The sequence below is a fragment of the Lampetra fluviatilis genome, chromosome 3, assembly GCF_964198595.1.
Source record: "Lampetra fluviatilis chromosome 3, kcLamFluv1.1, whole genome shotgun sequence".
In the NCBI taxonomy this organism is placed as follows: Eukaryota; Metazoa; Chordata; class Hyperoartia; order Petromyzontiformes; family Petromyzontidae; genus Lampetra; species Lampetra fluviatilis.
This window is the reverse complement of record NC_136277.1, coordinates 33409932-33553256: the sequence shown is the minus strand read 5'-3', so window position 1 is coordinate 33553256 and position 143325 is coordinate 33409932. Positions and strand designations below refer to the sequence as shown.

General features: G+C 51.4%; 4 protein-coding genes and 1 non-coding gene across 13 annotated transcripts in view; 3 read left to right on the top strand and 2 right to left on the bottom strand.

Annotated features, from left to right (window-relative positions):
- The window catches only part of TIPIN (TIMELESS interacting protein), a 5949-nt gene extending 5392 nt beyond the window's left edge, over nucleotides 1-557 (bottom strand). Inside the window, exon 1 of the mRNA XM_078879839.1 lies at nucleotides 509-557. The gene's annotated coding sequence lies outside the window, so the exon portion shown is untranslated. The remainder of the gene's footprint in view (nucleotides 1-508) is intronic.
- Nucleotides 558-12347: 11790 nt separating this feature from the next.
- On the bottom strand, nucleotides 12348-46012 carry LOC144931054 (lamin-B1-like). 4 transcript variants are annotated; one of them, XM_078854949.1, is made up of 12 exons: nucleotides 45665-46012; nucleotides 36613-36824; nucleotides 30405-30561; nucleotides 25207-25332; nucleotides 24475-24645; nucleotides 23969-24094; nucleotides 23178-23398; nucleotides 22325-22742; nucleotides 20765-20872; nucleotides 20119-20238; nucleotides 19357-19461; nucleotides 12348-15841 (listed from the first exon to the last, which is right to left on the bottom strand). In XM_078854949.1, exons 1-12 carry the CDS (start codon nucleotides 45821-45823, stop codon nucleotides 15392-15394), a joined length of 2373 nt encoding a protein of 790 aa, XP_078711075.1. In that variant the 5' UTR covers nucleotides 45824-46012; the 3' UTR covers nucleotides 12348-15391. The 4 variants fall into 4 exon arrangements, with proteins under 4 accessions (XP_078711075.1, XP_078711077.1, XP_078711078.1 ...); XM_078854951.1 differs by having other exon boundaries at nucleotides 12348-15838; XM_078854952.1 differs by having other exon boundaries at nucleotides 19375-19461.
- Nucleotides 46013-66703: 20691 nt separating this feature from the next.
- LOC144931039 (casein kinase I-like) lies at nucleotides 66704-111054 on the top strand. Of its 4 annotated transcripts, none has more exons than XM_078854925.1 (13): nucleotides 66704-66815; nucleotides 72783-73344; nucleotides 76852-76892; nucleotides 77446-77515; nucleotides 94411-94559; nucleotides 96686-96920; nucleotides 99581-99666; nucleotides 100827-100911; nucleotides 101931-102079; nucleotides 102731-102811; nucleotides 104101-104205; nucleotides 106928-107034; nucleotides 108090-111054. In XM_078854925.1, exons 2-13 carry the CDS (start codon nucleotides 73149-73151, stop codon nucleotides 108142-108144), a joined length of 1359 nt encoding a protein of 452 aa, XP_078711051.1. In that variant the 5' UTR covers nucleotides 66704-66815; nucleotides 72783-73148; the 3' UTR covers nucleotides 108145-111054. The 4 variants fall into 4 exon arrangements, with proteins under 4 accessions (XP_078711051.1, XP_078711050.1, XP_078711053.1 ...); XM_078854924.1 differs by having other exon boundaries at nucleotides 66704-66889; XM_078854926.1 differs by lacking the exon at nucleotides 66704-66815 and adding an exon at nucleotides 71142-71215.
- A 3128-nt stretch (nucleotides 111055-114182) lies between these two features.
- Nucleotides 114183-133980, top strand: TRIP4 (thyroid hormone receptor interactor 4). Of its 3 annotated transcripts, none has more exons than XM_078854922.1 (13): nucleotides 114183-114412; nucleotides 116046-116209; nucleotides 120615-120763; nucleotides 123352-123585; nucleotides 124965-125043; nucleotides 125765-125867; nucleotides 126085-126297; nucleotides 128240-128369; nucleotides 129094-129308; nucleotides 130134-130255; nucleotides 131192-131289; nucleotides 132422-132518; nucleotides 133660-133980. In XM_078854922.1, the coding sequence occupies exons 1-13, from the start codon at nucleotides 114333-114335 to the stop codon at nucleotides 133728-133730; spliced, it is 1755 nt and encodes a 584-aa protein (XP_078711048.1). In that variant the 5' UTR covers nucleotides 114183-114332; the 3' UTR covers nucleotides 133731-133980. The 3 variants fall into 3 exon arrangements, with proteins under 3 accessions (XP_078711048.1, XP_078711049.1, XP_078711047.1); XM_078854923.1 differs by having other exon boundaries at nucleotides 116046-116221; nucleotides 124989-125043; XM_078854921.1 differs by having other exon boundaries at nucleotides 116046-116221.
- TRNAQ-UUG (transfer RNA glutamine (anticodon UUG)) lies at nucleotides 121632-121703 on the top strand. Its single transcript has one exon. It is a non-coding gene; the product is annotated as a tRNA-Gln (tRNA).
- Nucleotides 133981-143325: the final 9345 nt, after the last annotated feature.

Sequence of the window (143325 nt, the reverse complement as noted above, 5' to 3'; positions counted from 1 at the left end):
AAAAATCTAATTATTTATGAATTATAAAATCAGTAAATTATGATAATTATTACTAACTGCACTGCAGTTGGGGTCCCGAGTGAAAGCAACGCGCCAGCTCAAACTTCGGCGAGGGGATAAAATCTACCGAGCCCACAATCACGGTGGGGTGGATAAAGTAGTTACCTGCGTACGGTACTACGTTGGTAGGAAACCAACAGTGGTTGCCGTATAGAAAGAGTCGGGGCTGTTATATGAATACAACATTTGTACCACGCTGGTTTGGGCATTATACCTACTTCCAACAGTTAACTTGAATGCAATTAAACATTAACGCAACTTGGGAATAAAATATGGATCTTATTCAAACGCACGCTGCATCTATTTACCTCACAATACAGTCTTTGATTGTTTTTAACGATTCAACGCCTTAGAACTTAGGGTGGTTAAATACATTGATATTTTGAAATGAATTTTAAATAAAATACGTAACATTGTTGAATAAGTAACACAGAAACCGTGTTCTTACCTTACGCCTTCATTGGATGTAAAAGTCACCACAGAAGGTAAAACCTCCAGTATGACACCATAGTCCTTAGCCAATCAGCGGGTTGTGACGTCATCAGAGAGTTGGAAACGCGCAATCTTATTGGACGGTGGTTTTGGCGGGAACCCGCAAGTGTTTTCCGATTTCATGGACGCGAATCGATTCCAGAAGTCGTCATAGATTCCAAAAGTCGATTTAGATTGCATTGTGTCGAGCTGAGGGAATCGATTTTTTAAATAGATGTTGGAATCGCTAACCGATTATTAAGATGGATGTCGATTCCATATCGCCACGTGTGGGCTGTAGGGGGCGGACTTACATAAGAGTTCTTAAACGTAAAGTCTGAGGGGAATGACGGCTATAAAACCACAAATATCCACAAACAAGAGCTCGGTTACATCAAACAACTCGAGTCAAAATTGTCATTGTCCATAAAATAAAACCATTAAGGCAAATAAACATCCGTACAGTGTGAATGCATTCATTATTCATTCAACCGGATAAAGTTTCCTCAGTCCTTTAGTGTAAAGTGATCCAAGGAGAAGGGGATGTTGATGGCCAACCCAGTAAACGTGCAAACGTTGGGCCACCCTTGGCACCATCTTCACTGGGCAGTGGTAGAGCCTCACAATGGAATGCCAACCAAACGAGTGAACACGTCTCGTAAAACACAACACCGAGGAGATTGTGCGCTAAAAATCAGCTCGTATTCCATGGATTGTGACATTGCAGGACCGCGAGAGACGCCCATGGCTTCGGGAGGCCTTCACCATCCAGCAGTGGATAGATTCTGGCGATTGAAAGTATTTTTTGTCACCAGTCAACTGTCTGACAATAGCTCTGTCACCAACACCTACCTCCCAAAAATAGAATTGTATACATTCTGCAGGCGAAATATCGCTGGGACAGCTGTGAAAGTGGCACTATGAGGCACACATTAAACAAATCAAGGCCGAATTGACTCAACCGATGGCTTATCGTAAAGTTAGCCGAGAATCTCCCTGCAGGACCCTTTTCTAAAAGTGTCTAAAGACACAGCGATGCCTTATTGGCTAAATAAAGGGACATTGTTGAATTAGATCGCAACAAACTTTAGGAAAATCTGGTTCTGTGCTTGGTTGTACAAACCTTCAATGAAAAATTTACTTTGCAAATAACTTACACACGGACTAATGGGAATATTTCATGCAACTGGCCCACTGGTGCTTGAGGTATTGCTGCCATCTCTTAGCTTAACTGCTTCCAAAGGTGGTTAAATATCAGCGCTTAAGTCCTTAAAATAAAGGCCAAAATTAGAGACGTTTCCCATTTCTTTTATAATTTCACGAATCTGGATACCAGTGTTAATATTTCCAGAAACAGTTGCTTTTAAAATGCTTCCAACCTATTTTAGGCATTCAATAAATTCAGAATTTTTACTTTTAATTACTTTGGACATTATATTCTTGGTTCTTTCGGTAAAGTCACGTAGAAGGGAAATAATAAAATAATATAAATATAAAACAATAAAAATTCTCACGAAAATAAGAACAAATTCTTGCTGTGGATTTCACACCTGATGATGATTGCTTGTGTTGCAGTCGAAACGTCGTGAGAATTATTATAGTTTTATATTTATATTATTTTATTATTTCCCTTTTACGTGACTTTACCGAAAGAACCAAGAATATGAATCGCTGCAGTCACGAAAGCTTTAAATCAAAATTTACTTTGAACATTGCCTCAGATAGTGAAGACAGGTGGGTGGGCATCGCCCTCTTGTGAGTCCACAATGCATTGCCGCCACCGTCACTTTTATTGACAAAATGAAGCACATTAACAAACACAGCCGTGTACTGACGTTGAAAGAATAACCCTTGAGATTTAACGGTGATGAAAACGAAGTTTAATCGTGTAGTTGGAGGAATACTGCATCCTGCACACAATAATTTTACGTTTTTATAGGTAAAAGAAGACTAACGGCGCATCCCAAGGAAGTGATATTCTTTGTTTAAAAAATTATTCTATTTTACATTGATCTGCTTATGTCATTATTTTATATGATAATATACAAGGTGGTTCAGATGTCTTGTAACCCCCCAATTAATTGATCCCTAACATTTTTGTTCCTTTGCATATTCACTTCTGTTTCAAATAAACATTACTTTAAAACTGCTAAGTTTTAGAGAATTAAATGGGAGGGGGGGGGGGAGGTGTCACAAGACATCTGGGCCACATTTACAGGCCTTTGCCAATCTGGATATTAAGGCCTCGGTATTGGCCATGGGAGTTGCTTGAAAATACTTCACCACCCTGGTCAGTGCGGGCTGATGAAAGAGGAACCCAAGGACCGCGGTTCAAATGTCACTCACCCTTGATTTTAGCCGTAGCCGGGAATTCAACTCTGGTTAATGAGTTTACAACGCAGACTAGCCACTATTCCACCACTCCACTTAGTTTTATATGCTATCAATATTTTATTTATTTTGTGGACTCCCATGTAAATATTAGCTCAACCAAGAGATTAAAACATATCGTTTGTATTCCAATAGCTTGATTGAAATCATGCCAAAAGACAAAGCATGCATTCTCACAGAGCAGTAAGTGCACCCATATTTGTTAGAAAATGGTCCACAAAAGGGATTCTTCACAGGACTCAAAATACATCTTTTTATATTTTACATAATAGATGGGTGTACTTTCCTGCAAGAACTGCTGCGAAATTGTCACATGATAGTGAATTCCAAAGCTGGGATTTCTCCAAATCGAGTGCAAAACAAACATGCAAGTGTGTTTTTTGTATTGTGCAGTCATCAATTCGCTACACTTGAAAACCCGGTTTAATTGCATCCCAGTAGTCATGCAACGTTGGGCTTGCCCGGGTTCGAACCCAGTAAATCCACCCAACCGCCTCAGCCCACCCACGAAATGCGATTTGCATTCCTCACACCTGGAGCAGGCAACGGAGCCGATTTATTACAAAAGCGACGCTTATATAATGTTTATGGTAAAACCTTCCGAGGAAAATCGTAAAAATCTCTCCTTTCAGATTTACACTCACCGTCTAATGAGAGTCCTAATAAAGGGTATTTTAATGCCTGGTTGTAATTTAGCAAAGGTGCACAGCAGGAACCCTGGTATTTATGACACACAAGGAATTAAAGTAACAAGCCACAAGACCACACCATGGACAGATCTTGAGATGGATGGGTCAATAGGGTGACCTTAAAAGAACTGGAATATAATGATACCATAATCACTAATTATTTTACAATGTGTATTAACGTATGCAGTCACTAGTCATATAAAAACTATTATAACTTAATAATTTGAAAAAGGGCACCACCAAAAGGTTACTTACACAGTACAAACACCGTTTGGATTTTAAAAACCGATCGAATCTCCAAAGACTTTTTACGATATTATGAGGCATGTAAAAATAGTGTGGTTGTGTTTATGTTCGTGATTACAGTATATTGTAACAAGACAGTCGTTTGAAATTACTGCAGTTTTTTTTATTCCAGCCTAATTTTATGTACTCTTCTTTACCCAGGAAAGCTTCACGGAGTCGCAACTCTTTTTTAGAAGGGTCCTTTCAAGTTTACACAGCGGAGGGCGATGTTGCTGTGTATAATCCAGGTTGAGAAAGTTGCGGATAACCCTGTAAACATTGGGATGTTTGGCCAATACCAGTCAGGACATCGAACCCAGTAAACAAGTAATAGAAAATTGGAAAAGGTCCATAATCTGAACTTGTTCAACTTACTCAAAACATACAGAAAATGGAAATTGAATATTAATAATAAAAAAATATACCCATAATTTACCGAAAAAACCTAAGAATATATAATTGTAATTTCGTTTGAATCTGGGTTTAATAATAACAACCCCCCCCCCCAAATATGTTTGGTCCTAGAGCCTCAAAGAAAGTTTGATGTGGCTCTTTACATTTTTTGTGTAGCGACCACAATGCTGAGAGGGCCGAGGTGGTGCTTTGACTTAGCTGGCAGATCTTCAGGGGGGTATGAGTGAGCGAGCCAAATATACATTTGTTCCTCTGCAGCTCGCAGTGCATCAGTGGTGACAGAGAATGGCCACTGAAGAATTACGTCACAGCGTTTCTTCCACGGTCGCTCCAACAGGCCTCTATCTGCACTACGGACACACCTCTTATTCTCTTGCAAATGTTGTTCGGCTTGTATGTATGTTGAGGTACGTAGCCAACCGTGCTAACCGGAGGTGGGGGGGGATGGACACAAATCAAACCACATATTTTAAGTCTCAGAGCTGGAATGATGCAAATTAATTGACAAATGTTTTCGTGCACTAGTTTTTGTATGTGCCGTCACTGGTGACCAGGGTGAGACCATCGACTTGTTTTTATCGTGGGTGTATGCCCGGATTGAAACCTAGGGTATCAAATGTGTTGGCTCAGTGCTCTGACTTCTCCACCACGAGGCCCCCTCTGGATTAATTTATATCTTGACAATTAGCTTTTCGTTAACACGCGGCACAAAATAACCACCGACTACTTTTAGCAAATGTTTGACATGAATCTGCCAACATGTGCATGTGCTATTCATGTGCTTTGAATCGGAGCAATGCAAAAGTTTATTATGGAACTGCCGTATAATTATATATTTCACGTGTAATGGAGTTTACATTTCATACAATTAGCCTTTATACATTGCATACTATTCCACTCGCTTGATGCATTTCACTTCACTAAGTTTTGTTTGTGTGTGTTCAAGCTGAGTGAATTATACAATATGCTTGGATATGCTGATGGAATTTCTGCAGGCAGCAATATTTTTCATTTGGCTTTCATAGCCTCATTCACGCATCCTGACTTCTCATGGAATAGAAAGCTCTTCAAAGGCCGGTACAGAATTGGAACATGGGCAGTAAAATACAGTAGACCATTTTAGAAAATCAGGCACAGCCAAAAAACACACTGATACTCCAGGGAGAATATATCCAATGGGTTACAAGATAAATAAACATTCTTTCCCGTAAAAAAATACCTTGTGGACATTTTCAAAAGGGGCACAATGTTAAGTCTCTAAACCCCCATCACAAACCAGGTAATTTAAAGAACGTGTCGTCTTGCAGCAAAACGCAGATTTAAAAAAATGTTGAAAATGTCGTGCATGCCAGATTGACAGGGTGGCCTCAAGTGAAGGTTCTGCTCACATGAGGCGGCGGGTTTCCGTTCCGGCCAGCCGGTCACCATGAGAACGAACACATGGCAATGTTTGCATCTTATAGTCTGCCTGCTCCGTTACCAAGACAATGTGGGGCCCTTTCCTGTTCGCACATAAAAAGACGTGGAGGCACGGGGCCCTCACGAGGTGCTTTTGGCTCATGACTCACCCACCGGCCTCTCCTCTTTCTTTCAAATTGAATTCGTTGGCAATATATTTTCAACCGTTCTAAAAGTATCCAAAGAAAGCTAAAGACGTGGAAAGAATTCTTCTGTTTGCAATAATTCGAGTAAAAATACAATCGGTCAAGCATTTGGTCTACGGCATGTACTTTTAAAACATCCAGATATTACTTACACTGTGCAGAACACTCTTTGGTTCTTTCGGTAAAGTCACGTAGATAGAAAAATAGCTAGTAGATCACGACGTTTCGATAGCAACACAAGCCATCTGTAATGTTTCACCTGAAGACGATGGCTTGTGTTGCTATCGAAACGTCGTGATCAATTAGCAATTTTTCTATCTACGTGACTTCACCGAAATATCCAAAGAGTATTAATTCCTGCAGTCACGAAAGCTTCAAATCAAGACTGTGCAGAATAGTACAACACATGTGCATTCGTTACAAAGACTGCAACATTGTTAACAAACACAAATTACACTGGTCAACACACTTTTTCTGGCATAAGGTATTCCAATGGTTTAAAGTAATTTTGGGGTGCTGATTCCAAATCTGGCATCAGTTTTTGTCTTTCACATCAGGTTTTTGAGATATAAAATATTACATTTTCAATAAAAACTACATAAAATTATATTATAAACACACTTTCCTAAAAATACAGCACCATATTTTAACACTAAAGCAGTCACTGACTCGCAACAACTTGCAATCTTAAGTGACAGAGTTAATTTTGGGTAAAATCAATGAAAATGGGGTATGCCTATAGCATAAAAATGAGATGTGATAGAGCAAATCTGAGATCAGATTTGGAATCAGCACACTGAAATTAGTCTAAAACAGCTGCAAAAGTCTAGGCCAGAAAAAAATGTTTTTTTTTGTTGACAAGTGTTATATGTCCAACCATTCGTGGCAAATTTACGTGTTATTCTTGTTTTGTTCTTTTCTTTAGAATCTTCACGCGGTTGGCCACTTCATTTGGTTTCCAGGGCAGTTGCTCCAAATTGTTTTTGTGTCCACAAATGGCTGTGCCGATGCCGTACCGTAAAGTTCGTCTCTTCCTCACTAAACGTTTGTGCCCAGGAAGGCATGATACTTGTCCAGGACAGAGTTAAAAAGGGAGAGGGTGTAACAAAAACGTGACCTAGCATCAAAATAGCTATTACGCACAAGATGTTCTTCCCAGGCATGGGAAGGAGGCCTCCAAATGAAGCCAAGATGTCAGTTTGTAACTTTGCTGAGTGTAGCCAATTTAAGTGTATTATGGAACCAGGTGACATCCATTGAGGGACGTTATTTGTCTAACTGCCGAGATGTGATTAGTTTGTTCTACCGTTTGGTGTTTTGTAAAGTTAAAATTGATTGTATTCTTGCAAAGTGTGTCTTGTGTCACAGTGTCTCCTGTGGAAGTTTCGAGCAAAGAGAACACTTTTTTTAACACAGTCACGCGATAAATCAGTCCGTCATCTTGGTAGGAATCTAACCCTTGACTTGGTAGCGAGCTTGCCGACTACAAAGGCGACACAATCACCAAGGAAACGAAACTTGCAAAGCGACGAATGCCCTCCCGTGTACGATTACACACGATACACGTTAAGAAAAGGGTCGTGAGGACAGAGACAGATGAGGGGGTGGGTGGACAAAGTATTCGAGCAGGTTTTGAATTTTGACACGATAATGCCAGGAGGCTTTTTCTGTCATTCTTGAATGGCTTTGAGTGGCCACTGGAGGACAACCTTGCCATAACCACAATTGCAGCAGGGGGAATGCAGGCAACGCCGTGGAGCACTGTATGGAATTTATTAACGTGCCGCCGGAGGAAACTTTTTTCTGGCTCGTGGGTCAGGTTTGTTTGCTCAGGGAATCACATTCAGGTGGCATTTCTGACTTGAAATTGATTTGTAAAATTGCCACAATGGCTCGACGTTGTGACAATTTTGGAGGCCTGTGAGAAAGAGCTTTATAGCTCATCGAATTCCCCCAGATTCTGAGACATTAACCCGAAGAGACGGCTCAACTCTCACTGTCAACAATAGCTTATGAAATATGCATACCTCAAGTGAAATGAGTTACACTGTGAAATAATTCAATTTTTAACGGAATCATACATTTGCAGCCAATTTGGTTGCGGGTTATTTTAACTACTTATTCCAACTTAAAATACAATTCTCGGGGATGATGTACAGAATGTCATTTTGACAGCCGCGGGAAGCAAAAACGAAAGTGAGTGTATGAGTGCAGTTGCATTTTTTAGAATGTAATTTTCTGTTTTTACCAGTTGTAAGATAAAATCGTCCATAACTGGGTGTTCCAGAATACCCCATAGCCGAGCTGCCCCTGCTGAGATCGGCGGAGTGTGGTTGCCTGCGTGCATTTACACGCATTGTGTGTACACGCGTGTCTGTGTGTGTTCATGCGCGCGTCCGTGGGAGTGTGGATGGGTGCGTGTGTGTGTGTGGGCGGGCTGCCACCCACTCCCCACAAAGGCTTCCACCCACAAGAATGTCGTACGCGCAAGAGGTTGAGGATCTGCCTGCCGTTTCGCCAAGTGGCATGTAAAGAGCCTCACAAGTGGCTAATGTGCAATTTTACTCCACCGTTATTTGTGAATCGTTACTAAGTGGTATTACTTTTTATCTTATGAAAACAATCAAGTGATAAGTTATTTGCATCAAGAAACGAAGAAGACAAATTTTGGTTTTGTAAAAAAAAAGATTTCATTTATTCTGAGGATCATTTTAATTGGCTGTTAAAGTATAATAAAAAAAAAAGTCATTCAATCTAATCGACAGTACGGTGTTCTTATTAGTTAGTATTTTAACTCACCATAACCTCAACTACGGTGGCATTCGAGGCAACTGTACTTCATCGCAGATGGGACTCAGATCGACAACCCTTTTTAGAGTTAATGATCCTATATTCCGGAGCAAGATGAGCGTTTAAGTCTGTGGTTCCCAGAAGACTGGAGGAGGCTGGGGAGGGGGGGTCCATCTATAAATCTGGATTCGATTTACCCCAGACGTGATTAAACAAAAGAATTATTCAAGCAACTGGTAGCACGTGGCAGACAGGGCTGGCGTCGTGTTGTTGTAGGCACCCGTCAAGTTGCGCTGATGTCAAACACCACTTCCAAGAAGTTTCCACTGGAATGTTCCACAGTGTATTTTTGGCCGTGCATTCATTTTTTCGATTCTTCTTATTTTCAGCATACAACTAATAAGACCATAGTAGCAGCAGCAGCAGACGCAATTCACCACTAAGTGTTGGATTCTTCACCGCGGCGCCTGTGCCAGGCTAGGTGCACATTGAGACCACGCGAAGTGGTGAAGGTTCGCTGGCAGGAAGGCATGGAACAGGGCCACGAGTTTTGAGTCAACTTTCCGGGGCGACTGCCAGTCGCACCAACTCTCCCACCTCGTCGTGTTTTATCCGCCCGGCGCCCTGCTCGTGGTTGTGAGCTTCGACCCTCCGCCTCAAAACACACAAACACACAGATACACACAAAGATCCCCTGTATAGCCTTAACAAACTCTAGGGCCAAGTGGTGTTAGTGAGAACTTATTAAAGGCAGAAGGGTGTGGCTCGGGCCGCATGCCCACGCCTAGCCACTGCCTTGTTTCTGCCTTTCCACCGCCACACATGGTGCTAATTTAGGCCAAGCTGACTTAGGAGAAGCCGAGGCCAGGATCAGATTCGAGTTTCAGCTCGGGATACGCAACACAGCCAACAGTCACAACTTTAATTACTGAGAGGCTGCTGCACTACGCCGTTGCACCCCTTGTTCTCCACACTCTCTCAACTGACGCGCACAACAGCCGCCGTTCGCCACTAAGTAGCGGTGACTTCAACACGGCGCTTGTGCCAGGCTAGGTGCACTGTGAGGCCAAGTGAAGTGTCTATGGCCCGCTGCAGGCGGTCACGCAGCAGACCCAGATGCCATGCGTTGACTGACATGACTGGCAGTTGCACCAAATGTGCTCCCCAATGTGCCAACTCTTTGCGCTTTACCCAGGATCAGAATATGTATTTGTACTGGAGGAATCCGATGAGCTACCAAGCTCTTTCTCACAGACACCCGCCCGGGGCTCTGCTCGTTGTTGTGCGCGTCGCTCCTCTCTGCCCTCAAACCTTCACGAACCTCCTCCACAGAGGCCGATCTTGACACTGCTGGTTCCAGTCATCGGCAAGTCCACTCAGCTCCACATCCTTCTGTACCACATCAGTCAATCTGTGCTCTAGCCTGTGTCGTGCCAGTTTAGCCCCCTCTATCCGGCCGAACAGAGGCTGCTTGGGCATGCGGTGGCTGGGCATGTTGGCGACGTGACCCAGCCAATACAACTTTGCTTGACGGAGTAGCTCACTGATGGGACTGTGTTCAGGATCTGTGAGCTCACACAATCCTGTATGATTAAACTCACACACAAGACAAAGATCCCACGTATATCCTTTAACTATTGCGGTCCCCAACCTTTTTGGCACCAGGGACCGGTTTCGTGGAAGACAATTTTTTCATGGACCGTGGCAGGAGGGGGGTCATCATTGGGTCTTTCCCCCTCTTCAAAGAAGCTCTCCAGCTACGTTTGTCTTTTTTACTAATTTTGGCTACTAGGGTTAGCAGCTTGTGGGCTTACCAACATTGTGACTGATACAAGTGCGCAGTGCGGGAAAGAGGCGCGGACTCACCGCTCACCTCCTGCCTGCTGTGCGGCCCGGTCCTTAGCAGGCCACGGACCGGTACAGGGGGTTGGGGACCCCTGCTTTAACAGATTGTTGCGGAAAGTGCTGTTAGCGAGCACCTGTGAAGGCTGGCACGGGATGCGAGTGATGTTTACACACCGCAGCAGGTCCCAGGTACTCATTTGAGGCCGAGCCGACCTCGGGGAGGCCCAGGACCCGTTCAGATATCGCCACTTGCGTTGGCCGTGAGCTAGAATCGAACTCGGGTTTGCCGGGTTCGTAGCGCATAGCGTTAGCCGCGACATTACCGCTCCAACACACTCGCACGCACACACAGGCTCACGCGTGTACACTCATCCACACACTCACTCACCTGTATTTAATTACACTATGGTGCCTGTGACCATGGCTATCGGTAATGGAAACAACTCAGGAAGAGACCAATTGTGTCAGAATTAAACTACTGTATAATACTACGTAACATACCTAATTTGAAACATGACCTATATACAAGTCTTGAAAGGCACCACCTTCATTGTATAGCGAAACACACCTCTAAAAGAGCTATAATCCTATACCCAACACAATACCTTAATTGTAAGATGTATGCTGTGGGAGGTTGTGGATTAGAGTAATTACTGTAGATACGTGAGAAAAAAAACCTCTGTAGGCCAAAATATTTTACCTATGTTATCATTAACTCCGGGCCAATTTCCTCACCATTTAATTCCATGTGAGCTGCAATAACACAGGGTGTCCACAAAAGTAGAATCTGTTATTAAAGGATTAGAATTAGACATCAGTTCTGAGCCCGGTTCAAACCAAAGATCTCCCGTGTAGCCTTAACACTTGCCCCTACACACTGTAGGGGCAAGTGCTGTTAGTGAGCACCTATGAAGGGGTGGGTGGCGAGCACCGTACTAATTTGAGGCTGAGTCGACCTAGGGGAGGCCCAGGACCGGTTCAGATAATCTTCACCGGTGTTGGCCGTGAGTGGAAATCAAACGCGGGTGGCCGGGTTCATAGGGCAGTGCGCTACCCGCTACACTACCGCTCCCCACTAAGCCCGGTCCACAAAGCTACACACACATACACGTGTGTGTGCACTTGGTAGTGTGAAGGTGTTGGCAGGGTGACAAGTCTCGTCCCTCGAAACCTCCAACTTCTCCACCACGATGAAGGTGGCGCACATTGTATCGAGATTTAGAGATACCCAGGTGTTCACCGAGATCTTGGATGCGATTATTCCGATTGATCCTGTGCTGTTGAAGACCACTCAAGATATTTTGGCACACATTTCATCCTTCACATAACCCCGACATTCAGTTTGCTCTTCAAACTGCCTGCTAATGTACAATTATTTGAAAGCGGATGCTTTACTTGCGTGGTGGTGGAAAGCGCTCATAATCCGGTGACTTTGAGACAGGGTTGGTAGACTACAAATAGATCATTGATGTGCGAGATACTCAACTTGCAGGCCAACAGGCAACCTTAAAAGGCAGTCGGGCAAATAGATCACTGCCATCTCTAAGTGTTATCCCTTCTGAGGTGAAGTTTTTTCTAGGAATTTTAGTTTTCTATCTCATGAAAAAATGTAAACAAATTAGGGACCCACCATCCCAAGCAGAATCCTCATGAAAATGAGCCTTGAGAGTAAAGTTTTCCTGAGCAAAGCAGAGTAAAAAATATATATTTTTTTAAACGTGTAAGGTCTTGTTAGGATGCGATTAACCCACAGGTACAGAGCCACCAAAAGATTTGCACAACACATTTGCAAAAAGCATTGGTGTTAACATGAAAGAATTTTAATTGCCAGAAAAAGAAAAACATCGTTGTAGCGCCAAGCGGATAATACCGAGCAAGCGGAGGGAGGCGGCGTGAGGAGAACGTGGTCCCACGGCGACCATCAGCCACGCTTTTGGAATGGAAGTCGTGAGGCAAAGCCTCCACCTCAGGACGCAAGCCCCGTTCCAGTGTTGCCAGATCCAGAGAATCAAAACCTCGAGGCCTGTTGTACTCAAAATGGGGTGCATGGTGTGAGGGGGAGGGGGATTCTATAAATCCTGAAGGGGTCATGGTCGGTGACCATGAAGGGGACTGAGAAGAAGAGGTCCCACTCGGGTCGACGTTGTGGACTGCAAATTGTTGGATTTGAGGATCTGTGGCATTTTCAGAGTAGGCCATCATTCGTGTTGCTCTCAAAACGTCGAGAAAATATTTCTCTCGAATCGCAACCAACGGATACAAAACCTCCAGATTGTACCAAGAAAATTAGATGTGTGTGGGTCATCTCCATTTCCAAGAGACACTTAGAAAAAAACAATGATTCTCCAATCAACCAAACAAGGCACGTTTGCAAGTATTGTTGCTGGCTGAGGGAGGGGAGGATAAAAATAAACCCTCAATGCTGGAACCTTGAAAACGAAATAGGACTTCTTGCCAATGATAACAGTTTCCTCAATGCAGTATACATCTTACAGTATACTGAGAGAAGTAACCTCCGATCTGGAAACACTGTCCTGGGTATAAAAAAAAACTGAGGCAGTCAACAAAAACTGTAATAACCAGGCTGGGTCCTGCCACAGCCGTCCTCCATCGCCTCGTGTTGCAAAGCGAACACATCATTCTATATATATACGCGTGTCTTTATTCTCAGTGGGATAAAATATTACCCTTATATGGCATACCGAAGCACCAAAAAGCGAGCGTGTCTACATATTTCCGAGCGGGAAGCCTCACCGCAGCTCCGGCGACGAACGCGCGCAAACTTGCCCGCCATCCGCCGCATGGGTTTCCTAACACGAGAGATGGTGGTGGTGGTTGTTGTTGTTGTTGCTGCTATTGTTGTTGTTTTTGGATGGAAGCTGCCAGCCACCACCTGTGCGTGCCGCCTGCCACGAGGCACGATTTACAAGTGACAACATGCTTGCGAGCCACGCCGCTGCAGGACATTGTCCAGGGGAGCGAGCCGGGGCAGAGATTTACAGGTTGGCAAAACGGTCAAAACTTAGCGCATTACATGATCTATACAGGGGGGGGGGGGGGGGGTTGTCACCGTCTGAGGTGAAACAAAAGTCATAGGGAAAATATCTCAACAATGATGGAAGAGAACTCCATGGAAGAGAACTCCATGTAAGGCGTCGTCTCTGCTGTCGTCTATGCGACGGGCAACCCGAGAAGATCCACGGCTTCACCAAGGACAGGTTGATTACCGAAAGACAAAAACGAGAGAGAACCATCCAGGGACCAGTGGCAACCCCGAATCAGGATTTTAAGTTTTCGTGACTGCAATGATTCATACTCTTTGTTTTTTTCGGTAAAGTCACGTATGTAAAAAATAAAATAAATGAAAAACAACTAAATTAAATCACTGTGATTTAATTTAGTTGTTTTCTCATTTATTTTATTTTTACCTACGTCACTTTATCGAAAAAACCCAAAGGGTATGAACCCCTAATCACATCGCCTGGGGCCGATTTGCGCCTCTCCCGGGGTTGTCAGCGGCCGTGGGGACACGGAGCTGTGTGGGGACTCTCTCTCTCTAAAGATGGATTTATTAAAAAAAACTAAATTGGACATTAATCATCAACGAGTGAATCTGGCCCACGGCGAAGTCATGAGGGGGGGGGGGGGCACGGACCGAAGAGAAGTTTGAGGGACTGGAGGAAGACGGCGAAGGACACCACCACGCCACGGACGTGCCGACGGCGGGGCAGGGTTAAGGGCGGATGGGAGGTTTCCAAGCAAAACAAAGTTCGTAAAAGCGAGCGAGTTCTCGAGACGAGGCACAGAGGTGTTGGTGGTGGCGGTTCGTGTTTTGCATCGTTATACACTGGACTTAAGCTGGAAAGTGCCAAGCCATACGAGATATTTGTAAGAGCATTTTGACAACAAAGACACCATTCGATCACAGGAATGTGGGCATAGCAACGCCGACAAATCAAAATGCAACGAACAAAACCGTTTCATTCAGGAACGAATCCAGAAGCAATGTTGTAACACGCGCGCAGACACACCGTGTGTACACTGTAATACGTATACATATCCCCACCCCTCAACTCAAAAGTATATAATAAGCGCATTGTGTTCACAATGTAACCGTTTAGACAACCTCAAAAACAGAACATGCAGTTGCCGCGAGATGCGATGGCACACTGCACGGCAAAGCCCAACACACACACACACAGGTAAGAACGTCAACCTAGACCTCCACAGGCATGTTACTACATGTAAATAAGGCATCCCCGTATTGAACGGGAGAGCGGAGGGACACACCAATTTAAGAGCAAACGTGTTGTTGTCACGTTCCATTCCCGCCACCCCGCCCCTCCAAAAAAATAGAAAGTTTTGCCAATAATATATTTTAGCATTTTAAAAAATCACCAATTACATCCAATTTGTGCCTTCGGAGAACAGGTTGCCAGGTGACATAATGTCCCTTTGCAGCCCCTACAGCAATGGTCCTGGAATTACACCGCATAAATATTTCTCCCTCGAAAGGACCGCCGAGAATGGGTGCCGACCGACGCTCGGTAGCACCGTCGGCTTCTCCGGTGACATTCGGTCGCAAACCTACCAACAGCTGCGACGGCTGCGAGGCGGAACCCACATCCAACCTGTCAATTGTCGCGCCGGGCCCATCGGTGTGACCAAATCCAAAGAAACTTACCAAAATCTTACGAAAACCCCAGATTCGTTCAAACCTCAAATGACCACCCCCATATTGTTACCAGGAATCTCCAACAACCATTACGGACCAATCTTCCCTGCCCAGCCAAGTTGGAGTCCCCTGCCCACCCCCCCTTCTAGAAAGGCCACCGCAAGCCATTATCTGCGCAAGAACGAGGCGAGGCTGCCTCGCGGCACCTGGCTCGTCTCGACGCGCTGCGTCGTCACGCTCGTCATGCTCTTCACGCTCGTGCCGCTCGCCTGCTGCCCCGTCGACAGGCGGACGGCGGCGACGGCCGCCTCGCCGCCCATGTGAATTCCGCCGCGGGGCTCGGGCGAGCCCACGCCGGCCGAGTAGATGCCGAGACGGAGGATGGCCTCGCTGGGCTCGTTGGGCCCGCCCGACCCGGACTGGCTCGCGGCCGACGCCCTCGCGGTGGTGGCCTGCGAGCGGGTCGCGGAGCCGGCGCGGCTCGACCGGGACGAGGAATTGCCACCGCCGCCGCCGTCGCCGCCGCCGGGCGTGTTGTGCTTCACCGTGCGGGAGCGCAGTTCGTACTCCGAGATGGTCTCCTCTGTCGAGTCGGCGCCGCGCTCGGCGCCCTCCTGCTGGTGCGTGGACACGACCCTGGGTTTTGGTTTTTGAAGCCGTGCGGCCGTCGGTGCTGGCGGCGCCGGTGCGAGCACGGGGCTACACCGGCTCGAATGCCGGGCCGCTCTGGCCGTCCCCGCACACGCGCCTGGCGCCAGACATGACGGGAGCTTTCGCTTGCCAGAGTTGCACGGCGCAAACCGGACGGCGCCGTCGCTGAAAGACCAGCGAGGGACGTCTGCACGGCGGCTGTGCAATACTTGTAATTTGACACGGAAAGGACCACACCTCTGAATTGCTGTGGCCGGTATATTGCCGAGTCGCACTGCAACATGGGGGGTGCGAGCTGCTCGTGCATTGCACTCTGTGACCCGGTGAGCCGAATTCGATTCCCAGCCATGGTTAATAATGGAGAGAGAGAGGTATCTGAACCGCATTCACCAACCCGCACTGACCAGCCGTGGTGAAGTAGGATCAAAGAGCCCCGTGTCCGATGGGGTGATGAGATTGGGGAAACCGTCACCCAGCAGTAGATCGACAATGGGTGGTAAATAAAAAAAAATCAAACACTACCATCGTCTCATGGACAGACTGACCCCTGTCACGGTGATGTGTCATTTCCACCATGGCTCAGGGCTGCTGACGTCCCCAGTTCTCGTTTGAGCAATGCACTGGGATTTATAATGCGATAACATTGCACGGTGGATTAGAATCAAATCAGATTGCGACTGTACCTCAAAATGCAGTTCGACAACCAGGGGCGGGAGGTGGGGGAGGCGGGAGGTGGGGGGGGGGGGCGGGAAATCGTGAGCACCGTGGGAGGTGTCGCGATTCCAAGGAGAACGAGTCTCGTTCCGACTGCACACGGCCGCTAAGCTCACGAACGTCGTCATCCACCGTGGATCTCTCCACTGCTGGATAAATGCCTCCCGAACACGGGACCATCTCCCCGCGGGGCCATCTAGGAGATGCGTGCGAGTGCAAATCCCTCGCGGGCGATCGCTCCGGTCGTGGGACAGCGCCGAGGCGTGCGGTGCCACCAAGCCCCAGCCGGCTCCCGTGTACACACGTGGGCACCAGGGGGTGGGGGCGGAGCGGTGGCGCAGCGGTCGGCGCAGGGCACCGCGATACGCGCGCACAACCAGACCGGCAACAGGACGAACCCGGCACGGTGCACCGTAACGAGAGAGCCTGCGGCAAGATCCACAGGCGATTGTTTAATCAAATCCAGGCTTGTGCTCGTCTCGGATTCACAGCGACACCAGAAACCGCAGCGAGAGCTGCATTTGAGCGGCATCTGGCTGGTGAACGGTTTAGCCCCGGGGCTGCGAGGGCGGCTGACGGGGGACTTGGCAGGGCCTTGGCAAGGGAGCGGTTAGGGGTGTATTTCGCGGTAATATCGCAAACCCTTTGAAGCCGTCACTGTATAGAACAAGAGTTTGGTGAGCTTAGGTGAAAGCCAAACAAGCTAAAAGTGGGGGACAAGTCCCGACAGAGGGGATGTCTCAGCCCCTAGCTTCAAATTGGCCACATCCTGGTAAAGGGGACTGCGCTCTGTAGGACGTGTGTGTGTGCGCGCGTGTGTGCGACACTGCTTAGGGTTGGCACATTTCCAGCATAGCCCACTAACCGTAAACCTCCTGGTGTGTGTGGGTGTGCTTGTTGGTGCATGCGTACACACGTTATATATGCAATGAGAGAGTCACGTTCGTCTCTGTGCAGCGTCTCCACGTGCAGGTGCGTTTTTAGACACGACTCTGTAAATGCAAATCGTATTATAAATTGTGTTGGATCGAAAGGCCGGCCCGTGCAATGGGAACATGGAATTTGCACGACGCTGGCTTATTAGGGTCACCATGAATGAATGCCATCATTATTTTATTTTTTTCCTTCCCCAAACATGACTCCTCTCATTCATATATAGAGAGAACAAACAAAAACGACATTTTTCTTTTCCCAATTGCTTTTTTTTTTTCAAAAAGTGAAGAAACTAAACCACCACTTGAGAAGATGCGAGGGAGGGAGCCGGACGGGGGCAGGAAGTGACAGGAAGTGACATGGAAGGAGGGAAACCGATCAAGGCACAGCCATGGAACGCGGCACCGACGCTCGTGGGACCGGCGCCGCAAAGGCACGAAGCGACGATACACGCAATGAGCCGTTCTGACCAAAAGCTTTACCTCCGAGAGCCACAGACCCCCCCCCTTCCCCCCTCCCATCAAGTTCCAGAAATCACCCCTTAAGCGGTCACCCCTACGGAAAAAAGAATTACCGTTCAAATGTAACAAAAACGACTTGTTCATATTCCCAGATTATCGATTACGTTCTACACGGACCGTAGAGTTGTGGTTACTCCTGCTGAGTGTCGAGTTCTCCACCTTCACACCTTGATGAGTTGCAGAGGTGGACTATCGCAAGCCCATCATCCGAGCGCCACAATTCTAGCGATGTCACATACCTCAAAAACCTTTCTGAACCGGACAGCGAAAACGGAAACCCAAAACAAACCAAACAAGCCCCTACTTCATGGACGTAGCCCAGGCCGCAGTGTTCAGGGCCGTCCAATACAAGTTGCAGGCTGCGTTAGACAGAAAAATAAAACACTTTAAATTCGCTTGAACGAGTCACCTTGGGTCGGTGGTTGTCATGGAGACGGTATGCAAATAACATTTTTGTGAGATCCTCAAGCACCAGACGATTTTAGTGACCTCACAATTTTTTACATTTTTTTCACATGAACGAAGCTGCAATCTTGTGTCAGACCGCCCCGCGCACATAAGTACATATTTGTGAAGTAAGCGCCCTTGTTTATTTTGTTTGCGTCGTTCTTTAACCGTGTTTGTGTTCCAAATTCAACACAGGAGCGACTAAAACTTGGTGGGGGTTGAGCAGGGTGGGCGAATTTTGGATATGGACGGAAGATCGCTTGAGCAGCAAAAGGGGATGCATTCCTTTTTTACATCCAGCTTTTGGCTGAAGCAACTCGACAGGACGATTGTCCGAATGCTCCTTCTGCCCCCGAGCACCGCTCGCGTGCAGCTAAGACCCGAAGAAGCCTCGGAGATCCATCAACAAAAGAAACATGCGACATAGCAAGCAGAGAAGAAAACTAAACAGCTGCCGTCTTCATCGGCGAAGGTGGAAAACGAGGAGGACGGGAATTGCAGCCCTTTGCAGAAGCACCCTTGGCCCGCTTACAAAAGAAAAGCACTAAGAGGCATGAAGCCTACTACTGTACTACCAACTTTTCATGGTTTTTTTTTTAAAAAAAGCAAATGTTTCAAACATGCGAGGACACGAATCTTTGGTATCGACTGGAGGAGTCGCGAAGGCCCCAGGGCCTTGTGCTCGCGCGATACGCGAGTGGCGTGCGTGCGCGAGCACTACCCGCTCACTCGCACGTACGCACGCCTCTCAGCTGCCCCCCCGCCCCCCGCTTGTGTCGGAGTGAGGACCGATGCCATGATGGAGGAGAAGAGAGACGGCGGTGGGGGGGGAGGGCAGAGCGCGCGGTTCACTTCCTGCGCGATACCTGCTGGTGGAAGAGCACCTCGTTGGCCTCTACCACATCTTCATCTTCGTCGTCGTCTTCCCCAGCTGCGCCCTGCCGGCGCAGAATCTGACGCATCGCGACCTCCTGCTCGGGGCACACGCACGGGCACACGCACGGGCACACGCACGGGCACACGCACGGGCACACGCACGCACGCACACACGCACGCACACGCACGGGCACACGCACGCACGCACGCACACGCACGGGCACACGCACGCACGCACACGCACGCACGCAACACACACAAACACGAATGCACATGTGCATGCATACACATACAAACACACAAACGCACACGTACACACAGTGCTCAGATAAAAAAAACAGTAGCTTCGACAATAATCCCCGGCATGCGTCTCCGCAAGCCGTCGGTGTCTGTGATGGCCGTGTGTTTGTGACGGTTGTGCCTCGGGCTCCTCCAGTCGATTTTTCTGAAGCGGTCGTCCTGTGAATAAACCACTTCCACTGGGGGGAACGTGAAATTTCCACCGCTGGCTCAGGGCAGCTCAAATGAGCACGTTGACACTGGCATTATTTATACCGATTTACATTTATAAAAAAAAAACAACCCCTAATGACCAAATGGTCCCCGTGTCCCCGTGTCTCCGTGTCCCCGTGTCCCCGTGTCCCCGTGTCCCCGTGTCCCCGTGTCCCCGTGTCTCCGTGTCCCCGTGTCCCCGTGTCACCGCCGGGACGAGGTGAGGCCCGCTAGTGGCGCGTGCTGCTCCCCGCCATTACCTCTCCGTTGGCGTTGAGGACGACGACCCTGACCTCGTCGCCCGAGCCCCAGGTCGTGTGCTGCTTCATCAGCAGATCCCGCGGGGGGTTGTGCTGTACTCCTGCGCCACCCGCCCAGATCTGCCGGTGGCAGAGTGGAGGAGAGGGAGGAAGGAGAGGTGGGGGAGTGGGTGGAGAAGAGATGATGATGATTATGCAGGAGAGGAGAACCGAGGGAAACGAGCCACGTGACCTCTCCAGACTCACGCGGGTGACACGAGAATCGTCACCCGCGTTGTGATCCAGATCTCTGCTGACATAGGTTGGTGGATGACAGAGATGCGGAAGATACCAAACTTGCTCAACTAACTCCAAATTTGCTCAACTAACTCCAACCTTGCTCAACTAACTCTTCTTCCCACCTCCCCCCCCCCGCTCCAATGATGGTCGTTATTTTTGTATTTTGGATTGGAGAGCAATTTGGGAAATTTGTTTAAAATAAATATGATTATTATGACTAGTCAAGTGTTCCTTGTGAAAGAGTCTTGAGACTTGTGCAGCAAGGCAGTGAGAGATTTGTGCCCCCAGCTTGGGCTGATTGAGGATGCAAGGAACATGGGAGAGGGGGGGGGGCATGGGGGGGTGGATAGTCACGTGGGCGGCTCACCGTGATGCCGTCACCGGCCTTGACGATTGTGCGGCCCGTGAATTTGTAGACGATGTCGGCGCGGCCATGGATCGAGCGCTTCACAGTCCACCCGCCCACCGCCTGGTCCTGCTCCCCACAGGAACGCGAGTGGGAACACGTACACGGGAACACGCGACACGCACGCGTGCGGGCACGGGGCAACACAAAGACGCACGCAGACGAGAAAACACAAATGGCACAGACACACGCACACACGAACAAAACAATTAAAAAGCTGCTGCCTTGAAGTCACTGGGGCTAGAGTCACAAACGGAGTTCAAATCCAAGTTAGAGGCCTACGACCTTTTGGGGTCATCAAGATGGGGTGCGACTTTTATGGGAAGCATTCCGTGGTTGTCCTGCACGCAACTCCCAGACCGGTGCCTGCTACGGAGGAATGTGGAATGCCCGGCGCGAGCAGAGGCCCCGCCAACCAGGAGGCAAGCAGCGCGCAAACGCTCGTTTGACCTCAGACTCGACCTGCTCGAAGAATAGGCCGCGGTTTAAAGGAGTTATTGTTGTTTTCATTCAGATCGCTGAATTATGTTTTGCCCCCACTTGGCCGAGCTGTCTGGGGCAACATTCACCGGGGCTCCATGGGACAGAGAAATACTGAAAATTCCAGGGACCCGTAAAAGTGTTCCTCTGAAAGAAAAAAAATCCCGCGCGTGGTCAATTTCTTCCGTTCAGATTTGGCGAAAAGATACTGGAAGGAATTCCTTACATGTGCCGTGGCGCCTGCCCATAAAAATGAAATACAATCCCTTCTGTCGAAACCCGAGGCTTTCTTCGACCAGTGGGAGGGTTGCTCAGTCTTAGTTGAACACGAAGTAGGCTTTCTCGACCAAAATTATCCACGATATCGTTTTTTTTGGTTGAGATCGCGTAAATATAAACGTGTCGTTAAGCCCACCACCACCCGACACAGCCTATTAGTAAAGTTCGTCACGTAAACAAAACATGCCAATTCATTACTAGTCCAGCACACCAGTGTGTTGGAGAGTAAACCTACATCGACACTTGGAGTACAGCATTTTGACGGGAATTACAACCAGCATCATCAGGCGACAGCCAGTTATGTATACATCCTCTTGTTTCGGTCTTAAATAAGAGGGAAGGGAGGGATCATACTCCTCTGCTTTCCCCCAGCCATCTGTGCTGTCGACTCCATGCCTAAGTCCCAGCCCAAGGGCCTCATTTCCTCTGCCTATGACCGACTTTCCTTTCTCTCTATAGAACACATTTCGCCCATTGTTTTTGCACAGCGTCTTGAGATGCAGACTCAATGAAAAGCTGCATGAATCTACATCATATTCAAGTGCCACGGTAGAAAAAACCATTGCTCTGCTGTCCGGCTCTCCCGATGCGTTTTCGGGTCATGCCGCATGCCGTCCTGCACAATGTGCCGGGAGCAAAACGTGTTGGCACGCGCGACCAAACGTCGGGCACCGTGGCGGGAAAAAAGAGTGGCACGACCCGGAAAACGCATCGCAGGGATTGGGGATCGCCGTCGTGCGCGGCGCGGCTCTGCCTCCTTGCCTGCTGCGAGTCGTTGATGAGCTTCACGAATCTGCCGCCGGCGTCGATCTCTTCCACGGCGATGACTCCCGACGCGGAGGCGCGCTGCGTCACGCTCACGCTGCTCGTCGCCTCCGACTCCTGCACGTCCAGGCGCTTGCGCTTGGCCACCGCCGAAGACGACAGCGACAGGCCGCCCGAGATGGAGCCCGAGGCGGCCGCAGCGGCGGCACCGCCGCGAACCACGGCCACGCGGGAGGACGCGACCGACGAGCGCGACGACGCGACTCCACCGCCGGCGACGCCGCCGCTGCCAGCGGCCGCAGAGCCGGCGCCGGACGAGGAGCCAGAGACGGCGCCGCTGCCGCCCGAGGTGCGCACGGTCTCGGAGGAGCGAGTGACCGTCACGCGGGACGAGGGGCTCGGGGAGAGGTGCAGCCTGCGGGCGGGCGGGGGGAGGGGGGTGACGTGAGCGTCCGTCGGCATCCGTCATCGTCGTCAGCTGCCGTGAGCTATCCGCCACCGGGTGAACGGTTCACCAGGACGACGCAGTCCCTGGCGGTTTCCTCGTTTGACCGCTACTCCATCATTAGTTTTGACCACGAGCGATCGTCCCCACTAGCGACGCGACGTGCACTGCCCAAGCCAACTTTTCCGAGCAATAAATGGATATGTACACATCCGTGCGCAATTACAAATCAGCGCTTATGTGTGGGTGTAGGCACACGCGTGTTCGTTCAAGCATACTGACAGTCATTGGGAACGATGATGCCGATGACAGTGATGATGCCGAGGACGGCCACGATGATGACAATGATGATGGCCAAGATGACGACGATCCCGATGGCAATGCCGGTGGGCGACAACCACGCACCTCTCCTCCTCGCCCTCGAGCAGCTTGCGGTAGGCGGAGATCTCCATGTCGAGCGCCAGCTTCACCTCGAGCAGATGCTCGTACTCGTTGATCTGCGCCGTCATCGCCTGCCGGATCTCGGTGAGCTCGCGGTCCTTGTCGGCGAGCTGGCGCCAGTGCGAGTCGCGCTCGCGCCGCAGCGTCTCCTCCAGGTCGCGGATCTGCGCCTCCGCCCCTGCCACCTGCGTGCGGGGCGCCGCCACGAAACAACAACACGTGACCGTTATGACGACGGTGACGACGGTGACGACGATGTACGTTCGCACCGTACGTAGCCAACCATGCTAATCGGGAGGTGCGGGGAAGGGATGAGAAACCTAACACAACGAGCAGTTCTTAAGAAATGAGTTTGTCAATCTCGATCATTTAAAAGTGAAAAGCTTCCAGTGGCTTCCTCAGATCGGAAGGTGGAGCGTTCCAGACGGTCGCAGAAGCGCATCCCAAAGCACGCGATGTGGTCACTATCTCTGTTCAATGGTTAGCCACAAGCTGCTGCGAGGAGGATCCGAGCTTGCGTGATGGTTCATAATGCCACTGAACACGATTGATGACGGTGGGGTGATGATGAACATGACATTTGTGACCATGTTACTGATTATCACGACGATGATGACGATTGATGACGATGATCACGATCATGACGACATCAACGACGACGGTGAGGATTACAATGATGACCACACCGATGGCGACCACGGCGTGCGAGTGGGGGGCTAGCGGGGGAGTGAGGGGGGGGGAGGGGGGGGTCCCACCTGGCGCTGCAGGGCGCCCAGCTGGTTGTTGAGCGTCTCGATGCGCATGCGAGACTCGGTGAGCTCCTCCTGCACCACGCCCGACATCGTCGAGTTCTGCTGCAGCGACATCTTCGCGTTCTCCATCTGATCGGGCGTGCATGGCCAGCAGCATCATCAGCATCATCATCATCAGCACCACCACCACACACACGTTTCGCAAATCCCGCACATTGTACGATCGAGAACACTGAGACACAGGGGGCGGAGATCACAGCGACTCGAACACCCTCATCAGCAGCCATGGTCTACCCACTGCTAGATGAAGGCCTTCATCTAGCAGGCCACAGAGGCACCAGCAGAAGTTGATTCGGCCTCACGCGAGGCCGCCGAGTGGGTTTCAAACGTGGACACGGACCTCTAAGTCGCGACACACTGGGCCATACGCTCGCACGAAGAAGTAGCAGCAGCAGAAGCGAGAAGGAGCAATACAAAACACTCTTGCTCTGCGTCTCTCGGCCTCACACCTTGGTCTTGTAGTTGTTCTCGAGCTCCCGCTTGTAGAGCTGCACCTGGTCCGTGTGCTCGGCCCGCAGGTCCTGCAGGGCCTGCGCCAGCTTGTTCTCGTACTCCTGCTGATGCCCGGCGTCGATCTCCACCAGCCGGGACTCGTGCCGCTTGCGCGTCTCCTTCACCTCCTGCGGCGGACACGGGATGGGGGGGGGGTCGTAACATTTAAAAATGAAGTTTAAAGGTGCAGCCCTGCAAATGCCTGCTGCTCACCCCGCCGCCGGAGAAAAAGCACCGCCACTCGAGTGGTCTCCTCTTCCGCGTCGACCGGGCGGGTCGGAAGGTGTGTGCGCAGCCTCACTCTAGCCCCACCGCACGCAGCTCTGCCGATCATAGATGCCGCGGGGGTGAACGTTACGGCGGTGAACGCCGCGGCGGCAAACGCTTCCCGCACTGCGGGATGGTGAACGTTGCTGTGGTGAACATTGCCGGGGTGGTGAACGCGTTCACGCCGCGCGGGTGGATGGGCAGACGTCGCCGGGATGTACGGGGGGGGGGGGGGGGGGGGGGGATTTGAGAAACCTGCAACGTTGTTTCAACTGCCGGGCAGGGAGATGGAATGGAACCGCCCATCTCTGGTTCCAGTGTGCTGACCAATACACCACCAAGACAGGGGGGGGCGGGGTGCGGGTGCATGGAGGGGGGGGGTGCATGGGGGGGGGGAGGGGTGCATGGGAGGGGGAGCTCACGTTTTCGAACATCGACCGACGGAACTCGAGCTCTTCCTTGAGGCTCTGGGCGGCGTTCTCGGCGGTGACTCGGGCCAGCGTCTCCTCCTCCAGCTGCTTCTTCAGGTTCAGCAGGTTCCCCTCCAGCTGCACGGTCACACGCAGCGCGCACACAAACACACGCGCGTTAGCCTTGTACTATAACTTATTTCGCACCGTACGTAGCCAACCGTGCTAACCAACAGCCTCAATAGACTGTTGGGGCAAGTGCTGTTCGCGAGTGGCGCCTATGAAGGCCGGCACGGCACACGAGGGGATGGGTGGCCATCACCATGCCAGGCTGCCTTGAAATGGTAACAATTTAAGGACGAGTCGACCTAGGGGAGGCCCATGACTACTGTGGTTGATTGTGTGCTAGGAAGTGAACTTGGGTCCCGTGGTTTGTAGCGCAGTGCGCCAAACGCTGCGTCACCTCTCCCGACCATGCGTGTACACACACAGCAGGTTTCTCTCCCGACGCAAACTGCACGCACGCGCACGCACGCCACTGCTTCCAACTGACAATTACATTGATAAACTTAAAAATCATCACAAGCTCCATATTATAAACACGTGTGTGTTGGTAAATAATTTAACCCGTTTTAATGAGTCCTGAAGACTTTGCTGTTTTTTAACTGGATGTTTCTGTTTGCGCGTCATCACTTTAAGATGTTTTCTTGTTCACGTTTTTGTTTGTTGCGGTTGCACCCCGATTCAAGAGCCGAATGGCTCACACGGCTATACCTAATAAATGAAAAAAAAACTGAAACTGCATGTCTCGATTATTATAGTGATCAGTTTGTTTGGATAAACGCATTTTATGAAAATCAGCCGAGAGTGGAGCAGTGGTGCAGCGGTTAGTGCACTGTGCTAAGAACCCCGGTGACCTCGGTTCGAGTCGTGCCAGCGGTGAACGCCAGTGCCGAGGAGCGATATCGGATCCGATGCACCCTCGGCAACGACCCCATTCACATCCCCCCCCCATCGCTAGCCGCCTACGGGCAGAGACAAGTTTCCTACCGCATGAGATCGTATCTTCCGATTTGACCACTTTATTTTTCTTTTGCGTACATTTTATGCATAGTTGTTGTTGAATCGTTTCCCGTGTTGGAGTTTTATGCGGGTTTGAGTTCATCGCCGCGCATTTCAGCGTCCGTTATCATTTCTACGCCAGGTCTGAATCTCGCATCGTTTGTCTCCATGGGCTCGCACTCGCTCAGAGAGACTTTGCCGTGGGCGACGATCCGGCTGCAGCGTGCGGTGCCGCGCGGCGAGGGGGTAAAGCGTCGGCAGCCACCGCCCTGCGGCTCGCGCGCAGATTCTCAGGGCGTGCCGAGACTGCAAGCTCCCGCTCTCATCCGGCCTTTGCTCAAACCTGCCCAGCCAGCCATCCCACCCTCCCACCCAGGCCTCCCACTATCCCCCACACAGCTCCCTGGAACCCCCCCAACGTGAGTCACAGGCAAGATTAAACATGTCTTTCCTTTTTTTACGTGATTCAGAAGAATAACATTCTTTTAATGGTGCGGTCTTTTCTGGGCTCCACTTGGGCAAAACGTTGCGCTTTAGGTTTCGCCTTTGCAGAGGTCGGGCCGTTATTCCACACTCGAACAGACGTCTGATAACCCTGGTGAGGCCCAGCCCCGGTGAGGCCCAACCCCGGTGAGGCCCAACCCCGGTGAGGCCCAGCCCCGGTGAGGCCCAACCCTGGTGAGGCCCAGCCCTGGTGAGACCCAACCCTGGTGAGGCCCAACCCTGGTGAGGCCCAGCCCCAGTGAGGCCCAGCCCCGGTGAGGCCCAACCCTGGTGAGGCCCAACCCTGGTGAAGCCCAGCCCTGGTGAGGCCCAGTCCTGGTGAGGCCCAGCCCTGGTGAGGCTCAGCCCCGGTGAGGCCCAGCCCTGGTGAGGCCCAGCCCTGGTGAGACCCAGCCCTGGTGAGACCCAGCCCTGGTGAGACCCAACCCTGGTGAGGCCCAACCCTGGTGAGGCCCAGCCCCGGTGAGGCCCAACCCTGGTGAGGCCCAGCCCTGGTGAGGCCCAACCCTGGTGAGGCCCAACCCTGGTGAGGCCCAGCCCTGGTGAGGCCCAACCCTGGTGAGGCCCAACCCTGGTGAGGCCCAGCCCTGGTGAGACCCAACCCTGGTGAGGCCCAACCCTGGTGAGGCCCAGCCCCGGTGAGGCCCAGCCCCGGTGAGGCCCAACCCTGGTGAGGCCCAGCCCTGGTGAGGCCCAACCCTGGTGAGGCCCAGCCCTGGTGAGGCCCAGCCCTGGTGAGGCCCAGCCCTGGTGAGGCCCAGTCGTGGTGAGGCCCAGCCCTGGTGAGGCTCAGCCCCGGTGAGGCCCAGCCCTGGTGAGGCCCAGCCCTGGTGAGACCCAGCCCTGGTGAGACCCAACCCTGGTGAGGCCCAACCCTGGTGAGGCCCAGCCCCAGTGAGGCCCAGCCCCGGTGAGGCCCAACCCTGGTGAGGCCCAACCCTGGTGAGGCCCAGCCCTGGTGAGGCCCAACCCTGGTGAGGCCCAACCCTGGTGAGGCCCAGCCCTGGTGAGACCCAACCCTGGTGAGGCCCAACCCTGGTGAGGCCCAGCCCCAGTGAGGCCCAGCCCCGGTGAGGCCCAACCCTGGTGAGGCCCAGCCCTGGTGAGGCCCAACCCTGGTGAGGCCCAGCCCTGGTGAGGCCCAGCCCTGGTGAGGCCCAGCCCTGGTGAGGCCCAGCCCTGGTGAGGCCCAGCCCCGGTGAGGCCCAGCCCTGGTGAGGCACAACCCTGGCAGCTCTGCAGTGAGCAGCGACGTCAAATTCACTCCTTTTACAAGCACCGTTGTCGACACAAAGGGGCCTTTCATTCATCCCCTCTGCTCTCATAACTACTGCCGCCCCCCGCCCCCGCTCTGACGCCTGCCCACTCTCAGTGGCATCTACTCTCGTGATTTATTTTTGGTTCAATCGCTCGTAAAGAAAAAAGTAATGCTGCAAAAATGCGACGTAAAATGACTCCCCGCATGGCCGGATGGAAATGCCCGAGCTTCAATGAAATTGTGGGAGGCGATGCGGTGATCGTGCGGAATAGTGGGGCGAGGTTTGAAGGACGGCGCTTTCAAGAATTGGACCGAAACTTTCAAAAGGTTGAAGGCTACGGTGAATGTGATTCACAGGTTATTGGGATTTAAAGAATTGCTGTGTGTGGATGTTAAAGAGGTTGTTCAAGTGGTTATTTGAATCATGACTATTGATACTAAATATAAATACGCATGTAATGTGCAGAATACGATATTGAAAAAGTTAATTTTGTAACGAAGATCATTTTAGGACGCTAATAGCAGAAAGATGATATTAAACAAACATGAATATAGATGATAAAGTTCTAAGATGTTAACAGCGTACAAGAAAGTTTATTGGATGAAAAAGTAGTTCCATAAATTTGTCGAATTGCCCGAGACGTTTCAAACGTTTAAAATCGCGTCTGTTCTGGCTGCCTACTCCAATTAGAAACCGTCACCACGAGTCAACCGCTGGTTTCCTTATTGAAACCGCAAAGTATTTATGGGACGGGCTTTAATTGAAGTGAAACCAAGGATGTTCGAGTTCCCGCTACAATGGCAGCAGCGGCAGCAGCAGTGGCAGCTGTGGTAGCAGCAGCAGCAAACGGTCGCACAAACCCAACGTTTACACCGATGGGCACTCTGCGGTTTAATCTGCTCGGGTGATGAGATCACGTTTCCAACTGTACCGTGACCTTTGCCAAAAACATGTGCCCCAACCGGCCGAAAAAAAATAATGTAACCGCTCCACTTCACGGTCGTTATCTTTTCATGAGGTCATTCGCATTTCTGAGCTGCAGCAACAGCAGCAAAGTGATCGCGACGAGAATAATTACATACTAGTGACACACACCACACCGTATTCGCTCGCTCTCCGAGAGAGAGAGAGACGCACACAGAGAGGACGACTTTCCGAGGTGCGGGGAGGAACCACGGGCAAGCAGGGAACGCGGTAGCAGCAGCCACTCGGTGAGGAGCCGCTGCCAAATTCTCCCCCCCCCCCACCCCACAAAGCTCTGCCATCCTCTAGGTATTTTTTGTGTGTTTTGTTGTCTTTTAATTTTTTGCGTTTAGTTCGTCGTTCTTCCCACGCACCTCCGCTTAGCGTGGTTGACTACATATGGCGCGAAAGAAGTTCAACACAAGCACGTACACTAGTACGTACGTACAAAAGGTGCGATAGATGGTAGTCGTTGCCTTCACGTGGCCGGCCGCGAGCACAGGAATGTGGAATTTTACAGCAGCAGGGGCTGGCGGCTGTAAACGCTCGCTCGAATGGGAAGCCACTTCGCACCCCACATGGCCCGGTGAAAGTCCACCGCTGCAACAAGCGCTCGCCAGAGATGCCTCCAAGCGATGGGGCGTTCTTGAAACGTCTCGTCATTAGTCTCTTTTTGCAAAGGAGACATTTGGAGAAGAGACTTCACCACTTAAAAATACCAACTTATTTCACTTCAATTATTTTCTTGCCGTGTTTGGGGTGGCGCGGTGGTGCAGTGGTTAGCGCACCGCACTCTGAACTCGGCAATGGGAGTTTTATTCCCGGACCACGGCTGATATCGGTGGTGGACCCTGGACAGCCCAGCTTCACCAAGGCCAGCCTGACCCATCGCCGGCGCGCGTGGGGGAGGTCTTGAAGAAGGCCGCGGGTTCACGACGGGCTGTAAAAGGAACTTGTCGAAGCAATTGTATTTTCTGTGGCTCAGATTTTTTGTTTGTTTCCGTAGGCGATTACTTTAGCAAGCGATGAGAACAACCCCCCCATCTCCTCCTCGTCACCGACCGCAGGTCTCCCTTGGCTGAGACAGGCCCGTCTCGCTGTGCTCTCCCTCGCTTCTAAAGGTCAATGGACATCCGCGTAAAACACCCAGAGTGGAATGTTCCCCCCGATTGGTCGTTTGAAGTTCGCATTAATCAACGTGAAACATCGCTCGAGGTTTTTTGCGCAACGTCAGCCACCGTTCTCACCTGGTCTAGGGGCGGCCACCACAGCATGGCGTGTCCACCGCTCACCACTCACCCCACCAGATCGACGGTTTACCTCGCACACACCGCCAGTGCTACCACTTACCACCAACACACTCACACCGCCCGCACCGCCCGCACCGCCCGCACCGCCCGCACCGCCCGCCCCTTAGCTCACCGAGGACAGGCTGGCCTTGAGCGAGCGCAGCTCGTCCTCCAGGATGCGCTGCTGTGCCAGCGCAGTGCCCAGCGCGTGACTTTTGCTGCCCAGCTGCGCCTCCAGGTCTTTGTTGCGCCCTAGAGCTGCGGCCAGGTCCCGTTCCTTCTGCGCCATCCTGGGGTGGACACGGGAGACACGTGGGGGGACACGCGGCGGGGTCACCAACGGCGCCGTCACGACTACGGCAAGCATCACCCGCGATGCCAACCACAATACCGCCCCGCACCGCCATTAACCGGACACCGTCATCAACACATCAACACCGTCGCCGGCAAAAACTACTGCCGATGTCACCGGCACTATCAAACTACTGCCACCGCCATCACCCCTATTATCAATTCTAGCACCACAACCATCGCCACCATCACTACACAAACAATAACAACGATGCCGCATTCATCACCACACTGCCATCAATACCAGCGACAACTACCATCCACCACTGCACCAACAATACCATCACTCTCACTGCTACCGTCACCACCGTTGCCAGAAAAAATTGCACCACTGCTTATCACCACCTGCATCGCCGCCTCTACGACCGCCACCACCATTGCCACCACTGATTAATGTGTAACGATGTGACGTTTCCTAGCGAGTAACTATTGAACGTTACACATTCGGCGTTTCCTTTGTTATTCAGAAGGCAGGAGAGTAACACACTCAAAACTGAATGTGAGATGTTCGCAAAGTTCATGGAATCAAGACGATAGTATTTGTGAAGTTTACGGCATACAAAAGACGACGCTTGAAGCAAGCGTTCAGTGTGTGGAACGAGCACCGAATGGCGGTGGTGGCGGAGGTGGCCTTCATCCAGCAGTGGAATGACCATGACCGATGACGATGGTAAAGTAGAATTTATATTTTGCTTGGGCTCATTGTCAGGCGCATTGATCGTGGAAAACTCAGGAAATAGAAACTCCCTTGGAAAAATATAACAGCAATCATTTACAGGCCTTTGTCAATCAACTGTTGGATGAAGGCCTTGCCCATGCTCTATCAGTCATGCAAATTGTTTAACCAAACTTCACCAAGCTCATCAGGACGGGTTTCTTGAAGGAAGGCGGAGCCCAGGACCAGTTTAGAGATCACCCTCCACGGATGTTAGCCATGGCTGCGAATCGAAACCGAGGTTGCTGGGGCCGACAGCGCATGGCACCCCGACCGCTGTGCCGCTGCTTTCACCTCGAAGGCCTGTACACATTGCCTCGAGCAACACGGACACTTAGGATGGCGTCCTGGACTCAACTGCGCCACGATTTCTGTTGAACGAGGTCATAGCCCGTGGGGCCGAAGGTTAGAGTCTCACTTTGCAAGAGTGACCCTGGGTGGGAAAGAAAGGGAAGTGTGAGCGGGCCGCTCCACACTCGCCATCGCGGTGAGCTTAGGTGATGGCGATGACGAGAAAGGGGGGGGGGGGTGGCTGGTTAATTAAATAAGTAACCCCAAACGAGCTTTCCTCAGCTATGGATGGAATGCTCCAGGACTTTGTGATGCACCCCAACCCACTTAACACCCACCAACCCACACCCACGGCAGCTCCACATCCGCCTGCAGTGTGAGCTCACACAAGGGCGCGCGTTTACACGGCGCTTACAAAGCGGCACATTCAAATGAAACGAAATGTATTACTGCAAAGGACGCAGAAGAATTCCTCTGCTCAGAAAAGCATGGGGGGAGGTGGGGAGGGGGGTGGACGCTCGTCTAGTTAGTGACCCCAAGCCAGCGGTGGAATTTCGACACCCTTTCCAAACAATAATTACGTTGACTCGAGGAGGAATTCACCCACTCCCCCGCTGCGTAGTAATTATACACGTGGAGGAGCGGTGGCACGGCGGTCAGCACACCCCACGAGGAATCCGGCGACCCGAATTCGATTCCCGCTCACGGCTAACGTCGGTGACGGGAGTTATGCCAGAAACGGTCCAAGAACGGCACGGACCAGCATGGTGAAGTATGGTCGCACAAACCCCACGACCGACAAGGATAGGGGAGTCCTTCGTCCGGCGTCGGATTGCCTCAAGGGCCGTACGATGATTGTGCACGGCCTTCTCGTAATATCGGCAGTGCGGGCGCCCTGAATATTCCAGACGGGGTAGAGACTGCGTGAGTGGTGGTGGTCCCAATTTTATAAATGATCACAAGGGACAGTAAGTGGGGAGCCCCCTTCTGGCCGACTAATGCCCGCTCGTCGCATGACGCCGCGTTCACCGCGTGCCACACGAGGACGGCTGCCGCTGGGCGCCTCCGGATATTCCGCGCGGGAGGCGCGGTGTGGACGTTAAACGGCGGCGATCGCGAGGCGTGGCGGGTTGACCGAGGGCATCGCCACTCGACCGGTTTCATGCCCAACTGTTGCCACCAACAAAATCCTCAGCAGCTGCCTCCAAGCGGCTGGGGGTTGGGAGGTCGGGTCCCCTGGGTGGGCCGGGAACCCGCGGTGGAGAAGGGGAGGAGGAGATGTGAGGAAGAGGTGGGAAGCAGGAGGAGATGCGAGGTGGAGGAAGAGCGGCATTGAGCGTTGGAGCGTGGCGTGTCCGCCGGCCCATGGCGCTCCCCATAACGAGGGCCCCGCCTCGTTACGGCGGCGACCGTGGGAGCCCCGGGATACGCCGCCCGTGCAAAATTGTTGGCAGGTTTGGGGCCTCCTGTGGGGCTCCTCGCCCTTGCCATGAGCGAGGGCCCGGCTGGGTGGTGGGGGGGGCCTTCCCACTCTCTCGTTGATTTTGTATATTGTCCCGCCTCTCCTCCAACTGCACGGAGGCAGTCACCATGGTTTTTGTTTTGTAAACGACAAACTCGCTCAGCCGCTAAGTCACTGGCCACACGAGTCACTTTTTTTTGTTGCAAAAGGCTAAACAGAAGACTTCATCTGGGTCTGAGTCAGGGTCTCGTGGGCGTGGGGCCACAATGGAGCGACTGATTCCAAGCCGGAACCCCCTGGGGACACAGCTCCTGGCCCTAGCGAACACCAGCCAACCTCTACCCGCCCCACCCCCGTACCACCACTACGAGCACGAGCGAGCGAGCGACAGTTTTAGGACATTGCGGCAAGGGGCTAAAAATACAAGGTGTGCAAACCGGGCCCTGATACCCCCCCCCCATCCCCTCCTAGCCCCCCTTATGCCCCCCACCCTCTCCCTCTCCAACCAGCCCCCACCCTGCCACCCTCCAGCAGCCCACGCCTTGCTCGGTCAGCTGACCAGGCCAACCATTAACGCAGCCTGTGTGGTCGCCCCCTGCATTCCAAGGCCATGATCGGGTCTCTCTTTATTTAACCAGGCGGCTGTGCGATTGGTTCACTCGCAAGGTTAAATAAAGGATGCCGAGATGTGCTTGGGTTGTCTGTGTCCGAGAGTCAGCACGGTGCGATGCCTGGCAAATCGCCACGAATGAGATTCCCCCCACCAAGAAGGAACAATTTTCATTTTATCTTTTCAGAAGCGACCTGGCTATCACAAACGATAAGTGGCTTATCAAGTAAAAATGAATAGCAGCCAAATGCTCTAAAACGCACGATGTTTCTAAATATGGAGGGAAAAGACCAGAGGGTACGGAGAAGAATCTACGCGACGACTGGGAGAGAGACACATGCAAACTCCAAATATACAGCAGCAGGCGTCAGAGTCGGGATGGGGCCCACGACCTCCTGCGTACCAGGCGAGGGAGTTAACATCTACCGATTTGGACCTCCCTCGTCTCTCCGAGCAGTCGGCCATCGTCAAATCAAACTCCACCAAACGGAGCGGGATGGCGGCCGAGGCGGCCGAGACGGCCGACGGGGAGGCGACCAACGGAGGGGACTCGCCGAGATGTCGCGATGAGGCCGGCTCGTGTGCAAGAGCCGCACTAAACGGTGCCCCGCGAGACTATGGGATATGGCGATGGCTCGGGGCGGTCTTCATCTAGCGGTGCTGCTGATGATGATGATGAATGGGGCTGGCGATCCGCGTATCAGTGTGCACGCAGCGACGCGTAACGATGAGGCGTCGCGTCCTCACCCCCCCCCCCCCCCCGCTGGTTTAACGCTGCCTTTGGCCCAGGGCCTCCCTCGAGAGGGGATGCGGCGGTGAGGAGGAGGGGGAAGCCGCGAGGGCAACGTGGCACCGCACGCTGCCACGCCGCAGAGGAGCGTCTCAATGACTGACGGGCGGGGGTCGGGAGGTTGGGGTTCGATGGGCCGGGGTGGTGGGGGAGGACACACGAAACGTGGGTCTGACCTCGTCTCACACACCCCCCCACCACCCCACAGCAAATCGTCACTGTACAGTGGACAGCCGGGGTGGATTTGTACAGACGTTTGTTGAACTTCTATCGCACCGCACGTAGCCAACTGTGCTAAATCGGAGGTGCGCGGTGGGTGGGGGGGGAGGACGGGATTTCACCACGAGGAAGGATTTAAAGTGGCCACGCATGGCCGGGGAGTAAGACAGCACCCAGCGCGGAGAGACAGAGTGACGGAGAGAGAGAGAGCGCACGGGGCCATCGCTGGCTGGGGCGTGCCGGGCGTCATTTGCTCGCACAGCGACGCCTTCCCCCCACCGCCCAGCCCGTCGTTGGGTTTTTGCAGGAATTGATCGTTAAACGCCGCTCGGTAATGAAAATGACGACGGTTAAAGTGGGCGAGCTCAGCTTGAACGCGATTATTAACAGTGAAAATGTGTAAATGATGAAGGAGGAGGGATGACGATGGTGGAGGAGGAGGAGGCGGCAGCTTCATCTCAAAAACAAAAAAAATAAACTTTGAACAAAATAAACAGCTGTTACAAAGCTGGGGGGGGGGGGGGTGGGCGATGGGGGGGGGGGAATATAAAAGCGCGATTGTAACGGGAGCGTGCGCCGCGTCTCCTGTCAATCCGCCGTGCGGGACAGCTGCGACTCTGAGCTGACGACCGTACGCACGGCTCGCGGCAAGGCGCGGCTGTCAAGAGTGCAGGCGGTGCAGCTGCACCGGGGGGCCCACGGGCCAGAGGGGCCCACGGGCCGGGCCGCCGAGAAGGGCCCCCCCCCCCCCCAACAGACCACCCCCCGGATCCCGCCCCCCCCGCCCCACCATTGCATTCCTTGCACCGGGGCCCCATGCCAACCACGCTGCGCCACTGTACACTGCAGAGCCGACCGTGCCATTGGTACAGTCGGCTCGCGTGTTTCTGTGTGGGCTCGTCATTAACAGCCACGCGGCACGCTGGCGTGAATAATTTATATTACTGGGTGACGATTCCATTCCGGAATTACCGTTGTTTTTGCTCTTGTAAGTAGCGTGGTGCGTAACTCTACAGAGTCTGTGGACCTGTCTGGGTGTGTAGCAATTGAGCAATAGAGTGGCAGGGAGAAATAGAATCTACAGTGGGGTAAATAACTATCTGCAGAAGCTAAAGACTCTGATTCTTGACACTCACGCACAGAATCTTATCACGAGCATCCGGATCGATTTTAATTGGATCATTATATCCATAACCATCCATGATCACCATTGTTAGTATTCTTATTGTTAGGAAATGCAGTCTTTGAATAACTTTGCTGCCACTCTTTCCGCTGATCCTTTAAAAGCCATGCCCTGCCCGGAACTCGACACGTGCTCGTCTCAACACGATGAGCGCGCCACGACGCGACACAACACGTGTGCTCTCTGGGAGGTGCGGCCACGTGGTGGCCTGTACTCGGAGAAGGGGGAGACGGCCTAACAACTGGGAAACAGGCGGAAAAAAACTGGGCCGTCGCGACGACGAGCCTAAAGTCGCTCCGTCGCACAGCGCCTCCGGTCGGGGAAGGGAGAACCGACGGTGTAATTAGAGCGGAAAAAGCGCAAAACAAACCTGGACGTCCCTAGAGTAAAAAAGATAATATGCCTAAATCACAAGAGAGTTCCACCGGGATTTAATTATACGCAGCAGACTGCTACACAATCCGCACCACACGTGGTAGCTGGAATCACACCTAAAATCACCGCAATGCCCTCGGGCCACCAAGTCGCTACATTCTGTCGCTCCGACAAAATTCCGGCGTGCGGGGAAACCCAAAAATGCACTCAAATCGATCGACAATAACCGTTAGATTGGCAACAACGTCGAAGGGCTCTCGACGTAGGCGGAAGTAGAGGGGGGGCCGGGTGAATGGCGGGGGGGGGGGGGTGCCAGGGGACGGGGGGGGGGCGTGGGACGCCCACCGGCTGTAGAGCTCGTTGAAGTCGGCGCGGAGCTTCCCGCTCTCGATCTCGATGCGCGCCTTCTCGTGCGCCACACTGTCGAGGCAGCGGCGCGCGTCTGCGAGCTCCCGCTCGAACGACGCCTTGATGCCGGTCACCTCGCTCGTCACCACCTCCTCGCTCTCGGACATGCGCATCCGCAGCATGGAGTTCTCCGCCTCCAGCGAGCGCATCTGTGGGGGGCGCGCGCACGGACACGCACGCACGGTTATGCACAGGCCGGGTAGAAACGCACGGCGACGGCCGCCGTTCGCCACCGTGCGGCGGTGACTTTGCCACGGCGCTCGTGCCAGGCTAGGTGCAATCTGAGGCCGTCACGGACATGTGTGAGGCTCGATGGCAGACCCAGGTGGCTGTGGGTTACATGAGCGAGATGACTGGTAGAAGGCACGCACACACACGTGTGCACAGGTGGACAGAGTCACGTAAATACACGCGCGAGTGCGTGCGTGAGTACGCACTCGTGCCGATGTCATCGTTGAACAAACTTCCAGCAGTGGGACAACTTGCAACGACCTCCGTCCAGCCCGCGTCCTGCGCCGTGTTACGATTCCTTTGGGATATTTGGCCAGTTTGAATCTGTCCAATCTGGCTGTCGCCATGGGATAGAGGATTGGCTGGCTAGGCAGGGAAGGAGGGGCGCAGGTGGGGGGGGGGGAACTGTGTGAATGATGTTGGACCGACGTTCCATGCCACAGATCCATCATTAGTCTCAACGACCGGCCCCTCATTGTCGCAACTTTACTCTTCATCCAGCGCTGGATTCATCACGGCTGATGACGGTGATGACGACGGTGAGGATGATGATGGTGACGACACAGGATAGCGAGCAGCTGTAGCCAACGCGAGCTCGCACAACACAGGCGACACCTGCTCAACGTGTGCGTCGCCATCTTTGTGTCGACCGACGGGCGAGACGTGCGTGTTTGTATTTCAATGCGCTGGGTAATCGCCCCCAGGCTGAGAGTCCCTCCCCGCTCCCCCGTCGAGAGATCTCCTGTAGAAGGGACTCGCGGAGAGAGACTCGCGAAGGTGCGACGGCCAAAGGTGAAAGAAATCTTGCCCGATGCGGAGATGGAGCGACGAAACTGGCTCGCGTGCCAACAGTGGATTGTTAAAGTCGTGAGACCCTGGGAGGAGGAGGCGGTGAACGCTTGGGGAGACATTCAGCCAGAAGTGGATAGATCATGGATGATGATGTATTTTACTGAAGGTTTAAATTTAGCATCCGACAGGATCACGTATCCGAGTGTTTTTCACAACAAAACCGGCGGTCTCACTTTAATCACGGGCTTGTAGAGACCGCTGGGAGCCAACTTTGACTTCCTATCCACCCGTCGAAATCCTCGTCCTCCTTTTCCCACGACAGACTTCTCTCTCTCAGCCGCATCTCTACCGAGAGAGAGATACGTTTGGTTTCCTCCACAGGGAGGAGGTTGCGGGTGCTGCCAGGTGGTGGGGTGTTGAGTGAGGGGAGAGGGGGGCGCTTGGGTGGCTGTCAATCACCGAGCACCAACAGAAGCAACACCTTCAGCTTCCCGCAGCCCTGATAACGTCCGAACCCTCCCACGCGTTCCCCCGATCCAGACCCGCGATCCTATCGACTGCATTTCATTCATTCTGTACCATGCCGTAATCCCCCCTCGCTCCCACCTTGTCTGGACGCTTTGCCGGCCACTTGAACCCCACCCAAGATGGCGTAGGAGGGAGGCTATGCGCACAGCTGGTGAATCACGACTAACAACCTCTAGACGAGCCCTCTAGAGATGACTCTCTATAGATGACCCCTCTAGAGATGACCTCTCTATAGATGACCCCTCTAGAGATGACCTCTCTAGAGACGACCCCTCTAGAGATGACCCCTCAAGACTCATGCTGAAAACGTCACAAAAAGCACCGACCCCTCGGCCCCTCCGTCATGCGCCGGTAGTCGCAGATTTAAAGTTCATCTCTCGCGTCCCAGCTGTGAAATATCACGGCCGTGCGGTGGCAGAACCAGCAGCGAAGAGGGAAACATCCCACACACACACAGAGAATTAAGGGAAGGAGAGGAAGTCTGAAGATGAAACGGCCTGGCCACAAATGTTAGCTCGCCAAAGTGGCTTATTGTGTGGACATGTATAGCCGCCAAATAATCTAAATGCGCGTTTCTAAAAGTGGAGGGGAAAAAACGTAGGATCCGGAAAAAAAATCCATGCGACCACGGGGAGAGACACGCAGACTCAAAATAAACAGGCGTCAGGATCGGGATCAAACCCACGACCTCCTGTATACCAGGCGAGGGAGTTAACATCTCCTAGCCACCGCGGCGCCGTTGACAGAGAATGGTAACATCGCACAATGTTATCCTTCTCAAGATGTGCGCGTGTTTGTTGAACTGCTTTCGCGCCGCATGTAGCGAACCGTGATAATCGGAGATGAGAGGGAAGGACAAAACGGGCGGTGACTGTGCCTGGCGAGAGAGGGAGGGGGGGCCTTCCACAGACGGTTGTTGAGGATTCCGGCTGTCCAGACGGCACTCTCACCCACACCGCGTCCAACCGATCAGCGCGGTTGGCCACGTTCGGTGCGAAAGAAGTTCAACCACTCCACCTGCAGGTCACCGCACACCTCACACTTCTCTCTACGATCCATCCCTCCCACAGCTGCACTCTGCAATCCCCTCTCCAATCGTCGTCGTCTCTTTCTCACCCTCCCCACCCCAAGCTCCGACATTAACTTTGCTCAACTCAAGAAACGCGTTCATCTATTGCAACTGTGACGGTGCCAATTGTTGCTGGCCGCTTGACGTTCAAAAAACGTGGCCATGGCAGCGAGGAGGAGGAGACAGCGGCGGTTAGGAAATTAATGCTACGGTGTAAACCGAGTCCCCATATAGAGCTGCCCCTACCGCGACCATCACAGTCACCGCCACCGTCACCACCACCGTCGTAACCACCACCACCGTCACCACCGCGCTACAGATTACTGGGATGTGCTGCCAGTCACTCGCTCCTCCGAAAGCAGAGCCGCTCACTCCCGTCCAATCGTAATGGGGCAGCCGACAATTAAAAATAGCCCAGCGCACGATTACAGCCACCAATCTCAAAACCGTTGACCGCGCACAGTAACGCCACCGCCCGCTTGGATTGTTTGAGTCTATGGGTGTCTACATGGACGTCTCAGGGTCTCCATGCACGTCTTTGAGCCTGTGTGCGAGTTTACATCTCAAACTGTGGACCAAACAGTACTGCCACTTCCCACTTGGATTGTTTGAGTCGTGGGGGATCTCTATCCACGTCTAAGGGTCTCTATGCATGTCTACGAGTAGTTGACGTCTCAAACCGTACACCACAAAGTCAAATCCACCGCCTGCTCCCATCACGTCACAAGGTTACTCCTGAAACCGGTCCACTGTCTCCCCTCACCAACCTTGGTACGAACACAGAAACCGACTCCCCGCCGTACATAGATTACACAAAGTTGTCAGGAAACATTATTGAGAGAGAAGGAAGGAAGGAGAGATGAATAATTATTAAACTTAATAGCTTGTTTAAAATAAGCCCACGCCTCGTTGACGCATCGCCCGAGGAACGTGGGAGAACTCGAGATCGCTTCTCAAGGCGGGCGCGAGGAAGCAGCAGCGCACAAAGGCCCCAAAGCTGCCGTCGGGAAAACGTTCACGGAGCAGAAACTGCGGGGCTGGTGCCAGGGGCGCGGTCACGGGGAGACCCAGAGGCTGACTCACTCGGGGGCCCTGCGAGACCCAGAAGGGAGTGGACACACCCTGCCCTACCTCTCCCCTCTCCGCTCACTCTACTCCCCTCCACACACCCTCCTCCTGTCACCTCAATCCACTCCACTAAATGCGCACCCTTCTCAACTTTAAAATAAACGAGCATGTGATGAGCAACTTGGCAGAAAGCACAGTTTTGTATCAAGTAAGCACATGCTTGCCATTCGAAAGAATTATCCTCGCCACAGGAATGTGGAATTTCCACCGGTGGCTCAGGGCAGGCCGATGGAGAGGAGTACCCCCCCCCATACCCCCTCCACCCCACCGCCGTTGTCCTAAGAGCCATGCTCTGGGTCCGATCCGCGTGCTGATATTGGCGAACGCCTCAATATGTTTCGTCCAATATCTGGCACAACCGTGCCCCTGTCTCCGCCATCGCGAGGAGCTCGGCCAATCGGCAGCTGCCCCAGCCGGCCCGCCAGCACGTGTTGGCCCCGTGACTCCAGAAACTACACGCGCAAGCCCGCTGACCCGTATGAAAGTTATAAGAGCAACCCTGACATTTGTATTCTTATATTGTTATCACGGTTGCTGAGCACAGGCCTCAAAGGTCAGCAACAAACAGCACTAAATAACGGTGTAGTCGATCAGAGTGTGTTGCCTGTGGGTTTGTGCATCTGCGAGTGTGCGAACATGGCTATGTACGTTTCTGGCGACAGCACCGGCTCTCGTGCGCCATCGACCTTAATAGGTGCTCGCTGACAGCAGCTCGTCCCCTACTGCGGTCACGACGGCCGAACAAGGGATCTTTGTCTCAGTGCATGTGTGTGTGTCGTGGGCAGGCGGTGTGCCTGTGGGTAGTGCTAGGGAGGGGTGGAATGTCAACCCCCACACCTCCCCCACACCCCCCCATGTGTGACACCTCAAATGCACCCCCGCCCTACACCCCCCGCCCCACACCCGCCCCCTCCCCAAATAGACGAATTGGTGCGAGTCTGGAAGATGTCGTTCACGTTTTTTTGACTTGGCGCTCTCAAACCTCTGCATGGAAAAAGGGGAAATCAATTGTTTTTCAAACGTTAGAAAAACAATATTTCAAGGCTCCCTTTGCTGCATACCTACCCACCCACTCACCAATCCACCCACCTACCCACTTTTCTAGCCACCCATCCGCCTACCCCATTAACTTTCCTACCCACATATCAACTGACCTGCCCGTCCACCTCCCTGCCGACCTACCCAGCTACGCTCACACACTCGGCGCAGTCGCTCCGTCTCTGTTACCACACGAACCCGGGCCGCGGAGTCCCGTTTGGCTCTTTCATTCATTTGGCTCATTTCAACATTTTTACTTTAACTTTCTTCTTCTTTAAAACAAAATCCTCAGCACGTTGAAGCTGTGGTTGAGGCACAGCCACACCCAAACATTCCTTCCTCCTGCACTCCCGCGCACCCATAGCCCCCGATCGCCCCCCCACCTCCCACTCCTCTGTCCGGCCCTCAGCTCCCCTCCCGGCCGCCCCTGGGTGTGGTCCCAGATGAGAGCGATCTGGGCGTGGGACTCATTTCTCCATCGCCATGATAATGATGATGATCGTGGTGATGATGATCGTGGTGATGATGATCGTGGTGATTATCGTGGTGGTGATGATGATCGTGGTGATGATCATGATGGTGACCGTGGTGATGATGATCATAATTATGATCACGATGATATCGGAGGTCATGAGCGTAATGATGATCTTTAGCTATCCAGCACAGCCGTACCGCGTGTAAGATGCACGTGTTATTTTCAGGAGGGCCCTGCCATATTGAGATGTTTGACCAATGTGTGTGTGTTTTTTGGGGAATGTTTTGTAAAGGAGGAAAGTGGAGAACACGGGCGTCATCTGACGATGATGATGACGATGCAAGTCAGACTTTTGGTTGTAATGAAGATTGAGTTATCACAGCGAAAAACTTGCATAATCCAACAAAACAATAAACCATCACCGACTTCTGGTGTTTACAAACAATCATCTTCAAAAATATATTTACTATAATAGTACTTCTACGATTCTTATGTAAATGTATGGTCTGTGTAAGTCTATGGTCTCGATGTAGCCTCTATGGGTCTATATGTAAGTTTGTGGGTCTCTATGTAAGTTTATGGGTCTCTATGTAAGTGTATGGGTCTCTATGTAAGTGTATGGGTCTCTATGTAAGTTTGTGGGTCTCTATGTAAGTTTATGGGTCTCTATGTATTTCTACATAAGAATATGGTCGCGATGTCAGTCTATGGGTCCCTTTGTAGGTATACAAGACTCTGGGTCACCAGGCTTTTTAAGTACTATGAAGGTCACTGCGTCGTACCTCATTCAATTTTGGCCTCCCTTGCAAGGGGGGGAGGCGTGGGGGTCTCGTGGTTTCAATGGACATAAATAAAGGCCCCCTCTATGCCACTAATCACACATCCCCACTCACACAGCCTTCCCCTGCAGCGAAGTTATCCATGCTTCAATGCCATCTCACGCCCCTCACCAACATGCCTATTGCCTCAAACGATGAATGGGACTCCACGTGTGCGCTGTATCAAGATGGAATTCTAACCGCGGCAGCAGTATTCTGCAAATTAAATAGATATCGGCAATTAAAACCAACGAGCGTAGTTACGGGTGGTGGGAAGGGGTGGGGGGGAAAGAGGGTTCTTGTAAATTGATCGTAAACATATACAGATGCCCCGTATAGCCTGCACAGATTGTTGAGGCAAGTGCTGTTGGCGAGCACGTATTATTGATACCGGCAGGGCACCACGCCCGACCACATTTGTCTCTTCACGGTCAGGTGGTGATTACACGTTGCACCGGGTACAGCACTCATTTAAGGCTAAGTCGATCTAAGAGAGGCCCAAGACTGCATCGGTTATCACTCACCACTCGTGGTATATAGATGATACACACGATTAAGCCCTCACATTCGATACGTATTTTGCATTCACCGAAACCCGTAAAATACAAAACAACTCCAAGCAAATCGACTCAACGTTGGCGGGCACGGCTCGCAATCATAAGGTTCGGAGTTTAAATCCTGGTTGGGGGTTGACACTCAACGCCATCAGAGGTCAACAGTGGCTGACTTATGGAGAGAAACGTTGGGGATTCAAATGTGGAATTTTCCACCACTGACTTCTGTGGGCTGTCAACAGGAGGTTGAGCGCCAGTATAAAACTATATTTTATTTTACCAGGTAAGGCCCACTGAGCTATATACAGCTCTTTTTCACACGTGACCTGGCCACAAATGATAGCTCGCCGAATGGCTTATCGTGTGCAGGGAAAATCCGGAGGACCCGGAATAAAATCCACGCGACCACGGGGAGAGAGAGACACGCCAACTCAAAATATACAGCAGCAGGCGTCAGAGTCGGGATAGACCCCCACGACCTGCTGCATAAGAGGCGAGGTAGTTAACATCTCGCCACCGTGGGGCCCCGATGTGGCGGCTCTTGTGAGCAGAAAATCACTTTCACGATTCAAGTTTATTTGTTTAACCAGGCGAGAGAAGCGAAGAGACCAGGAATACAAAATCTAACCTGCAAGTTACCTAACTCACCAAGAAAACGAAAGGAATTAAAATAATCATAGCAACATCTTAAAACAACCACGGTCCGTGTCACATGGAAATATTGGCAACATAATTCGCTGCTGTGCAAATCGGTTGGAGGCAAATCACCTCCGGATTTAACGAGGCACAAATAAAAAAAATGCTAAACTCCACAAACATTACACAGTAAAGGGATATATGGTGACAGTAGCAGTCCAGCACTATGTTACTGAATGCTGAACTTCTTTCGCACCGTACGCAGCCAACCGCGCTACTCGGATGTGTTGGGGAGGGGGGGAGAACGCACACGTACACCCGGGTGTACAAGATCGGTGACGATCTCGCAGCGGAACAGGGCCATTACCAACGGTTGAAAATCTTTAAAATGCGAGGGAGAATTCAAATCGATCGTAAACAGTGGGGGCAATAAATGGTTGAAACGGATGCCCGGGGGGAACTTGGGCGCAGCGCAGCGAGGGTGGGGGGGGGCACACGAACCGCCCCATCTTTATCCCAAGTGGAAAGTCCAGTTCACTGTATGGATGGTACTTGTTTGTGGACACCGCACATGTTGTGCGGAGTGTCGCTGTTAGCGCTACGCCGCGCTACGAACCCGGCCACCCGAGTTCGATTCACGCTCACGCAGGCAAACACCAGTGGCGATTATCTGAACCGGTCCTGGGCCTCCCCCTAGGTCGACTCAGCCTCAAATGAGTTCCTGGCGCGGTGTGTAAATGTCACCCGTGGGGAGACAAAGGCGGTCGGGCGTAGTGCTGGCCCCAACTAGGGCTGAACGATTTGGGGAAAATATCTAATTGCGATTTTTTTTTACAGATATTGCAATTTGATTTGGGATAAAAAAAATTATGGTCAAGCTTCAGTGCAATATTCACTGTGTAATAGATTTAAAACAGGTGATGGAGCATTACCACATGATACCATCGAAATATGAACTGCTCTATATATTCTAGTGCAAGATTTAGAACTTAAAATATATGAATTGCTTCCAACATGTATTTATGAAAATGCTTTAATTGAAAAAGAACAATCAAACATAGAACAATTAAGTTAAATAAAGTTATAATAATAAAAAAATAAAACAATTCCTATAAAAAAAGTAATAGGTCTGTTCAAATCGCAAATAATCGCAGCCTTTGCGATTTGCTAATCGCATTGTTTCAAATTGCGATGTCGATTTCAAATCGATTAATCGTTCAGCCCGAGCCCCAACACCACCCCTTTGCGTCAAATAAATGTTCGCGAATAGCACCGGCCCCAACAGTCCACGGGTATGACTTTGTGCATCTCTCAGCTAATAATGACGTGGGTTCTCGCGTTGGGGGGGGGGGTTGTCGTGACCGTATGCACACGCACCGACACGTGCGCATTTGTGCGTTAGTCTCTCCGTGTGCATCCGCGTACGACGACTGAATGATGCTCGCACGTGAACGTATACACGCGCACATACACGCGCACACGCACGCGCGCGCATCCGTGTCTCGCCGTGTGTGTGCGTACAGGCGCGTGCATCCGCGCGTGCGCATGAGTGTTCGCGTGTACACGTGCGCACGAGTGCAAGGGTCCATCGGTATCTGTGCCCCGTGTGTATACGTACACACGCACGACTGTATGTGTCCGTGTACACGCGTGTGTGTGTATGTGTGTACGTGTGTGTGTGTGTGTACGCGTGTGTGCGCGCGCGTCCTCCGCCTCGCACCTTGTCGATGTAGACCGCCAGGCGGTCGTTCAGGTTGCTGAGTTCTTCCTTCTCCTGGGCCCTGGTGATGCGCGCGGGGCTGAGCGGAGACGAAGATCTCACCTCGGTCCTCACCTGCCTCACCTCCCTCACCTCGCGGCCTCGGCGTGGGCTCCCCATTGCTCTGTCTCACTGCGTCTCTGCGTGGCCCTGTCTCGCCGTCTCTCTCGCCGTCTGTGTCGTATCACTGGCTCTGTGGACCAGAATGTATCTGTGCCTGTCCCGACGAGTCTGGAGCTCGCTCTCTCTCTCTCTGCGTCTCTCTCTCTCTCGCTCTCTCGCCAGTCTCCTCCTACCCCGCTCCGAACAGCTCACAACCACTGGGATGGGCTCTCGATTTCAGTCGAGGCTGGGTGGTGCCAAGATGGGTGGGGTTAAGAGAGAGCGCGTGGTGGTGATGCTGATGGTGTGGGGAGCAGTCGCGTAGCGCGCTGCGCTACAGAACCCGGCGACCCGAGTTCGATTCCCGCTCACGGCCAACACCAGTGACGATGATCTGAAACGGTCCTGGGTCTCCCCTAGGTCGACTCAGCCAAGACATCGCCACTGCGGCGACAGAGGCGGCAGGGCGCGGTGCCGTTGCCGGTATGCATATGTGTTCGCTTTCAGCACTTGCCCCAATTGTCTGTTAGTAAGGAGGCTATAGGGGGGATCTTTATCTTTGGTGCTGATGAGTGGGGCCCGGTCGGGGCCGCGGCTATTGCTGCGCGGCTGTCGGCGGCGTGGGGCAAGAGACGGAATTTGGCCCGGGAGTTGCCGCCCGGTGCGGTCCGGTTGGTGCTCGGCAATAATGACGCCCCCCCCCCCCATTCATTCTGGCAGCAGCCAGTGACAAAATCTGTCTGCGATCTCTCCTTCTTTCGTATAATAATAATGTAAATGTATAAAGCAGCCCTTAAGCAATCGTTCTCAGGGCGCTGTGCATGGAAAAGGCGGAAATAGTTAAGCATCAACTAAGGACACGTAGAAGGGAAATAATAAAATCATAAAAATAAAACATAATAAAATAATTCTCACGACGTTTCGGCCACAACGGCTGCTTGCGTTGTGGCCGAAACGTGAGAATTATTTTATTATGTTTTATTTAATATTATTTTATTATTTCCCTTCTACGTGACTTTACCGAAAGAACCAAGAAGATCAACTAAGGAGAGAAGAAGTGAGAAAGACGTTTGGGAATTTAGTTTCATTTTCAGTTTAATTTATTTGGTATAGCCCTGTGAGCCATTCGGCTTTTGAATCGGGTGCAACCGCAACAAACAAAAAACAAAAACATGAAACAAAAATATGAACAAGAAAACATCTTAAAGTGACTATGTGACTATGTGCAAACTGAAAATCCAAGAAAAGACAGCAAAATATTGCAGAAATAGCGCCGTACACCAACGCTGTGTGCAAAAATCCCAGTGGGATCCAAGTCAAACAACAACAACCACAAGACAACTTAGATGAAGGCCATCAGTCTAACAACGTACTACAACAAACAAACATGGCCAAACCAAAAAACTTTTCGAAATCACCAAAATAAAGCCATAACCATGACGCATCATGAATAATATTAAACATCACGCATCATGAATAACATTAAACAAAACTCATCTTGAATTGGCTGGAAACTTTAAACAAAAAACAAAAACGCAGCAGGGCCCCCTGAAAAGCAGTCCTATGACTCGGTGCGGCGAATATAATTGTTTATTTACTTATTAGCCTTCCTCAATTCACAAAAGAATCGTTAAACTAATCTGTAGCAACTTCGTGTCTCGTGTTGTTTGTTGTTGCTCGACGCTTGGCGATTTTGGGCCTTCTGGGCCCTGTGCTCAGCAACTGTCTTCATACAAAGAAAGCCTAATATATAACCAATATATAAACTAATACATAAATAAAACATAATAAACAAAAAATATAATATAATTTCCAATATATTAATATAATATACAAAAAATAATATACAAAAATACAACTAATATACAATATACCAAAAAACGAATATATAGGCAAAAGAATGTGCTATAGTCTATAGTGAAGTGTGGACTCAGTGATGATTGTGTGGATCATCGCGGCGATAATGATAATGATCACGACGATGATGATCACGATCATCTCGACGACGACGACGATGATGATGATCACGACGATGATTACGATGGGTCTCGTGAAGACCTGGTGATGATGATGTGTTACGAATGGCTTAACGTCTCACTGAATATTTTTTGGCTCACTTGTAGATCACGTGCTGTGCCAGGCTAGGTGCACTTTGAGGCCACGTGAAGTGTCGATTGAATGCTGGCATCGTCAGCTCACGGGGGCCGACTCAGGCGCTACGGATAATTATCTGAGACGACTGACAGATGCACCGCATTGTTGTCGCTGTGTTTTATCCACCCGGCGCTCTGCTCGCTGTGATGTGCGTCACTCATCCGTCACCCCACGCACACTCATTCGCACGTAAAGCCAGAATCCTTTACGCACACACCCAGAGACATTGACAGCCAGAGGCAGTTCCTGAAACCATAACCAAGCATTTTAATCCCGATGTCTGTAAATAAATCACCCGCAATGCACCAGATTTCGTCAGATCGCGGGAGTTGAGCAGGTTTGAGCCAGGACAATGCTCGGGTGGGCGAGCGCCATGCATAACAGGTGTTATAGGCTGCCACGGGCGTACGTGAAGGTAGTGCACGTATCCGATGTTGTGCTGTACCTACACGGCTTGACTAACGTGTCTGCAGCACGGCGCGTGGGCAAGTTGCGTGTAGAGAAGACGAGATCTCCGTTGTAGTTCTGCAATGTCTTCTCCGTGGTCTCGTGGAATTTTCCCCGGGTCCTCCGGGTTTTCTCTCCACAATTACAATCAACATCACCACGCGTTTAGAGTATCTGACTGCTGCTATACATGTCCACACGATGAAGCCACTTCGTTGAGTTATCATGCGGGCCCAGGTCGCTTCTGAAAACGTGTTTTATAGCTCAGTGGGCCTTCCCTGGTAGAATTTTAAAAAATGTGTTCAGTTTTATAGCTTAAATTTTTAGTTTCTTAGTTTGCATTTTGTAAACGGCGATAGGAACGCGGCATCATCATCCAACTGCCCGCCGCCTCGGTGGTTCCCGTGATTTTTTAGGCAGCAAAAGCCGACACCATCTCTGATGTGCAGATTGTATTGAGGGTTTTTAGTTTGGAGCGGGTAAAACCCCATGGGGCAATAAATGCCAAATCTCGATGGGGACTTGCAGGTTACACAGCAGGCACCCGGTTAGAGCAATAATAACAACAACAATTCCCCCATGAACAACACAACAACGACTGTGGACACGGCTCGAGTTCCGAATGGCATGGTGGTGTATGGATGTGTGTTGGACTTTTTTGGCACCGTACTTAGCCAAACCGTGCCAATCGGAGGTGCGGGGGAATGACGGCAAACGCTGAACAACATCAACATCGCGGTACAGCGAGCACACAGAATGCAGGGCGAATGGGACGCATCACATAATCCTACAACGAATTCCTCTGGCTGGACCTCTTTTGTGTATGTGTGTGTGTTTGTGTGTGTTTGTGTGTGTTTGTGTGTGTGTGTGTATTTGTGTTTGTGTGTGTGTTTGTGTGGGTGTTTGTGCGTGTGTGTCTGTGTGTGTGTTTGTGTGTGTTTGTGTGTGTGTTTGTGTGGGTGTTTGTGCGTGTGTGTCTGTGTGTGTGTTTGTGTGTGTGTTTGTGTATGTGTGTGTGTTTGTGTGTGTTTGTGTGTGTGTTTGTGTGTGTTTGTGTGTGTGTTTGTGTGCGTTTGTGTGTGTGTTTGTGTGTGTGTTTGTGTGTGTGTTTGTGTGTGTTTTGTGATTGTGTGTGTTTGTGTGTGTGTGTATTTGTGTGTCTGTTTGTGTGGGTGTTTGTGCGTGTGTATGTTTATGTGTGTGTTTGTGTGTGTGTATGTGTTTGTGTGTGTGTGTTTGTGTGTGTGTTTGTGTGTGTGTGTGTTTGTGTGTGTGTTTGTGTGTATTTTGTGTGTGTTTGTGTGTGTGTTTGTGTTTGTTTGTGTGTGTGTATGTGTGTGTTTGTGTGTGTGTGTTTGTGTGTGTGTGTATTTGTGTGTGGTTGTGTGTTTGTGTGTGTGTGTGTTGTGTGTGTGTTTGTGTGTGTTTAGTTTGTCCTGTTGTTCTTCCTCGCGCACCTCCGATGAGCACGATTGGCTTCGTACGGTGCAAAAGAAGTTCAACGGACTGTAACATCCAAAAAGCATTCACAACTTAACGTCTGCGACGCGGGAGCGAATCGACTGGCACGTGCGCTTGCAAGGACACGCACGAGAGAAGCACCACAAGAGAAACACCACAACAGAAACACCACAACAACAACAACGCCAGGGAGGGCGGCGGCGGCGACGAGGAGGAAGAGTGGGCAAGGGACGAGGAGGAGGAGGAGGGAGGAGGAAGATGGAAGCAGAGTCTCCCACCCCGAGTACTCCCGGACGCTGCTCCTCCTGCTCGACCTCTGCGACCCAACGTCTGATTTGGTGTTTGTTCTTGTTGTTGTTGTTTGTTTAATCACGCGTGCTCGTAGACGCACCTTCTTTTGCATTCGTGACGTGCGATGGCATGCATATTTGATTGTTGTTTTTTCGTTATTCATCACCCTACATTTCACTGCGTGTGTGTGTGTGAGATGTATGTGGGGAGCGGTGGTGTAATGGTCAGCGCGCTGCACTATGAACCCGGCGACTCGCGTTCCCGCTCACAGCCAACGCCAGTGACGATTATCTGAACCGGTCCTGGGCCTCCCCTAGGTCAACTCAACCTCAAATGAGTACCTGGTGCGGTGTAAAAAAACATCACCAGGGCGTAATGCCGGCCACCCACTCCTTCGTGTACCGTCCCGGCCTTCATCGGTGTCCGCTAACAGCACTTGCCCCAACAGTCTGGTAAGGCTATACGGGGGGGTCTTGTCTTTGATTTACGTAAAGGTCGTGGGTGGAGCGGTGGCGCTGTGGTTATCGCGCTGCACTCTGGACCCGTCGCATCTGAGTTCTCCGCTACCCGCCTCCACCACAGCGACCGGCGTGGTGAAGTATGGCTAATCAACGCGTATGTATTATATTTGATTGATACAAGCCTGTATCCCTGGCCAGGATACACCTGCATGTGCACTGTGCATGGAGAGCACAGGCAGGTGCACACAAAGTTCACAATTGTGTATACGGCACCGTAGGTTCCCGGCTACCTGGGTTCGATAGCTGACCAAAGACGCAGCGTCAGTGATGATTGTTGTCTGGACCTGTGCGCGACATTCACGGACTCGACTCGCCCTTAAAGGGTTTGGGAGCACTACCCAACATCAATTGGGATCTTCTGGGCTCGAATCCGTATAGAAGAACTTCTTTCGCACCGTACGTAGCCAGGATGATTTTGTTGAGCTGCTCTCTTCTCCTACTCACCACGCCTGTTGGTGGTCGCCCATCCAAGCAATTATCCAGGATCAGCCCTGCTTAGCTTCCCAGGGTGAATTGGTCAGAGGTGTCCGAGTTGAGCACGTGAGGGTTGTTCGAGGCTCACCACAGCCACCACCACCCCGACCACCATCTGGCTTTCTAAAAGGGGCATCATCCCTCTCTTGTTGTTCCGTGTCGTTGACAACGCTTGGCCCGGAGCGGTGCGTGCTTTGAAAGGTGAGGCGCTGGGGTGGATGGGGGGGGAAGCAGGTGAGACGGGGTAGCGAGAGGGGCCGGGGGAGTGAGTGGTATACAGGTGCGTACGTTGAACTTCTTTCGCACCCTACGCAGCCAACCGTGCTCATCGGAGGTGCGGGCGAAAGGCAGTTCTGGATGAGTGTTCAATCCAGGTTTAATCTCGATACACGGGGACGTGTCCAGACCAGGCGGATGTCACGTTGTGCTCTCCATGCACGGTGTACATGCAGGTGTATCCTGGCCAGGGAAACAGGCTTGTATCAATCAAGTATAATACATACGCGTACCGAATTACGTTCCGACCGGGCAAGCACACAGGTGCGTTTTGAGCTGGGTGTGTATGCCGACTAAGAGATACGCACAGGTGTGTCACGGCCAGGTATACACATAGCAGGCGTGTGCTGAGCAGCAGCTATACACACACACAGGTACACACAGGTGTTTCCCACCAGCCACCAGGCACATAACGCAAATAGCGACGGCTTTTGGCCCGTGGCGAAACGGACGAGCTTCGAGGTGAGCCGAGCATTCCGCGTGGCATCTGCCTCGCTCGTTTGTCATCGCCCGCGGCAGCCTGAGTTTGACTCCAGGTGCGGAAGGGGTGGTGGTGGTGATGAGGATAGAAGCTGCAGAGCGGCCGACAAGGGGTTTGGGTAATGAGCCTCACCACACGCAGGTGCGACAGGCGTCGGTGTGTGTGGGGATGACGCGGCTGATGGTGATTAGTGTCAGGTGCGTTCATTATTTAGTGACGCTGCTGCGTTTGGCAGTGAGGCACGATCACAACGAAACAAACTCGTCACGTTCGGCAATAACGAAACTGTGGAGGGGGGGCCTTAATTGGACAGATATCAACATGAATCGCTGTGGGCAATTCGGCCCTTCACGGAACATACATAGAAAGGCCGGAGAGATATAGTGGATAATAGGAATTGGAGACTGCACTTGATTACACCATTGGGCCTGATGAGAATCAAATCGGTTTAAAAACATGTTTCGACGACCAGTTTTTAAATCGGCGTATGAATAGTTGGGTAATGGCAGCTATTGCGTGACAGACATCCTCGTTCAAGCGTGAGACGCGTCGTCTAGGTTGTACCTACATTGTCACCTTACCTGCGTTGCCGCAGAGAAGGTATCAATGTGCTGCTTCGCTGAACGCGGTGCGAGTCTTTCGTGTACGACGGGAGCGGTGGCGCAGCGGTTAGCGCGCGAAGTTCCGCTTCTGTTCCCGAGCATCTGTTCAAGACGGCACGTGGGCACACACACTCGCCATTGGCAGTAAGTATAACACCTACACGCGCGTATCTCCCTCGACTAATACATTCCTGCGGAGGAAGCTGGTAGGAACGTTGGGTTGCTTGCTCAATGGCCAGGGTCAACGGTGGCGAGGTGTATTCCGCAAATATGCCCGACTGTGTGGGCGGGCACAAGCCGGCGTGAGTAGGTTAAACGTTGCGTTTTATAAGGGCACCACAGGGTGACCAGCCCCTCCCCACCTAGCCCCACCCTCCCCACCCAGCCCCTCCCCACCCTCCCCACCCAGCCCCTCCCCACCTTCCCCACCCAGCCCCTCCCCACCAAGCCCCTCCCTGCACGACGGACGGACACAATAATCCCCTGTGGGCTGGTGGAACCAGTGGGTTCCTACCAATATAAAACAAGCAATGTCTTGTCATCAGTCGTCATCAGCGCCACTATCTATCCACAGCTGGGTGAAAGTCTCTGCCATCGCCATACCACGCGTCATTGTGACGCATAGCCGCTTGCACGCGAGAAAGCTAGACGCTATTTCACTTTGTGTGTGTGTCGAGGCAGATCTGTATTACTTACCGTATTGTCAGGCTCATAAGACGCTCAGGAAAGTAAGACGCACCAAAAAGGTCTGTGCCCGGTTTTAAATAAAGTTCCGTCAAGTTGAGCACTCGCCCAAAGATCCCCCGTATAGCCTTAACGGACTGTTGGGGCAAGTGCTGTTAACGAGTCGCAGCACCTATGAAGGCCGGAACGGCTCACGAGTATTGGTGGCCAACAGCACGCCCGGCCGCCTTTGTCTCCCCAGTGCTGATGTTTTACACAGCGCCCCAGGTACTCATTTCAGACTGAGTAGACCCAGGGCAGGCCCGGAACTGGCTCAGATGAACGCCACCGGTGTTGGCCGTTCGTAGCGCAGCGCGCTAACCGCTGCACCACCACTCCCCGCACGAAGACACAACAAAACGCTCACCCAGAGACCATTATAAGGCGTGCTCCTTTAAACACAGAGGGGGGGGGGATTATAAGTGCGTCTCACAATCGGGAGAACACGGTCATGGCAGCGAGTGCCTTGTTGGGGCTCCCTGCGACTCTCTCGGCGTGCCGGGTGCCGAACGCGTTAGCGGCAGCTGACGTCACTCCCCCCCACTCCTACTTCCCATCTACCCTCGGTCTTCCCTTGCCACGTTGGATATATCCCCCCTACCCCCCCCTCCCGGCTTTTCCCTCCACATTTAAATATTCATCTCCCCCCCCCAACGCGAGATCCCCCACTGAGTTGGAGGCAGCGGGGGGTGCCCCATCACTCCCCATCACTCCCATCACTCACCATCACTCCCATCACTCACCATCACTCCCCATCACTCCCTTCACTCACCATCACTCACCATCACTCCCTTCACTCCCCATCACTCCCTTCACTCACCATCACTCCCCATCACTCACCATCACTCACCATCACTCCCCATCACTCCCATCACTCACCATCACTCCCTTCACTTCCCATCACTCACCATCATTCCCCATCACTCCCCATCACTCACTTCACTCTCCATCACTCCCATCACTCACTCACCATCACTCACCATCACTCACTTCACTCCCCATCACTCCCTTCACTCACCATCACTCACTTCACTCACCATCACTCACCATCACTCCCTTCACTTCCCATCACTCACCATCATTCCCCATCACTCCCCATCACTCACTTCACTCCCCATCACTCCCATCACTCACTCACCATCACTCACCATCACTCACTTCACTCCCCATCACTCCCTTCACTCACCATCACTCACTTCACTCACCATCATTCCCCATCACTCCCCTTCACTTCCCATCACTCACCATCACTCCCTTCACTCCCCTTCTCCCCTCTCGCGTGGTTCCCCGTCTCGCCGGGACAGCGCCGCCCCTGTCTGTCGCTGGAACCTTCTTCACGGGGTGCTCTGCTGCGTTGGGCTCGCGTTTTGTTTGTGATTGAAGCATTGGGGGTTTGTTTTTTAAACGAGCTGACGCCAATCAGCTCGCACTGAGCAGAGACTCACTCCCAGTGCCGGGACAGAGCGCTATGTTCAAAGATGCCCCCCCTCCCTCCCCGAACCCAATACAAAGAACCCCCGTGTAGCCGTGACAGACTGCTGGGGCAAGTGCTGCTAGCGAGCAGTATCTATGAGGGCCGGAACGGCACACGAGGGAATTGGGTGGCCAGTACCACGCTCCGGCCGCCTTTGTCTCCCCGGTGGCGATGTTTACTGCACACCGCACCGGGCACTCATTTGAGGCTGCGTCGACCTAGGGGAGGCCCAGGGACCTGTTCAGGTAATCCGTCACTGACGGTGATCCGTGAGCGGGAATCGCACCCGGGTGGCCGGATTCGTAGCGCGGTGCGCTAAACCGCTCCCCCACCAATCCCCCATCGCTCCTCCACCGCTCCTCCACCCGACAGCCCCACACCGCTCCCCGACCGCTCCCCCACCGCTCCTCCACCGCTCCTCCACTGCTCCCCCACCGCTCCTCCACCCGACAGCCCCACACCGCTCCCCCACCGCTCCTCCACCGCTCCCCCACCGCTCCTCCACCCGACAGCCCCACACCGCTCCCCCACCGCTCCCCCACCGCTCCTCCACCGCTACCCCACCGCTCCTCCACCCGACAGCCCCACACCAACCCGTGGCGGTGGCGCGGCCCTGCGGCATCGCGTTGACTCCGCTGGCTGCAAAGTTTCACGGTTCGAATTCGAGCGGCCGCCCTGGTTACGCGAACGAAGTGGGATTGATCTGGACATCTCGCGAGGAGAGGGGTGGGGGGGTGTCGAGACTCATCACGGAGTGGCAGCCGAAGGAGGGAACGCGCGCAAGAGGGGAAGGAGGGTCCCACCCGCGGAGACGGAGCGATGAAACCGGCTCGGTGGGTTGTTAGATCGCATGGGGTGGCCTTCGTCCAGCAGTGGATAGACCATGGCCGCTGCCAATGATGACGATGACCACATTGCGCTCGAACTGCTCGACAGAGGAGTCCAGAAGCGCTCATTTACCGTAATATTTTATTATTTTGTGATACTGATGCACGCGTACAGCCAACAGAAAACTCAAAGCATTCAGAATCAGAAGTTGTATCTCTGCTGGAGGAATCCGATTAGCTATCACGCTCTTCTCACAGATGCCCAGTAGGTCATTCGTCAATAACGCTGCATGAAAAGCGGGAGTGGGAAATACAACAAGCGACGTTTCGCTACCACCCCCTCTGCCCTGCCTGTGCAGGTCCCCCGCTCTCTGTTCGGCCCGAGCGGCAACGTAGTCGCGCGCCGCCGTGCGGAGGGAGACACCGCGTGGCGGTGCTGCGTGGGCGAATCACGCGGCGTGTTACACGTTCGTCATCCCACAAATACCACGGTATTTTATTTTAGCAAAGGTAGAGCCGATATGGCCACGCACGATCAGAGCTCATTGCAGTGGCTTTTTTTTTATCACACGTGGAATCTAAGCACGTGTTTACAATTGTGGACATTTTAAAAATGATTCCCTCATTAACAGTTTTTTAATTGTCATGTGAGTGGTTACACTTTTAGTAGCCATTGAATAAGTGACAACCCCTTGGGTTGTTTAAATCGGATACAGGCAATGGTGCAAATTCCAGAAATAGTTCACGAGACCAGAACTGATGTTTCGCTGGTCCGTCCCACCGGCATTGGCATCTCTTTAGCGGCTTCCAATTTCTCAATGTGGCCATTAGCAGCGAGTTGAGTGATAACCACTTGACATGAGTGGTGTCATCACGCACTCCACTCTCATTAGGGGCCGTCCATAAATGACGTCACGCAATTTTGGACAATTTTGGACCCGCCCCCCTCATCGTCACACGGCGTCACAAAAAGTCAGACCCCACCTCAAATATGACGTCACAAAGCTCTGCCCCCCCAAAATAAAACATGCTTCAAATCGCTTTAAACTATTGTCATTGTAGTGCGTATTTAATGTGGCGCTGCACTCTGATGTTGTAGAAGAAAACATTTATTGAAAAGTCTATTTAATTAAGTAGAACGTGTTGTCTATATTTATTTAAAGTTGCGCATTTTGATGTGACGTCACATTTCTCAAACCCCCCCCCCCCCTCGTCACACATCGTCACAAATGTCTGACCCCCACCCCCCCTAAGTGCGTGACGCCATTTATGGACGGCCCCTTAGTCGTGTAACGACATCGGCGCTACTGAGGATGCTGTTTTCTTTTAGGTGGCACCAGTTTCTGCTCCGGCACGTGGACTAAACCCCTCTGTTTAGAGCAGTGGTTCGTCGTCTTCGTCTTCTTCTTCAGGAGGACGGCTGCTTGCGTTGTGGCCGAAACGTCGTGAGAATTATTTTATTATGTTTTATTTTTATTATTTTATTACTTCCCTTCTACGTGACTTTACCGAAAGAACCACGAAGATGAATCCCTGCAGTCACGAAAGCTTTAAATCGAAACATATTTATATTATTGTATTATTTCCCTTCTACGTGACTTTACCGAAAGAACCAAGAATATGAATCCCTGCAGTCACGAAAGCTTTAAATCAAAATACAACTACTTTGTTTCTTCAAACCCATGTATTTATTGCCATTGTACATTTTTTTTTAGGATTGAGAACCAATGGCTGCAGTAAAGGTGAAGAATCACTTGGCTTAGAGAATGCCACCAGATTGGACGAGAAGGAGCTACATTCACCACGAAATAAATACACATTATCACTCGTGAATCCATACACGTGGCGATTCATAAAATATCGAGATGCGATTCGTGTAAGCCCCTCAAGCCATCGCGGCTTGTCTGCTTGCTGCTCCATCGCTTATACTTGCGACCCCTTTACAACCAGTTGCGAGCGGTTGCGCAACTCCCCGCGAGAATGTTTTTGTTGTTACCAGTTTCACCACCAGGGGGCGGCACAGACAAAGACAGAGACGAGTCGTCAGAAGGAAAGCCCAGCGATCTGAGTTCGAATTATTTGGCTCCGGCTAACATCATTGGCGACCAATACGGTGAAGTATGGTCAAGCAACCGACACGACGTGGGGAGGTCATCATCCAGCAGTGGATTGCAACTCAGAGTTATTCATATAATTACCCTGTACGTCCACACCATGTCCTTCCATCCTCAAGTATTATCAAGTGTATTAGTTTCACCAGGCGAGAACCCAAGAGACCAGGCCTGACCTCATAGGTAAGGGTGACCTGGGGCATGAGTCTGCCAGTAGAGGGCCATCATTGCCGCTGTGTGTGTGGGGAGCGGTGGTGGAGCGGTTAGCGCCACGCTGCGCTACGAACCTGGCTACCCGGGTTCGATTCCCGCTCACGGCCAACACCGGTGACGATTATTTGAATCAGTCCTGGGCCTCCTCTGTGTCGACTCAGCCTCAATGAGTACCTGGTGCTGTGCGTAAAAACATCGCCACTAGGGAGACAAAGGCGGCCGGGCGTGGTGCTGGCCACCCACCCCCTCGTGTGCCGTGCTGGCTTTCATAGGTGCTCGCTAACAGCACTTGCCCCAACAGTCTGTTAAAATTATTTAGGGGATCTTTGCCTGGTATACAGGAGGTCGTGGGTTCGATCCCCGACCCTGACGCCTGATGTATATTTGGAGTTTGCATCTTCTTTTTCCCCGTAGTGTGGATTTGTCTCTGGGTCCTCCGGGTTTTCGCTCCACATTTAGAAACATGCGTTCAGAGTATTTAGCTGCGAAACATTTCCACATCAGCCACTTCATTGGGCTATCACTTGTGGTCAGGTCGCATCTGAAAAAGAGCTATAGAGCTCACTGGGTCTTACCTGGTAACACTAAAAAGACTTTATTTTTTAGTTTTAACCCAAATTGAGTAATGTTCAGCGTAATTTTTGACCCTGCTGCCGGCACACAATGATGGCCCACTAGTTTTGAATGACGTCAGGAGATGGTCAACGTCCACTGTGAATGAAGCGGACTGCGCGTGTTATTGTTATATTATTATTATGGTTCTTACACTGGCAGTATTAACCAGGGCGGCCCTCGATGGGCCCTGCACGAGGCCACGTGGTGACGGTGGGGACGGTGCGATGTGCACTCAGCGCGGCGTACGGGACGTTCCGTGTTGCAGATAATTAATAACGGGACATTAGTCGTGCGGAGTAAACACGTTACAAGCTGTTTAAGGGGGGTGGGGTGGGTGAAATATGACAATAATAAACATTCAGTTTTGGCCAATTAACAGCTCACTGCTGCTGATGATGTACGATGTTAATGATATGCGCACAATATGAACATCTGCTTCATTGCTTCGATCACTATTTATTTATATCAGATATGTTTCAACCAAGCAGTGATGATGACTGTCAAGATTCGTTAGGACCTCGTAATTGTGATGATTATCATCATCCAGACATCACCATAATCAGTGCCATCGTCTGGACATCAATCATGATGGCTGTTTGAATGAATACCATCAGCATACACACGCGCGCACGTATCGTTCCGGTATTAATGCTAATGTATTTCACAATGTGCAACGTTGTGAGGTTCCATTTGCATACATATCGCAATATTAAACCGAATAATACTAATTAATTTGTATTTTTGACGTTCATAAAGCCAGCGCCATCATTGCAGCCGTTATCACTTACGCGTTAATGAATTTCACAGAATAATTACAATAATCTTACATAATTAATATCGATCCCCATTGATCAATGTTCATGTTATCCATTAAATTAGACGTATTCACGGGCTATCATCTTCAATATTATCTTTATGACTAAATAATAATAATTGACCTCTTCAGTCACTATCATCAGCGACTCATTCACAATATTCATAGGCGTATTTATGAATATCATGAAAAAATGTGTAATCATTGGCCGATTAATTAACGAGCATTATCTGAATCATCATCGTCGACCCATTGATGTCCTTAATCATCAAATAATAGCAAATAATAATAATGATAATCATAAACATGATCAAAATCCGTTTCAGGATAAGCACATCCCCAACCAGAGATTTAAAATGCAGGCTGCATTTACGGCTCCCGGCCCAGCAGCAGTCCCCCCACCACCACCACCGCCCCTTGCCCCCCTCTCCCGCCCCTCCCTTCCTCCCCCCTCCTCCCACCACTCACCTACACGAAGCTCAGATACCACCGGTGCCGTGGGCTGGAGGGGGGGGGGGGGTCCTTGCCCGTGCTGGTGACGACGTCAGAGTGACGAGCGAGAGGCTCCCCTGGGACCGTCCGCTCCCCCAACACCCTGCCCCAAACGCCCCACCCCCCCCGGCACCACCGGTACCCCCAACCCCACCACGCGCTGTCAATTGGACTCCAGCAGAGGCAGCGGCTGAATACCAATTGACGAGGCGATGCAGCTCACGGCAATTAGAGCCACACGGCCGTCGGGCGGAGCAGTGCCGGGCTGAGCGTGCGGGGGAGGATATTCGGACATGTGGACGGACAGACGGAGCACAACGACGGGGAATATACACAGCGTGGTGGACTTCACGTGCGGATACCGAGGCAGGCAGATGGATAGATAGACCGGCACGTGAAGAACTAGAACGTGCACAAACAGAATTGGTTAAGCATAGAGATACACCATAGACAGTCAAACAGACCGATACGTCGGGTGACAGACATACAGATACATAGACATGTTTGTAGACAGACAGGCAGATAGATAAATATGTAAAGATAGGGAATTATATTGATTTTTAAAAAGACAAATAGTATAGAAACATTTAGACAGGTGGAGAAATAGACAAACAAGGTGACAGATAAAACACATGGACATACAAATAGACATCCACACAGATATACAGAAGACACAAACAGAAAGATACATGAAGACAGATATACATGGAAATAACGGTGTCTTGGTAAATATCTGAATTTAATTAGGTGAGGGCCGATTAGAGACATGCATCTGCTTTGCAAGGTATGCCTGGGATAGATGCTAATTCAGTGCAGGGTAGATAATTACTGCCATGACAGACATGGGAGCTGATTCTTAATGAACTCTGTGAAACAAGACAGATTTCAGATGTGTGCCGGCTTGTTTTTCTCTTACTATCAATGACTCAACGAGCTCTTGCGATTCACGAAACGCATTCATTTACAGCCGATCGTCAGTCCACTGCTGGATGAAGGCCTCACCATGCAGTGTCAGTTCGTTCATGGGGATTGTTTTCACGATAAGTCACTTTGCTGGTCAGGGTGGTTGAGTGAAATTGTGAGAGTGTTCATACTCCTAAAGAGGCCGGTTCGGACATCACTCGCCACTGATGTGAACCGTGGTTGGGAATCAAACTCGGGTCAAAGGGTTCAACTGTGCAATGCACAAACCATCGTGGTTACAATACGCGTCCTTATTCTTTGGTTATTTCGGTAAAGTCACGTAGGTGAAAAAAAAAAGTTATTTCTATTTTTTATTAAAAAATATAAAAAAGTTATTTCTATTTTTATTTTCACCTACGTGACTTTACCGAAAGAACTAAAGAGTATGGATCCTTGCAGTCACGAAAACTTCAAATCTAGAATACGCGTCCTCACGAGACTTGGTTGGGAGGAATGGTCACCTTTGTTAAACTTGTGTGAAATTTCCCCAGTCTACATGTGAGGTGTGGGTCTGTGGCTGGTTTGTATTAAACACCTCAAGTGTGTGTGGGGTTTTTTCTCATTAACTTACACAGCTTTACATTTTAACTTGAAGGAGTTTTAACGTTGAGGGTAATTTAAGTACAGCACTGCCACTTTATTTTACCCAGTAAAGCCTAATTGAATCTCAAGACTCTGATTCCAGGTGAACCACACATTACATAATTAAGAGCTGGAAGTTTGCCAAATTAAGTACAAAACCATGCACATTTTTGCGCGGTAGATTTTGTGTAAGCACTCAATGGTGACTGGATTCACACCATCAGCTCACTGCTAGGCGAGGGCCCCGTTTAATCACAACTCAAACTACGCGAGTCTATGGACATCGACGCAAGCCTATGCGTCTCTATATAAGTCACTGGTGACCGGCCAGACGCAATCACTACAGTTTGAGAACGCCGTTTAATCGCGAGCGGCCGAAACCCCCCGAAAAAAAAGAAAACTCGTGTTAGAACCCAGGGTGCTCATCGCTGCCAAGCTCAGGGCTCTGACCTCTTTGTGCCACCCGGCCACCGCACCACACTCGCTGTGACCTTTGGCAACCATTAATATATAAATAGGACCCACTCAGCCGGCGGCGTCTCACGGGGCTCGCCTCGTTAATTAAAGGACATTGCGTTAAGTGGAATTTGGTTGCACATCACAGGTGTGAGGGCTTTGAGGGTCAGGGCTCCTAATTGATCAAATTTGGAGGGGTAACTACAAAGGTGTCGATTAATTAACGGTGTGATTCCTCACCGTTGCATTTCCACGCCGGCACACCACATCCAGTATACATATCACTAGCCTTAGTGTGGAGGGGAGTAGAGTGAGAAGAGAGGGGAGATGCAGTGTTGAGACTGAATGGGGGATTTCCTGCGTAAACAATGAAGTTATGTCAAAAATATATTATGGCATTTGATTTATCACAACACATTGTTCAAAACAACTTCGAGTTTTATTCATATATTTTAATTCTCCAAATCGCACCAGCACCCTGACTCCCAACAACATTTGTGTGTATCATGTAAAGTCACAGATTCTGCTCAAATAGGCATTACAGCAGTGGCCCACATCTATTTCGGCCGTCAAAAGTCAGCGGTGAAAATTCCACATTCCCATGGCAGGAGCCACTAGCTCTCTATACTCTATGGCCGCTGTTGTGCAGCCCACATCTCGTCAAATCTCGAAAGTCAAGCCGGTTGGAGCAAGGTCAGTACCTTGGATGGGGAACTGTCAGTTAATTGGAGATCTGTGAAAAAAATCTGTATAGCTCATCGGATTCCTCCGGTATCACTAAATATTCTGATTCTGAATTGCAGATGTTGTTGACGCAGGCTGGAAGGTGGGCAGCAGTTACTCAGCAATGCATCATAAAATCCATCTGTTTCCAAGCTTTGAGCGTTTTCTCCGGGTCCTCCGTTTCCTGCCCACACCAAGTCGAAACTCCTGAATGGAATTTGGCCAAACAACCCAATGTGGTAGCAGGACCCCTGGGGATTCAGTGACGATGTTCTAGGAGTTTAAACGGCATTATTAATATTCTTATTCTGATAAAAAAAACGATCTGCGTATATATGTATCGTGGGCTTCACAAGTACAGCCTCTTGCGTGAGTTGGATCGAACTACAAACGAATCTAGTTTCACAGTTCACTCTTTGAAGTGGCGAATAATATATAAATGTGTACGCATTTTTAATAAATCAACAGATCTCTGTTCTCTGCGATAATAGGCGTCCTCTTCCAAAAATAGACGGCATTATACAGCATCAGCGTGCACCTCGAGGGGGGTTGAGAGAGCGGCTAGGGAACGGTGGGGGGCTGCTAGATTTGGGTGGCTGGGAGTGCGGAAATGATAGAAACATCTGTACAATGAGATGGACGCACTCATGCACGCAGGCACTCGGTTGAGTTCACGCGACACTGAAATAAACCCAGCTCGGTGACTCGGCCACTCACCATCGCACTACGCTCACTCGCTCACCCGTTCACTCGCCCGTCCACGCACCCAATGGATCGCACACCCACAAACTCGCTAATCCACCCTATCGGACACTCACTGGCTGGGTCACCGACCATTCTCTCACACACTCACTCACCAACCACTCAACTGAACGCCAAGTCACCCATTCAATCGCCCCGTAAATTGCACACCCGCTCAACCACTAACCCATTACGTTGCATGCTCACACACTCACCAAACCTATATACTCACCCAAACATCAACACACCTACCTACTTACACACTCACTAAATCACCCACCCATCCAGGCATCCACCCATCCACCCACCCACTCACCCATCCACTCGCTCCGACCACCAAAGCCATCACCACATTTGCATCTGATTGAACTTATCCTTTCCACCCTCCCTCCCTCCTTGGCTGTGTAGGAGACATTCCTGGAACTACGGAGGGCACAGCAGAACGCGAGAGATTTTTTTGTTCGTGATGGCAAAATACTAAATAACATATCATATGTAACATTATTAATTGCACACGACGGTTGCATTGGTGGAAGATGTGTGTGCTGGTGCGTCAATGAGATGGCGCGTGTGTGTACGTATGGATGTGCAAGTACGACCGTCGGCATGTGCGTGATTGCACTGGTGTGTGTTGGTGTTTGTTGGTGTGTGCTGGTGTATGTTGGTGTGTTGGTGTGTGTTGGTGTGCTGGTGTGTGTTGGTGTGTGTGTGTTGGTGTTTGTTAGTGTGTGTGTTGGTGTGTGTGTGTTGGTGTGTGTTGGTGTGTGCTGGTGTGTGTTGGTGTGTGTGTGTTGGTGTATGTGTGTTGGTGTGTGTGGGTGTGTTGGTGTGTGCGTGTTGGGGAGCGGTTATGCACCGGTGCGGTGCGTAAAAACATCACCACTCGGGAGACAAAGGCGGCCGGGCGTGGTGCAGGCCACCCACCCCCTCGCGTGCCGTTCCGGCCTTCATAGGTGCTCACTAACAGAAAATCTGTTAAGGCTATACGGGGGATCTTTGTTGGTGCACCTAGCATGGCACAAGCGCCGTGGTGACGCGTGCTCATGTGTGTGGTTGGCACATGCGTGCTTTGTATGCGCTGGATGTTTTGGTGCGTGTGTGTGTTGGTGAGGGAGTGTGGCGTTTGTGTGCAGACTGCCATATACAACATCATAACAGTCTGGGTCACTGGATGGGTTCCACAGGATTGGAAGAATGCTCTGGTGGTCCCCCTCTTTAAGAAGGGGGAACGCACAGATTGTAAGAACTACAGGGGCATCTCACTCCTCAGTGTACCGGGAAAGGATTATTCAACATCGCCTTGCCAGGCACGCTGAGGAGGGGCTCGGAGAACCCCAATGTGGTTTCATGCCAGGGCGGTCTTGGACAGACGATATATTGTCTGTCTGCTACAGCAGAGGTGTAGGGAATTCCAACAAGACCTATATCTCTGCTTTATTCACCTGGTCAAGGCCTATGCCATCATCAATAGACCTGGGCTCTGGGATGTTTATTGCGATTTCAGAGTCCTTGAGTGGGAGTCATTCCCTGTCCTCTGGCGCCTACATGATTTTAGATCTTTTTCGACCACATAGTTTGAGTATTCATTCCATGGCTGTACTGGATGAATCTCCATCGAGTACAGACACAATGGGAGGCTGATTGATGGTCAACCATGTTACGTATGCTGATGATCTGGTGATTGCTGCTCACTCAGAGAAGGAGTTGGAGGTGCTGCTGCTTGACCTGGAGCTTGCCACTAAGAGGTGGGGCTATACCATCAGCCCCTCCAAAACTATGCACCTGCCTGGGTATTTTGTGTTATCAAACACTCCACCCCCTCAACTCCCCATTGGCGGAGCAGTTTTGAAGTGAGTGGAAAGGTTTCCATACCTGGGCATGTTTGACAGCAGAGGTCTCACTCCGAATCAGTCGAGCGGCATTATATTTTAAACGACTGCGTAACGCTGTGTGGACCCAACCTGGTCTGTCACTCCACCCGAAAATTCAGGTCTTCTTGGGCACAGTCATGCGCTCCCTTCTACATGCTTGCGAAACGTGGATCCGCTTAATGGAACATCTGCGATGGTCAGAAACATTCAGGCTGGCCTGCCTACGATCCATCCTGGGTTTAACCAGGCTGTATTGTGTGAGCTCACACATCCTTGAAATATTTGGACAAAGTCCCATCGGTGGGCTCTTTATGCAGGAAAGGCTGCGTTGGCTGGGTCATGTAGCCCACATGCCCAGCCACCGCATGCCTAAACAGCTTTTGTTCGGCCGGATAGAGGGGGTCAAACGGGCACGGCATGGGCTAGAGAAGAGATGGAGTGATGTGGTACGACAGGATATGGAGCTGAGTGGAATTGCCGATGACTGGTACCAGCGGTGTCAAGATCGCCCTCTGTGGTGGAGGCTCGTGAAGGACGCTGCTACTGGGCAGTTGGAGACAAGTTGGCACAGTAGGGGGGGCAGTCATCTCAGTCAGCTCATGACACCTGCTGGGTCTGTCCCGTGACCTGTCCGACACTTCACGTTGCCTTAACCTGAAAGTGCACCGAGCCTGGCACAAGCGCCGTGGTGACGTCACCGCCACTTAGTGGCGAATGGCGCTTGCTGTTGTTGTTGTTGCTAGGTGGGTGGGTGCGTGCCTCCCCACTGCCATCTCCACGTGTTTTCGTCAATAGCAGGCAGGGTTTCTCACCGCCAACAGCAGCCTCCGACTCAACGTCTAACCCAACAATCCTTCCCCTATCAATAAACAGCATTTTGTTTTATTATCCCCAACCATCGTTAATCCATCACGTCACTGAACAGCCTCCTCTCCACCAACACAGCCGTCCTTTCATTCAACAACAGTAGCAGCAGCACCATTTCCAGCAGCCAACAGCGTTCATTCAACAACAGCCTTCCATTCAACTGACCTTTGCCTCCCCCCTCCTCTAACCAATAGCCCCTTTCATCTCCTCAACAACCTTGATCCTACCCACATCCTTCCTTACAATCAACAGCCTTCTTCCTTGGCTAAGAGCCACCCTCCTTGGCAACAACAACATCAACAGCAGCCTTCTTGCTAAATAACTACAGCCGGCCCTGCTGCCCCCCCCCACTCTCTCCCCCTCGGCAACAGCCCCCGCATTCGCCCCGCCCCTGGGCGAGACGTCATCACGCACCACAGGGAAAAACCCTCCCGGTGTGACGTCATCACGCATCACAGATCCCTTACCGAGAGCGACGTCATCACGCAGATCGCGCCACTCCCCGACAACCGCACCCCGGCTAAATACGTCATCACGCAATCCAAATCGCCCCCCCTTCTCTCCTTGCAAGTCCCCCCCACCGCACCTTCCACACCCCCGGACGTGACGTCAACCCGCAACGGTGGCGCGAGCGGCGGGCGGGGGGGGGGCTACCCCTCAGCCCCCCACCTTTGCCTCTCAACTGGGCCACACCCCCGGATGTGATGTCAGATCTGCCCATTTGACGTCACGGCACTTCCTGGTGCCGCGCGCTGCTTCCGTTCGCAGCCGCTGAGCGGGGCGGCTCCGCGTTCGCTCGTCCGAGGCGATTATCGCGATAATTCGTGCCCGGTAATTGCGGCGGTTAAATTCCTCTCGCCGTTTCCCCGACGCCTCTTGTTGTTCGTGTCGCCGGCCGCGCCAAGGTAAAAGCGGCGGTTGTGTTTTGGTTTCTTTTTGAGGGGGCCGCCGCCGCCGTGTCCGCGTCTTGTGTTTTGTTGGCGACGTGAGGGGGGGGGGGGAGCCGTGCAATACCCGCGGGAGGCGGGTGGAGGTAGGAGCCTCGTGTACTGCTGGGAAGGAGGGAAGGCCGCGGTCCTCATCATCATCATCAGCAGCAGCACATCACCATCAGAATATCATCGGCGAAACGTCAGCACTCCAGCATCAACGTCAGCACATGGTCATCGCAAGCATCTTCTTCCTATACACTTCGCTAACCCTCTCGCCAAGCGCTAAACATCTGCATCGACATCACCCAGCTCGCTTCATCCTCCCACATCATCACCGCATCATCTTCCCGTCGTCATACCGACCCATCCCCTCAGGTTAGTCGTCAACAGCATCGCCTCCTCATGCTGTTACTCCATCGGTACGTCGCCTCATCAGCACCTCGGTCGCATCATCAGCAACCAACATCGTCATGTTCACACTCCCTCCTTTGCTCACCTCCTCCTTTGCTCACCTCTCACATCATCCGTGCCCATCCTCGGCCTTCCGCATCCCCCTCTTGTTCTTGTCGTCTGCATCGCAGCCTCGTCGCTTCCTCCCCCCCACCCTGAGCGGTCGTCCTTGCCGTTAGACGGCGTCTCACGCCCACGCTAGAGCACTGGCATCCCCCATGGACAACATCGCCGTCAATACCATCACCGTTATCTCAATGCCGACCATCGCCACGAACACTAATACCATTATCACCGCTTTCACCATCAACCCCATGACCACGGCAATTTCCAATCGTCAGCAATCACCACATCGCCATCGCGATAGTCATCGACACCTTCACAATCACCGACCATCGCCACCATCACTGTCAACATTGTCGATAATATAAAATCGTAACTATTATGATTACCATCAACGCTATCATTGTTACTGTACCATCGCCATTGTCGGCACCATCACCACCATTACCCAAAAGTAACTTTACTGCGGTTAAATGAAACAATGGTAACAATAAATAACATAATCACCACCATTATAAGCTATTATTATCATCATCATCAATGTCTTCAACACTATCACTACCACTTAATTACACGAACATACCCCATGTTAACCCTTACACACAACTACCACTTTTACATCATCATTACAACTACCACCGTCTTCCACTATCAACTACAGTACTGTACCATAGTCTTCATTATAAACGTCACCACCACCGCCTTCATTCCAGAGTAATCACCATCAACTAGTCCATCACAACCACCATCAACCAGTATCGTCGCCATCACCACCACCACCTATAAACCACCACGGTATTTCCGCGAGAGATTCGCTGCCTGTGATGGCGATGAGATGAGGGGGAGAGAGATGCGGGCGGACGTGGTTTTACAAAGGGAATGGTTGTGGTGGTGGTGCTGCTGCTGCTGTTGGTGGTTTTAGTACTTGTTTTTTTCTATAAGTGGTTGCTACTGGTGTGTTTGGTGGTGGTGGGTCTGACATAGGTTGTGTGTGTAGAGACAGGGAGTATGGTAATTGTGGTGGTGGTTGTCTTAATAAGGTTGAGTGAATGTGGTTAATGTGGAGCATGTTGGGAATGGTGGTTGCACAAATACGCGGTGGTGGTTGTGGTGTTATTGCGGTGGTTTCTCGTGTATGCGGACGTGTTGAATGCATTTGTGAGTGCGATTAATTCAGGTAACGTGGCGATGGTGATTCACGCACCGTCAGTTGGAGTCGTGGGAATTATTTGTTGGTGGTCGTGTTTTGTTTTAGTGTATCAAGGTTTTGTCGTTCTCGTATTATATCGTGATGGGTGCTTTGTGGCGGATATGCTATGCGTGTAGAAGTGGCTGAAGCGGTGTTGTGTGCGTGGTGGGTCTTGATGTGTTTGTGTTGGGCGTAAGGCGATTGTAATGGTGGGTGGTTGTGTTATCGAGTTTATTGAGGTGGTGGTGGAGGCTGTGTGGTGCGGTAGCGGTAGTTGTGTTTGTTAAGTGTGTGGTATCTGTAATTGTGGTGTTGTTCAGTGTGGTGATTGAGCCGTGTAATGTGCTTGTCGTAGTTCCGTAGTTGTGTGAGTTGTGGTGGTTGCGGTGTTCAACCGTGAATGGTTGTCTTGTTAGGGGAGTGGTGGTTGTGTTTGTTGGGTGTCTCGAGGTGATGATTATTCCACTGCTGTTGTTGGGGTGGTGGTGCAAGCTTTGTCTGGACCTAGCCTGGTGGCGGTGGGCATTGTGCGTGGTTGTTGGCTGGAATTATTGGCGAGTGTGCGTTGGTGATTGTGTTGCTTGTTGTTGGCTTTAGGTTTTAGGTGTGGTCATACTGGGGCTGTAGTAGGCATAGCAGTTGTTGTGGATGTTGCAGTGAAGATTGTAAGAGGTGAGGTTGTGATTGTTGTGCGCTTGGCTGCGTTTGAGGTGGCGGGTGAGCGTGCTGCTTGTTGCTGTACTGGGTGCGGTTGTGATTCTTGAGTTAATGTTGAGGCTGTTTGTGTAGACGTTGTCAGCGGTTCTTGGTGTGTCTGAGCTCTGGCTGTTGTAGCAAGAGTACACTAGTTGCGCCGGTTATGGTAGTGATTGTGGGTGTTAGAATGTTGTTACAGCCGTTCTGCCGCGTGTGGTTGTTGCGTTATTGTGTTTGAGATTGTGGTTGTTGCAATATTTGTTGTATGTATGTTGAACTTCATTTGCACCGTACGCAGACAACCGTGCTAATCGAAGGAACTTTGTGTTTTGTAGGTACACTGTATTGTCGTTGTCGTTGCGTTTGTGGTTGGTGTTGAATGTTGAGACTGCTCTGGTGGTAGTAGTTGTGGTAAAGTGGTCGGGGCCTGGTGAAATAATGTCGAGGCTAGTACAGTGGTAGTTGTTCTTGCTGTCATTTGATGTTGTGGCTATTCTAGCCGTGGCACTTGTACTTGGTATTTTTGTAGTTGATGCTGTTCATGGTGGTTGTGGCTTATGTTGTGTCGTGGTTACTTTTTGCGTTGACTTTGGTTTGGCTTTTGTGTTTTGGCAGGAGAGGCTCTGGCCGTGGTAGATTTAACTGTTGAGTGTTGTGGTTGTTTTAGTTGCGACTCTAAATGTATTTAGGTTGGTTGTACCTGCTGGTGGTGTGGCAGTATGCCTTGTAGGCAGGTAACTGTGCCTCAACTCATCGATTAAAACGTATTCTTGCACACGCGACGCATGCATAGGATTTGTTCATGCAAGTATCGATTATTTACCAGTTTATGCAGATTATATACAAATGTAACGTTAAGGCCAATGGAGAGGAAAACAAAGTTCACAAATGACCTTAACCAGAAGTCATACAACCAAGATGGCAAACAGACAAACATTATATATATTTTAATCGAATCGCTGGACAGTGACTCGTTACATAACTGATCCTACCGCCTGTGGTTTTGTCTTAGGTAGTGCTAATGCTGTGGGTTGCAGTCGCCGTTTCTCATGGCCACCGGGTCGGCAAGCTTCCACCGCTGCTCATTGTTTCTGCCCAAAGAACTTTAACTTGTGACTGCCACATTCCCAAGGGGGCCGAGTTGAAAACTCTCGCCAATGGGTTGCCAGTCTGCCCCAGTAACCCCCGGCATGCCATCTAGAGATGCCATATGGCCGTTAATCACTGCAGAAGCTGCACTTTTAACGCAGCGCAATAATTAAGGATTTCAGCGAATGAAATCCCGTGGTCTGCACGCTAGTTTTTGGAACAAATCGTTACAATAAGCGCCACACCAAATCCAGCATGACCATCTACCACATTTCACTTTGATAGGTTCGAGGTTGGGGGGCGGCAAGGGGCTGGCTTCACACCCCCCCCCCCCTAGTATAAATAAAGATTGTGATTCTCAACATCCGAGTTGACGTTTCCCCGAATGAAAGTTCACCTTGGGGAATTTTGTCAGGATCCGTGTAAAGAGAAGACCCTGCTTGCACCCGTGCAGCTGTCGTGAGCCCGCGCCATCGCGACTGCCAGATTTCCTCGCATCGATGCAGTCTGCGGAGGTCACCTTAGGGCATGCCCTACGTGCTCCGGGTTATATCTCTAGCCCGATGCTGCTGCTGTTGCTGTTGCTGCTGCTGCTGCAGTGTACCTTGAGAGCTGATGTGTCATGGGCTCGGTGTTGGCGAGAAAGCCATGTTTTAACAACGTGACTTCATGCAAATCGTTGTATCAGCTGTCTATGTTGTCCTCGTTAGGTGGTGGCGGGGGGGGGATTCTCACCTGGATTAGAATAAGGATGTGATTTATTGGAGCGTCGTTCCGGTGTACGGCACATCAAGTCCCGCCCCCCCGCAGCGGTAAATGAATAAGTGCAATCATTAAAAATAATTGCCTTATCATTTTAATAAAGGGTGCTCCTTGCAAAAGAACCTTTGTACTGTAGAGCAAAGGTTCCGTTTGCAAGGTATCATACACTGTACCCCTGTGGGGTCCCGTCAGCAACCGAGAATAGATTATTGAACTCTACGTGCTTTGTTTGCACCTCATGTCTGACTTGCAAAATAATCTTTGTCTCAATGGGCTGTCACCTGGTTGCCAACGATCCCTGTGTTGTATTATGTAGATTTGTTTTGGAAAAAACAACTGCCATGTGAACGTCAGATAGCTGTGAACCACGGCCAAGAGGAAACCTTCGTAGTCAAAGCCCATTATGTGTGTGACGATGCGTCAATTAAAATATATTCTTACGCTCGCAACAATTGAGTCGAATCGTACTTTATGAAATAAATTACTTCCCCTTTATATAATTGGATAATGTGACTCCTGAAGCCAACAGAGGCTCTGTAATAAATTAATTCTCAAATCGAATCGCGAATGAAATTGTGACGGTCCGTTAAATTGTGACAGATGTTAATTAGTTCAAGGCCTGGACTCTTAGCCTGCCCGAACCTCCTTCCACCTTTGTCCACTCGGGCTCCTGATACGTATTGAACTCGGGGAAAACCCATCGGGAGTCATTCCCCCAGCACAGCAGGGCCTGTTGTGCGGTCCATGATGCGCGCATTGATTTGCATTGAATGTAAGCGATAGTTTCGTTTGTGTGCCGACTGTATTTTTTACCTCATTGGCTCAAGTGGTATAGGACCTCGTCAGTAGTGTTTGGTTTTGGCCCTTTTCAATGGGCAGGCTGTTTACGCTTGAAATGTTCGCATTGCATCGCGGTGGGGTTTCAGTTGCATCGCAGGAAATGCAACCAAAACAGCTCTTAAACCGAATACCGTATCATAGTTTGAGACACGCATCAGTTCAGTGGTGTAGGTATCAACTTTTGTCTGTATTATTTACTCTTAGCTCTTATCTTGTAAATATGTACGTAAGCTTTGTGTCCCAGGCTGTCTGATGCATGTCTACATTTTGGGTAATGAATAAAGACTTTACAGTGAATGTAAGGTGCCCTGCCACAGTGCTTTAGTGATGTCACTGCAGCCATCTGCTAGAATGTATGGCAATAGCACCGTAATGATGTCACGAGCTCACTGCAGCTGTGTGGCTGAAAGTCACTTGAAAGGCTTTTTGTCTCATTAACAAAACCTCACTTGTGTCCAACAGCCCGCGTTTGAGCGTAGGTACGTAGCTACAAGATAAGGGCACTTTGGTTTTTAGTTGCATCTCTTCCTTTCTATTCAGCGATATTTCTGACTTTAATAACCACTCTGGAGACAATGACTGAATATTTGGGGAGACCTTCATCTAGCAGTGGATTGACAAAGCGTTGCTAATTGCATATTTTTTATTTTTGAACATTTGTTGCGATATTGCGCTGCCCTCGTCGCTCGCAAATATTCATCGCGGATGACTATGACACATGCAGTGTGATGCTGAGATTAGTGATGTTTGTTTTCTCGCTTATTTCTCTGCATGCAGAGTCCCGTCACGTCGTCACAGCCCAGCGCGCCGCACTCAAGGATGCCTCTCGAGTCTCTAGCGCTCAACGAGAGAGGCCAGCGATGACTCACGTGGCACGCCGGTGAGCGAGAGGGCTTCCGCTCGCGCCACCTCCCCTTTCCCCCCGGCTCGAGGAGGAGGAGCAAGAGGGACGAGGACGAGCGAGGAGGAGGAACGAGGAGGGTCGTGACGAAAGGGGCAAGGGGGGCCTGACCCCCCCCCCCGCCCCGGCACCGGCTACCCTCGCTCACCGAGGCCGAACGGCAGCGACGACGACGACGGAGGAAACGGTCAAACGGAGCTCCGTCGCGTTCTCCGAGGGGGAGTGCCGGGGGCGCCGCTCGGATGGATGTTAGCCGGCCGAGCGGCGAGGAGAAGAAGGTGGTGGAAGACGGGAAGAGAATGTCGCGGACGAACGTGAGCCGCGGCGGGCCGAGCTCACGGGGTAGCGGCGCGCCCAGCTCCGGCGTGCTCATGGTGGGGCCCAACTTCCGTGTGGGCAAGAAGATCGGATGCGGCAACTTTGGCGAGCTACGGCTCGGTGAGTGTGGGTGGAGTTGTGCGACGGGAGGACGGGGAGGGCCGTTTTGTTTCATACGTTAATGGCTTCGTGTGATAGCGAGATGTTAACTACCTCGCCTGGTATACAGGAGGTTGTGGCTTTGGTCCCGACCCTGATGCCTGTAGATTTGGAGTTTGCGTGTTCTCCCCGTGGTCATGTGGATTTTTCTCCGGGTCCTCGGTTTTTTTCCTCCACATTTAAAAAAAACATGTGTTGTGAGAATTTGATCACTATAAATTTAGACCTGATAAGCCACTTCATTGAGCTATCATTTGTGATAACCAGGTCGCTTCTGAAAAAGATATCTATTAGCTCAGTGGGACTTATCTGCTAAAAAAAATGTTGGTGGTGAGCATTGGTGGATCTTACACAGATTAGTGAGAGGTGGCCAGGAGACTAGAATATGTCTAGTGAGTTTATGAACCCCTCGATTAACCTAAACTCCACCCTCATGGATGTGGGTTTTCTTAAGGTGCTCCAATATTTATCCCATGCACGGGATCGAGGTGTCACCATGGCCACAGCCGTTGATGTCACACAATACTTATTGTAACTGAATTGGTTATACTTCCCATTGCAGAAAGCCCCGGAAAAAAAACCTTGAGATGCAAAGAGGATCTTATAGATAAATAATATATTGTTATCATTATTACTACAATGATATTTTTTTACACAGGAAATTATCATGGAGGCTTCAGACTTTTTTTACATGCATTGGTCAAACACCAATGCATGGTTGATTATAAACTCCACTGATGAATTAGGTCAACACGCTTCTTACACACAGAAATATTCACGGGCTTATAGTTGTAGATTGCACTTTAACAATGGCTTCTTGAGAACACTGGCAAATGTGAAGAAAGCCGAATTGTAAAGCATTATCAAAACGCACCCTCCACAATTCCCCAAATTGTCGGCACATTTCTCCATTTCAGTCGGTGCGTAAACTAGATTTAGAAATGTGGTGTAAATTAATATAAAAAAAACATCAGAAATAGAAATATTTTGCTAGATTTTTCAGACACAATGAGTGGGCAGTGCATTTGGTTTGTTTTTCTTTTTCCCTGCCACGGACGTACACGCACGGACAAACGCGTGCCGTTCTGAAGCTTCACACGGCTCAGCTGTATTTGACGCTGGGAGGAGATAAACGTGGGGCTGGTGGATAAGTAACTATCGTACGCATTACCATTAGCTCCCTGTAATTCCACAGAGCTTTCCTGGGTGCCAGCGAGTGTTTGTTGCTGCTTTGGCCTGAAATTTTTTGTTAAGTTGCCTTTGAAGTCACAACCCCTGCTGGTCTCGTCTATTTGCTCTTTAATTCGTTATACAGTGGGACAGATGTTGGACCGATGCTGAATTGATTTGATGAGGCTCAAAAGGCAGCAGTACGAGTATAGTTGAGTGAGTGCAGCCACACATGGGTCACGTGGCAGGGTGCAGATCCACACATGTAAAGCTGGACAAGGGCCTCCGCACGTCGTGCAGATCGTCAAGGTCGTCACGAGCATAGTCCACCACGCTGCTCGGTCTCAGGTTGGTGTGGGCAAGGAACAGGCGTACGAGTCGAGAAGTTCAGCACAACAAGGCCCTCTTAACCACCATCTAGCCCCACGGCATGTGTTTGGTGGTTGCCCATCCAAGCACCGTCTAGGCTAAAAACCTGCTTAGTTTATTATAATTGCCGTAATCGGGTACATTCAGAGCAACTTGGTCATCGGCACAGACCTGTACAGGGCACTCTTAATCAGTCCCTGTGCATATGTTATATTTGTGTTTTCTAGTGTACCAATGTTTTATCACAGGCTGGGTTACCAGTTTCGGTGACTTTTGCACACCGGTTGTTCAATTTTAGCACCAGTCAGGCATGGGGACTCACGCCTGTGATCTGGCACGTTGGAGAATGGTTAGTGGTTCAAACTCTGATAACCGCTAGTTTGCAAGATGGCTAGTAGATAGCAGTACACTAAGTTGGTATGTGCGTCCTTTTAGTGTTAGTTGTGTTTTTTTCCTTGGGGCATTTTGGTTTCCTCCATCGGACAAAGAGCCTCGGGGTTTTCCTAGAAAAATAAATTCCATAATATTAAATTCTCATAATTATTTTAATTACACCATGAATCCAAGAAAACCCCACCAAGTCGCAAGGCTATCCCTTGGAGGGGTGTCTTGTGAGAAATGTTTAGTCAGTTCCTTATTTAGTGTGGATGTGTGGGAGAAACTGGAGTTAGTGCCTGGAGAAATCGAGAGGCCTTAAAATCAGACGGTGGACAGAGAAGGATTCGAAGTGACTCATTTTGATTTAACTGTGACACGAGATGCCATGGAGGCGCTTGTCTTGCGAGATAACTTAAGATCTCCCTCCCCTGCGAGAGACACTTTCCACCTCGGCAGGCTCCAGGCTGGTTATAAATAAAGGATTTAATTGATTACGGTAATTAGAATCCGTCCCCGTCGCGGGCAGGGCCTTGAGCTTAACGTGGCCTCGAGCAGACAGGACTGAGATGGAGTTCCCCTTTGATGGGAGCTCAAACCTTCCAAGGCTCTGTCTGCCGCTGCCAGTCTTCCTCAGAAACAACATTAACAATACGGTAGACCGTAATACAATTTTGTTTTATATAGCGTCTAAATGCGACCGAATCTCAAGGCACTGTGTGGAAATAGTGAGCATATTTATTTCGTAGAGAAAGGCAGTCAGTCATCAGTCTCTTTGTGTGAATCTTTGGAAGAGGGAGCGAGGCAGTCATTCATAGGCAGAGGGAGAAGAGGAAGATATTGAGGGGAGGTATTTCCAGACTGGGGGCAGCAGAGGAGAATGAGCGACCTCCAGGTGAGCGAAGGTTGGCTGGAGGCTTCAGAAGGAATGTTCATGGTGTCCTCAAAATGCCTTTTGCGAATGAGCAAAAATGTTAAAGTTATTATTGCTGTGGTAAGAGGACTCTACGTGTCTCAAAAGTCACAAGTTCACGTTTGGGTCAATTGTTGAATCGGCATCATCATCCTTCTGGGTTCAATAAAACAATTACCGCTTTGTAGAGGTTGTTGGCAGCGGTCGTCCCATGGAGAGGCCAACCTCCGTCATCGACAGATCCCACCACCATCCCAAGGCCGCCCACAGAGATGAGCACCACCCTTTCCCTTGTTCGAGACACTTTGAGAGGTTTCATTATTGAACGAGGCAAGAAATTGTACCACAACACATTTTACGCGTGGGCGTTTCCACAAGCCGGAAAAGCATTTTGTGCCAGTGTTCGTTCTATTGATGGGGACTGTGGATTCCAACCTGTCTGTTGGTTGTCGCTTCTCAATGGGCCACGTGTTTTTCAGCTTTTCTCTACTCACGTAGTCAAAACGGGAATTCGCCCGTGTCTTGGAGCAGCCCAGCATGTTCTACTGCCCAATCTCGACCGTTGTTTCCCTTATCCAGTGATCTTGACTGTTCTTTTCTGACTGGAATGTCGCGTGTGTTTTTTTGTCCGTTTCCTGCAGGAAAAAATCTGTATACAAATGAATACGTGGCAATTAAGTTGGTAAGTGTGTTTTTATCATCATTTTCAGTAAAATTGTTGTTTATGCACGTCATAATGTCATGGTAATAAATTCTGGCATACAGTGTGAGTAAAGCATTTGCGGAGAGGTGCACATTCTGACGGATTATGTTATAGATGATTCTCAGTCATTTATTAGTAATTGCAGCAACATTTGGATGTATCATCTTCAGCCATGCTTTATCCTGTGCTGGATGAAGACCCTCTCAATTTGTTGCCATGCTTCATCGGATCGTCAACCTATGGGTCCATTCTCCCTGAAGCATTTTTTTAAGCTGCAAACACTTGGCCGCAGTCTGCTGATGCCTCGGAAAGTTAAGATGAGTCGAGAGGTTGGCTGTTTAAACAAACGATGCATGTTGTCGAGGTGTGATGTCACAGAGGCTGCATCTGAACAATGCTCAACTTCGCACTCGCGTCTCTCCCCTGTAGCTAGGCATTCAGGCCGAGAGTGCGCCTCAATGCAGCCATAGCGTCCGTAACGCGAGTGGCCATTTCATTGTTGCGATTCATTTCCATGCATTTCTATCAACAGGAACCCATGAAGTCCAGAGCGCCTCAGCTGCACTTGGAGTATAGATTTTACAAGCAACTCGGCAATGCAGGTATCACTTTATTGATCCCCCCCCCCCACACCTGTTCTGCTGTTTTCAGGAGAAAAAAAGAATCCGTTAAGTAAATAACGCACGTCGAACGCATCAACGTGTGCGCCTGTCTGAAGAGTATTTGAGTGGAGTGAGAATTCTGCGCCGCCATCGGTGAAGGTGTCTTTGTTTTATTTTGCTGTAGCGTACGGCGTTTATCTCCCCGTGAAATCTGCCAGCGCCCCGTTGAGGAAGCTGGTTGTTATTTTAACGTCTTCGTACCGCCGGTCACGGTAGGACATCTCGATCTGCAGTGGTTGCGTAAAAAATAAGCAACGGGGAGTTATCGACAATTGATTAAAAAAAATGTAATTCCTGCTCGGTCAATGAAGCGTTGTTCTTGGTCTGATTTAAGCTTCCTCGAAATGTGCGTGCGTGCGCAGACGCGTTCTTAAAAAGTTTGTCTGAGAAGCAGCAAGCGAAATAATATATATCGGAGCGAGCAAAGACGAAGAGCAATGTCTTGGGCGTGGTGTGAACAACTGCGAATAGGGGGTGAGCAGTGCACGTGGATGGTGGAAGCGAGTCCCAGTCAAAAGGGAAGTATATGAGAAGAGCACGACCTCCCATTGCCATTAACGTGAGCGGTGTTGGGATAAGCCTCTGTGTACGGGTGCTTGGATCGTCGTCCTGATGGCGTGTCCACTGCGCCAACGCGTAGAGTTAATGAATTGAGCTTTTATCGTTTAACTCTGCGCATTGTGGGGCATCTTCAGCCCCCTCACCGTGTGTGCATTTCCCATTTTACAGGCACGCAAATGTGCCGTGGCAAGGGGGGGTGGTGGAGCGACATACGCGAGTTTGAGACTTTGCACTTCCTGTTTGAGCACTGTACTACGTGAACTGGCCTGGACTGCAGCTCACAGGGTGTTTTGAATCCCCTTGTTGTTTCACCGACTGGGCATTAGTTTTGTCGTGGCCATGCCATGTACACCTACCCAGCTCTCTGTAGCGTTGTTCGTTTTATACATATTCGGGAGGGGGTGTCATTGCTAATTACGATACAGTCTGGAATTATAGAGCATTTAAATGCAACTGCATTTCAAGAGTCTGTACAGAGCGGTGAGAATATTTTATTTTGTAGAGAAGAGATGCTCCGCAATCGGCAAAAGTAAATAAGGTCTTGAGGCTGGAGTTGAATGGGGCAGGGAGTCAACAGCACACATGTCAGGGGGAGGGAAAGACCGTTCCAGACTAAGGGCAGCATAGGATGTTAAAGGCCTTGTTTGGTGGAACAGAGACTGCATGGAGGGGAAGAGTGAGGTGTGCTCATGATTCAGGGTCACTTGAAAGCAAGCTTTGATTATATTTCTACAATCTGGTGACTGCAGCAGCTACTTGTGCATACAAATCTAAAAACAGCCATTCTTACAGTGGCAATTCATTGCCTTTATCGTGAGTTTATTTATTGCGATTAACCGATGCATCAGAGCTTCGTTTCACAAACGCGTATGCAATATGACCATTGGTCGTGTCCTCCTGCAAATGCTGTACCTTGCACTTCTCCAAGGGTTCTGTCTTTAAATAGACAACTTCCGTCTGCACGGTTCCCCTCCTTGTTATAAATCAAGGCTGCGAACGAGTACATCAATGGTTGATAAAAAAACAATGCAAGTCCCCCTGGGTTTTTTTTGGCTCATGAATATTCACACGCAACTTAAACATCTTTGATAACAGAAGTCACAGGTAGCCACTGGCTGACCGCTCAGCGGAGAGCTCTGGGGAGTGCGGCTGAGCACCCGAGTGTCTTCCAACGCTAACATCGACATCTGTGGCTTCCATTGAGTGTTTAGCTACAAACCAATAAGTTATGAACACTGAATGCTAATATTTGGATGCGGATATTCACAGCACGTTATTGCGATTTGGTAGTGGCTGTGGAGAATGAGGATAGTGTGTGTTGAGATTTGGATAATGCATTTTATTCCACGTTGAGACAGGTAAGGATAGGAACAGTTGCCCACAAGAACTTCAACAAATGATAAACTCGGTTCGTAGTAGCAGTAGCGAAAACTCGACTTGTGATATCGGAAATCGTTGGGTGGTTCAAACAATTCCTCATTGGGGAGCAGTCATTGCAACTGGAGTGGTTTTGGCGTATGTGTACGGCTGATTTCCTTCAGGTCGCACATTTTACTGGAACAGCTCCGCGGACCTCACTCCGCCGTTCGCACACTCCCACGCCCCACGTTCCTAAAATTAAATGAGCAGCGGTCATGCAGTGTTGACCCGGGTGACGTTCATGCTCGTGGTTTTTGCGTGGAGCAAGTGTTTTTTTGGTTTAATTTCGTGAGAGCTCCGTATTTTTGACACCCAAGCTTTACCTCCGACACGGAGGGGATTTTTTTTTACCGTTCGGGGAAATGTAACGGTAGGAAACGTTATACCAGGTTCCCTTTTTTGGCCTTAAATTAATTGTCAAATCAGTTTTCTTAGAGTTGTTTTCGTAATGGAAAGACTGAAAATGCATGTTTTCTGGGCTACAGGGCTATGTCATTGTTCTGCTTTAGTCTCTTTAAATTTCCTTGGAAAGTGTAGAGGTTTTTGTTGACGCCTACAAGTACGTCTGTTCGTATAACAAATTGTTCTGACCGAACTTCTCGCAAGCCCATTATTGCCAGCCGGTAGGCGCACGCATGGTGTTGTCCTCCCCCCTCCCGCACGGTGTTGTCTACGTACGGTGGGGAAGGAAGTTCTGCATACATACATACATAGGTAGTGGCGTGAGTTGCTTCCGAGTGGACGACAAGAAGATTTTCACGGAGAGTTCTGCGCCACTGGGAGTCGTCCGGACTGGAATTTGGGAATCGCTTATCCAGGCTTCACGTCCCCTTTCTAAAATGTCTCCAACTTCGTTTCTTTCAAAGTCATTAAGCTCAATGTTGAAGATAAACTGTATTTTTTGCTCACACATTGAGCTCCCTTAATCTTGGTGTAGGAATTCACCCACTGACCCCTCCCACACGCCATTTGGGTAATTGTCACAATTCCATTCACACATTGATTGTGATGTTGCATTGACAGTGGGCACATAGGAAGAAATAACAATATACTTAATACATTCATCAATTACACTGCTCTAGACAGATACACACACAAGATTGGCCTATATTTCTATACATATTTGGATATTTTTAGGGCGATGTTATTAACTCGTATATTACGCTTTTGGCTCTTTTGTGCACGTGCATTTAGACTATTTGGCATGAATTAAGTTATTGTATCGTGTATAAAGTTGAATACACCATATAAATCGGTTGATTCTTAGTCATAGGCACTTGTATTTTGAGCATACCAATCTTTGTTTTTTTAAATCTGTGAATCTTTACTATTAATTGTCATCACCGGGACGCTCTTCTAAATGAGGCTATACCAGCCTCTTGGGTTCTCACCTCGTTAAGTCAAATACATTTGGATTACTTATGATCGTGTCAAATCCCTGATGTAGGGGTTTTTCTGAGCCCCTGATCTGGCAACTTTATCTCCCGTGCCAGCCGACGTGTGCGAGATGCCAGACGGTCCTCTTCTCGCCGCTGCTGTTGCCCCAGGGTTCTTGAATGAGGGGTTTTGCTACCTCCTCGCGGTTGAGGTCATGGAATTTTAGCGTCCAGAAGTTCACGTTGAAGGGAGGCGGGAGGGCTGGTGGGGGGCGCTTTTTGGTGTTGAACTTCAGTTTTAGATGTTTTTAAATTAATGTTTACCAACTCAGCCGGTGGTGAATGCTGCAACAATGCCTTGTTTGTCGGTGAATTTGATTATAAGGAAGCATTGTTTATGATTTCTAAAGAATTTTATTAAATTAGAAGTGTCTTTTCCACAACATTTAGATATTTTGTATAACTTTGTCGGTTATTTTTTCCTCTGATTTTCTAGACGCTTACATTCTCCAAATTTGGTTGCATTGCGAGCTGCAGGTCATAATTTCAATAATTATGTAGTTTGTTTGTCTGAAGAATTCTCAGGAAGCCTTTTGAAGATAGCCGTGGGTGAACATGATGGTCCAGTTGCTTTTTATTGAGTGGTGTTCACGTGGGAGGAAGCCGGATCACCTGGGAAAGATCCCACGTGCATAGGGGGGTTAAACACCCAGAGGGTTCGTACAGACAGGTTCACGAAGCCCACTCGCTGCGCTGCCATCCCGTGACCACCTCCCAATCCAGCAAAGGTTTTCAGAGCCTCACAAACGTATGCGATCCACGACAAACACCCCCCCCCTTGTCTCGCCAGGCAATTTCTAGACTGCAAGGCGTGCACCGGCGGCGATGCTCAGTAATTTTTGTTTTATCTGTTGCCTGGGCTTTGGGAATGGATGTTCTCGCAAAAGAGCGAGTGCCTGAGTCGTGTCCGCGTGATGACGTCGGCTTAACGAGCGCCTGCCCGGCGACGTCCGGCGTCTGAATGTCGACTCTAGCGCCACGCGGTCCGGCGAATGATGGAGCAATTTGTGCTCGAGACCCTGCTGAATGCGAGGCTTCGTGCCGCTGTTAAATAATGCATTGAGGCTCTGCTGGAAATACATATAGTGATGTATTTGTTCCCAGAAGAGAGAGTGACGTGTTCCTTATAAAGACCACCCATGGTGACAACGGCGAACGGAGATCCACAGCTCGCTCTATTGGAATAGATGCCGTTACAATCTCGCGTAGGTTTTGTAGCTCGTGCGTGCGTACGTACGTTCAGAGCCGCTTGATAACAAAAAGTTTCAAGAGATATTTTTTGTTGTTGTGGCAAAACGTCAAACGGTCAGCGGCAAATCCTAAATGTATCCCTATAGTCTTAATTTTTAAACTCCCCCCTTCCCCCCTTTTTGTAATTGGAGGTGTCACGGTGCAGTTCCTGCGCAGCGCTTGTCTCTGGGGAGATGCCATTGAGGACGACAAGGAGGAGTTGTTAGTGGAGCGACTGCCCTCATCCTGGGAAGGGGAAGGAGGGGGGACGGAAGTGGAAGAGGGGGAGTTGGGGGGGGGGTTGAGCGGTGGTTGAAGGCAGTAAAACACACGGGGAGTCGCCCTTATAGTCCCGGGCAACCAGTCACTGCTTAAATCATTCATGCGACCTCGATCTTAAAGGAGGGCTGAGGTGAAACCGCATGGTGTCTTTGCTTAGATCTGATGCCGCACAGAGAATCAAGGCACGTCCTCACATTTTAACGCCGGTTAAATCCTCCGATTGAAGTAGTACATTAAAATTTAGTGTCACCTTCCCAGAAGGCCACTTGGTGTTTCAGTGGGTGTCACCTGATTGTCACGTCTGTGGGAACACAGAGGCTCTGCTTAGCGCTGTTCCTGCAAGGGCCTTCCTCTGTAAAGTTCAATTTATACACAAGGCCTACTTATAACCTGTACGCAAGACCTTCCTGTGTAACCTATACCAAAGACACTCCTACGTTGTAACATCGAGTCTTCCACGCCATGTCATGTGTACCCAAGACGTCCCGAAAACGTGCGCACAAAACCGTCCTTTGTGTAACGTGTGCGCGGGTACTTCCAATCTAACGTGTATACTCAGCCCTTTTTATGATGTGTTACACAAGATACGGATACGACACCTCCCCAGTAACGCGTACACAAAACGCTGCTACGTAACATGCACACAATATCTTCCTACATGCTCGATAACATTTATTTGCAAACGTGGACCCCTGGACCTTTCCGTCAAGGACCTCCCCTCCTCGTATCATGTACACCACACAAGGCCTTTGCGTGTAGGGCGTACCCAGTCTCCCCTCCGGCTCGTGTACACCGTTCCGTCACCGCAGCGTGCACACGCTCGGTATCCCCCGTCGCGCATTCCCACGGCGGCCCCACCGCGCTGGAAAAATCGATGCACGTGTGTGCGCGCTCGCCTGCCGAGGGAAGAGATGGGGGGGGCGGCAGCGTCCGTCGGGGTCGTGAATGGTGGCGTTGTTTGGGCAGCGTAATTTGGGAGTGCAACACGGCAGTGTAAACACAGAAGAGGCGTGCGGGGTCCCGGTCGGGCCGAGATTGTATCTGTATGCGCCTTTTGTCTTGCACTACCGCCGCCGTGCCGGAGGAGGGAAGGAGAAGGCGTTTCTTGTTGCGCATGGCGATTTTTGTTTTTGTTTCTCTTTCAAAGTGGAATTTTGTTTGAACAAAACTTGCCACACTCTTTGCCCGCCACCGCCGTTGATTCGGCGACTGGACTTTTTTTTTTACAAAGACAAATGCTTGGATGTTATTTTTGACGAGCGTTTTCGCCCTTGGGAAGTAACCGGAGTACGCGAATGAAACCGTGCATATGACAGGTAGTGCTCAAGGCACTGGGCAAATGTAGTCAAGAATCTGTTTGCTGTTCTGATATCCGCTGGCCACCATGCTGCAGCCCAGCAAGTTTGGGAGTCTTACAAATCATCATCATCATTTATCGTTCCTTGGGGATCAATAAAATTATGACAACTTTGTGGGGAGATCAACAGCATCTGTCATGAAGCTAGACTGGCCTCCGACCATGGTAATGTGGAAATTATAGCGTCCTCCTCAACACTAGAGTAGCGCAGCCCCTGTCCTTGTTTGAGCACGAAGAGTCATTCGCTTGTTCGTTTGAGCGGAGATGAGCCGAGTGACCTGTAGGTCATCGTGAACGGCAAACAAAACCTCCGCGCGGCACGACACGCATGCATGAGCACAGCAGTAGATTTCTGTTCTTCCGGCGTCGCCCTCTTGCCGTCGTCGTCGTTGGGTGCGGGTTTACAAAAAAAAATCATGTCTAGGTCAAGATCGCCTCTCGAGTTGGGCGCACGGCCGTTGTCTCGTCTCCAGCCGCGCTTTATTCCAATTCTGTCTCTCTGGAGACTCGAGAGGAGCATTCTCCCCCACCCCACCCAGCTGCTAGCCCGGGGAAGAGCGTCTCCGGGGCGTAGGCGTGAGAATGCAGGAGTTCGTTGCCGAGCGCTTTGTGAGGGCAGGAATGAGATGCCGCTAGCCCGAGAACCCCCCCCTCTCCACTCCCGTAGGCCGCCCCTCACCCTGCTACTCCCCGCCTGGGTGGGTTACTGTCATTGGGATATCGTTACGGCTTAATTTTACCCAAGGTCTCCCTTGTGAAATAGACTTGTTGTATCAGTGGGCACTTACCTGATTGTATATTTTCGAATGACTGTCCCGGACATTGCGTGTGGTTGAATGCTTGAATGGGAGAGCGGTGGTGTAGCGGTTAGCGCGCTGGGCTACGAACCCAGGGGCACGGGGTCTATTCCCGCTCACGGCCAACACCACTGACGATTATCTGAACCGGTCCTGGGCCCCCCTCCCCTAGGTCGTTTCGGCCTCTGAGTACTCGGTGCGGTGTGTTAACATCGCCACTAGGGAGACAAAGGTGGCCGGTAGTGGTGCTGGCCACCCACCCCCTCGTATGCCACGCAGGCCTTCATAGGTACTCTTTAACAGCACTTGCTCCTACAGTCTGTTAAGGCGAAACGGCGGGGGGGAGGTCTTTGTCTTTGAATGGGGTCAGAACCCCAAGTCTGCCGTCGCTGAGATCCTGGATGTGAATCCGGGTTTCGGCTGCCCCGGCATTAAACCGGATTCTCAACTCCAGTGAGTTCATGGTTTCAACCCTATTCACCGGTGACCGCACAGAACAAAAAAAAGCCCGTTCACTTGTTTTTAATTAAACTGGCTACATTCCATCTCCCGATGCTTAAAAATTTAATTTTTGGCTCCCGTGTTACAAACCCCCATTTCTGTAGCGAGGGCACCTGGGAAAGTGCAGCAACCACTTGGCATGTGGATACAGCGGTTGCCCGCCATATGCCAGGCCTTTTACCTGACACGATGATGTCAAGCTGCCCGCCGTTAGAGCTCCCGATGTAAATGTATTCCTCTCACGACGTGACGCCGAGAGCGGAACATTTAAATATACAGTAGTCGGGGAGAAGGGTTAGAGTGAATCATTGATCAAAGGCGATTGCGCTTGCAACACGTGCACCAAATTGTGTGCCTAAGAATCAGATATTTTGGGAGCTACCCTAGCTTGCCTTTTGTTTATATTTTATATTCTTAATCTACGATAAAATACATAGCACAAAATAAAGTCTACTGGGAGTGCATAATGTCAACAGAATTGGTTGAACACAAGCAAACTCTGGACCAGTTTTGACGTACATTGTCTCGTCAACAGTCAGGCCTGCTTGAACCATTGCGGATGAACTGCTGGATGTTTTTAAGCAAGGCCTTTCTCTGTTAGATATTGGACAATATAATATAACCTGTCGTGAAACTACGATCTCTGTTCCCTTATAAATTCATGCTAAGCATGCAATTATTTATCACCACACCCCCACTTCCTTGGCGATTTGATGAGATGTCTTTATATTTCTTCTTGTTTGTACTGTCCGTCCCAGTACGTTCCATCGTATTTGCTCGATTAGCCTAAACACACATTAGCATGCGGTTCGCATGGATGATATTGGTCGCGAAAGCCTACGTATTAAACTGGTTCGCATATTATTTGCATCATAAAGAATCGCTGCTTACATCCACACAATTATGTGCATGTGTAGTGAGCATAGGTCTCTGGGTAACCTTTACACGCCTAGATCGTACTGACACATGACAAAACCACCCATAATGCACCTTATCTCGTCAGGTCTTGTGAGCTAAGTCGGGTGACCACTATGCATAACAGGTTGTTATTGGCAGCTGCAAGGAGACGTGGTGGGCAACAGAAAAAAAATCAGCAAAAGCCATTGTGCTTTGTGCTTCAACAACCCGCACTGACCAACGTGGGGAGGCCTACATCCATCGGTGGATTAACACAGATTAACACAGAACTACACCTGTACACGTGTACAAAATATTGTATTGATTTCAGAATCAAACTGTGACCCTCTAATCGTGGCAAGTCATTGAATCATGGCGGTGTGCTGGTGGCGGATGTAAATCGTTACATTGCGAATCGCAGATTAAAGACTAAAAGATATATTTATAATCCGGCGGTTGACGCCATGGGGGGAGAGCCGGCAGGGTAACCCGACTGGCGCAGCGCTGCCTTCACCGCAACCGCCCTTGTCCCGAAACGGCACGCCGCAGGAAGTGCAAAGCAAACGCTTCTCCCGGTTTTACGCTGCCAGCTGACGGCGCGAAACGCGAGAAGCACCTCTCTCTCAGCCACCCGGCTTCTCATTGTGACACCGAACCCGGTTCGCAAAAGTTATCTGCGGACACCGAGACTATTACGATGACTCCTCCTCTTTCTCACGGCAGCCTACTGCTCCCTAGCCGGCTAGTCTGTCGGAGCAGGGATGGGGGCGGTTTTGGCGTTTTCATGTTTCCCCCCCCTCCCCTCTTATTGTTGTTGCTCTGCAGTTTGCGCAGCAGTGTGATGTTAAGACGGAGAGAAAGTATAACAACACGCCGAGCTCGTAAGATGCACACCTGGGATTTGTGTCCTGACGTTGGGTTTTTGAGGCTCCAATAATGACTTGGAAGTGACTTTCAGGAGTACCTCTACATCTACAACGCTTTGGACCTCGATGGGGTGACTGCTGATTGACAAGTATGGTAGTGATACTGCAATGACGTCACGGGAATGCTTCCAACTGAATTACATTTTTTTTATTTTAACGAATGCTCAAACGTGCTTTTCGCGGCCAGGACAAACGTCCAGGATGGTTACTTTTCTGCAAAGCAAGTGACGTTTCTTTGAGGTTGCCACTACCTTTTTTTAAGTTGGCGACGTTGAGAGCAGCGCCGGCAGCGGCATTGGTGGCAGCGGCGGCGTGCACTGTCGTTAGTCGCATGAAACATTGAGGCAGTGTTGACAGCCTCGCCTTGTCTCCCCGTGCAAGGTTTAATTTTCAAGTCAAAGCTGCAGAGAGAAGCAGGAAGGGAGAGGAGAGTGAAAAAAAGGCAATTCCCCCGCCCCGCCCCCCCGCCCCCTGGATCTGGTGCTCCAGTAATTACTTGGGGGCGGTACCACGGCCCGGCGGATGGTTGCAGAGGTTTGCGGTTCGAATAAGACAGGACACCCTGGTTATCGCTGCAGGTGTGCTAGCCATACGAGTATGTATGGTTAACTTATCCGCAGTGGGTCTTAAATGTCCCCTGACGTCATTCGCAAATGAGCAGGCTGTTGTGTGCGTTGATGTCACGGTCAAAATTTGCCCCCCAAAAAAATACAAAGCATCGCAGCTCCCAACTTACAGACTATTCCATTAGCGAAACATAAGCGTCTCCGTGGCAGCCCTGAGCTTTGACAATGGTGTGAACACCAAATGTCCTTGATGATTATTTATGATTATGTTAAAGACCCACTGAAGATGGTGGATGCTTATTTTTACTCTGACAGAGATGGACGGAAGCAGGCGATGGGAGAGGGGTCTCTGAGGAAGTGGGGAGGTGAATGCGGCCAGGTTGTTCTCCGCAAGAGCGTGTCCGCGCACCCTTTATCGAGTGCGCGTGGGTGTGAGAGCTCGCGTGTGTGTGTGTGCGTGCGCGCGCGCACGTGCGTGTGTCTGTGTGTACGACGGTGGGTGGGCGGGTGCGAGAGAAGAACATGCGTGGGCGGGTGCGAGATCATGTGTGTGAGAGCGCGCGTGCGTTGAAGATCGCGCGTGTGCGTGCGCGATTGAGAATTTGCATGCTTGATTGTGAGCCTGTGTCAGTGTACTTGTGTGTGTGCGCATAACCTTGGAGCGAGTGTGTGCATTTGCATGTTGGTGCAAGAGCGCGTGCGCATGCTCGCGTGGATGTGCTGCATGCGTGTGAGTTTGCATGCACCCCAAGAGCATTTACGTTTCTGCGAATATTGGTGTGTGTGCATCGACATTGTGACGTACTTTACTTGTGAGGCTGCATGGGTGTGTGGACGCGTGTTTTTTTAACAAACTGCACGTTGCACCATTAACTCCACTGCCGCCACCACCACCAAAAACCAACACCCAGAACTGCTACCACCGATACCGCCACGAATACCGCCACCACTGGTATCACCGCCCCCACCGCCATCAAGTACCAACACCAACAACCACCCGCCCTCTGCCACAACCAACCACCACCACCTCCCAACAGCCAGCTTGTGTTGCGATCAGTGGCGGTATTAACGTGGCCCGAGTGGTGGGCGTGGTGACCTTGTGGTGCTGAACGGTGCGTTATTGATGCTCCGGGCCCCATCTGCTTCGTGCTTGCTCGCTCACTCGCGCGCATGCGTCAGCGTCTACGTGCGTACAGTGTGTACTGGGGAGTCTCGGGGTCAGTCACCGGGGAGAGCGTGTGGCACAGCGGTGACGTCTCCGTTAAATAACGAAGCGCGGGGGCAGTGCTCATCCACGTTTAATCGCGCGAATCGTCTGCACGGTGCCCCGGATGATATTTGTGGAGCTTGGCAGAATACGTTCGGTGAATGGTGCTCGTGTGATGGAGAGAGACTGGCCCGTGTCTTGAGGATGTGCAATTTCCATCAGCAACATGGAGAGCCTTCAGCCAACCGCATTACTTGATTGAACAGGGATAACACTTTGGCTTCCTGTGAACAAGTCGACCGGAATGCACCCGATCTCGGATAATAAACAGGAATGAGTCCTATGGTCCTTGGATAGGCGACCACCCTGAACAACAGGTTGTTATAAGCTATGGGACTTGGTGGGCAGCAGAGGGTAGGACAGCAATATCCATCACCATCCCCGCACATCCCAGCAGTGGAATAACAAAAGTGGCTTGCAGTACAGTGTAATCTTGGACTTGGCACGACTCAAAAGACAAATGACCAGCCGTACGATTTAGATGATGATTTATCTCGGGGTTTGATAAATAATTCTTAACGCATTTTTGGTGTTTTATTTTAGAGCCAGAAGCACAGTTATGCAGTGGAATGTTGTCCTTAAACCGGTTGATAGGCGGTGGGAGAAAATTTGATGAAGGTGTTCTCATGGGAAGTTAGTCAGCGTACCGAATGCACGCAAGTGTGTTATCAAAGTGCCTCTGACGGTCCAGCGTTGGTGTGTGGCTGGCACGACCGCGACTATTCCGGGCCAGGCTGCAGGTTTTCCAAGATCTGCGGTGTTGTTTTTCACGCGCAGTGCCCACACGGGCAGCGGTGGCAGTGGCCTGCGTGACGTTTACAGCGTCGTCGTGACTCCAGGCGAAAAAAAAACATGTTGCGGTTGTATAAAAATAATAACAATGATGAATAAGTAAAGAGACGTGGCTCTTTTTTTTCATCCTCCACTGACAATAAAACAATGACACTTTCGTTGTGGTGATACACCGACCCCGTTGCATGTTTCCTTACTTAACCAATTGACCTTTTCCCGTTCCGAAATTTCTGCAAGATGCGGGGTGGGGGTCCCATCCACCACCGAATCTCGGGGCGCGCGAGCGGTTTAGTAGCGTTAACTTTATTCACGTATGCATAGCGCGCCGCACGCCCTCACGCATGGCCTTTTTTCTTACGTGGACGTCATCAGAACGGAATCGGAAGAAAAACTGATGGGCATGTGCGTGGCACAGCAGTGATGTGTGTACGCCATAGGAATGGGAAAGGGTTAATAAAAAACAATTTGCTATTGCCCATCATCTGCAATGACAGCGGATGATACATTTTGTGCAGTACGAATGATTTTCCAAGTAAGGGCAACGTGCCCGAGCGCACGTCCACTGTGGAGATCTAGCGATGAAATGAGCACGCGCGCAGTTGCTAAATTCTATTGTTGCATCACAGATTTGTCGGACAAATCTGTGATGCAACATGAGACTGATTGTTGAAGCCTTCATCCAGCAGTGGCTTGATAATGGTTAATGATAAACGATCGTCATGGCTTATGATGATGATGTGATGATGATAAATGAGAGTCCTTTGTCAAAGAAAGCATGGAGTGAGCTTCAAGTTGTTTGTTTCAGAAGGTGTGCTTGCTGGGGATGTTTACAATTCTTTACAGTGTATTTTTGGTTGGTATGGGGGGAAAACTGGTTTGCCCATGCTCATAACAACATCTGTACAAGTAGGCCAGTAGCCTCAGTAATTTAGCACATCTAAAATTTTACTCCCCATCAATCTGAACGAACACACTCATTCCGGTCTGAAAAAGCATCTTCATATCGGTTACTTTACATCTTTATATTGGTTACATTTATCCATGAGCATCGTAGGTAGAATCTGATATCTTTATTACCCGGAAAGAGCTTTTGGGTATACACAAGGATAACCGGATGACACGTAAGTACATTATAAATGGAAGGGAAAAAGAGCGTAATAAAAAAAAATAGATGAAAAGAAAACACTGCAGTGATGTTGGGAGGAGGTGGCAGAGCTTATTCAGGTGCCCCAGTGTGAGTGGAGAGGGCGCTTTCATGTCTATGTGCCATGCGGAGTCTATCTGTGTGTCTGTCTGTGTGTGTTTGTCTGTGTGCCCCTGTGGGGAGTGGTAGTGTAGTGGTTAGCGCGCTGCGCTATGAACCCGGCGGTTTCAATTCCCGCTCACGGCAAACACCGGTGACGATTATCTGAGCCGGTCCTGGGCCTCCCCTAGGTCGACTCAGCCTCAAATAAGTACCTGGTGCGGTGTGTAAACATCACCACTGGGGAGACAAAGGCGGTCGGGCGTGGTGCTGGCCACCCACCCCCTCGTGTACCGTTCCGGCCTTCATAGGTGCTCGCTAATAGCACTTGCCCCTACAGTCTGTCAAGGCTATACGGGGGATCTTTGTCTTTGTGTGCCCCTGTGGGGAGCGGTAGTGTATCAGTTAGCGCGCTGCACTATGAACCCGGCAACCCGAGTTAGATTCCCGCTCACAGCCACTAGTCACCAGTGACGATTATCTGAACCGGTCCTGGGCCTCCCCTAGGTCGACTCGGCCTCAAATAGGTACCTAGCACAGTTTGTAAATATCGCCACTAGAGAGAAAAGGTCAGGCGTGGTGCTGGCCACCCACCCCCTCGCGTGCCGTGCCAGCCTTCATAGGTGCTCGCTAACAGCACTTGCACCAACAGTCTTTTGAGGCTATATGAGGGGTCTTTGTATGTGCCTCTGCTTGCATTTCAATTTATAGATGGAAAATGATTCACCCTGCCCGCACCTTCACTCCCCCCCCCCCCCAGTGATTTGATAAATGTTGTCACGATTCTGGGTTACAGTTCAATTCCTTTTGCATCTCATGTTTATCATCTCGTTTGTGTTTTCCCCCCAATTCATTTTCTACCACGTACTATATTGTTTGGGCCATTCCCCTAAAATGTACCCCTTGTACGTAATTTCTCGTTTACAAGTCATCATCATCAGGCATGATCCATTCCACTGCTGGATTGATCATGACCTTCCAAAGCCGTTGCCATCTCTCACGTTCCGGCTAATATAACAATTTGTGCAGATGAGTAAATAACGGATTCCCGCCCGCGCAATTCGATGTGCGAGTCGTGAGCACAATAATCGATCGTAGTCGACGGATCAAAGCGTTGTCGCACGGTTATCAAATGTCGTCCTGGGAAGTCTTTTGTGGGCATCGGAGAGCGCGACAGCCTTGCCAGGTGAAAGGTTTTCCCTCCGTACCGAGCGTTTTGTGTTTCAGATAAATTTTGCGTTGTCAAGTTCGTGGTCTTTCATATTCTTCAACGTTTGCAAGCGTACAAACTGTACACTTCAGCGAAGGTTGCCGAAGCGTAATGTAAACTTTTTATTTTTCGAAACACTAAAGCATTGGGCATATAAACGCCTCGATGGACTTAATAATTTGTAGCAGTGGTAAAAATAGCACACTTCGTTTTTAATGTAAAAAATACATTGCCGAGATATTTGTGAGCAGTGAACTTTCGATTTAAATGGGCTTTTCTATCTCATGGTTTTTACCCAGCTGGAAATATAGATATCAACAATACTTCTTGGTTTGCCGGGCTGGCTGATTAGGAGATCATTGTCTTTGAAGTGTGTGTGTGTGGAAATCTACGAGATTGTTGTGATAAAGCTAGATATTTGTGGCCATTCAAGGATTTGTTATTACACTCCAGGTGTTACTGTGTCAGAGTGTTCCACTCGCGATCAGAAGGTTAATTCCCCAGTCGGAGGTCGACTTAGCTAATTTGTGAAACTCAAACCAACTTGACTGCAAGTTGACGACGGTACAAGCAATGGATTATCGAGTCCATCTGTGCTGAGCTCTGAGTGGTTATCCCTCTTATGTGTCTGTTTTCTCCCCGTACGCTGATTTCATGGCACGTCAAACCCTAGTTAATGGACTTAGCCGAATCTTCCAACGGTGAAAAATATGCGAGGCTCATACACACTGCATGTGTGTGTGTATATATAAAGGGCACTGTTATTTTCATTATCCCTCTGGGGTGGATATAATCGGCTGTTGGGGAGCAGCAGTCGTTGGAGGGCCAGGGTCGTCATCAACAGAGGTTGAATGCTGCACCATTATTCACTTGAGCAGGGGAACAGTGACTGGGTTTCCATTTTACTACTGGACATCTGTGAAAAAGAGCTTCATAGCTCACCGGATTCCTCCAGTATAAATCAATATTCTGATCCTGATTTTGCTTTTCTCGTAAAATAAGTTGTCGACACTGACTTGCCAACACCGAACCATTTTTCGCCTACTCCGTCCAGATTGAACCCTCCTCTCGCTAGGTCCTCCCAACAAAACCCTATTTCAGCATAATTTCTTTTTTGTGTGTTGGTCCCGTCTGTTGACCCGGTGCTCTGTTTTTGTTTGTTTGCACGCCGGCTCATTGCTTGGGAGGACTCCCGAAGGGCAACCCAGCCACTTTGGGGCAACCCCCAGTGCTGCGCGTGTGTGCCTGTCCATCTGTGTGAACCCCGGCTGTGTTTGTGTGCCTTGTCTGCCTCCTTGTTTTGACCTCCCAAGCGCCGCTTCCTCCTGACCGCAAGCGAAAGTGAAGTCTTGACGAGCAAACAAACAGAAATCCCAGGCAGCTGCTGTGGCCATTCCAAAGAGGCTGACCTCTGTTGGGAGGCCCCCGACCCCTTGCTTCCATGCACGCCTGCTAGTGGTCCCGCTGACCCCAGGGTGTGTGTTGGTGTGTGGACTGAGTGCGTTGCTGTTTGTGGGGAGTGGGTGGTGTAATGGTTTAGCGCGCTGTGCTGTGAACCTGGACAATTCCTGATCACAGCTAATATCGAATGGTATGTATACTGGCCTTGGCCTTTCCCCGAGGCTGACTTGGCTTTTTTATGTAAATGTATGTCTGATGCAGTGTGTGAACAACTGCACTGTGCTGCCTTAATAGGTCCCCACTCACAGCACTTGCCTCAACAGCCCGTTGAAGGCTTCACGGGGGATCTTTGCATTTGTTGCTTTTTGTGGAGAGATTTTTGCACTGCTACGGTAAGGTTTGGCAACCAGAGTTTAATTCCAGGCCACGGACATGGCTAGCGACAGGTGGTGTCTGAATAGTCTTAGATTTCCCTTAGGGTAACTTGTCATCAAATGACTGCCTGGTGGTGTTATGCACCTCAGCACTGTCGAGATATGGGCCAGCCACTCCATCGTCGTTGTCATCATTATCGTCAGCCATTTTCCACTGTGGGGATGAAGACCTCCACACTCCATCGCCATCCCTCATGGACCATCCCCTCACCCATCCATCTCCACCCCTGGACATGAAGTGATCTTGTTGCTCCATCTCCACGCTGGGTCGTCCTCTCGGGAATGCGTTCTCTTCGTTGGCTGTCGTTTGTCACCAGCCCCATCCAGCCGCCATTGTCCCGTCGAGCGACTTGCCCCACCCGAGCCCACGTTTGCTTGTCTCTGTCAGTACGATGTCTCTGATTCGCGTTCGTTCATTCACCATTTGCTGGCCCTAAAACGAGCACTCTCTAACAGCGCTTCATCCCCGATGGATACGAGGCTTAACTTGGATGGTGTCTGTGTCGTTCTCTGCAGAGGGTGTCCCCCAAGTGTACTACTTTGGGCCGTGCGGCAAATACAACGCCATGGTGCTGGAGCTGCTGGGGCCCAGCCTGGAGGACCTGTTTGACCTTTGCGACCGCACCTTCTCCCTCAAGACGGTGCTCATGATCGCCATGCAGTTGGTGAGTGTGCTGGACGTGGTGATGTGATGGGAGGGGCAGCGCCCCCCGAATGAAATGGCAGTACCTCTCGCGTGCCCCCCACCTCACTCCCATATGGCCACATAGTTCAGAAGTCGGGGCATCAAGCTGGTATTGCTGAGATGCTGGGTTTGATTCCAGATTTCAAACCAAGGATCTCAGCAATGCCGAGATCCTGACATCCTGGGTTCAAAGCTAGTGTTTCAACCACCCTTCAATCAACTGGATTGTCAAGTGTAATGGGTTGATTTATGCAGCCTGGTCACCGTTGACTTGATAAAAAAAAGACCCTATCGTAAAAAATTTGGTTTCTAACTTAATTTGGCAAAATTACAGCTCTGAGAATGATACGTTTTGCTATTACTGCCATGTAACAGACAGCTCTACAGGTGAGGTGCGTGGAAAGTGCAGAATGCCTCACCTGCATCCGAGATCACTTGAAGGGAGTTCAGATGTAGTTCTGTGATAACCCCTTCTGCGGGCTGTTTTCTAACACGGGGCGATGCCCTGCCCTAGCGGAGTTCTGCGTGGAAATGCCTTTGTCCAATGACACAGTGCTGACGGTATGTTTGAGAATAATATTGCGAAAAAGACAGACTTCTTTATACCATTTGTGTTAACCACACCTTGCCACCGCAGCCGTTAGGCAATTGTCACCTGACCCCCAAAGTCTGCTCTTGTAGTTTACCACTGAGAGATTTTGACTCTCGTCGCCTTCACCTGCTGCTCCACCCACCCCTGCTCTTTTGTCGTATTCATCCTATCTTTCTTATCTTACTCATCTATTAAACTTTGGACCAAACTCACAGATTATGTTTTGACTCTTGTTAGCCAATAAAGCCCCTATCATATGCCCCTACTGTACCTCTTGCTCTGTTTGCCCTGACTCTGCTCCTTCGAGATTTGAGTTTTAAAGGCCATGTGAAAGAAAATTAAAACTCCCCATACTTGACGTGTTTGAAATACAAAAGCATGCCATTGGCTTTTTATGGTTTTTGTTATTCTAACTGCGCAGCCTCTGGGCCACGAAATTATATATTGTTTTCAAGGCGCTATTCGTTTTCCCTGCGCGTCACGGACGCCAGCGCTCGCGTCTGGTTTTTTTTGTGTGCCACGCCTCCTCGGCCGGCATTGCGTCACGCTGGGCAATCGCCTCTGCTGCGAAGGAGGAGGTGCAGTGCTGCGGTTGCGCATCGTTGCATCAACAGGCCTGCGGCGCACATCCCCGAGTAGTGTGACTGGCCGCGCGGCCAAAATTACCGATCACGCCGTAAATCATTCCTGTCTGTGCTTCTTTGACGGAGGAGCAGCAAAACGACATGAACTCCCTCCTGAAGCCCTCTCGTCGTGGCCACCAGACTTGAACGTTTGCATTTAGCTCCTGAACCATCTTGCCATGAGCAAGGATAGGAAATCGTTGTACATGGACAATCGTAAGAACTTCTCACTAAACTGTTATCCACTTCTTCACCCCAGTGGTTATCCAGTGGAAGAACTGGCCCTGCCATGTGCATGTGGAATTTCCACCACTGCAATGAATATGAAGTTTACTCCCCCCCACCCCCATTGCTTGTTTGAGCAGAAATGTTTCACCATGTGACTTTGAATTAGGAAAGACAACATTTAAAGGTCATGAATGTGGTTGTGCGTGTTTGCCAAGTCTTTTTTTTGTATTGACTTGGTGGCCGGTGTGTTAACTTTGCTCGGGTGATGTTACTACGGACAGATGGGCCTGTTGTCGGAAATACAAACTATGTCTTCTGCAATAATGTCTTCATCGGCAGCAGACGAAACCCAAGCTTGTTAATTACACATTCTGGTGAATCCTTTGGACATTGTAAGTTTGAGTCAACTACAGGTGCGTCAAGTGACGTGTGTCGCTGAAACATTATGGGACAAAAAGAGAGCGCACATTTCAAGTATTCATGAAGCGCCTTGTGGCATTGGATTAGCTAATACCTACAGCATAATGCACGTAACCTTTTTGAGAACAGGTTCAAACTCGGCCCCTGGTATTTTTGCCGTGAGACGTGATGGATGAAAAAAAAGTAGACAGCCTTGCCGTTTAAATGTCCGCCGCGGTTTCCCTGTGGCACCAACGCCCTCAGATCAGCCGCATGGAGTACGTGCACTCGCGCAGCCTCATCTACCGCGACGTGAAGCCCGAGAACTTCCTGGTGGGGCGGCAGGGCACGAGCAAGCACCACAACATCCACATCATCGACTTCGGCCTCGCCAAGGAGTACATCGACCCCGAGACCAAAAAGCACATCCCCTACCGCGAGCACAAGAGCCTCACGGGCACCGCGCGCTACATGAGCATCAACACGCACCTGGGCAAAGGTGAGGGTCCGCGTGCGCGCGTGCGTGCCCGTACCTGCTCGTGTGTGAGCGGGCGAGCGACTGACTTATTGACTGACCGTTTATTGCCACGTGGTTGGGTTGTGTCGCCACTTGGCTGGATTGCGCTAAATGTACATCTTACAGGTGCTCGCTAATGGCATCTTAATGAAAAAAAATTGGCGCAAAAACTGCTAGGTGCACTAAGAAGCACGGAGAGGTGCGTTCTTGCATTCATATTGAGAGGCAAAGTGAGAAACACGTGGATTAGAGAACATACAAAAGTTAAAGATTTCCTGTTGACTTGAGAAAAGTAAGTGGGCTTGAGCAGGACATGTGGCAAGAAGGGATTTATGGCAGGTGGTCAAGACTAATGTTGGACTGGCAGTCAAAGGAGGGAATGTGCGCAAGGGGACATCACCGTGGACACAGCACCAATACAATTAGGCAAATGTCAGTGATGAGTGAAATGGGTACATCCCTTGGGCTGACTCATTCAGAGTGTATCTGGTGTGGTGTATAAACGTCAGCACTTGGGAAACAAAGGCAGATGAGTGTAGTGCTGACAACACCACCCCACCCCCTCTTGTGTGTGTCGGTTTATTGGGTGCTTGGTAACAGTCTGTGATGTGTAAGGAGAAACATGATGAACAGTTGATCTTTGTGTGTGTGACTAAAATGTTTACTATATCGCTGAAGACTGGGAAATATACAGCACTGTTTCTCATTGCTGTATATTTTGTGTTTAAAAACAGCTGACACCAGCACTGGGTTATTATGTAAACGGTTTAACTCTTCAAATCCACATTATCCAATTCATCCTAACTTATCACCTTCAACATTTCACCGCCCAGTTTTCCCCGCTTGAGTCAAAAGTTAAAATTGAGTAGAATCAGTCGATCGATGCAGAGGCTCGGTGGGGCCCGACCCAGCGTTAGGCAGCCCGGCACCGCGCCGGCGCAATGCATTGCTGTCCACGAGCACATTTACAAAAAAACTCGTGGAGACGGCGCCAGCGCGGTTATGAAATCCTAAAATAAGGCCACTCGTGGACTCGAGATGTAACTCGCCAACTCTACACAATGGATGCACGTCGGCAGGCGACAGGCGCAGGTCGGTCGCGGGTTTATTTTTAGAACCTTTTTCGCATTGTTGTGCGGACCCTTGAGTGGCTGGCAGAGCGAGCGTGGCCGTGAATAAACACGGGCAGCAGGAACGGACGGCTGCGCACCCACCACTGGGCTTTGATGAAATGCAACAGGAATTGTTTGATAATAGGTTCTCCTCCTCCAGTTTGGCTGCAGTAAGGGGGGAGGGGTGGCTTTTATGTCACCACCGGTGGTGTGAGTTTATCGACGAGGGCGGTGGCCAGGGGTTGTGCAATGGGCAGGATTCCGTGGCAAGCGTGAAGCTTGGTGCGGAAGAAGCGGGCCATTTTTGGCTAATATCATACATCGTTCGTGTCGGTGACGTTGGCAGTTAACACACGTAATGATGCCAAGATTCGTGGATTAAAATTGATTCTTTTTCTCCTGATACGTCCATCAATTATATTCGTTTTGGGGGTGGATCGGGGGGTGGGAGGGGGAGGTTTTTCATCCAGCAGTGGATTGATCATGGCTGATGCTGCTGTTGATGATCTGTTGTTTATAATTGATACATGCATGGTACCTTAAAAAAATTGATAACCCACAGATGTATTTGAGAATTAGCAATGTGAGCCTCAAGGGAACACACTTTACACTCCACTTTTAATAGTTTTTTCTGATATCATCTCTTCCCAGATGGTCGCACAATGAACTTAATAATTAGATTTTTTTTCATCGACTAAATCCACCCACTCTCAACAGAAGAATTATCTCTGGACATTAACATTTTTGGGTTATTAAGATTTTTCGAGGACACCTCTCAACTTGTAACCTTGCAGCTCCTACAATACAAAAACCATCAACGCTCGAATCAGATCGTGTTGCTGTGGTCAGCCTGTGTAATCTCCCACTGCTAGGCTAAGGCCTCCCTCCCCCACCCCAATTCCATTTGCTCCCCCATTATTTACGTGGCTTTAGTTGCTCCGGCCCAGTTGCGGCCTCCTCCCAGTCTCTCTGATTTTCTCGCTGCTGCCGTCTCTTCCGCTGTACAATTTCTCCGCTTCTCTGGCCCCTTCGCATCCTCCCAGTCTCCACTCTGTAGATAGTTCCGTCTGTCTGTCCCGCGTTAGTTGTTCTAGTGCCGTGTCACGGTGTGATTCTTGATCAAGGATTGAATCGTGATATTTTAACGGGCCATTTGTGTGGGTGGGCTGGTGATGGGGTTGGTGGTGGGAGTGAAGTGGAGCAATGTTCATGTTATCGTTAGCGATGCAGCGTACGCGAATTGACCGAGTGTGTTCGGTTGGACTGCACCGCCGCGATATAAAATCTCGCCGAGCGAGTCGTGACGATGCAGTGCGAGCAAGAGACGTAACACGTTGCGTAGATTCGGTTTATGAAGAAAAAAAAACGCATCGTTGCGCTCTGTACGTTTCGCCCAACGCGGTGTTGCTTGCCGGGTACATGAATGCCTCTCCTTTGGGGGCTTGGGTGGGCTTGTGTGGGCGTGTGAAGATGAAACGCGGCCGATGCAGGCAAACCATGCGCTCACCTCCACCACTCTTCTTTCCTCAGAGCAAAGCAGGCGAGATGACCTGGAAGCACTTGGTCACATGTTCATGTACTTCCTGCGAGGCAGCTTGCCTTGGCAGGGTCTCAAGGTGAGTGGTGGTGAGTGACGGTGTGTGCACGTGCTGGCTTTGAGCAGCGTGACGACAGATTTTGCCGCCCAGTCAAATTTCAGCCAACTCCCCCCCCCCCACCACCCTACCCTTGCATTTTGGCTGTGATAGAACCTTGCTACAATTGTGACAAATAGAATTAATGATGGTCATTGATTCGAACTGGTAGCCATAAAAACTCGCGTATCTTTGCATTTATGACCGTGCTAGTTTGTGCAAAGTCGAAGGTTCTATTTCCATTGTAATTTGTGAGTTACCGTGTGACTGCAGTCTGCCAACAATGACGCCGTGACATCATCATCGCCATTCTCAAAAATAGACCATTTTGTGCCGTGACGTGGTCACAATTCTTCAAATTACCCATCGCCAAATTCTGTTGGTAACTTTCTGCTGCTGCTGCTGCTTGTCTCGACTGCACAGACGGAGTCCTCTGAAAGTGTCCATTGTGAGAAGTGTTATTTTAAAATAAGCGGTGGAGATATACAGTCTTTGAGCAATGGCTTTTGTAGGAATGCAACCAACCTTGAGACTCGCTGAGTTTATCTTGGGCATATAAAGTAGTATATCTCTCTCAGCTGGGTGGTGCTGCAGCAAAATATATTAACAGCGATTGTCCTTGGGAGGGTCTGGGTCGAGCCGTAGGAATGTGGGATTTCCACCATTTTCTTAGAACCGCCAATACGGATGAGCACCTCCCTATGTCAGTTTGAGCACAGAAGAGACAATTTTCTGTTGGTGTTTGTGAAATTTCGCTGTTCGGTCCCTCCGCAAAACCTCCGCAATCCACGTGGTTGTGTGCATTGCTCCCCAGCGGTAGTGCAGCGGTTAGCGCGCTGCGCTACGAACCTGGTGTGACCAGAGTTCGATTCCCGCTCACGGCCAACATGTGTGACGAATATCTGAACCGGTCCTGGGCCTGCCCTACGTCGACTCGGCCATAAACGAGTACCTGGTGCGGTGTGTAAATGACATCGCCACTGTGGAGATCAAGGTGGCCGGGGCGTGGTGCTAGCCGCACCACCCCCCTCGTGCACTGTGCCAGTCTTCATAGGTGCGACTCGCAAACAGCACTTGCCCCAACAGTCTGTGAAATACTCTACGGAGGCGGGAGGGTCTTTATCTTTGTTGCTGCCCCACAGGCTGACACCCTGAAGGAGCGGTACCAGAAGATTGGCGACACCAAGAGAGCCACTCCCATCGAGGTCCTCTGCGAAAGCTTCCCCGGTGAGTCCCACAAGTGAGAAGTCTCCGAATTTGGGCGGCTGCCTAGAAGAAGAACAAAAAAACAACGTTGCCCACTGAGTTTGGTGGCAGGGTGGCGCCAGCGTTAACACTTGTGGCTTGCAGCAATAATGTCCTGGGTTCAATTCCCAACTCTCGTGCCTTTACTCTGGAATTCATATGTTCTTCCCCCTGTTCTGCATGGGCTTCCACCAGCGTCTCCGGTTTCATAGATAAAATATAAATATATAATGTGGCTGGTATTGCACAAACATCCCAACACTGAATCGTTACCTGCAAATTACTCGATTTGGATTACACGTTGCAACATCGCCCCCTACTGGGAACACCTTGCAGGATCCTCCTGAAAGAGAGTCTTGAGACTCGGTGAGGCTTTCCCAGGTAAGCAAACATAATAATAATAATAACCGTAAAAAAATATTAATTTGCAGTTGCATTTAGACGGCGCATAAATAAATTTGCATTGTACTCTCACATTACGCAATTCACGTGTACAAAGTGACGACTGCACAGCGAGGCACGTACACAATGCCAGTGTGGCGTGACGCATGCCAACGGCATCCATGTCCTTTGACAGGCACTTGTGTTAGTCATTGGTCACGTGCGGTGACAGTAGTACCGCGTTGTACGTGTCGACATTGCCAATTCCGTTCGATGCTTACAGAATTGTCATGAGATGCACAGGTGTACACAGTGTCCATGACGCTGCACACGTGTATGCAAACTAAATAATATCAACTGGTACATTTGATATTCGCGCCGTTTTTACAGCGCAAAGGCTCCCACGAAGACATGATGGTTATGCTTACAGTCTCAAGACTCTCTTTCATTATTTAACGTTTCCACCTCGAGTCGAACGCCGCACAAACAGTTGAGAGTTGGAGACAAATCGCGAACAGCGGGCGGCAATGAGTTCCCCCGATGCTTGTCCAACACGACGGACATGCACGTCGCCGCGTAATGCTCACGCACTCGACTTGTGTTGTGCGTGCGTGCCACAGAGGAGATGGCCACGTACCTGCGGTACGTAAGGAGGCTCGACTTTTTCGAGAAGCCCGATTACGAGTATCTGCGCAAGCTGTTCATGGACCTGTTTGAGCGCAAGGGCTACACGTTCGACTACAACTACGACTGGACCGGCAAAACGCTCGTAAGGACGGCGGACGCGTCGGGTCGTGCATTTGCTCGGGGTGTAGCCGTGAGTGAGCGAGCGAGCGGTCGAGCGAATGGGTGATTATGTTATAGCTTGCACGTGTACATTCGTTAATCCACTGCTGGATGAGTATCTCCCCTCGCCGGGCGGGCCCGCAGGAGTTTTGTCTGCACTACGAAGCTGGCAACCTGAGTTCGATTCCCAGTTACGGCCAACATCGGTGGCTGTTGTCTGAACCGGTCCTGAGCCTCCACTAGATTGACTCGGCTGTAAATGCGCACTTAATGCGCTGAAAAAAACAGCACTGGGGAGACTGATGCAGTCAGGTGTGGTGCTGGCTACACTACCCCCTCGTGGGCCGTGTCGGGCTTTATAGGTGGATTCATGAAAAGTATTAAGCCACCGGTGACAAGGAGATGCATTATTGGTCATAATTTGATCATTAGATTGGCACTTATCAATAGCTTTGTGAACGTGACAATCTTGTTGGGTGGTGGAGAGTTAACGACAAGACTTTTGGCATTAAACTTCCAACGCAAATACAAATATGGATCATCCTGTATTGGCTACGAAAATCGATATTTCAGGGTCGTAGGTGCTCGCGAACAGCGAGGAACGTGAAACTGCATGCGTGTCTGTCCCGCACAGCCCACGCCCATCGCCTCCATCCACGCGGACCCATCGGCAGTGCCCCCGTCGAGTCGCCCGCAGCCCGTGCCCAAGACACAGGTACCGTGTGCCGCACCACCTCCACCGCCGTCTCCCCCCCCGCCATACCTCCACCGCCCGCCACCCCCCACTTCCACAGATTTCACCACCGCCTCACGCCGTTGCCCGCCAATAGCTGCGTTGTCGTGGAAACGGTTCATCGTCGTAGCGTCGTCGCTTCCGTGAATGTCGTTCGTAGACCGGAGATATCAGGGGCTGGCTTGGGGAATGCATAGACGTAGGAATGTAGCACAGTACAACAGTGGATCTTTCCGCACTGCCCTCGGCGTACACGTGTACGTGTTTGAAGTGCAGATGCACGCCGCTGTCGTGCCAACGCTCCCCGTCATCTTACGGGAGCTGTTATCGCCTTCCCGCGTGTTACCCAGGCCGGAGAGACTCGAGTGTCAGCAGTGGGCTTGCCGCCGTGCTCTCTAAATAAAGCTTATTGATTTATCGATGACATGAAACATTGATTATTCCGGTGTCAATTTGCTAAGAAACGTGTGGGGCGTACTGGCTGCGAACAGCGTTTTTTCAAAAAGGATTATAAATAGCGTTTACTAATTGTCCCGCGGGGATTATGGTTGCGTCACAAATTGGATGAAGCGATGAGTTTGTACCAGACCACCAGAGGGTTTTACGATCTGACGTTTGGCGAATTTCAGATTATTTTTTGTTTGGGGCCATGACAGGGAATTTGTGACTTAATGCTACGAAATGTACATCGTAGACGGTCATAATTCTGTGCGGTAATCAACAGTTGTGTTTTTTAAAGCAAAAAACATTACGGAAAATAAATACGCCAAACAGGAATGGACATTATAGTACAGGGTATGAATCTACATGTACTTTTTGTTGGTTGTTTTTGCTGTCAGTATGGGTATTAGCGTGAATGTTTGTTTTAAATTGTATATTTGTTGTGAAGGTAATATTGCCTGTAGGTCGACCTATAAATAGGAACCCTTAATATAATGCACAGGTTGCAAAAACAAGTTTGGCAGCTTGCTCACGTTTCCTTTGCGATTGAGTTTTGCATGCGAGCTTCGCTAGAGCTCACCACTGGTCAGAGACGATTGCTCTGCCAACTTTACGTTCCAGGCCCCGTGTGTGCTCTCGCGCCGACTTACGATCACTAACAACGCCACTAATCGACTTGCTGCTTCGCATGAAAGTGACATTCACAGCTCATCGGATGCACCTCGCCTGTTTTATTTTTTATTTCTTTCTCGTATCTTCTTTTTTTTGTTTGTTGTTTTTTTTGTTTTGTCCCTTCCTCCTCTTCTCGCACGCTTGCAAAAAAACGCCAGCCCCCCGAGCACAAGGGATCGCGAGAATCCCAGCCTAGCCGACAGTCAAACACTTTGCACTTGGCTGCGCAGCTGGCAGCTGACAGGCACGGGGGTTCCACGCAGGTACCAGCCTACCCCCCCCCACCGCTTCTACCCTCGCCTCTCTTCCCCTTGACCCCCCCCCCCGTCTCCATTATTGCCATCGTGCTCAAACCTCGGGGGATCCTCTCATCTCTCTCGCTCCGCTGTCGCTTACTGCCACTGCTGCTGCATGCCATCGCTTTGCGCTGCGCCGCCGGAGGAGGAAGGGAGCGTTTAGGGTCGTGGAACACTGGGGGGACGCACGCCGGCACCGGCGTTTGCAGCAGCAGCGGGGGGGGGGGGGGACGTACGTGCAGCGGGGGAAGGTGCAAAAACGCACGGCTGCAGGTGGACCTGACAGAGGGCTGCTGTAAATGTGGCCACGTAACCCAAGTTGGTTTGACCCGGACGTGCTCTGTCCAGGAATTCTAAGAGTCTATAACATTTTATTATGAACAGCTGATAATGAAGCCTCTGAGACCTTGCCTGCAAATGAAACCGCCCTGCATCCCAGTGTTCTGAGACCCTGAGCGTCAGCCACCACTGAATGTGCCGCTCGTTACCGACCCCTGTGCTGACCGAGTGAAAGCCATGACCACAGTGTCTCATAATATATTCTTGGCTTAGAATTACTCGGCATGAAGTATTCCATGCGGCAAAAGTAAATATAACTTAGGGTAGCACTTGAAAATGAATATCATCCGAGCAACTGAAAACGTAACACAATTACGCCGGTAAACATTTCAAATCTTTAATTCTGTGCGGCTCTTTTGATTTCAATTGGCCGATAAGAGTCTCCAGCCGGTGACTTCCTCTTAGGCAGGGCCGCAGCGAAACAGCAAGGGGTCGAGATGTCGCGGCCCGACAACGCAGCTCCTCTCACACCCAGGCTTGATCCAATCTGGTGCTGCGGTTTTAGGCGCCGGGCGGCCGATGGCAGCTGGCACGGGCGGCACACTGTGGGTGTTGGTGGTGGGGCGGGGGGGTGGACAGCACATGCGCGGCGGTGGCTCGGAGCTCACGCTGTTGCCCCTTGAGGGTCCGTGCGTCTCCACCCCCCCCCATCTCTCCACGCCAGCCGCACTTTTTTTTTGAGCTGGCGTTTATTTTATTCTATTATTTGCTCCTCCCTTTTTCCCTCAATTTCTATCCCACCCCAACCAAACTCCTCCTCCCCCCACTCCTCTCGCGGCCCTCCAGTGGGAAATCCCTCGGTGCGCGGTGGCTAATCCTGTAACCTGCTTACGCGGTGCTCACTGCGCCGCGAGCGTGGTGGGGCACACGTGTCGGCGCGTGCGTCCTGGCTCCGCTCTCGCATCCTCTCCGCGCTATAATGGGAGGGCGGCCGCGAATAAACGCCGCGCTAGTGGGGCGCAGCCCGCCACCGCCGGGCCGTAGACACGAGTCCCCCCACCGCCGCCACCACCTCCTCCTCCTCGTGTTATTTTTAAGCGCGGAGTTAAGGTTACGAGCACCCACAGAAAGTTTAATCTCGCCCCACGCTTGCTTTTAAAAACCGCGATGCTAAATGATTACGCTATCATCGGCATGGTTGATGGAAGAGTGACCGTGGTGACAGCTGATAGGAATTGGAGGGGGTGGCAGTGGAGGGGGGGGGGTATTAAGTTTAATGCCGCTGAGAGAAAGTCAGGGCGGTTGATGTTTCAGCTGCCTGGCCTGCACAGGTGGGAGTCTCATGACGGGTCCACGCCCGCAGAAGGATTTCTCGTAATTGTATTCAGCTTGCGCCGGCAAAACCAGTAAAATAATGAAATATGGATTCGGTCAGTTGTCACGAATTTGCCTCTTCGGCACGACGAAGTGGAACCTGCAACTCGGCATGAATAAAAAAAGTAATCTGGGTGGCAAGGCGCTCGAGGCGTCGTCCTTCCCGGGCGTAGGGCAGCCGCGCCGCCCATTGCATCGCGACGTCACGTCGACGACGAGTTGTTCGTCCAGGGCGTGAACGCGATCGATCCTTGCTCACGTCACTTTACAGAAGTGAGCGGGAGAAATTTCCGACTATTCCAGCTAGCCGTCAAAACAAAGCAGGTGGTTCCCCCCCCCTTCCCCTTCTCCTAACCAGCTGCCCGCGAGGTCAAGTTTAGCGACAGCAGCAACACGCCCAGGGTCGCGTGGCGCCCTGCGTCAGCACTTGCCCTGCCATCGGGCTTGGGGGGGGGCTGTGTAGGTGGGGAGGTCTCCGGGAAAACCGGTTTGTCTCGGGCGCGCGTCGCCGCCGCGTCGCAGACACAGGTAGCTAAAAATAGTGGTCCACGAGGAAGTTCACGCCGATTCTGTGGTACAGTGTGTGGCAAATGTGCTCGCGGCTCGAGTCGGGCCCCCGACTGGTCGTCGTACAGCCGTCGACCACCGCGTTTCCTTTTGGCAACAAGACATGTAAAATTTCCTCGTGGGAAAAAAGCCCTCCAGACCGGTTGGGCAGCTGTTCGTCACCCCTCCCCCCCCCCAGGGTAATGTTCTCTTTTTGTTGGGCGAGCGGTTGTTTTATGTTGTTCCTCAAAGGTGTGCCTCGATCCTCTCTCACCATCACTGCTCACGCACCCACCCACCGACATAAACACACGCAAACATCCACTCGCACATGCGGGCACGCATACAACCACGCAAACTCTACACTCGCACAAAAACACACACACGAACGCACTCAAACGTGCGCACGCACGTGCATACCCACGCGCGCACCATCCACTTCCCACCACCCCTTCCTGCCCGATTCCCATCGGCTTGGACCCTGGTGCAGGTGGTGAGCTCCACGAACGGGGAGCTGAATACAGACGACCCGACGGCGGGACATTCCAACGCGCCCATCACCGCACAGCCCGAGCCCGAGATGGTGGACGAGACCAAGTGGGCCCCCCCTCCATCTCCACCTCCCCCCCTCCATCCTCCCCTTTACTCTTTCCTCCCCCCCCTTTACTATTTCCTTCCCCTCCCTCCAGCTCTCCATCCACCACCCGCCCCTCAATCAGCCTTTCCCACCTGGGCTGTACCACTCATGCCAGGGTTTTTATTTTGTGGAATATGTTTATGACCAGGGCTTCAATTTATTCCGCTTTGGCAACCCAGCAAATATTTCCACAGAATAGCTTACTGTGTTATATCTTGCTTGTATAATTAAGCTAATTTTGTGTTTATCCACCGTGAAGGAAGCACACGATGGCGTACGTTGTTGTGGTTATGACACCCACGGTAGTACACGGGGCTGCCGCTGGATTCCCAACCGTGAACCTCTGCAAAGAAGGAGCGAACCCCGCTACCGCTAAGCCACGCCAATGCCCTATATGGCTGCGCTTGTGGTCACATCCCGCCTCTGAGCCTGCTCCAGTCTGCCAGCTACCCGGAAAATATCCAGCGATAAATTAAGACCACGGTTATGACGAATGACTTATTACAAGATGCAGCCCTGCACAGTCGTAAATGTGCACAAGTGCAGTCTGAAACGCACGATCTGGAGGACTCCCCTCTGAGCAGGCTGCGTGGAGAGAGCACTCGGCACTGCCGACAATGATGCGGTGGCCTGGCTCTGCCAACTACGTACGCCTGCCGAGCGATTAAATAAATTGTACCCCCGCCCTGCCAGTCGTAAAGTCACGATTCTATATTAAATATGTTCGACCATTATGGTGTGTGAAGCACCTCTAGTGGCTGCAGGGGTGAAATGCTGTCGTCATAAACAAGGCAAAAAATAAATCGTGACGAGCCGCAGAATAATTGGAGGAGTTTAATCGTTGTATCTGCTGGACACGTTTCTGCAAAAATCCAGGTCGCCCTTGCAAATTAGGACTATCCTTGTCTCTCGAGTTCTCACTCGATTAACAAAGTGAAGGTACGAGACATTAGTGGTTTGCGTAACGTCTTGCTTACAAAGAACCGCACTGTTGCGTCTTGTTCTCCTTCCCCAGGTGCTGTTGCTTCTTCAAGAGGCGAAAGAAGAAATCTATCCAGCGAGTCAAGTGATTGCGGACATCGGCCCCGCACCGTGGGACGTGCGTTTCACTTTCACCGCCGTCCGCCAGCCCAGGCCATCTCATCCCCCCCCCCCCCCCAAGTCCCGCTCGTGGGGCCTACGGGGCCGTCTTCAAGAACCGGACTGGACTTTCCCGTTCTGGAACTTCCTCGCTCGTCGTTTTTGGAAGGAGGGGGGGGGGGGTGGTGTTGTGTACGCGACGCTCGGACGCACGAGTTTTCTCGCGACGCGGAAAAGAGAAATTTAAGGCGTTGACCGACCCAGGGCATAGGAATGAACCTGCGGACCGCGCTCTTAAACGCCTTAGAAAATCCTTCAAGACCAACCTGCCGAACGGGAGAAGGCGGCAAAGTGAAAAGGACAAAAGGGAAAATGAAAACTCCAAGTTGACTCGTTTATTTTTCCCCCCGTGCGGAAAAATTAAAATGTGTGGGTTGATGTTAACTTGTGCTGAAGAGCGATCGTTGCTGCTCCTCCTCCTCGGAAGACGGACGCGGAGAGACTGAAATAATTTTAAGATGGCGAAAAAAAAAGGCGTTGTTTGGTCCCACGTTCAGGGTTCGGCCAAACCCTGCCGAATTGGGACCGCAGCTTGTGACCTCCTTCCATAGGACCTTAGACCATCGCTATCGTGTGAGCAACCCGAAACTTGACGCGAGATCCACGGTTGCGTCGTTTGAGCTCATTTCTAGCGTTCTGCATTACTTTTGTTTGTGATCTTTGCTTTGCCGTACCATCCACCACTCCTCACCCCCACTGACCCAGCCCCTACCCCCCCCCCCATCTCCCATCACCCCTTTGTTAATTTTAATATTTTTCAAATGTGTTATAGTTGTTGGCTGTGCCGTTCTGTTGTCCTGAAATTGTTTCTGAACCGAAGACGAAAAGTACAGGCTGCAGAAAGCACCAGAGTAAATTACGATGTTGGCGGAGGACACCACGAACTTGTCGCAGTTTTATTTAAACCTTTTGTTGTGTAAAGAAGGGTATAACGTGCCCCCTCCTCCCTCCGGCTCGGGTTATAGTGGAACACGCAATCACACCCGGCGATGTTTGTAAGCAACTGTTTTTTTTTCTTTCGATGTGCCTGGCAGCACTGTGTCGTCCTGGCATGCATGTGAAGCGGTGCAGAAAACCCAGCGTCATCTTCACGCCGCCTGTTTTTCTTGAGACTTTTTTTTATTTCACGCCGCGTAAAATATTCAAAGAGTCGGGCAGACCTTGCTCCAACCACCAGCTTCAGACTCGGGGGGTGGGGAGTCCCTCCCGGTCCCCCCCCCGGTCCCCGCCCCCCTCGGTTGCCCCCCCCCCCCCCCCCCCCAGAGATACGCACAGTCGTCGCCGTGCAACCTCGGGCTCGGTTTACGGCCGGTTCTAGAGCCAACTTCTTGTTCCCCCCCTCCCAGTCTACTGCTGGTCTTAAATTGCTGATTCTTTATACGTTGGGGTCACCAGCACACTCAGGCTTGGTGGTACAAACGAACTCGATCCCGTGCCGAGCACTCGGGCAACTTTATTAGTTGAACTCTTGGTGCCGGCCTCGGGCTCCGGCTTTACCACGTGACCCCTCAGCCACTGTTTCCTTGAGGGGGAAGGGGGCAGAGCCCCCCCCCCCCTCCCCACAGAATTGTAAAAGTTTCCGAGTGCCCGGCGCAGGTTGGAACGAGTTCATTTGCACCAAGTTGGAGTGGTGTTGGTGACCGCCGTATGAGAACCGGGTTTTAACGCGAGTACTAAAACCCAGTTGTTGCACTATGTTAGCAGTAGAGGCGTTGCAGGAGGATACTTTACTGTGGGCTGTCATTCACATTGCATTAATAAAGTTGAATTTTTTTAAAAAGAGAAATGCAAAAATGTCTAAGTTGAACACTTTAGAATGGTTGTATTCAGTAATTGCAGTACATCTGGCACGTCCGTTACATGTGTTAAAGGGGCGTGGCATTTAGAAGTTGCTTAACCAGTTAATTTTAACAACCCTAGTTTCTGGATAGTGAAGTTTTGTGCTGTGCATTTTGTGTCCGTAATATTTTTTTTAGTTTGTCATTTTAATAACATTTTGACCAAATACGTCGTGTAGATAAAAATGGGCAAATTGTCCCCGGCTGAAATGTCTTTGCTCACGGTGTAAAAAAAAAAAGGCTAAATTGACATGAGAATTATGATGTTCGGGTCGCATGAACGAGAAGTAACATTTAGAAAAAGCAGGAATAAAATAACAATTTAAACTGGCTGAACAAAAGGTACGTTAACAAGTTTATCTTTGATAAGTCCACGATACAAGAAACACGTTGAATTTATTTAAACATAACATTCTTCACACATCTTCCTTTACAAAAAGTGGCTGGCAACTTCAAGACAATGGGGGAAAGAAAACAATGGGATGGAAACGTCTCTGTGGGTCTCCACGCAGGGCAGCGTGGCGGCTGTTTGTGTTTGGTGGTGTGGGAGAGACTCATTGACATGGGAAGGGAGTTGGGGGGGGTGTAAGTGACTGCTGTTGAATCCCTGTATACAACGAACATCGTATGGAACTTGACTGCATGTTTAAGTTACATATGCTTATTGGCGGATCATTGTGTGTGTCGGTTGTGACGTACAAAGACAAAACCAAGGCTTTTCAACATCACTGTAGTTTTAAAAATGTAAATGATTTATTTTGGGTTTTCTTTCTTTCTCCTATTTTGGTTGGTTAATAGTCAGAGCACTCGGCCATCAAGCAAATCAGGGGGTGCGACATATTTCTGATTGTAGCCAAGAGACGGTAAGTTTGTTTTCTTGGTTTTATAATCGTTTGGAAACGTGTGTATATTGCGCTGCTATACTAAGATGTTGCATTATACTGTAGAATTGTTCCATTACATTAAAATCAATTAAAAAAAAAGATGTTTACAATAAAACTACCTGTTCGTCCACATTGTACTTTAATCCGCACACCGTGTCATGTTCACACTTTATGCAGCGTGTCAACAGAATTCAGTTTTTGGTGTTAATTTACAACTTGAGTCAACTTGTACAAAACCAAGGGCTGTATGCAGTAACCATGATATTCAGTCCATTGTCAATCTGCTGCTTAATCAAGGTCTCATTCCATGTCGGTCGTTTGACCATGCCCTCGCCATACTGATTGGTGCTGCTTTGCTTGGGGGGGGGGCAGGGCGGAACGAGTTCAGATGTTTCCTACTGACGTGAAGCCGAGGCTCGGGATCCAACCCAGGACGTGCTGGGTTCATTGCGCGGTGCACCCAACAGCTGTTCGACCACTCCCCCTGGGTTTTACTTGTAGTGTATTCATGTTGAAACTTCTTTCGCACCGTACGTAACCAACCGTGCTAATCGGAGGTGCTATGAAGAGCAACAGGGTTTTAGTTCCTGTCAATGAGAGGGCAGACCTTGACAGTTTTGGCCGACTGTCTTCAAGGATCCTGTATATGTGTACAGGGAGAACCTTAACTGCCTGAACATCTGGATGTGGACAGTTGGGTGGTGATGGTGTGTTAAAAACGACTCAATCCTGCCAGTCCCTTGAGCACCTTGGAAACGCATTCGAAGGTAACGTGCATTTTTTCAATAAACTTTAAAAGAAAATGCAATCATACCAGAAAAGCCTTTCATCCATAAACCTGCACATACATTTTTTTTATTAATCCAAACTAAATGTTGTTGCTTTATATCACCACTGGTGAACATTGGTTATCGCACTGCCCTATGAATCCAGGGACCTGAGTGTGTCAACTAACATCAGTGGCGAGTGAGACCTGAACTGGCGTCCCATCGCCAACCCAGCATTGACCGGCGAAGGGAAGTATGGTCAAGCAACCAGTATGACTGACGTGGCTTGGGGAGGCTTTCATCCACCTGGGTGACTTGACAAAGGAAGAGAGTAATACATTTTGTACCAGCAGTTAAGTCGTATGACGTTCAAGCTATTTAAATCGGAAATCCAACATTTTCAGACAGAGGCCATGTCCCTAAATTAAATTGTCGAAACAACTGTCAAAGAACACGCTTCACTTTAATTGAAATTGCAGAATCTACAAACTGCAACTGAAGGCACGTTTTTTTTAAATTAGAAGTGATTAATTTCAACAAATAAAATTGTAAAAATGTTTGTCGGATGGATCGTTCTCTTCCCTCGTCAACCTACTGTGCAAGTTATGTTTTAAAACGTAACAAAATCGTGGGGGTAATACGTTTTCAGAAAAAAGGCGTGAGAACATGAACCCAGGACTGATTGTTACCACCACCACCCAGGGCAGTAACACATTCCTGCGGAGGAAGCTGGTAGGAACGTTGGGTTGCTCTTGTCAATGGCCAGGGTCAACGGCGGCGTGGTGTATTCCGCAAATATGCCCGACTGTGAGGGCGGGCACAAGCCGGCGTGAGAAGACGTTGAGTTTTATAAGGGCACCGCGGGGTGCCAGCCCCTCCCCACCCAGCCCCTCCCTGCACGACGGACGGACGGACACAATAATCACCTGTGGGCTGGTGTAACCAGGAGGTTTCTACCAGTATTAAAGTTATCTTAGGCCCCAGGGCTTCAATGACAACTGCTCCCCCATGTTTCTACTACCGCCGCTGTCACTCGCTCGTGTCACGCGTATGACAATGACCGTCTTGCACTGCTCTCAGTTGAGAATGAGATTGTGCGGAAAAGCACCATTTGAAGATGTCATTGCAAATTTTGCAATGAAAAAAATCTCGAAAAGTTCATCTCCGGTGTTATTTTCTCTCACGTTATGGGAAAAAAGATTAAAATTGACATGACTGATTAGCACGTCGGCTTTCGCGACCAATATTCTGTTCTGTTTACGTGACAACCATTACTAGTTGACTGTCGGGTGGTGGCCGGTTTTAACGACACATTTATATATTTTCGCGATCTAACCCAAAAACCTCTTATGGTTGACATGACTGCTTCTTTTGTATATACAATGTGCATATCCTTGTTATATAAATATATTCAAGAATATGTTGGCGAAACATTTTTTTCGTAGGCTCCTTGGCAGTGCCAACTGTGGCCTGTTGGATAATACGGCCCTGGTGGGTGAGTGGTTGAATGAGTTGGTCTTGGACACAGTGCCCGATTGGATAACACGGCCCTGCCGCCGCCACCACCACCATCGCACCGCGCCCACGCGTTCTGCGCTCCGCCAGATCCCGCAGCTGCTCACAGCAGACGCTGAAGCGACCTCCGACAAACTCCCAATGATTTGGATACGTGACAAGATCATATTACAGGGACATGATGGTAGGAAGAGGGCGACCCAAGATCAACTGGATGACAAATGAGATCACCTGGGACTGATGTCCCGGTAAAGCACGTGACGAAAGGCTGCGAAGGACGGGCAAGAAAGTGGTGGAGCAAGGAGGTAACCGAGACACCCAATGGTGCCCCTATTATCAATGGTGTTGACATTATTTAGCAGTGGTGCAACACACACATGAAGCCTTACATTTTTAAAATAAAGGCAACGGGCAATGGTCCTTAACAGCATATACTCGACTGGTATATTTTATTTTAAGGCAGTGTTATTGACGAATGAAAGACAAGTACACAATCATTTCCATCGGAGTAACATGGCTCACGAAAGCAACGCAACAATTGGTGCAATGGATGTTTTTTGGGGTAATTTGTTTACGCGGTACCGGTGGCACGGTGTTTTTTTCTGCAATATTTTGCTGTCTTTTCTTGGATTTTCTGTTTGCACTTAGTCACATTAAGATGTTTTTTGTTCATGTTTTTGTTTTTTGTTTGTTGCGATTGCACCCGATTCAAGAGCCGAATGGCTCACAGGGCTATACCTAATAAATGAACTTGAAGTTGTCTGCACGCGAGGTGCAGTAAATGCAATTGTCAACATTGAACCAAGCTGAATTCCCGAAAGCCCACGAGTACCGTAATGTACCCGAAGCTGCCGTGCAACAAATACGCTCAAGCGCGTTACCACGTGCGCGAGCCGGCCGGCGTGCCCACGTGTTCCGGTCTGGAGGCCCCCCCCCCCACCACGGCGTGTGGGGTCAAAAGTCACCACTCAACCACTTCCGGGGTCCCAGCTGAGGCCTCCTAAAGGCGTCGCCTGACTCGAGCGGCCGTTTCGCATTCGTTGTTGTTGTTTGTGTTGTTGTTTTTGTTGTTGTTTGTTCCGTCACAGTTGTAAACTCGCGCGCATTGGTCGCGATGGACGCCGCGTTGATGCAGTTCTGCCAGGAGCAGCTGCTGAATGAGTTCGGCATTGAGACCGGCACGGAAGACCTGAGGTGAATGGCCCCTTTAAACTACCACCAGCAGCAGCAGCAGCCACGATATATCCACTGCTGGATGAAGGCCTCCGAAAGCCGGGCCTTGCCACCGTCTCGCGGCCTTGCCACCGAGCATTCCGTCCCTAGCTGCTGCACGCACGAGCCGATTTCACCGCTCCGTCTCTCGGGCGTGTTCCCTCGGGGTGCACCTAGCCTGGCACAAGCACCCACGATGACATCAACGTCTGCCTCGAGCATCCGTCATCGTCATTTCTAGGGACGTGTCCTCGGGTCGTCTTCAATGGAGACTCGTGCAATTGTAATCCCATTAACGGAACCCTTGTAACTGTGGCCTTTGTGACACTTTTAACAAATTTAATACTGGTAGGAACCTCCTGGTTACACCAGCCCACAGGGGATTATTGTGTCCGGCCGTCCGTCGTGCATCCTAAAAATGGGAGGGGTGGGGCTGGGTGGGGAGGGGCTGGGTGGGGAGGGGTTGGTCACCCCGTGGTGCCCTTATAAAACTCAACTTTTAACCTACTCACGCCGGCTTGTGCCCGCCCTCACAGTCGGGCATATTTGCGGAATACACCACGCCGCCGTTGACCCTGGCCATTGACCGAGCAACCCAACGTTCCTAACAGCTCCCTCCGCAGGAATGTGTTATTTGAACATCCCCCCCCCCCCCCCATGAACACAAACACATCTCTATAGTCATCATCAGCCGCGATCTATCCACTGCTAGATGAAGGCCTCCTCAAGCCGGTCTTGCTACCTCTTGCGGTGCCGCGACGTGAACGATCCAGCTCGGCGCACGACGCTTCATTTCATCGCTCCATCTCCCTATGCGGAGGCGACGGGGGGAGATGTTAACAACCTCGCCTGGTATACAGGAGGTCGTGGGTTCGATCCCGACCCTGACGCCTGCTGCTGTATATTTTGAGTCTGCCTCTCTCTCATCGTCACCACGGTGGCTATGAGATGTTAACTCCCTCGTCTGGTATGCAGGAGGTCGTGGGTCTGATCCTGACGCCTGCTGTATATTTGGAGTTGCATGTCTCTCTCCCCGTTGTCGCGTGGATTTTTCTCTGGTGCCTCTGGTTTTTCCCTGCAAATTTTGAAACTGCTTTACATTTCGTTGAGCTATCATTTGTGGCCAGGTCGCTTCTGAAAACGAGTTCGAGAGCTCAGTGGGCCTTACCTGGTAAAATTAAATTAGTAAATAGTAAAATAAAGTGGTGTGCAACGCTAGAGTTGGCAAATAGCCTTGTTAACTCTCAATCCGAATATCCCATACCCGGATAATCAAGAGTCAGCACCTGTAATTACAACGGGCCTGATGGCACAGTGCTAGAGGGAACGGCTCGCAAATCGAAAGTTTGCGATTCAAATATTAGTTGGGGGTTAACTCAACTCATCATCCTGTTCGGGTCAATCAAATTAGCACCGCTTTGTGGCAATGTCCTATGGAGAGACCCCCACCACAGGAATGTGTAATTTCCACTACTGGCTCAGGACTGCACGAAGGAGATTGAGCACCGCGTCAATAAGGAAAAATCGCTTTGATTCTTGAGCTGCGATTACATTTTGAGGAGCCGTTTACAGCCGTCCACGTCGTGAGCCTCCGCTGCGGGTTGGTGGCGTCCAGGTACATTCTCTCGATCGAGAGGGACGAGGAGCTGGAGGAGTACCTGCAGGACCTCCTGTGTGGCGACGCCGAGAAGAAGCGGCGCTTCATCCGCGCCGTGCTTGCCCGCAGGCGCCCAAGCAGGCCCGACCCCAGCGGCGTCGCCACCGTCGCCACCGTCTACCGTAAGAGTGACGGTACGTGCGGCGCTGTTCAACTGAACTAAAACTCTTTTTTATTTTACCAGGGTAAGGCCCACTGAGCTGTGTAGCTCTTTTTCAGAAGCGACCTGGCTGTCACATGATAGCTCAACGAAGTGGCTTATCATCACGTGGACGGTATTGCAGCCAAATACCCTAAACGCGTGGTCTGCCCACATGGCAAAGGCACGCTGAATGCTTTTCTAAATCATCTCAACTTGCTAAACCTATCCATTCACTTCTCCATGGAAGTGGAAGCTGACATAACTCTACCATTTCTGGATATTCTGCTCGGATGGGGTCGAAATGGAAAAATAACACAGTGTTTACCCAAAGAAAACTTATACTGATGCCTATCTGAATGCAGAGTCACACCATCACCCCGCACAGAAATCCTCTCTCATCAAGACGCTCATTCATCGAGCTAAGAAAGTGTCAGATGGTGACAGTCTGAGAAGTGAAATTCATCACGTTAAAGAAGCGCTGCAAATGAACGGTTACAATGATGCACAAATCAACAGGGCATTGAATGCCAAAAACAAATCAAATAACAAGAGCATTGAAACTGCCCAAGTAATTAAAACGATCAAATAACTGTACATTGCGGGAGTAACTGATAAACTAGCCAGATGTTTGGAAAAACAAAACATCCGAGTTAGATTTGGCACGGTACATAAAATCAGAAATTAATATCTGGTACAAAAGATGTATTTCCGAAGCTATCAACAGAAGGGTGTACAGGATGAACTGCACTTGTGGTAAATGTTATGTTGGGCAAACAGGACAAATGATCAGCACGAGACTAAAAGAACATCAGAGAAATATTAAATTATCTCAAATACATCTGTCAGCAGTAGCAGAACACGCGTGCCAACAAGGACACTCAATTGATTTTGATAATGTTGAAGTTCTGTGCAATACGAGCTACTATTAGCCAAGACTAATTAGAGAATATCGAAATTGAAAGAAATAAAAATTATTTTAACCGTTCGGATAGCTACCGTCTTAGTGCTGCGTGGAAGCGAATCATCAAATAAAACATTATTCAAATGCATGCCTATATAGAGCAGCATACTTCAATGAGGATTACCGTTGGTACAGCTATTTAATACACAATAGACAGGAAGGACAAGTTCAAGGGGCTCCATAATGCACATGCATCATGTACGTTGTTGACTCAGTAATCCCCCCCCCCCCCCACTTGGCGTAAGAGCGCAGAAGCGTGGTCACCACATCTATGCCTCTATATAAGGAATGAACATTAAGACTTCTCCACAAATCTGGGTAGTTATTCATTACTGGTGAAACGTCGTACTCAGATTGTAAATGTTGTGGCTTGGCTCTCCAACACACCGGTTAGTGCTGTACTAGTGACGAATTGGCCACGTTCTGTTTACGTGACAACCCTTACTAGTTGGCTGTGTCGGGTGGTGGCGGGTTTTCACGACACTTTTATATATTTACGCGATCTAACCCAAAAAAACCTCTTATGGATAAACACGTGATGTTGATTCTAAATGTGGAGGGGAAGACCGGAGGACCCGGAGAAAAATCCACACGACCACAGGAAGAACACGCAAACTCCAAATATACAGGCGCCTGGGTTGGGATCCAACCTACGACCTTTTTACCGGGTGAGGGAGTTAAAATCTCGCCACCATGGCGCCCCAAGTCTCAAGTAAATTTTTTTGAACCAGGTGAGGAGTTCTCAAGAGACCACAATATGCAAGAGTGGCTGACCTCGGGTCTGCTGTTAGGGGGCAATAATTACAGAATATAGCCCCAATTGAGTAATTTATGGGTCATTTTTGAAAGTGCCAAATGTGGACCTTGCAAATGACACCAGGGGATGTTTGACATCCACTGTGAAGGGGACTGCATGTATCAGCATCATTATTATTAATATAACACCTGCAATAATAGGTGTCTTGGGACAGATGCTGAGGGAGTACTGCTGAGATCCTTTGTTCATGTCTGAGCTTCAAACCTCAAACCAGGTTCTCAAGTGTAGTGAGTTGATGGACTCGTTTGCAGTACACAAAAAAAGATCACATTGAATTCAGGTATTCACTTAATTTGACTAAATTCCAGTTCTGAGACTTAAAACAATTATTTGATTGACGACATTCGCAGTCGGGCATGTAAAAGGTAAACTTGTATGGATTAAGTCGGCCAATTAAAGGTACATCAGAAATATTTTGATTTAAAGCTTTCGTGACTGCAGGGATTCATATTCTTGGTTTTTTCGGTAAAGTCACGTAGAAGGGAAACAATAAAATAAAAAAAATATTGTGTTATATTTTAATAATTTTATTGGTTTATATTTTTATTATTTTATTATTTTATATTTTTATTATTTTATTGTTTCGCTTCTACGTGACTTTACCGAAAGAACCAAGAATATACATCAGAAATAGTTATTTGATGTCACCTTCCAGGGGCATCCTCTGACACAGGGTGATGTACCGCTAGCTACAGATTTCCGAAAGGAAATGTCTTTTGTCACGTAACAACAAAAGCGAAGAACGTGAACATGTTGTTTGTAGGCAGCCGTTAACTCGATGTGGGGGGGGGAGACACGGCCACAAGTTGTCGGAGGTGACATGTCGGCGTGGCGGGCGCTCCGTCCACGCGTTTCTGCGTTCCACGCGTTTCTGCGTTCCACGTGTGTGACGATGGAGCGCTGAGCCCAGCTTGAATGGCACTCCGCCAGCTTTGCGAAGAGGTTGCGCCATGTGTCCTTGTTGGTGGTCTTCGTTGTGCCGCGTGCCTCTTGAGTAAAACCAGGCTTTCTCAAACTCTATTCCTTGCGACCCGCTGCAGCCCAGCTATCCATGTTCCAGGTTTTTTTTTTCTCGATTGAAATGCAAATGAAGTTGTTAACGTGCGCACATGGCTCCACGCCAGAAGATTGGCGAACGCGTCCTCGTGTGATGGAGAGAGTGCCGATTCTAGGTAAGGTACAATACGAGATACATTCAGCAATGACACTGCCTTAAATGGAAAAAAATTAAAATAAGTGACATTTTTGGCAATGGCACCTCTTTATAGCACACATTAAATTTCTTAATTGGTCTGGGTTTGGCTTTTTAACACTGTTATTTTAATGTGGTACGTTCCTCCTTTTAATCTCATGCATTCCAGATAACAGTTGCAGTTGTTTTTTTTATATTGTTAAGCACTTTGGGACGACTCACACTATGTGCCATGTAAGAGTGCTTGGTTTATTAATTCAGGCAGCAGATACCCAGCCTAATAGTAAATTACCAGACACCCTTGTCGTGAGCAGTGTGGGTGGAGCAAATACGTAAAATCATGCCCCAAAGCCATGCCTGATAGATATCCCGTATTTAACCACGCCAGAACTCATTGAGATGCTTGAGTCCCGGGCAAAGGAGACTTGTTTTGGTTTTTTATAATTATGTTCGAGTTGAGTTATGTGAGTTATGAAATGCCAGTTGGCTGGCAGTTTAAGAGTATAGAAATGTGGACATAATTCAGAACACGATGTCCTGCCCTTGAAAATGACGTTGCAATAAGGTCTTCAACGTCCATTATACAAGCCAGCGACGAGCTGCATAATTGAATTAGCAGAACAGTGAAACTGAATGAAATGAAGATGAAAAATTCCGGGTGGATGTCTGCTCAAATGAGCATGGGGGGTGATGAGCATCTCCGTCGGCAGCTTTGAGCCAGTGGTGGAAATTCCACATTCCATTGGTGGGTACCTCTTATCTCCACGGGAAACCACTGTTGACGAAGTGGCACTGAAAAGTGAGAAATAGTGGTAATAGGCGTGGTGGAGATGTTTTTTCAATGCAGTGATTCAATTGGAGATTATTTAGAAACGGGATACAAAATAAAAAAACAGCTCTTATCTTGTAAATGCATACCTAACGCTGTGTGTTGTTACAGCCTTTCCAACACGGGTTTGAAGCTTCATAGATGAGGGAGAGAGATTACAAAAAGGTCACAGGAACACACTGTCTGCCACACATTAAAATAATAATATTCCACGGACATGGCAGCACGCGGTGCACGGTGGGAGCTCACACTGCAGCTCTCGCAGCGGGTTCTGGGGTAGAGCTGTTATTTGTGTTTACGGGAAATGTAACCCCGTCGCAGTGTCGTAGATAGACGTAGGTTTAATAAGCAAACAAAACTCTGACGAATCCGCGTTTGGGGTTGCGTCTTCCTTCGACGACTTGTCTACAAGGGTGATGATGCACGCGAGGGGTGCAATTGCAGATGGCAAGAGGCGCGGCTGTGATCGTTTGAGTGATTCATTATTATTTCCCTTAATAAGTTTCCAGAGTGCCATCGTGCTAATCGTACAGGAGAGTTGAATTTGACCAAAGTCTCGCATGTCACTGATGTCGGCACGGTGCAGAGATGCAGGAGCAGCCGCCAGGCAGGGAGCAGCAGCAGCAGCAGAAAAAGGGGAAGAAGAAGGGGAGGAACAAGGTGGAGCTGCATAGCCTGGTTCCCGAAGCGGTGACCCCAGAGAGCCAGGTCAAGACGCCCGCCGACTTGGCCAAGGTGAGCAGCATCCGGATATCACCGGTGGCTCGTGAGATGTTTACAAACGAATAGCGCGCCCGTGTGTCGGCCACTGCTGCACGAAGGCCTCCTCACCGCATTCAGAAACAGGGCAGTGTAGCAGAATAATTGTCTATGCTCCCCCCACCTTCAACCCGTACGGACCAGTGCAGTAAAGTATATTCAATTAACCCCCTGACTGTCATCCAGGAGTGGATTGACAAAAAAATGGCTGTACATGGGGGGATATCTGGGGGTGCAAACATTACAGCACTTTGTTCAATACCCAAAACAAATACATTTCAAAGTGATTTCGTTTTTAACACGTGTAACGACTGTTGGATAAATACGTATGCATCTTTTGACAATGTGTTTTGTTTTGTGTTTCTGTAAATATTTAACTCATAAAGTAGTTAAATCCAGAAGCATTTCGGATGCCCAAGCAAGCGGGGTTTAACAAGGTGCCAGGATTTGCTAACTCAGTGGCATCTATCCGTGTGAATATCACACAAAAAAACTCAATACGTTCGTCAATAACACTGTGGCCTCAAACAAAATATATATATAATGGCCGACGTTTCGGGCCATGGCCCTTCTGCGCAGCACGCGGAGAGGCCAAAGAGGTCGTGTCGAGTTTGTACCAAATGCTGAAAAGAAGGGTCATTGCATATAACGTTGCCTTACATATACGGTTTCTTTTTTAAAGCCACAGTGTTGACAAATGTGTTGAGTTTGTGGTGTAGTTGTGTGTGGAAGTGTCCGACCACGGCCGGTGCTGCAGCTTCACTAATTAAATAATAAAACGTCGCCAGTCGCGTGAGCGGCCTCGAGGTATTTTAGCCACGTAGCTCCCTGGCGCTTCCTGGGCGGTCCCATGGTGTAATGGTTAGCACTCTGGACTTTGAATCCAGCGATCCGAGTTCAAATCTCGGTGGGACCTCACTTTGACGCCGGTCATTTTGAAATCCACGTTTGAGATTTAATCCGGGGACGCGGAGTGTATCGCGTGATAAAAAATTATAAGTTGATTTTTTTTTCTCCCCCAAACCCAGGCTGCCGTTCGCGGATCCGGCGCGTTCGATTGCCGTGCGTGGTCCGACGGGCGTCCCGCGAGTGCCCTCTGGTGGCCACGCGCGGGATATTATTGCACGTGGCCTCATAACTTTGACACCGTGGGGCATCTTCTTGGTTCTTTCGGTAAAGTCACGTAGAATGGAAATAATAAAATAAAAAAAAATAAAACATAATAAATTATTATTATTTCCATTCTACGTGACTTTACCGAAAGAACCAAGAAGATGAATCTCTGCAGTCACGAAAGCTTTAAATCGAAATTTGACCGTGGGGCATGCCACGCAGCCTTAAATATTCGTTTTTAACCTTGTTCCAAGTCGTTTTTTTTCTACGAAAGGAAGGCATTGGATAAGGAACGAGAAGGCATCCTCACGCCTTAGTTTCAGTAGAGGGATGTAAACACCTGCTGAGAGCCGGTGCAACACGTGGGATTTTTTCGCGACCAATATTATTCAACACGCCGGTGGGCTGAACTGGTAACTAATTGGCACGGTTTGTTCACGTGACAACCCTTACTGGTTGGCTGTATCGGGTGGTGGCGGGTTACGACGCATTTATAATTGCGCGATCTAACCCAGAAACCTTTGTTATGAATCTGCCGATAGTAACAAAACAAACCACAGCTTCTTTGTTGTATAATGTAAAAGGCGCAGTCTTGCAAGTGCCTGCCCACGCCACTGCTGGCAGAAGGGGTCTCCACTAGAGGGAGCTTCTAGACGCCACTCCAGAGAGCGGGTGCTTGGCCTACTCTTCCACGCTAGCTACGTGGACCTTGCATACCTCCAGTGTTTGTTTAGACAAATATCAGGAGGGTCTGTAGGCGTACTGACTTGGCACACGAGTTAAAGGTTAAGCTGACCGAAGTAGCCGGTGCGTTCTAAAGGCAGTCGAATTTGACCTTTCATAAGTTGTCGATCTGCGACGGGACATTGGATTGCTCGTTGTGACGGCTGATTGGCTTCGGCTTACGCTTCTTCAGATCATCGATGGGATCTTTGCGAGTGTGACCCCTTTGCTTGAGTTACATTTTGCTTTTGCATTTTTCTCTTCTTTTGTTCGGTCATTGCCCTCGGGAATGTAGCAAGGAATGACGCGGACAATGATTTTTGTTGTTGTTCTCTTAATTATTTATTGTTGATTCATTTTCCAGAGTTGTTTCCTTCCCAAAAGTGCATCGAGACATTGGTTCTCATCTGCTTTTTACAGCCTGAAGGTGGTGGTGGAAATATTACATTTCTATGGTGGGGGCGAGTCTATCCAAAGGACGACCACTGTCAACTTTCAAAGCAGTACTCATTTCAACGAGCCCAGCCGCACGTTGGGCTGAGTCAGTGCCCGCCACCACGAGTTGAACTCCGACCACGAGTTGCTCGCTCTGCCGCCTACAGCCACCCGGCCGGATATTGTTGAATAAGTTAAATAAAAAAGAACAAACGGCGTCATCGCCGATTGTGCGTGAAAATCCGTGAGTCGTCTTGTCGCCAAATTTAATTTTCATCGTTTGACGTGCGCAGCTGCAGCAGCAGCAACAGGAGGAGGCTGCGGCCACCGCCGGCAAGAAGAAATCGACAAAGTTCGTGTCCCTGTACACGAAGGCGGGCGAGGACCGCCTGGCCGTGCGCCTGCCCGGCCGCCACCCCTGCGACTGCCTGGCCCAGAAGCACGGCCTCGTCAACAACTGCCTGTCGTGCGGCCGCATCGTGTGCGAGCAGGAGGCCTCGGGGCCCTGCCTCTTCTGCGGGAAGCTGGTGAGTGTGAGCCATGGCGTGTGAGCCATGGCGTGTGAGGGTGCGAGCGAGTGAGTGTGAGCCATGGCGTGTGAGGGTGCGAGCGAGTGAGTGTGAGCCATGGCGTGTGAGGGTGCGAGCGTGTGAGTGTGAGCCATGGCGTGTGAGGGTGCGAGCGAGTGAGTGTGAGTCATGGCGTGTGAGGGTGCGAGCGTGTGAGTGTGAGCCATGGCGTGTGAGGGTGCGAGCGTGTGAGTGTGAGCCATGGCGTGTGAGGGTGTGAGCGAGTGAGTGTGAGTCATGGCGTGTGAGGGTGCGAGCGTGTGAGTGAGCCATGGCGTGTGCGGGTGCGAGTGAGTGAGCGAGCAAGTGGGTCAACGACGGGGATTCTTGGGAGAGAGTTCCCGTCGGTGTTGTTGAGGAAGGGGTAGAGGTTGGGATTAGTGTTTGATTATAGTTGCTGTTAGGATTAGGGTTGGGGGTTAGAGTTAATGGTGTTATGGTGTAAATCATGGCTAAGGTTCGAGCTACGGTTAGGGTAACCGTGAGGGTTTATGTTACAATTGGGATTAGGGGTAAGTGATCTAGTTATGGTTGTTGGCGGTATCGTAAAATTACAATTAGAGTTCGTGTCATGGTTAAAATTTTGGTTAAGGTGAGAGTTATGGTAAGGCTCAACGTGCCGGTTACGATGAGTGCTGGAGTTAGGATGAGAGCTACTGTTCGGGTTCTTGTTGGGTTTTGGTTGTCGGGGTTCTGAATAAGGCTTGGGTTTGACTTAGAGTTAGCAATGTGATTAAGGTTTAGTCTTAAAATACGATTGCTATGGTTGTTAAGGTGAGCACACATATGTTTAACAGCAGCTATTGCTGCTGCCACTTATGTTTGACCGTGTAGAGCATGTGAAGTGATGTGGACTGTTCTGTTGGATTGCCAGTTAGTAGCAGAAGGAATCCATCACGACCACAAAGATGATAACCGGGCCGCCAGGGCCAACTGATTTCACGTGCAGTGTAAACATCATAAAATAATCCACCGTGAGCTTATTTCACGGAGTAATGCTTCAGAGTTGCACTTGTACAGACAGCCCTTTATGCCAATCCATTGCCGGACGAGGGCCTCCCCACGCCATGCAGGTGGTAAGGGGTTATTTTACCGTACTTCACCACTCCGGTCATTCCGAGTGGGGGTAGGTGGAAAGCGCCGTGTACGTGGGAGAAAAGTACAGCGCAACAACGCATTTGGCCGTACGGAGGTCCCCTGCTGCTGCCGCCGCCCGCGTCATCGGCGTCGCTTTGAAGTTGCCGCTTTACCAAACATCCTGAAGGCGCGCGCGACATTCAGAAGGCTCCGCTAAGCTGTCCCTCTGTCCGTCCGCTCTGTGCGGCCGCCGCCGCCAGGTGTGCACGAAAGAGGAGCAAGAGGTGCTGTCGCGGAACTCCAACAAGAGCGACAAGCTCCTCAAGAAGCTGATGACCGGTACAGCTTGCTTACTGAACGCAACGCTTTTACAAAACGCGCCGTTTCTCTACCCCCGTCGACGAAAGCGAAATGCGAGATAGGCTGCCACTGCTGCCACTGCTGCTGCTGCCACTGCTGCTGCTGCTGCTGCCACCGCCGCTGCTATTACTGCTGCCAATGCTGTCACTAGCACTGCTGCTGCCACTGCTGCTGCCACTGCTGCTGCCACTGCTGCTGCCACTGCCGCCCCTGCTGCTGCTGCCACCAGCCGGTTTATAACGTAGACCAGAGTGTCTCGAAACGGCAAAAGAACTTGAGGAATTGTGGCACAGGCGAAGTTAGCGGGGTGGTCACGTGTCTCGGAAGGGGTGCCTGCCTCTTGTCAGAACGCTTAACATAGCATGGCAGGCGCCTGGGCAGCCTGTTTGTGCGTGGGGGTCACCCATCCCAAGCGCTGCTTAGCTCCCGAGATCTGAGTAGATCGGCCTCACTCTGGGTAGTTTGGTTCGAGGCAAGGCATTGGTTATCGTAATAATATCAACCTTACACAGTGCTCGACGACCTTACAGAGCAGCTACGTACACAACTCGCGTGCTTTAGAAAAACAAAGGATTTGAAAAAAAACATTATTGTTAACCTGTAGTTATTGCAAACTGGTAAGAACCCAAACCCCTCCCTGACCAATTGGCCGTGGGTCGTGCATGACGCGCGACCTCTCCGCGGCCGGGCGTCCCGGCAGACCACGGGCGAGAGCTGCTACCACGCCAGGAGGCGCGCTGCCGGGAGGGCCTGGAGCAGGCGCAGCAGCACCGCGACAAGCTGCTGGAGTACGACAAGAACAGGTGGGCAGCACTCGCACCACCACCACCCGCCCCACCACCACAACCCGCACCACTCGCACCACCACAACCCGCACCACCACCACCCGCCCCACCACAACACGCACCACCACCACCCGCACCGCCACCACCCGCACCACCACCACCCGCCCCACCACCACCTGCCCCACCTTCCGCCTTGCCACCTGATATCGGGCGTCGTTTGTCCCGCGCGTGGCAGCGTGCGCCGCACGCAGGTGATCGACGACGAGTCCGACTACTTCGCCACGGACTCGAACCAGTGGCTGAGCACGGAGGAGCGCGAGAAGCTGCGGCGGCGCGAAGAGGAGCTGCGGGAGGCGCGCCACGCGTCGCGCACGCAGCTCAAGGTGACGTTCGACTTTGCGGGGCGACGCATCACGGAGGACGACTCGCCCGTCAACGTCTATGACCGGTGCGGTTGCACGCACGCACGCACAAGCACGCACGCACCTACGTACGCACCTACGCACCTACGTACGCACTTACGCACGCACCTACGTACGCACGCACGCACGCACCTACGTACACACCTACGTACGCACGCACCTACGTACGCACACACGCACAAGCACGTACACGATCTCAGCCACAGTGATGGATCCAAGGGGGGTGGCAATGGGCGGTCGATAGCCCCCTCACCTTGCGACCCTCAAACTTGTTGTGTTGTTGATGCTTAGTCGATGTATCTTTCATTCATTCTGTATTCACAAGGAGCCCTATGTTTTTTTTATCTTGATGTTTCAGGACTGCAAACTCATGCAGCTTGGCCAACTTCCACAATTTCCCCAGCTCTGTGATACCCTATATATTGTTTCAGCCAATTAATGAGAGTTTATACAACCCGTGGGTGTGTTTGCACACTCGTGCTCATTGTTCAGCCCGTGCACACACAAAGACAAACGTGCACACGGCACGATTTGTAGCCATTCCAATTGCTGCATGTTGAGCCAAATACCACTAGGTGTCACTCCAAGAACATCTATTTTTAAAACACTCAAAACTATTAAGCCTGGCCACCACCCTGTGCGTATATTGAAGAAAACACAACACATTCGTCAATAACACTGTGGCCTTCAAAGGGAGAGTAGATGATCGGAAACGTTTCGGGAAATGACCCTTCTTCATACCAACTCGAGAGGCCAAAGAGACGGGGTGCATAAGAGGCGCGGAATGCAGTTTATGCCACAGGCCCTGGGGAGAATTAAACCATTAAAAACATTTCTGATAACCAATGTTTTAATTAGCTTTTGAATAGTTGCCCAATAGTAGCCACTGAGTCACAGACAACCCCTTACAATAAGTTATATTGCTGGCACGTTGCATTGTGGGAAGAGTTGTTTTTTGTGAGTGCCCGGCATGATCCACTCAGCGGCGCATTCCTGTGTGCAAACGATCCGATGGTTAAGTGAGTAGTGGGGCTTTGACAGGACGAGGGGACGATAGTCGGTGGTCTGGACTCGCCATCCAGTGACAGCCAAAGTAGGAAACACTAGAAGATGGAGCAATGAAATCAACTCGCATGCACAGAGGGTGATGAATGATGAGCGAATATTAAAGATCACTAATTTGTGTTTCTTACTCTTGTGAGGTTGCTTGCAAGTTCTGTTCCCTTGTATGGCTTAGCAAAGACAAACGCCATCAACCAGAGACCATTACTGCATTATGGGTTGGCTTTGAGTTCGTTATTGGCAAATTAGGGCAAGGTTCAACAAAGTTTAAATTCTTGCGAAAACAAAGTCTTGAACGCTCACGGTAGGAGTTGGATGAAGTAACTCCAAGTGTAGCTTTTGGCCTTCGAATAGAGATTCATGTGCAGGATGCTCGGGGTGTAATGGCAGGATAGCACAGGCAGCTTGCACATTTGGCATAGAGCATGCCAGGAAGGTATATTAGGCATGACTGAAAAGCAGGTTGCGGTGGGTGGGGCATGTGTGAAGAATGGAGAAGGGCAGGGTTACCGAGACGGGTACAGGCATTGCAATTCACGATCATCGGCCACGATCCATCACTGCCAAACAGAAATTGCCGAGGAGTGGCACCCAGGAGTGGGTAACCGAGCGGAAGAGCTCAAGCCAGATGGCGGCGGTGACGAGTCCTCGGGTAGGACGGCGTCGACTCCGCAACAACGGAGGGCCCCGGAGGCAGGCGGCGGCGGTGACCGTTACTCGTGGGCCTTGCAGGAAGGATGGGCGTCGGCCGTGAAGCGGCCGCGGGATGTGGCAGACGGAAGGAAGCATCGGCGAGGTGCGGGCGGCGTTAACTGCGTTTTCCCCGATGACCTTGAGACGTTTGCCTTCGCTCCCCCGCCCCCTTCCCCGGCCGCCACCGCCGGCGTCGCGCCACCTCCCCCGCAGGGAGGACGCGGTGGTGCAGGAAGTCAGCCACGGCAAAGCGGGGCGCGCCAAGGGGCAGGCGGACGCCCTGCGCGACGACCCCCCGCTCGGAGAACTCGTCAACCCCAACATCTGCCAGCCGGCGCCCGTGGTGAGGCTGCTCGGACTGCTGCTGCTGCTGCTGCTTCATGGACCTCTATCCGCAACCGGCGTGGCCGCTCCCCCTCGCTCCCCTACATTTGCGTGCCTGTCGGAGTTGTCCATACTTCACCACTTTGGACAATGCTGCACCAACCTCTGCTGACCCCACCATGCAGCACAGTTACGCAGCTGCCTTTGGCGACCCGGCGTGTGTGGTGGTCACTCGGCTGTATCCAGGCCTTAATCCCTGCTTGGCTTACGAGTTATGGCGACGTTGGGTGCGTTCTGGGCGATTTGGAAGAGAGCCCGTGGTCTCGCTAGGGGGGGGGGGGGGGGGGCGGCCGTCGCGTTGACCGCTGGGACTGAGACGAGCGAGCGAGTGGCCCCGAACGAAGGTAGCGCCACCGAGAGGACGTCCGGCGCAGAGGCGGAGTGATGAGATCCGCTCGTACGGCCGTCAAATAGTCGAACGGCACACGAAGCTGACACCTTCCTTTCTTCAATATTACGTATCGTGTAATCTGAGATTAATCACAATGGAAAGTATCTCTCGTGATGCAGCGAACTCTCCTTGAACACGGATGACTTTGCCCCCCCTCCCCCCTTCCCTGTCTGACGAAGGACATCACCATCGACTGAGTGCTGAGCCAGCTTTGGCTGTCGTGTCCACGTTACATCCCCGAGATCCTCCTGTAACGCGAGCGCTCCCCTCCCCCCCCGCCCCCATTGCCCAGTGGGTGCAGGAGGATGAGAGGGGGGGAAGGGACGGCGGCAAAGCCCCCCGGAAGGGCCCGGTGGCGGCAGGCAGGCATGCGCCTGGGACGCAGGCGGACCCGGAGCGGAGCCGGATCCGGATCCAGGATCGGGAGCTGATGGAAATGTCGGACTCGGGGATGTGCCTGAGCATGCACCAGCCCTGGGCCTCTCTGCTCGTCAAGGGCATCAAGAAGTGAGGGGCAGCTGAGAGCTGGGGGTCGGGGGTCAGGGTGGAGGGGGGTGGGGGCAGGGAACGGCAGGGCAGCTCCCCACCCTGTTCCCCCCCCCTCCCCAGCATCTCTGTGTGTGCACACGAATGCGGACGATGCTCTTTGATTTTTACGAGAAGTCGTAAAACGCTCCATCACGAACACTTACGGAGCACCGTCAAGTGCCGATGGCGTCTCGTGTCGTGAGCCCACGGCTCGCAGCCTCCGTGGTAATTCACAGCCCCTTTGTGATGCCACTGCTGGGTGGTGAAGGCCCCCCCTTGCCCTATCAGCGATGAGGGTTGGCGAAGGGTTGGGTGGCCCTGGCGGTAAACGGTTCATGTATCCCACAGCTCCGATGTTATCGCGGCCGGAAATTACGCTCCGGTTACATCGTTTGTTAGCGTGGTGCACTAACCGCAACCTTGTGCGGTGTGTAAATATCAGCACTGGGGAGAGACTAAGATGGCCAGGCTTGGTGTTGGGCCACACCAACCCCCCGGCCTACATAAAGTGCTCGCTGATGGCACGTGCACCAACAGCCTGTGTCTTGCGTGAGCGTTTAGGAGTGGTAGTGTATCGGTTAGGGCACTGCGCTACAAACCCGCCGACCCGAGTTAGATTTCTGCTCGTGGCCGTCCTGGGCCTCCCCTAGGTCGACTTCAAATGAGTACCTGGTGCGACATGTAATCACGCCAATGGCCACCCACCCCCTCGTGCGCCGTGCCAGCCTTCATAGGTGCGACTCTCTAATGGCGCTTGGCCCATCAATTCGTTACAGGCTACACGGGGGACCTTTGTCTTTGCAGGAGCGAGGGCCGCACGTGGTACACGTCGCACCGTGGCCGGCTCTGGATTGCCGCCGGCTCAAAGCAGCCGACGTCGCAGGAGGTCGCCGAGGTGGAGGAGACGCACCGCGCCCTCAAGCACGGTGCGAACACCGGCGCCGCCAACACCGCCAACACCGCCAATACCACCAACACCGCCCATCGATCGTCACGGCACACAAACCTCGCCCTGTACAGTGGGCTCCCGCTTGCCGCTCGCTGGACTAAAGTGTGGCGGATGTCTGGATAGACTGGCCCCTGTGAAGGCACTGTGGAATATCCATTGTCGGTTCAGGGTCCCTAACAGCGGGGATGAGTCGATGAGTCCGCACCCCATTTGCTCGTTTGAGTCGGGAGACGGGTCGCAAGTCAAGAGGTCGCCCCGGCACGCGTTGTTGATGTCGTTGCTTTGGACTTTATTTTACCGTAAAGCAATTCACGACATAAACCGCGTGCATTGTGCTCGATTAAGGGTCACGAATTAAATTGACAATTTGGTTTTCTGCGTTGTTTTTAAAGACGATGGGTTTTAGACATTTAATTCAATCATCTTGTGAGCAATCACTGAAATGGCAATAGTTTGTTGCCAAGAAGCAGCTTTGAAGTGTCAGTCATCTAAACAATTTACTGCCCCTGTGAGCTCCGGTCGTCCTTCCGATTGCATCGCTCACAAGCACAGTGCACACGCTCACACTCTCATCGCAATGTCACCGCTCACGCCTTCTCATGCGCCCTGCCTCCCGTCCACACCTCCTCGCTTCTGTCTCTCCCCGTTCCCTCTTCCACCCTCTGCTCACCCACCCACCCACGCATCATCCCGCCCACCCACCCACTCACGCACGCGCCATCCTGTCAATCCACCCACCCACCCGTCCGTGCGCCATCCCGCCCACCCACCCACACGCCGTCCCGTCAAACCACCCACCCACCCACGCGTCACCCCGCCCACCAGTCAACCCACTCGCGCGCCATCCTGCCCACCCCTGTTTGTCACCCCCCGCCCCTCCCAACCCACCCCCGTCTCCTGTCGCCCGCCCCAGGCGAGCGAGTGGAGTTCCCCGCCGATTACCCCACGGCCTGCCTCCTGGGCTGCGTGGACGTCATCGACTGCCTCCCGCAGGAGCAGTACCGAGAGCAGGTGGCGCTCGCTCGCTCGCTCGCTATGGGGGGGGGTGGGGAGAGGGACTGTTGCATTGCCCGAGGCCGCGTTCCAGGAGATCGGGTTTCAGGTCTCGGCTCGAGCGCTTGTGGGGACGTGGGCGGGCGGGCGGGCAGACGGGCAGACGGGCAGGCGGTGCCTTCCCACGCGATAGGAAACGAGTCATTTAGCGCTTTAATCGACGTCCCTGTGGGTCGCGACCGGCGAGGCGTAGCGACGGCTCGCGGCCGTTTTAAAGTGTCCGCGTGCAGCGGTCTGTTGTGTTTTCAGCTCGACGGCAGAATGTTTTCGCGGTCTCGTGAGGATCGCCGCCAGGCTGTGGCACGTATAATGTCGTGAACGGCGGAGATTTTTTTTTCCCCTCCTTTTGCCGCCAGTGCCGGATAGGTTAGAAGTGAGCACCGTTGGTCTGGATTGCATTTGAGCTGAACGAGTGGCCTCGAGGCGACGCTTAAAAGCAACTCGCGCGGAACTGCCAGAGTGGCGTACAACCCGGTATTCCGGTCTCCACTGGAACGGAGCCCTTGTTGGTCCAGAGACATGGCTGCACACTCCCACGTCCCACACCGTTGGGTAGCTTCCCCCAAACAAACGTATGCAAAAGTAAACCGCGTGGTGCAATTTTTTAACAATGCGCTTCGGATTGATCGCGGCACGAATTCAAACAATAATACGCGCCTCGTTTGCTTACGAGTGACATTTAGAACGTCCGTGCTCGGCCCTTTAAGTTGATTCCCATTATAGCCAGGCACGAGCCCGCGCGAGGCAGAGGAGTCTCTTGCACGACTGCTCAGCGCCCTCGCGTGCTTTCGGGTCGCGTTGTCGCGCGTTGATCGGCACGGCGTCCGACGTTTCGCCCCGCGTGCCGGGGGGGGAGCTTCTTCGGGAACCCGATTCGAGTTCATTTTGAGAAAAAGCTCCCGGGCGCGCGGGGCGAAACGTCGCCGAGCGTGCCGAACGTCGACCGCCACAACCGGAGACGACACAACGGAGAGCCGTGCAGCATCACCGCCAACACCACCGCAGCAGCGAGATTCCACATTTCCTTACTGCGCCCCCCCCCCCACCACCCCCAACCCCCCCCCCCCTCCCCTACGATCGTAACTCCCAGTTTCCCGAGGGGGAGTCGGGGTCTCCGTTCGTCTTCGTGTGCGAGCGCCCGCAGGAGCTGCTCGTCAAGTTCCCCATCAAGGGGCGCCACAAAATCTGTGAGTCCGCCCCCCGACGACTCGCACCTCGGCGTTCCTCACAACTCCGTTAGCATGTTGTGAATTAGCCTGTCGTTGATGCCACAGTTATCCCCCTCAACGTTACATTTACCGTTAAAGACCGCACGTTTGCACATCTAACTGTATGTATTTATCTGCGTGAGTGTGTCTCCGTGACTATTGTGCGTTTATGTCACCGAGTCCCAGTGGCAGTGACCCCTCAGCCCTTGTGTGTTGACTGCATCTCGTCCCTGTGTCTATCTGTGTGTCTGCGTGGTGGTTATGCCTCAGAGTCTCATTGTCTCACTCTCTCAGCCCTTGTGTGTTGACTGCGTGCTCTCTGTATGAGACGTTTCGCTGACGGAGCACAGTCGGTGCGTTTTTCGAGCACTGTTGGCTTTGGGATCGCAGCCTCTTTAACTTTTCACAACCCAAGCTGCAGGTGTCGCAATGTTTAAAAATAAATGCGTTCATTTGGTTCCGGGGGTGGATATCGGGAACCATAGCAACAGTCAATCGGGACATCGGACTTTGTCAATCAGAGCAGTCATGTTTTGATTGACTGCCACGTTTTCTTTAACTTCCTAAGACATTTGATTTACTTGTAATCATATGTTGTGCAATGTGTTCCGTCACCTCTACCTTCCCCAATGTTATAATTCAACTTTTATTACTCTTTGGTTCTTTCGGTAAAGTCACGTAGGTAGAAAATAAAATAAATCGCGATGTTTCGGGCGCAACACAAGCGTCCATCATCGTGATTTATTTTATTTTCTACCCACGTGACTTTACCGAGAGAACCAAAGAGTATGGATTCCTGCAGTCACGAAAGCTTCAAATCAAGATACATTTTTTATTGATTAATACTTTTAAATAACACTTTTACGTTTTTACTCGCCCTTAATGGCATTGCGACCTTATTAATTCACCGTTCAATTTGGTCGACGCTTATTCAATTTGAAAACAAAAAAACGTGCGTGTTCTTATGTCGTCGGTTAATGTCACGCCCCACCCCCCATGAAGACGGGCCGAAGTGAACACGCGTGCAGATCCCGGCGGGACCGGCACCGTTTCGTCCCCCTGCCGCCGTGGTTTTTTCTCGCCGTGCGATGCTCACGGGCGTTTGAAATCTGTGTCGCAGGGAAACTGGAGACCCACATCCACCAGGGAGCCCAGAAGGGCCTCATGAGGCAAATGCAGAGGGACTACTGATGGGAGTCGGTGACCGCTCCGCTCCGCTCTGCTCGCTCGCCCGCCCGCCCACAGGGGACCACGCTTGTCCGATTTACCGCGCGGCTGCGGAAATCTCAGATGCCGTAGAGGGTAAAAAGGTAAAAGCGCAGCCCTGCAATTGCTTTGCTCGTGCTCCGTTAGAGGGAGCTCTTGGGAGAGACCCACCAATCAGGTGTTTTGCATTCCCTGCCAAGCTGGGCAGACGTCTTGGAAGAACCACAGTTATATATATATAATATAAAATAAACCTGTAATTCAATGAAGTTATTGGCTAAAGCTGACGCAATAAAATGCATTCACTTTCATTAGTTTTTATAGCGGAGAAAGATTATCGCAAAATCTGTCCAGCCCTACCAGCCACGAGCAGCTACGTCGTCAGAAGCAGAAGCGTCGTGTGGGCGGGTCACAACGGTGTGGTGTGGCTCGCAAAAGTATCTGCAAATTCTGCTGCAGGATTAAATCTGCAAATGGAAATGGCAATTGCCACTCGGAAAATCAAATATCGAGCCCTTTCACATTCTATGATTATGCAATAAAAAATATTCTGGTCACGCCATTAAAAACGGTTGGATCTGTAAGAAATGAAATGACATGGTTACGGACACCATCACACAGACGCCCGCTATTAAAATAAAATTGACTTGAGAATGCCGCTGGAAGCCGGTTTGTGTTGTGCTGGAAGTGTGGAAAATTGTTGGCGCCAGAAAGAAATTGTGTTTTTTGCTCTGGCTTGGAGGATCACAAACAAAAACAAAATCTAATATAGCGCCCAAGCATCCACGGGGGCAGGCTTCTCGTGAGCGCTGAGAAGCGGCTGCTCGCCGGAGTAGGTCCCAGGCGAAGCGGGCGGCGTCTCACCGCTGGGCGGTGGGGAGACGGACAAGCGCCGGCTTGAAACCCGCTTCGCAGAGGTCGCAATCGGGTACCCGATACCCGTACCCTACCCGATACCCGGCTACCCGTACCCGGCCGGGTACGTGTACGGATACCCGTTTGCGACCCTGGTGCGGCCGGGTACGGGTACGGGTAGGCCGTGAGTCATTGGTGAGTCACCGTTTGTCACTCATTTCCCAGCGTCTTGTCTCTTCTCACAATTCAAGTTCCTAGAATCAACCCACCCACGCCTGCAAACATGGCTTCATGCCAGAGGTCGCAATCGGGTACCCGTTTTCGACCCTGGTGCGGCCGGGTACGGGTAAGGAATCAAAACCCGTTTGCGACCTCTGCCGCTTCGTCCTGCAGCGGCCCATGTCCACAGACACAAAGGCAAAGTTCCCCCGTGCAAGCCTCTAACAGGCTGTCAGGGCACGTGCTGTCAGGGCAAGTGCTGTTGGTGAGCGGCGCCTACGAAGGCCGCCACGGCACACGAGGGGGTGGCGTGGCTAACACCACGCCGCCTTTGTCTCCAGTGGCGATGTTCACACACCGCACAAGGTACTCATTTGAGGCTGAGTCGACCTAGGGGAGGCCCAGGACCAGTTCAGATCATATTTACTGGTGTTGATGGGGACTGCGAGTGGGAATCAAACTCGGTTCTCTGCCCCGGGTTGGTTGCACAGCGCGCTAACCCACCACGCTTGCCCGCGCACACGCACGCCTTCTCATGCCCTCACGCTCGCCTGTCGTTTCCCCTCTGCGGAGACGTCGCGGTGTAGGAAGGTGTAGGAAGAGGAACCGCTCTGAACCGCGCTCGCTAGGCTGCGCGTGATTGGTGTTGGCGGGGAGAGCCGGTGTGGCGTATTCCGGCACGTTTCCACCGACTGCTTGTAAGCAACGATACCGGTCCCTCGATTTAAAACCGGCTCTTAAACTCGTGGTACGTGCGTGCATTGTGCATGTGAGAATCACATCGTCGTGTATGCAAATGATGTGCGAACAGCCTGATGTCTCATCGAGCAGATGAACCCCAATGGTCACGCAGACCCAGGGAAGTTCACGGCAGACTAAGTGACCGCACTTCCTGGGCAGCCTCAATCGCATCAGCATATTCACTCCTGCATCCCATCCACTCACCCATCTACCCCACCTCACCTTGTAGCCACCCATGACATCTGCCAATCCACTCAATCATCAACCCTTCCATAACCCATCCACCGATCTACGCATGTTTCCATCCGTACATGTACACCTATCCACTCATTTCATAGATCTGTATACCCCCCCCATCTACCCACGCACGCAGCCACCCATCTACTTACCCACACAATCATCTTCACATCCACTGACAAAACATCCACCCATTCACCCACCCATCCACCCAGCATCCATTGTTTCATTCCATCCATTATTTCATTCCATCCATTGTTTCCCTCCTGCGAACCCTTTCATCTGCTCATTCCTTTCATCCACGCATAATCCACCTCCCCCCTCGCCTCCAACCCTTCCCTCCCGTCCGTTTCCGTGCTGCTTGGATCTCATGCCTGATTTAATTTGAAACGAGCGCGATGTCGCGCGGTAATGGCTTTAAATTAGGTCTCGCGGCTGTCCGACATCAGCATCGCGAGCGCGCCGCGTGATGGAGCGGAGCTCTCATCATTAGCGGAGGGGGGGAGGGGTGGTGGTGGTGGAAGTTGGGGGGGTTGGAGGAGTATCCATTATTCAGAGCGAGGTAATTGGACCCCACGCCGCACACAACACGCGCGGAGGGTGGGGGCAGGGAAAGAAAGGGGTTAGCGTTGGGGTAAGGGGTCAGGGTTAGGGTCAGGGATGTGCAGAGTCGGGGTTGGGGTGGGGTTCAATGACTGGTGCGTGAAGTCCGGTAAGCGGAGCTATCGAGGGACGCAGGCGGTGCAACTGCACCCGGGGGGCCCCACGGATCGACGGTGCCTCCGCCGGGCCGCGAGTGTCGGATTCGTGAAAGATCGCGGCGGCTGCTGCTGCTGCTGCGTGGTGAAGATTTGAGGGTTCCAGGGGGTGAGCGTCGGTTCGGGGTTTCGGCTGCGTGAGTGGTGCGGCTCGTTGTGGCACGCCACGCTGTGAAGGTGCACCTCAACGTAACTTATAAGAGGCCGTTTGTCCATTAACAAAAAGCTTCGGTCCCCGCGTGGGGACAGGCGTGCAGCTTAACCGGATCCTTCGCCGACTGCGTGATGACGAATCAATGAACAGAGCGGAAGCGACAACAGGGTACAAGCTGCTCGGGTGGCGTTTTACAATTGGTGGAGCCTGAAACACCTTCACCCCCCCCACCTCCATCCCCCCCACCCACCTCCCACCTCCATCCCCCCCACCTCCATCCCATCCTAACCGCATTGTCTCATTGATGTCCACCGCATATCAAAACCGGCCACGAGAGCGACGATTACGACTCCGCGTGTATCTTAATGGCCTTTTAATTGCCGTCGGACAGCGCGGGAGGTAATTGAGGTGGTCCGCCACGACCCCCACCCCCTCCAACATGGCCCACCCCCTTGGACCCCTCCCCCAGCATTGCCCCCCCCCGCTCCCCACCACCGCAGTCACACGCGTGGCCGGTGCGCGTTGAGGGATGGCAGCAATATGTTGAGTGGGTCGATGAGCGAGCACGGCTCCAACGAGAAGACTAGCCAAGATCAACAGCTCCCTCTCTCGCGCGCACGCTCTCTTTCACGCTCTCTCGCATCCCCCACCCCTCCTACTCCGTGTCTCTCACACGCACAATCTCTCACACACCCTATCTCTCCGTCTCACACACTCTCGTTCTCTGTCTCATTCTCCCTGTCTCTCACACGCCATCTCCCTGTCTCTTACACCCTATATCTCTCTCACTCTCTCCCCGTCTCACTCTCTCCCCGTCTCACTCTCTCCCCGTCTCTCACACGCACAATCTCTCTCACACCCTATCTCTCTCTCATTCTCTCCCCGTCTCACTCTCTCCCCGTCTCTCACACGCACAATCTCTCTCACACCCTATCTCTCTCATTCTCTCCCCGTCTCACTCTCTCCCCGTCTCTCACACGCACAATCTCTCTCACACCCTATCTCTCTGTCTCACACACTCTCTCCCTGTCTCTCACACGCACAATCTCTCTCACACCCTATCTCTCTCTCTCTCTCGCCCCCGTGCGGAGAGGCCACGCCTAGTGGTCGCTCCTGCTATGCCAGGTGAGCGGATGGAGGCCTGGGCTCAGGTGAGAGCCTGAGCCTGGCCTAGAGAGAGTTAACTAGGAAAAACTCTAGTTTATTCTGTTTTCTCATCCCGGGGGTCAGCCTGCTGTAGAAACAGGTTGCTATTACTACTGTTGTGTGTGTGTGTCTGTGTCGTGTGTTTGTCTGTGTGTTCGTTTGTCTGCTTGGACTGGTCGCGTTGTGTGTGGGCCTGGTGCTTTGTTACCTGGATCGGCACCACGTGGGTCTGGCCTGCTCTGTCTGCCTGGTGAGTGTTTGGTTGTGTTTGTGTTGTGTTTGGTTTGTGCTGTGTGGGTGTCTGTCTGGTTTGTGTGTTTGTCTGTGTGTTTGTTTTGTTTGTTTGTCTGCTTGACCTGGTCGCGTTGTGTGTTGACCTGGTGCTTTGTACCTGGATCAGCACCACGTGGGTCTGGCCTGCTTGTCTGCTTGGAGAGTGTTTGGTTTGTGTTGTGACTTGTCTGGTTGGTTTGTGTTGTGTGTTGTTTTGTTTTGTTTTGTGTGTGTGTTTGGCTGGTTTGTGTGTTTGGCAGTGTGTTCGTTTGTCTGTTTGTCTGCTTGGCTGGTCGCGTTGTGTGTTGGCCTGGTGCTTTGTACCTGGATCGGCACCACGTGGGTCTGGCCTGCTTGTCTGTTGGGTGAGTGTTTGGTTTGTGTGTTTGATTGCGCGTGCGTTTTTTCATTTATCTGTCGTTTTGTTATTTGTATGTCGGTGTGATTATTCGTTTTCGTTTGTTTACTCGTTGGTTCGGTCGTGTGTGTGTTCGTCTGTGTGTTTGTCCTGCGCGTGTGTGTGCTTGTCTGTGCGTGTGTGTGTTTGTCTGTCTGTCTGGTGATTGGTTTCAGGTGTGTGTTGTGTGTTTGTTGTGTCGGGGGGTTATTACTTTTTTCTATCACTTGTTATTTATTTCTACGATTATTTTGACAAAAACAACAACGACAACGAAAACAGCATCAGCAGCAAACACCCCAACGACACAGCGCACAGGTGTTCTGCCGCCGCCATCATGGCGCAGCGCCAGCGCGCGGAGGAGGAGGACGCGAGGATGATGAGCCTCACGCGGAGGAACGGCCTCGTGGCGTTTCCTCCGCCGGAGGTAACCGCCGAAGCTGTCGCCGTCGCGGTGGCCGCGTGCGTCGGCCCCGCCAACGTCAGGGCCGTCCAGCGCCAAAACCGCGGTGTCACCGTGTACGTGGCGGAGGAGGAGATGGTGGCGCGCGTCGTCGAGAAGGGGCTCACGGTCGGGGAGCTGTATGTACAATGCGCCCCGCTTGCCTCACCCGCGGTCCGCGTGCTGCTCTCCGGCACGCCGCCGTACCTCTCCAACGCCGAGCTGCGCAACGACCTGCAGCGTTTCGGCACGGCCGTGTCGAGTATCACGACATTGCCCATGCGAACGACCAACACTGCACTCACGCACGTCAAGGCACTGCAGCGGCAAGTTTTCATGGTCCTGAAAAATGGGGCCGAGGAGCTTGACGTTACACTAAAATACACCATAAACAAATGCACGTACACGGTGTATGCCTCATCGGTTGGACTCCGGTGCTACGGGTGTGGCAAATCGGGCCACGCCCGCAGAAACTGCCCGAGCAAGGTGAGCGGGGTGGCCGCGCCACCTGCCGCGACGACGCCGGGACAGTGGGGGCGGCCAGAGGCGCAGCACCAGCAACAGACGCAGCAACAGAACCAGCAGCAGCAGCAGCAACAGCAGCAGCAGCCGCAGCAGCAGAAACAACAGCAGCAGCAGCAGCCGCAGCAGCAGCAACCGGAACAGCAGCAGCAGCAGCAGAAACAACAGCAGCAGCAGCAGCCGCAGCAACCGGAACAGCAGCAGCAGCAGCCGCAGCAGCAGCGGCAACAGGAGCAGCAGCAGCAGCAGCCGCAGCAGCGGCAGCCGACGCAGCAGCAACAGCAACAGCAGCCGCAGCAGGACGAGCGGCAGGACCGGCGGGAGCGGCAGATCATCAGCCACGACCCGCCGGGAGCGGAACCAGGCGGCGACGCGCAGGCGCCGGGGGACGACTCCGCCGGCTTCGTCACGGTCGAAGGGAGCCGAAAGAAACAAAGGGCCAAGAGGAAGGCGAAGAACGGGCACGCGGAGGGGGAGCACGAAGGCGCCCCCCCAAAGCGCACGGCCGGCATCGATGGAGACGCGGCAGGGCAGCCCGAGAACGCTGAGATCGCGGCACGGGGGGAAGAGATGGACCATGAAACAACCCCACCCCCCACCCCAACCCCCCCACTCCCCACCCCCCCACCCCACCCCCCCCATCACCCCCCCCCCACCCCCACCCCCCACCCCCCCGCCCCACCCCCCCCACCCCCCCACCCCCCCCCCACCGCCCCCCCCCACCCCCCCCACCCCCCCACCCCCCCACCCCCACCCCACCACCCCCCCCCCCACCCCCCCCACCCCCCCCCCAGAGGCGGACACCCGCAGCGGCGACGGAGGTGCGCTGCAGCCGGCGACGACGGCGGCCGAGGGAGCGCCCGTCGAGCCGGACGACGAGAGTCGCCCCGGTCCGAGCGGCGCCCTGGGCCCACGGTGGTGGGCAGCGGACGCTGACCCCGGGGGTGACCGCGACGGGCGCGCGGACGCCGGGGCGGGCGGCGGCGACAATGAAGACTGCGGCGCCCCGGGAGGAGGCGGCGGCGACAATGACGTAGACGACGACGACGCCTACACCGTGTGTGAGGGCGACGGAGGCAGCGTCTGCGGGAGCGAGTGGAGCTGCGGCCTGGTGGAGCCGGATAGGAAAATGCCCGCGCAGACCATCCTTGCCTTCTTTAGAGACAACTATGGCAAGAGGGTGTTTTCCAAAAAGGCTTTCCCGGACGCGGACGCGTTCCTCTCCACGGCGCAGGAGATCTGCCGGCGGCCGGCAGAGTACGGCTGCACTCCGAGGGAACGCTACCGTATTAAAGGAATGATGACGAGGCTGCGCGGGAAGGGGAAGGCGGCCTCAAAGGAGGCCTCAAAGGCGGCAGGGCGCGTGGACCTCCCCTGAACGCCGCAATGGGGCCACAATTAGTTGTCGCGACCATAAATTGTAACGGTCTGCGCGGCGAGGACCGGTGGCGCCGGCTGTGCAGGCTCCTCGACGATCAGGCGGTCGACGTGGCTTTAATACAAGAAACCCACCTAGACGCCGCGCTACAGCCGAGCCGCCAGCAGCTGCTGCACGGGCGCTCCTTTTTCTTTAGCAACGGGGTGAACGGGGCGGCGGGGGTCGCGGTGGTGTGCTCCCGGACCTTCGCCCCGGACGCCCTGACTTTTCGGGAGGTAGTGGCCGGCCACCTCGTCGTGGCGGACATGGTGCTCGCCGGCACCAAGGCCCGCGTGATAAATGTGTACGCGCCCAGCAAGTCGAGGGACAGGGCCGTGTTTTTCAAGGGCGAACTACGGCGGGTGGTGGCGGAGACCGACGGCGTCGAGGGGGCGGTCACGATCGTGGGGGGCGATTTTAATTGCACGCTCCAACCCTCCCTCGACCGAACTGGGCCAGAACCACACCCCGAATCTGCAAGAGAGTGGGCGGCCGTCGTGGCCGACCACGGACTACTCGACGCGTGGCGGCTCCAAAACCCGGGCCGGCAGCAGTACACATGGACCAGGTGCGGTGCGGGGGGGCGGCCGAGCCTGGCCAGGCTAGATCGGGTGTACGTCACGGCCGGGGGGGCCAGCCTGCTCGGTGAGAGCGGGGTGGTTCCCCCCGGTTTCTCCGACCACCACATGGTGTACGTGCGCCTGCATCTCCCTCACGGTGGGCAAGGGCGGCCGTATTGGAAACTGAACGTGAACCTGCTGGACGATGGTGGATTTCGGGCGGCCTTCCGGGCCTTTTGGAAGGTGTGGGAGGAGAGACGGGGCCGTTTCGCCACCCTCCAGCAGTGGTGGGACAATGGGAAGGCCCAGGTGGGGGTGTTGGCGAGGGCCTACATGGGCCAACACGTCGCGGCCCGGCGCGAGGAGGAAGAGGTTCTCCGGGCCCGGGTGCTGGCGGTGGAGGAGGCACTGGGCCACCACCCCGCCGCCGAGGGCTGCAGGGAGCTGCGGGAACAACAGCGGCTCCTGAGGGCCGTCTCGGACAACGACGCATACAGGGGGTTTGTGGGCCGGAAGATGACCCACCTGTACAGTATGGACGCGCCGACGAAAGCCTTCTTCAGGCAGGGGGCCACGCGGGCCCAGCGGGCCGACATCACCAGCCTGATGGGGCCGGACGGAGAGACCCAGTGTGACGGGGAGGGAATCGTGCGCCTCGTCAATGGGTATTACGGACGGCTTTTTGCTGAGAAGAAAATTGACGAGGAGGCGGTGGCGGAACTCCTGGAGGGCGTCCCCAGGTTGGCTCCGCCTGACGCCAAACTGCTCGACGAACAGGTCACCATGACGGAGCTGGAGGCCGCGGTGAGGAGTCTCGCCGCGGGGAAGACCCCCGGCATAGACGGCCTTCCTACCGAGTTTTACACGACTTTCTGGAGCGAGCTCGGACCGGCGCTCGCCGACGTACTGCGCGAGAGCCTCCGGTCGGGGGTGCTGCCGCAGAGCAGCAGGCGCGCGGTGGTGACCCTGCTCCCAAAAAAGGGTGACCTGCGCCGCTTAGACAACTGGAGGCCGGTGTCCGTGCTATGCACGGACTGTAAGATTTTGGCTAAAGCCCTGGCGAACCGCCTGAAGACCGTGGCGGGGAGCCTCGTGCACCCGGACCAGTCGTACTGCGTCCCGGGGAGAGCCATACATGACAACGTCGGGGTGGTGCGGGACATCATGGACCTCGCCGCCGCCCACGGCGTTGAAGCAGGCCTCTTGTTTTTAGATCAGGCGAAGGCCTTCGACCGTGTCTCACACGCGTATATGTACAGGGCGTTGGAGGCATACGGGGTAGGGCCAACCTTCAGGGCGCAGGTGCGCCTCCTGTATACGGAGGTGAGTAGCCTCACTAAAATAAATGGCAGGCTTGGCGCCCCCTTGGCCGTCGGGGGAGGGGTCCGGCAGGGGTGTCCTCTGTCCGGTATTCTGTACACCTTGTGTATAGAGCCTCTCCTGCGGCGGCTGCGGGGTACGCTGGGGGGGTTTCAGTTCCCGGGTGCGGGCGACGCGCCGATCACGCTCTCGGCGTACGCTGACGATGTGTGCGTCGTGGTGACGGGTGCGCAAGACATGGAGGCGGTCCGAGGCGCGGTCCGTCTCTACGAGAGGGCCTCCGCCGCCAGCGTAAATTGGGAAAAGAGCAAAGCGATAGCGCTGAGACCGGGCGGGGTGGTGGGCTCCCTGGCGCTCCCGGGAGGCGTCGCCTGGGGCGCGGGGGGAGCCCGCTACCTCGGGGTACATCTGGGAAGCCCGGTTGAGGTGGAACAAAATTGGGTAGAGGTAGAGGGAAAAATTGACGCGACGCTGGCGGCGTGGGCCCGGTTCGCCCCGGGAATGGCGTACCGGGGGAGGGTACTTGTAGTCAACAATTT

Coding starts and splice junctions, on each gene's coding strand:
- LOC144931054 (XM_078854949.1), bottom strand. CDS start 45,823: ATGGGGAGCCCACGCCGAGGCCGCGAGGTGAGGGAGGTGAGGCAGGTG. Junction 30,562..36,612: donor TTCAACGAGCTCTACAGCCG/GTGGGCGTCCCA, acceptor TGTCCACCCCAG/GATGGCGCAGAAGGAACGGG. Junction 20,239..20,764: donor AGGCCGGTGACGGCATCACG/GTGAGCCGCCCA, acceptor TGCCACCGGCAG/ATCTGGGCGGGTGGCGCAGG.
- TRIP4 (XM_078854921.1), top strand. CDS start 114,333: ATGGACGCCGCGTTGATGCAGTTCTGCCAGGAGCAGCTGCTGAATGAG. Junction 123,586..124,964: donor GCCTCTTCTGCGGGAAGCTG/GTGAGTGTGAGC, acceptor CGCCGCCGCCAG/GTGTGCACGAAAGAGGAGCA. Junction 132,519..133,659: donor CAAGGGGCGCCACAAAATCT/GTGAGTCCGCCC, acceptor TCTGTGTCGCAG/GGAAACTGGAGACCCACATC.
- LOC144931039 (XM_078854925.1), top strand. CDS start 73,149: ATGGATGTTAGCCGGCCGAGCGGCGAGGAGAAGAAGGTGGTGGAAGAC. Junction 77,516..94,410: donor CAAGCAACTCGGCAATGCAG/GTATCACTTTAT, acceptor CGTTCTCTGCAG/AGGGTGTCCCCCAAGTGTAC. Junction 104,206..106,927: donor GGCACGGGGGTTCCACGCAG/GTACCAGCCTAC, acceptor ACCCTGGTGCAG/GTGGTGAGCTCCACGAACGG.